The 130,226-nt window shown below is 45.3% G+C and overlaps 3 protein-coding genes and 1 long non-coding RNA gene across 6 annotated transcripts; all 4 read right to left on the bottom strand.

Moving 5' to 3' along the window:
* Positions 1–64,032: 64,032 nt before the first annotated feature.
* LOC118721131 lies at positions 64,033–81,597 on the bottom strand. The gene is made up of 3 exons (XR_004988625.1): positions 81,587–81,597; positions 65,536–65,543; positions 64,033–64,193 (listed from the first exon to the last, which is right to left on the bottom strand). It is a non-coding gene; the product is annotated as an uncharacterized LOC118721131 (long non-coding RNA).
* Positions 66,824–68,153, bottom strand: LOC118721126 (mitochondrial nicotinamide adenine dinucleotide transporter SLC25A51-like). The gene has a single exon (XM_036441766.2). The coding sequence runs from the start codon at positions 67,890–67,892 to the stop codon at positions 66,999–67,001; it is 894 nt and encodes a 297-aa protein (XP_036297659.1). The 5' UTR covers positions 67,893–68,153; the 3' UTR covers positions 66,824–66,998.
* A 1,526-nt stretch (positions 81,598–83,123) lies between the features above and the next one.
* BCL2L10 (BCL2 like 10) lies at positions 83,124–84,179 on the bottom strand. Its single transcript, XM_036430767.1, has 2 exons — positions 83,721–84,179; positions 83,124–83,132 (listed from the first exon to the last, which is right to left on the bottom strand). Exons 1-2 carry the CDS (start codon positions 84,177–84,179, stop codon positions 83,124–83,126), a joined length of 468 nt encoding a protein of 155 aa, XP_036286660.1.
* Positions 84,180–89,409: 5,230 nt separating this feature from the next.
* On the bottom strand, positions 89,410–129,624 carry GNB5 (G protein subunit beta 5). Of its 3 annotated transcripts, XM_036441732.2 has the most exons (13): positions 129,494–129,624; positions 125,126–125,269; positions 121,068–121,179; positions 108,385–108,521; positions 105,518–105,559; positions 103,007–103,083; positions 101,844–101,976; positions 97,349–97,492; positions 96,838–96,929; positions 94,744–94,792; positions 92,395–92,491; positions 91,304–91,470; positions 89,410–89,703 (listed from the first exon to the last, which is right to left on the bottom strand). In XM_036441732.2, the coding sequence occupies exons 2-13, from the start codon at positions 125,249–125,251 to the stop codon at positions 89,692–89,694; spliced, it is 1,188 nt and encodes a 395-aa protein (XP_036297625.1). In that variant the 5' UTR covers positions 125,252–125,269; positions 129,494–129,624; the 3' UTR covers positions 89,410–89,691. The 3 variants fall into 3 exon arrangements, with proteins under 3 accessions (XP_036297625.1, XP_036297644.1, XP_036297633.1); XM_036441751.2 differs by lacking the exons at positions 121,068–121,179; positions 129,494–129,624 and having other exon boundaries at positions 89,413–89,703; positions 125,126–125,201; XM_036441740.2 differs by lacking the exons at positions 125,126–125,269; positions 129,494–129,624 and having other exon boundaries at positions 89,413–89,703; positions 121,068–121,306.
* Between the last annotated feature and the right edge of the window lie 602 nt (positions 129,625–130,226).

Genomic DNA, 130,226 nt, shown 5'->3' with positions numbered 1-130,226 from the left:
ACCACCCATAGTGCTTCACAATATGCACTTCTATTTAGCCAGCGTTTATTGTAGTAAACTATTCTTAATAAGATTCACTCACCATTTATAAATGTTCTGGTATGCATTCTTTATAGTGAAGTGTTACTACATCACATCTTATTTATTTTAGCAAAGCAGTATATTTTCTGTATTTAATTATAAAAAGTTAACTTAGTTTTTGAAATTTATTTACAAATACACTTTTTCCATTTGGCACTATGGTTTGTTGCCTACTTAGCTGAATATATAATGTCAGCTTATCCTAAAGGCTGTCCCTGTACTTAATTTACTTAAGTATTCATTTTAAGTAAAGTGCTCACTGTGTATAGGAATTTGTATTTTGGAGGTGCTTGATCTTACAAAGAAAAATTAGGAATTACTTTATTATAAAATGCTCCTAGAAGTCTTAATTGTGTTTATTTTTAAAAAACAACAACTGTAATGTTAGACTTGTGTGCATGGAAATAATTAAGGTACATCATAATTGTAGTTTAAAAGTTGTACATGATAAGACATATTTTGTTTTTACTGTATGTTTTTACTGAATGATCTATTCCCCATCCCAAGGCAAGCATGAATAAAATTAGGTTAAATGTAGCATGTGGCATTGCAGTCTCTTAGAATTTGTTTCATCCATTTTATTTTATTGAATTGAATACTGTCTGTATCTTTTTTTGGTTATCCTGTTTGAAGAAAAATGACAAATAAAACATGGCCAACAAATGTGGCTCCTGTATAACTTTAGATAATTGAAATTACCTGCTAGAATAAAAATTACTAGCAGAATCTGTATCTAGTTCCACTTATGAGCATTTTTTAATTATGGCTATAGTTTAAGCTGTATTAGACTATTAGCTTCTGCTCCCTCTTTCAGCTCCATGTTGAGACTATTGTTCTTTATCTCCACGCAAAATCTCTTATCTGCACATAATTAAATGGAACTAAAGCTTTCTGTAGTCATGTACTGCTTAGCGATAGGAATATTTTCTGAGAAATGCATCCTTAGATGATTTTGTTGTGCAAACATCATAGAGTTCCATTACACAAACCTAGAAGACACAGCCTACTACACATCTAGGTTGTATAGTATACCACTGTCTTATATGTGTCGTTATTGAAATGTTATGTGGCACATGACTGTATTTTAAAACTCAAAATGTGTATAGAAGCTTTGATCTGCATAGTCAGGAACCTCTTTTATATATTTTTTTCCTCCAATCTTTCCTTTGCTCAAGAACTTACCCTTTTTTTAGAATATTCGCTTATTTCAATTAGCCTATTTAAATTACCCTGAAAACTTGTCTACTATTTTACTGTCAAGCTTATTACTCTAAAACAATCTTATTTTACCATGTAAAGAGTGGAAAGGACTATTTGCCTTCTTGGGTAGGCCCTGGGCATTCCTGGTGGTAGGCTGGATTTAGATAACTTCCCCACACCACAGGTACAAGACTACTCAAACAAGTCTTGTTGCAGTGAGAGGCAGCTGCTATCAGCCAAGTCTCTGTCTTTTACCTGGGTCCCTGGGGATGGGAAGTTAAGCAACCATGGGGGCAGGAGACTCCCTCAGCAGGGGTGAGGGTTCAGGCCCCTGTGAAATTGGGTGTGTGTGTGTGAGGGTCTGTGCCCCATCTCAGTTGACCCCCAAGTTCTCTCCTGATGGCCCCTCTTCGACTGTGCCTGTCTTAGGTTGTTCCTTCCTTGAGGAATCTTACCCATCTCTGGCTAACCAGCCATCCTCTGGGGCCAAGCAGGGTAATGTGAGGTTCAGTTCTGTCTCCTTTGTATCCTATGCCCCCGTGGCCTCCACATCTAGCTCCTGCCTTAGGATCCCCTCACCTGCTAGCGTTGATCACATATCTTGGGGAACCCGGGTTTCTTCCCTAGGGAGTGCCCAGGTGTGAAGCCTTTAGACTGGCTTATTTCACTGAGTAATATAGATTAGTCTGCTTGATTGTGTCTCCTTATGGCCCTTAGGTTTTGTACACTTTTTTCATTTTGTTCCTCTTACTCCAACTTGACAGTTCAAATAAACTTATCTTAGAGTTCACTAATTTTTCTGCTTGATCAAGTCTGATGTTGATGCTCTCTAGTGGATTTTTCAATTCAGTTCTTTTGTTCTTCAGCTGCAGAATTCCCATTTGATTCTTTTAAAAATATATTTTCCATATTCTTATTTTGTTCATGCATTGTTTTTCTGATTTTGTGTAGTTCATCTGTATTCTCTTATAGCACATTCGCTGTCTTTTGTTTGTTTTGTTAATCCTCACTCAAGGATATTTTTTCATTGATTTTTTTTTTTTGGGGGGGGACATCAATATGAGAGAGGCAAATCGATTGGTTGCCTCCTGCGTGCTCCCCAGTTGGGGCCAGGGATGAATCTGCAACTCAGCTATATGCCCTTGGGAATCAAACCCAAGACCCTTTAGTGTGTGTGCCAACACTTTAACCACTGAACCACACCAGCCAGGGCACATTGAGTTTCTTCAAGATGGTTATTTTATTCTTTGTCAGATAACTAATAGATCTCCAGTTATTTTTGGCAGCGTATAGAGATTTATTTTTTCTTTGATTGAGCCATGCTTCCCTGTTTCTTCATGTGTCTTATTTTTTGTTGTGATTTTTGCATTGGAAAAAAAACAGCTGCCTTTGCCTATCTTTACAGACTGGTTTTGTACTGGGAAAGATCTTCAATCATCCCAGCTAGAGATTTTTGAGGCATCTCAAGCCTTGTATGGGGATGGATCATCTCTATTTGTGTGTATAACTCCTCCCTTGCCCCCAATAGATTCTTTTTTCTGGAGGTTATAGTTTCTTGCTCCTTCTGGTGTCTGACTGAATTACATCTGGTTCTCTGGCACTACAACTCCCTGAGCTCACTTTCTCAGTGGCTCCCAGGCATCAAATTAGTGCTTTAAGTCGGGTCATGCTGGAATCAGTCTCTTAGGCAGCCCTCCCACCGCCTGGCACATTGACGATTATTCTCTTTCCCTCCTGAGGAAGAAGCTGGGATGCAAGCTTTTCCTTCTAAGCATGAGCTATGCTGGCTCCGGGGAGGGGCTGAAATGGTAGAAATGAAACAGCTTTTCTTTTTACTCTTTTTAATGTACTTGGCTTTGAGGTTGTCTGGGATACTGTGACTTTCTAACTGGTTTCTGGAGTTCTTCTAAAGGCTTTATGGATTATATATTGTTAAGTTCTTATTTCTGTGGGGTAGTGATGTCTTGGGCTTCCCGTTCTGCCATCTTGCTTATGTCCAAAAATAATTTACTTTTTATTTATTATTTTTATTTTATTTTTTATTTTTTTAAATAAGTTTTTATTGTTCATATTATTACAAATGTTCCTTTTTTCCCCCCCACCATTGCTCTCCTCCACCAGGTTCCCAACCCACCCTCTGCCCTTTCCCCATTCCCCATTGTCCTCATCCATAGGTGCACAGTTTATGTTCAGTCTCTTCCCACGCCCCCCTCGCCCCTTTTCCCCAAGAATCGTCAGTTCACTCCCCTTCCATACCTCTGATTCTATTATATTCAACAGTTACTATTGTTCATCAGATTTTTTTTTTTAATTTCCTTGGTTTTTAGACTCACTTGTTGATAGTTATGTATTTGTTGTTCATAATTTTTATCTTTGTTTACTTTCTCTTCTGAAAGAACCCCCTTCAGCAGTTCATATAATTCTGGTTTGGTGTTGATGAACTCCTTTAGCTTTTTTTTTATTAGTGAAGCTCTTTATCTGACCTTCGATTCTGAGTGATAGCTTTGCTGGATAGATTATCTTTGGCTGTAGGTTCTTACTATTCATCACCTTGAATATTTCTTGCCATTCCCTTCTGGCCTGCATGGTTTCTGTTGAGAAGTCAGCTGACAATCGTATAGGTGCTCCTTTATAGGTAATTACCTTCTTTGCTCTTGCTTCTTTTAATATTCTCTCTTTGTCTTTTGCTCTTGGAATTTTAAGTATGATGTGTCTTGGTGTGGTCTTTTTTGGATTCCTTTTGTTTGGAGTTCTGTGCGCTTCCTGGACTTGTAAGTCTAATTCTTTCACCAGGTGGGGGAAGTTTTCTGTCACTATTTCTTTCAGTATGTTTTCGATATCTTGCTCTCTCTCATCTTCTGGGACCCCCATAATTCTGATGTTGGTTCGCTTGAAGTTGTCCCAGAGGTTTCTTACATTATCTTCAATTTTCTGGATTCTCTTGCCTTCTAGCTTCTGTGGAGGAGTGTCTTCTGGCTCTTTATGTTCCAAATCTTTGACTTGATTCTTGCGATCTTCCCTTCTGTTTTTAGGACTCTGTAAAATATTTTTTATTTCAGACAATGTATTCTTTATTTCTTGTTGATCCCTTATCATTTCTCGATGACTCCTTATTAATTCTAGTTGATCTCTTTTCATATCCTCATAGGCCTTATCCATCTTTTCTAGGAAATTCTTGAAAAACCTTATAAGCGTAGATTTGAACTCTATATCCAGGCGCTTTTTGTCCTCCATTTCTTTTGTTTGTGATCTATTTTGTTGTCGCATTTCACAGTTACAGATGGGACAGGGTTTCAGGGTGGAGCCTGCAGCTTTTTATTTATTATTTTAAAATATATATATTTTTAATGATTTTTCAGAGAGAACGGGAGAGGGAGAGACAGAAACATCAGTGATGAGAGAGAAACATTGATCGGCTGCCTCCTACTGGGGATCAAGCCCAAAACCCAGGCAAATGTCCTGATTGGAATCGAACTGTGACCTCCCTGGTTCATAGATTGATGCTCAAGCACTGAGCCACACCAGCCAAACAATAATTTACTTTTAAAATGACTAATTCTGACTTAGAGGAATGTCCACCTCTCCTGCAGCTTTCAGACTTTTTGGTATCGTCTTTGTCAATAGATCTGACCCATCTCTGAACTGATGTTTTGGCATCATAATTTTAAAAGCTATTTCTGAAGCTTGGACATTAGGCCTAATTTGGAGCCTGCATTGTTCCCTTCCACCTTTTGGGTGTTTTCTTTTTAAATGAGATTTCAAGCATATAGAAAAAGTGTATAAAATTTTTAAAAATGTATACACCACTTTCTTTGTTAGTTCATCTCATTTTGATTTGCATCTGATAAGCACAGTACAATGGAATCCCTCTTTAAACCTCCTACATCTCCTACCCCTGCCTCCTCAGAAGTGGATGCTTTTCCTAGCCTTGCTTATTCTCATGTACAGTTTTATACTTTACTACATGATTTTGTAAACGTAATATTTTCATGTTTTAAAATTTCATGACATTTTCGCATCTTTTTGCAGTTTGCATTTTTTGCTCAACATGTCTGTAATTTAATTATGTTGTTGCAGTTAGCTCCAATTCCGTTCATTGCTGTGTTGCAATGTATCTATTTTTCAAATAGCATTTGTTTTCAAAATTTCACTCCTAAAAGCAAACATGTTTGCAGTGAGCATACTTGTGAACAAGACAAGTGTCTAGGGTATGTATCTAGAATTAGAATTGTTGGGTCACAGAGAATGTGTATCTTCAAGGTTATGAGATGTCACTTTGCTGCCCAAATGTGATTGTACAGATTTACATTCCTGCCAGCAGTATGAAAGTTCCTATTCAGACACATCCTCCCAAATAAGAAACCAAGCCTTTTCCATTCAATTAATACTACCAAACTTGCTGTGTTTCGTTTACTTTAACTACAGTGGGAATTGGACTTCCTAATTCCAAACAACTGACAAAGTCATAATTACACCTCAGGGAGTCTTTGCAGCCGTATCGACGATGATGAGTCTTGTTTTTTATTTCCTGTTGCAGTCTAGCTTGGGAACAGGGGATTTAAATCTTAAAGCTGAGCCAGTTGCATAACTTACAATAAGGAGTAAAAGAGTGTCAGTAATCAAAATGTTTTCAAAATAATTTTGCTTCTATGTTAAATAATGTAGGTTCTGCATAGTATTGCTCCTTATTGTTTATTTAAAAGGACTGTTTCCTTTAAGCTGCTTTGGTGTGTGTTATAATGTGTGTTTAATTAGTGGGCTGGCTCTCTGAATGACTGAATTGCTCACCTATCTCAGCCTTTTCAGTTCCTATTTGTTGTTAAAAATAAATAGCTCAGCCAGTGCTGCTCTGTGGTTGAGTGTTAACCCATGAACCAGGAGGCCACTGGTTTGATTCCCAGTCAGGGCACATGCACAGGTTGCGTGTGTGATCCCCAGAGGGGCCACACAACAGGCAGCTGATCAATGTATCTCTCTCATCAAGGTTTCTATCTATCCCAGTGGTTCCCAACCTTTTCTTGGCCATGCTTCCCTAATCCTAATGCCCTCCCTCCCCTTTGACATATAATTCTTACTCAAAAAATGAACTCATTCACATGAGGGAAGCCTAAAAGGCCATTAACTTGGACTAAACAAGCTTCCAAAGAAGATAGCATCCATGAACGAGAAAAATAAAAGAACGAAAGGATAGTTTGAGTACTGAGGAGGAGATCGCTAACAAATTGTTAAAAATAATAATGTGAAGTGATATGAAAAAATAGCAAAGTTTTGAAACAATGGAGAACTGAAATGCATAAATGTCACAATATATATTTACACTAGAGGCCTGGTGCATGAAAATTCATGCATGAAAGGGGGTGTCCCTTAGCCCAGCCTGCACCCTCTCCAATTTGGGACCCCTCGAGGGATGTTGGACTGCCCATTTAGACCTGATCTCTCACAATCCAGGACTGCTGGCTCCCAACCACTTCCCTGCCTGTCTTCCTGATCACCCTTAACCACTTCTGCCTGCTTGCTTGCCGGCCTGAATGATCCTAACTGCCCTGCCCTGTTGGCCTGGTTACCCCTAACTGCCCTCCCCTGCTGGCTTGGTCGCCCACAACAGCCCTTTCCTGCAGGCCTGGTCATCCCCAACTGCCCTCTCCTGCAGGTCTGGTCCCCCCCAACTGCCCTCCTTTGCCGGTCATCTTGTGGTGGCCATCTTTGACCACATGGGGCAGCCATCTTGTGTGTTGGAATGGTGGACAATTTGCATATTACCTCTTTATTATATTGGACTAGAGGCTCAGGGCACAGTTTTGTGCACCAGTGGAGTCCTTTGGCTTGGCCTGCACCCTCTCACAATCTGGGACTCCACAGGGGAGGTCAGACTGCTGGTTTCAGCCCAATCCCCGCAGGCCAGGCCTAGGGATCCCACCAGTTCATCTATTCATGCACCGGGCCTCTATGCATATAAGATCTTTAGCTAATCTCTTTTTGCCCTCTCCCCTCTTCTCTTCCCTTTGAGATTCATTAGTCTGTTCCATGTTTCCATGCCTGTACATTGAGCATCTGCTCCCTGGTGGTCATTGCATGTCATAGCTACCGGTCAAACGGTCGCTTAGGCTTTTATATATATAGATACTGTATAGGAGGCCCCTAGAACCATAAGAAATGCAAAAATTTCACTGATAATAACACTTTATCTAATTGCCCCTCTTAGAAATCAAAATTGCCGCCCCCACCCCCCCTGTGGGTCATGTGCCTCATATTGGGCACCACTGCTCTATCCCTCTCCCTCACTAAAATCAATAAAAACACATTTTAAAAAATTTTAAATCAAGAGGGGCTCTCTCTTAACAGGGTTTATCATGTGCTAATATTAGTCTATTGTACTTTTATCCTATACTTGTTCACACTAGGATTGCTTATCATTTTATTTATTTATTTATTTATTTATTGGATTGCTTATTTTAGATGTACTACCATCAAAATCTGGATAGAGAAGGATAGGGCAGATTGGGAATTGGGAGATCTGAGTTCTGGATTCAGTGTCACTGACATACACCCTCACTGGGTGTCACATCTCTGTGGGTGTAACTTCCTTATTAACTATTAGAATAATGTTGAATTCTAACCCACTATGCTAGTCACCATGATTAGCCTTAACCAGTATATTAGCTACATTGGACTGGCTGCTTAATGTGCTATTAAATATTGAGAATGAAATTATGTGTTTGGTGCACCCTTCCCACTTGACTGGTAGAAACAGAAGTACTGGAACCCCAGGATTGTTTACCTTTGAAAGAGCAGTGTTGAGCTCACCGCGGCTCTTTCCTCATATTGCCTGGGGCAGTCTCCTTAAACAAGCGAGGTGAAGAGCAGAATCTTTGTGACTTCTTCCAAAGGTTGGTATGCAACAAGTATCTTGCAGAGGAGGGTTTTTGGATCACCGGTGCAGGGGCTCTGGCTCCATCCCAGGACAGAGGCCTAGCAATCAGATTCCGAAGGTTTCGTGTGTATCTTCCATGCCTTGTGGTAGTGGTAGTGTTACAGACGTAGCTTCCCTTTCATGACCACTACCCCCTCTTCAGTGCCTTGCCTAGCTCTGCGGCAGATCCTGGCTCCGGGTTCACACTCCAGTCCAAGCCTGTTTCTTCCTGCCCAGCTGAAACCGCAGGCTTGGATGCGTATTGTCTGTACGCTTGGACCTTGCTTCCAACTGTGCTCACCACTCCCACACTTGAACCTTAGAGATGACTTCAGCCTCCAATTGAGACGGTGAACTTTGCAGTATTGCATAGTCTTTAGCACACATGCTTCAGAGTCAGATCCAAACCACACTGAAAACTGCACTCTACTGCTTCCCAGCCGTGGCTAGGTTATTCAGGCTCTTGATTTTTCTCTTTTGTAAAATAGCACTAATGACACAATTTCTGAACTTGTAAGGATTTTAAAAGGCAGTCTACAAAGCCTTTAAGCATAATGCCTAGTATCTCATAAATTATTGCCCTTGTCCTGTTTGAATTATTGTCCTTGCTCCTCAAATTGGACCAAAACTCTGACCTTGATTTTGCTTTCTGTATTGCAAATTCTCTGAGTATCCTAACTTCAGTCCTAGCCATTGTGCTCATCGACCTTACCCAACTCCTGGCTCCAGTTTTTGTCTTCCTCTCAGACCTGTAGCTGAGCAAGCACTTGCATTTGGAAGCCAAAGCCTGGGATCATCTTATAATTCTGAAAACCCACACCCAATCCCCCAGGGAATCCTGCTGCAATGTCCGAGCCGGGCCATTTCTCACCATCTCTGCCACTGCTGTGTGATCTAATCCACCATCATGTGTCTGTTGGGACTTGCTCAATAGTCTTCTCACTGGTTTTCCTGGCCCTATCTACAGTTTATTTTCAATACAGCAGCCAGAGGGGTCTTTTTTTAAAATTTTTTAAAAATAATTTAACATTTTAGCCGAAATCGGTTTGGCTCAGTGGATAGAGCGTCGGCCTGTGGACTGAAAGGTCCCGGGTTCGATTCCGGTCAGGGGCACGTGCCTCGGTTGCGGGCATGTCCCTAGTGGGGGGTGTGCGAGAGGCAGCCGGTCAATGTTTCTCTCTCATTGACGTTTCTAACTCTCTATTCCTCTCAATTCCTCTCTGTGTAAAATCAATAAAATATATTTTAAAAAAATAAAATAAAATAATTTAACATTTTAATATTAAAACAAGTGGATGCATTACAGACTTGATTCTTGTGATCTTCTAGTCTGCTGTTGGATCTCTGTATATTATTTTTTTATTTCAGTCAGTGTATGCTTAATTTCTAGTTGGTTCTTTTTCATAACCTCAAGGGTCTTGCTAAATTTATTAGCCTTTTCTAGAAAATTCTTGAAAAACCTTATAACCGTGGTTTTAAACTCTATATCCAGACATTTGCTTTCCTCCATTTCTTTCACTTGTGATCTGTTTCTTTGTCTCCTCATTTTGGCTGCTTCCCTGAGTTGATAGAGTGGCTTTGTGTACTAGGTGCCGTATAGGGCCCAGTGGTTCAGCCTCACTGTTATCTGAGGTAGACATTCTTGGTATACCCCTTTGTGGGCTATGTGCATAGTCTTATAGTTACACCTTGGTTTTTGTTGGTATCCCTGGGAGGAATTGACCTCCAGGCCAATTGGCTATGTCTATACTGGGAGAACTTCTGTGCTGGAGACACCCTATGGGAAAAGACTTGCAAAATCCTCTGTGCTCAGCTTGAATGGGGCAGAGTCTCAGGGGGGAGCAGACAGCAATAGCTTCCTATCATCCCTGCCCTAAGAAGTCCTTGGGTCTCAGTGTCCCATGGTAATCGCTGCAAGCACCTCTGAGAGAAAGCTGCCCTCAAGTTTCACCCACTGCCAGAGAGTCCAGTTTCTCCCTGAATGAGTCTGGGTTCCCAGAGTCTCGCTTGGAACTGGAGTTCAGAGCAGTCAGGAGTTTTTATCTACCTCCAGATGGAGAAAGCCAGCACATACTCAGTTGCCTGTCCTCTTTGCGCACGCACCTAGGTACCTCTGCCTTCTGCAGCTCCTGTGAGTCTCACTGTGCTTTTCTCTTTCCTTCTACCCGGTTTCCCCAAAAATAAGACAGTGTCTTATATTAATTTTTTCTCCCAAAGTTGCACTAGGTCTTATTTTCAGGGGATGTCTTATTTTCGGGGAAACACGATAGTTGTAGAATTTCCCCTCAGCCAGCCTTCCTGTGGTTCTGGATGATGTTCGTTTTGTCTTTCAGTTGTAGTTTGAAATTGTTGTGTGAGACAGCAGTTTAGGTGTTTACTTATGCTGCCATCTTGGTTTCTCCGGTTCCGCAACTTTCTGTCATTTGCAGGGGAGACTCTAAACTTTGTGGTTTTTAGGTGTGACTCTCCAGAACCAGAAAACACTTAAGCTGCAGTCCCCAAGAGCAGTTAGAAATTCTCGGAAAATGTGGTCTGGTCCGGCTAGGTTTATTATCCTGAATTTCATTTTCAAATGTGGGCGCAGTCAAGGTTAACAACTGTATTGCTCCTGATTCAGTTGTTTTTCTGTCTTTGTTGGAATGACTGTACCTGTCAGGGTTGCACAATATGTTCATGACCCAGTTAAGACGGTGCCAGGCGGTTTGTGTGTTAACTACCTCTTTACTATTCCTGTTAATCATAATGCTGCCAAATGAGCCAGGCCTAGATTATATGTTTAGATAAGGATTGTTGGCAATGGACACCATCTCCCTAGCCTTTGAAAAAAGGGGAAATTTATCAGGATTCAAGGGTGACTCATGGAGCTCAAGAACTGGACCTTGGGAAGAATCAAAACCAGGCCAGAAGGCACCAGCAGCCCAAGGAGGGCTAGCCTGCTCATCTCTGTCTCATTCTTCCTCCACCAAAAACTTAAGCTTCTAATCATGCCCAGAATCCTCTTCCTTCCCACGAATCCCCCACTCCCCACCCCAGGAACCCCCCAAGAGTCACTTCTTTAGAACAAAAGACACTGTTGTCACCCAGAAATTCTAAGGGATTTAGGGACTTGTGTCACAAATTGGAGTCCCCTGATCCAAAGATGGCTGCTCATTGCTCTAACCTCAGTGTAACTTCCAGCTACACAGAATTTTTGCGTCTGGCTGTCCATCCCTGTCTACTTCTCTCCCAACTCAAAGTTTCTCTGGAAAGAAATCATATTGGTCCATCCCTGGTCCAGTTAACTACGGCCTGGCTTCAGGGTTATGTTGAGGAAATTGCTGCTGGGAGTCAACCCTTATTGAAGGAGAGGGGAAGGTGGGTAGTGGAGTTGTTTCTAGTTGACTGTCCCCAGATGTATCCGCAACACATGGTAATAGGCTGTCTCTTTCCTCTTAATTGCCGGTCACCTGTGAACCATTCTGAGGGCATTGCTTCTCCAACTGGCCCTAGTGAGGTCCTCCAGGCACTGAGTCCACTGACTTATGTCTTGGGTTCATCAGGTCAATCTATAGCTTTATTGATCACAGAGTTTTGACCTTTTCATAGCGTGTGATGATTTTAAAGCATGCATGCTTTCATACTTAATGCGAGTTTTACAATAACCCTAGAGGTCAAGTAGGCCAGATATTCTTATCTGCACTTGCATGTTAAGGATACATAGAGAAGCTAAGCAACGTGCCCAAGTTTGGGCAGTGATGGAACCAGGAGTAGAATTCAGGCCACCTAACTCTTAGGTGCTTTTTCTGTTTTTTTTTTTTTTTTTTTTAAGTATAATAAAAATTTACCTATAGGTCTACTAAGTGTCACCATTCAATATATTTCTTTTTTTGTTGGCAGTGTTGAATTCTAAGTCATGATTTAGCAGTTTTTAATTTTCAAATGCGTGCATGTTGTTTTAATTTTTTATACACCTATCACTTTATAATTAAGTCTAAAAATTATATTTATTCATTGTGAAATAATAGAAAAATATTCCTAAAACCCTAGTAATTTCCTAGGTGAAAAGAGCACTAGAAGCATCTTTTTTCTAATGTTTGGTTTTTGACTTCACTTTGTGACTCAAGATCCTAAGTCCCTTGGTCTTTTGTTTTAAGAAAGTGACTCTTGGTGGGCTCCTGGGGCAGGGAGAAGGGTGTTGGTGGGAGGGAAGAGGGCCTGGCCATGAGTAGAAGCTTATGTTTTCAGCCACATCCTCATTTACTAGAGAGGGGAGAAGGGAGTTAATGATGGATCATACCTATGTGATGAAACCTCCAGAAACCCCAGAGAGCTTCCAGGGTGGTGAGCACATCCACATATCAGGAGGGTGGAGCACCCCAAGTGCACGGGGCCAGAAACTCCTGTGCTTGGGACCCTCCCAGACCTCGTTTTCTGTACCTCTTCATCAGCTGTTTTTCGGCCTCCATCACATCCTTTATGATATAACTGGTAAATGTAAATAAGTGTTTTGCTGAGTTCTGTGAGCTGTTCTAGCAAATGATTGAATCCAAGGGGTAGGAGGTCATGAGAACCTTTGATTTATTTACTTAAGTTCCGGTTTATAGCTAAGTGGGACAGACGTTGTGGATCATATGGGACCTGTGACTTGCAATGGCATCTGAAGGGGGGACAGTCTTGTGGGACTGAGCCCTCAGCCTGTAGCACCTGCCGTTGTCTCAGGGTAGAGAGTGTCAGAATGAGTTAAACTGTGGCCCATCCAGCTGCTGTGGCAGAACTGCTTGGTGTGAGGAAATCCCACATACCTGGTGTCAGTGTTTTGCATGTGGTGATGGTGTGAGAGTAAGGCTAATCTAATTTCCTTACACATCACCACAGTTGTGTAATTTATGAATTATCAACATGCTATGTCTGTGGTTGATTATCTTCCGCCGTGTTAGCTCCATGAGGGCAGGGGTCTCTGTCCAGCTTGTTCCCTGATGCACCTCGACACCCAGAACCTTCAGGTGGTGAACCCTCAAATATTTGTAGAATCCCAGTTCGATTTAACACAAATGTATACATGTATTCCACATATTTTTAGTGCATTTTCTTTTCTTTGCTTGGTTCTTCTCAAGGCTCTACATCCTCACCCTCTTAGAAAGCCCCACCATACCCAACAGGTAATCATGTGTCTTCTGACATAGTGGTCTGCGTTATCTATACCTGTATATACACAATCTACCTGCACACACATGCACTGTTCTCTTTAGAGTGTAAGTAGATGATTGTTTATCAAAACTGCCTATTTGTTGGGATGTACTTTCTTGTGCATATCGCTTTATAAAATTCATTGATTTTAGCTACCTTCGTGCATAGCAGGAGAAAAGACAAAGGAGTTCTAAGACTTCTAACATTAGGGTGTTAATTTATATGCCATCTGGACTCACAGATGTCAAGTGAGTTCTTTTGTCCTTAAGGATCAGTTAGTATTATATAATAGAACTTTAGAGGTTCAAATCCATGTTTCACAAAACATACATTAAAAATTTGAAGTCCTCAAGTCTCATGATTACTACATAGGGGGTTTAGGATTCCATCCTTATCACTGACTCCCGCTTAGCATTATCCTCTCAATGGCCTCATCGTTTAGAATCTGTCCCTCTTTTTGCACCGATATCCCCAGGCCTTATCTGTCCACTTGGTGAGCAGAAAGGCATGAGGATGTTATTTCTTACCACATTTTTTTTAAGCAAGTAATAAAAACTCATTGTTGAAAAATTAGAAAATGCAGGTAAGCAAAAAATTCTCTGTAACCCCACCTCATAGTTATAATTCCTGTTACCACTGTTTGTATATTATAACTTCCCTCTCTCTTTCTTATTTTCTCCTAAGCTAATTGCCCATTTTTCACATTTAAAAAATTATAAAAATAATTTAAAGGTGTATAAGATAATACCCTCTTTCCCCCCTCTCTCTACTCTCTTTCCTCTAAATATACCAATCCTTATCGGTTTGTTGTGCATACAGTTACTTTTCATAATTAAGAACATATTATACATACTCTTCTGCAACTTACTTTCCTAGCAATACGTCTTAGGCATCTTCCCATGTCAGGTTATCTGAGCTATGTTTGTCTTCTTAATGGCTGTGAGGCATCCAATGGAGAGGACCCGTCATTTATAACCACTTTCCTGTGAATGGACATTCATTGTTTACCATTACAAACACCGCTGTAGCAAACATTCTCTGTGCGCCTTTGAAGCATTCCTGAGGATACGATTCTAGATGTAGAAATTCTGGGAACAAATCTGCCTATGACCCTCCAGGGCTGACTTCCAGCCCATCTGCCTGAGTGGCAGCCCCGGTTGTCTCAGCTGGTGCCTCTGACTGGAGTGTGCCATGCCCATGGAAACATCAGCAGGTCACTCCTGGTACCAAGCTACCTTCCCAATGGCTGCCCCTATTTACTGTTTCTCCACATCAGTGCCCCCCCACCCCACCCCCCCACTCTGGCCAGCACTACAAACTATTGGGGGCTTCATCTCATAATGATTTTAAAGACCATTCTCTATATTTGTGGCACACGTTGTTAAAGTCCTTCATAATTATATAACACATATTTACATATATTCAAATTTTGTAGTGTCTTTTCACTGAAGATTATTTCAATGCACTCAATCTGTCTATATTGTCCTTCCTACACTGCAAGTTTTGTATCATATTTAAAATGATCTGCCCCACACCAAAATTATTACACCAGATTTCTATATTTTCCTTTATTTTTAAGATTTATTTTACATTTATAAGGTTTACTTTACATTTGTATCCACCTCACATTTATATGTTTAGCAGCTTAACTTTAATATAATTTACATACTGTACAATTTGCCCTTTTAAAGTGCATTTTACTATATTCACAAGGTTGTGCAACTGTCACCAACAATCTAATTTCAGAACATTTTTATCTCCCACAGAAACCCTGTCCTCATTAGCAGACACTCTCTGATCCTCAGCCCCTCTCCATTCCCCTGCAACTACTAATCGACTTCCTGACTTCCCGTCTCTCTAGCTTTGCCTAACTGGACATCCCATATAATGGATTCATGCCATATGTGATCTTTTGTGAATGACTTTTTTCACTTAGCATAATGTTTTCAAGGTTCATTCACGTTGTAGCCTCTGTTAGTACTTCACTTCTTTTTTGCTGAATAACTAATATTCCATTAGATATACCACAATTTGGTTACCCATTCATCACGTGGTAGACACTTGGTTTGTCTCACATTTGGCTGTTCTCAATGATGCTGCCGTATACATTAACATACAGTTTTTGTATGGAAGCCTGATTTTAATTCTTTCAGGTGTATACCTAGGAGGGTGGTATGGTAATCCTATGTTTCACTTTTTGAGGAACTGCCAATTTCTTTTCCACCGTAGCTACCCCATTGTACATTACTGCCAGCAAAACGTGAGGCTTCCAATTTATCTGCATTGTTCTGATACTTTTTAGTGCCTGTTTTAGTTTCATTTTAGCCATCCTAGTAACTGTGATGTCTTGTTGTGGTAATGATTTCCATTTCCTTAAGGACTAATGATGTTGAGATATTTTCAGGTGTGTATTGGTTTTTTGTATGTCTTCACCGGAGACATGTCCATCCAGATCCTTTGCCCATTTTTAAATTGTTTTTTTTTTTTTTAATTATTGAGTTGTACGTGTTCTTTACATATTCTAGATACAAATCTCTTATGTGATTTGCAACTATTTTCTCCCATTCTGTGCGCTTTATTATCATAGAACAAGTGGAGAAGTATTCCTTCCTCTTCTATTTTTTAGAAGAGTTTGTGAAGGACTAGTATTAGTTCTTTTTTGAACGTTTGGTAGCATTCAGCAGTCAATCAAGTCCTTTGAGCCTGGGCTTTTCTTTGTAAGAAGTTTCTAATTAATTACTAATTATCAGATTTATTTTTTGAGTGTGATATTAAGGTAGGGCTCTATAACTTAGAACTTTCTAACACCATTTGCTGAATAATCTACTTGTTTCTACTAATTGTAAATGCCACCTTTCCCCCCTCACCTCCCCCAATATATTTTTATTGATTTCAGAGAGGAAGGAAGAGGGAGAGAGAAATAGAAATGTCAATGATGAGAAAGAATCATTGATTGGCTGCCTCCTCTGCAAAGCTTCCTACTGGGGATTGAGCTCACAACCCAGGCATGTGCCCTTGACTGGAATCGATCCTGGCACCCTTCAGACTACAGACTGACGCTCAGTGCACTGAGTCAAACCAGCTAGAGTGTAAATGCCACTTCTTAAGACCATTTTGAATCTTGATTGAAACCTTACTCCTGATGAGACACAAACAGAATTTGCTTGATCAGTGACTATAATGTTGATACCTTGAGAAATTATTTGTCCTGTTGGCATGTGAGGTTGGAAAACAGAAGGGACCAGGAATGGCTCATGACTTCCCTACCTCACCACGGATGTGTCAGTGTGGTCTGGACAGCACACTCAACCCACCAACACGCCTACACCATTGGCCCCCAGGCTGGGAACATGTCCTCATATGTCTGCTGCCTAAACTTAGCAGAGATCCAGACCAGCCCACAGGCCGCCCCAGGCCGTGGCTTGGATCCTGCCTTGAGTGACTTCCTGGACTTTGGAATCAGCTTGCTCAGTTGGACTTACCCATCTTCCCTGCACCTCCCTGCCTTCTCATTCTTCTCAGACCTAGGACTTGGTCTTTTAACACAAATCAGAGTGTCTACCACTCTCTCTGCACTTGGGAACAGTGAGCCCTGGACTCAGCTGTTTTTCAGATCCAGGACACTGACTGTGGTAATTAGCACCTCTCTTACTGTGCCAGTACATGCCTCTGCTCATCCCCAAACCACTCATCCTGACCTCCCTGTCCTGACTCATCCCACGATTGCTCATGATTCAGCATGAACATGCTCACTCAGTATTGACACCCAGGACATGGGACCCCATACTTGATTCTGGACCCTGTTCTCTCCTGAGACTGTTATATGTAATAGACATGCAAAGCCGTGGGAATAAATGAGGAGGTTGAGAGCACGTGTGGAGATTGAGGAGAGACCACCGCAGGGCCCTATGGAACACCAACACTCCAAGGCCAGAGCAGCCAGTGTGGAAGCTGAGGAGCAGTGACCAGAGGCAGGCAGGAGGAGCGCATGGTGACTGAGAAGGCTCTGGGATGGAGGGAGCAGCGGTACCATGTCCCGCTGAGAGAATTCACGTAAGATGCGGATTGAAAAGTACCCATGGATTTGTCAACACACAGGCCATTGTGACGTCAGCAAACGTCCATGTCAATGATCTGGTAACTCGGCTTCCCAGTGCCCTCCAGAGAAGTGGCCTCCACTCCAGCCTCGCCTCTTACCACTCCCACACGCGGACCCCAGGCTCCAGCCATGCTGAGCTGCCTGCATGGACAGATGCCACAGCCTCTCGCTCTTGTGCTGTCCCTCGGCCTGGAGCCCTTTCCGACTCTCAAACTCCTGTGCGGCCTTCCTGACGGGCTCAAGCACCATCTCCTCCAGGAAGCAGTCCCTGACCCCCAGGTTGGGTGAGGTCAGTGGTCAGCAAACTCATTAGTCTACAGAGCCAAATATCAACAGTACAACGATTGAAATTTCTTTTGAGAGCCACATTTTTTAAACTTAAACTTCTTCTAACACCACTTCTTCAAAATAGACCCGCCCAGGCCGTGGTATTTGTGGAACAGCCAAAGATAAGGTGACCAGACATCCCGCTTTTGGCGGGACAGTCCCGATTTTTAACAATTTGTCCCGTGTCCCATGTCCCGTGGCGTTTTAAAAAAGTTCTTTCCAAAAATCGGGACTTTTTTTTTAAAATCTCTGCAGGATGCAGGACAAATTGTTAAAAATCGAGACTGCCAAAACCGGTTTGGCTCAATGGATAGAGTGTTGTCTTGGGGACTGAAAGGTCCCGGGTTCGATTCCGGTCAAGGGCATGTACCTTGGTTGCGGGCATATCCCCAGTGAGGGGTGTGCAAGAGGCAGCTGATCGATGACTCTCTCTCATCGATGTTTCTGACTCCCTATCTTTCTCCCTTCCTCTTTGTACAAAATCAATAAAATATATTAAAAAATAAAAAATAAAAAAATAAAAATAAAAATCGGGACTGTCCTGTCAAAAGCGGGACGTCTGGTCACCTTAGCCAAAGAGCTGCATGTGGCTCGCGAGCCGCAGTTTGCTGACCACCAGGTTAGGCGATCCTCTTCTCTCCCCCGATTACACTGTGTGTTGGAACAGGCAAGGTCTCCCCCTGCGTGACCCTCCCAAGCCTGTCTTGTTCACCTTCGTTCCCCAGCCCTCTGGCCACCAAGTGCCCACGTATGCGGGGAAGCCAGTCTTGGTGCTGGAAGTTGGGGTGCGTCCAGCTTCCCTCTGACCAGATAAGTAAATACTTGCAATCCAAATTGGCTGGCGGTGACAGACTGGCTGCGTCAGCACCGGGAGCCACAGACGTCTCTGTGCTGTTTGGTTTCAGATAAGTCAGGTTTGCTGAGACCAGAGCCAGGAGCGTAATTCCTGGCAAACCAGTCCTTTCAGGCCACTAGGTTGCAAAACGTCCACCGCCCAGTCTGTGTCTCTTACCCTGGCCTCTGCCTCTCTCCCTGCTCTCCCCTCTCCCGCGGCCTTTCCCCCATTTATGCACCTATCTTTCAAGGCTCTGATAACGTCCAGCTGACTCATATTTGCTTCTGCATTGATTATTCTCCGCTGGATCTCTTCCTCCACCCCAGCTCCCCTACATACCCAGGTCTTTTTCTCCTCCTCTCCTAACGCTTACCCTGTGAAAAGTAACCATTAGCTTGGCCTTTCTGGTTGGGTTAACTCCCCAAGGGTTAACTCCCAACCAGAAAGGCCAAGCTAATGGTTACTCTTCCTATTTTCTTTTCCTATTTTTTTTTTCTTTCTTTTCCTGAGCTAATGCCTTGCTACACCACTTGCTAATTGACTTCAGGGAAAATGGATTATATTATTACTGACCAAGCATGAGAGTGCCAGAACCTTTTTTTGAGCCACTCTGAGTGTTGGTCTTAGGCGTGGGAGGGGAATGATGCAAGATTTAGCCTTAAGCCCATTTCGAACACAGGGCTCAGGCAGCTCCTTACGTACTTGAAGACAAGGCGCCCCCTTGTGGAAGGATGCCGTCTCCTCAGAAAGGTTGGACGCCACCACTTTTAAACATCTTGTCCCTTTTGGAAAGCCCTTCCCGAGGTTAAAGGGTAGATTAACTGTTTTGTTTTTTTTTGTTTTTTTTTTTTAAATATGTAATAACATACATTGTTTTATTCCTGATATAAAACTGGGCCCACTCATGTTATAAAATTTAACCAATATAGCAAACTATAAAAAAAAAGATAAAAAGTCACCATAATCCCACCTCCTACAGGTAGCCATCCATTGTTGTTATTTTGGTGTAGTTTTGGTCTCCTATGGAAATAAGTGAGATATGTAAAGAATCTACATAAGGCTACCTATGTAATATAGAAGTTAAAATATAAATGTAACAGGTGAGGTCATAGATACACTTGTGCAGTAGATGTCTCCCCCTCTTCACGGCAGCGTGGCTAAGCCCCAGGCCTTCAAGTCTTGGAGCCCCTGTTCAGCCCTGCAACCCACCCTCACCCCACTTTTCAGCATTTCCCACTCCCCTATCCTGCCGTCATGTTGTCTGCTTCAACACATCACCTTTAATCTATTGTACAGCTTTCTTATTTCTTATGTTTGTTGTGTGTCTCTCACACCCTCAATGTGAGCTCCAAGAAGATAGGATCTTGTTAGTTTTGTTCCACGATGTTTGTGTCCCAAATGCCCAGAGCAGTACCAAGCACACAGTAGGTGCTACATACATCTTTGTGGAAGGGTGACTTAAGGTTATATGTCTTCCATTTTTCATTACTAAAAATAATTTGTAAACATATATAGTAAACAAAAGTATATCACACTAGAGGCCTGGTGCATGCAATTCGTGGACAGGTTGGGTCCCTAGGCCTGGCTGGTAATCAGGGCCGATCGGGGCCTTCCTTTCCCTGGCTGCCGGCTGCTGCCCAGGGCCTCCCTTTGTTCCACACCGCCCCCTGGTGGTCAGCGCATGTCATAGTGAGCAGTCAAACTCCTGAGGGGACAATTTGCATATTAGTCTTTTAGTATAGGATTCCATTTTATATCATGATTTATTGAACCATTCTGTTGTATGTAATTTAGGCTGATTATAATTTTCCATCATGATAATACTTTGATAGACCTCTTTGTACTTTAATCTCTGTTCATATTTTTTCATTATTTTCTTAGAGCAAATTCAGATTAACCTTAGAAGGTTAATTTCGGAATTGTAGGATAGCAATATTTAAAGTTTTCCTGATGGCCAATACCAAGATGATTTCCACAATGCTTGAACTATATAGCAGACAGTTTCATCCGAGTTTTGCTGGCATTGAATAGATTCTTTTTTTAATCTTGGTTAATTTCCAGACCCAAAAGTTATATTTTATTTTAATTTTTATGTCTCTGATATTTTTTTTAGAGAGAGGAAGGGGGAGAGAGACGGAGACAGAGAGGAAGGGCGAGAGAAACATCAATAGGCTGCCTCCTGCATGGGCCCTGACTGGGAATCGAATCCACAATCTGGGTATGTGCGCTGGGCAGCAATTGAACCTGCCATCCCATCTATGGGATGATGCCCCAACCAACCGAGCCAGGGCTCTCTGATTTTTAAAGAAGTTATAAAAATTATCGCAGGTATTGGCCATTTGTTCTCCCCTCTCCCCTATGATATGTCAGTTTATATATTTGCCCAATTTTCTTTTTAAAAAATTTTTTTTAAATTTTTATTTAAAAAAAAAATTTTTAATTAAATTATTATCTGTGTACATATTTTAACATTGCCCCCCCACTCCCATGCGTACCCCCCCCTCCGCAGAGTTTTGTGTCCATTGGTTGTACTTATATGTATTTGCCCAATTTTCATGGATTTTTTTTTCTTATTGAACCATATGAGCTCTTGGTATTTAATATGTATACCTGTAGGCATTACCCTTTGCTGCTTTGTCAATCATATTTTGCCTGATGTTGAACTTTTAACTGAATTATGGCTTTAAAAAATCTAGTAGTTAAAAAGTTCCTTTGTACCTAGATTTATTGGCTTTGCCTTTTTTTTTTTTTTTTTGCTATCTGTTTCACTACTTTTATACTTAGAACATTGTTCTAAACACAGTGGAAGTTTTTTTTTTTTTTGTGTGTGTGTGTGTGTGGTCCTAATCTTTATACTTAGTTCTTAAATTAATCTTGGTATATAATGTAAGGCAGATATCTCAGTTGATTTTCTTCCCAAATGATCATTTCTAATTATACTTATTAATAATTAATGCCTTCATGATTTATTTCTGATTACTTTATTATCATTTATAAAGTGTGTAAATATATTTAGAAATCTAAATATAGCAACTGAGTTACCAGTTTGTGGTAGCATTAGTGCTACACTGTTTAGGTTAATGTGGCATTATAATACTTTTAATATTTGTATTTTCAACTTTCTCCTTATCTTTTAAAAAAATGTCTTAGCTACCTTCCATTTCCCAAAATTTTAGTGAGATTCCAAGAAGGTGAATTAATTCAATGAGTTTAACACATACTTTTGTACGCGTTCAGGCTTAATGCCTCTTCCCACCAGCATTGTACTTTGCAGATTACAGCTCGCGGCCCTGGTCACGAACTGACCTCCGTTTGAAGAGGAGGAAGCGAAGTGAAATAATGTCAGGCCCCATTCTGCCTCTCGGAGTCCTGTCAGCTGTGGGAGACTGGTGCTGGGGATCTGGCCTCTGAAGCCACCGTGGGGCTCTGATGGCAGGAGGGGCCCTGAGCCAGGACACAGCTTCCTGGACTTCTCCAGTCAAATCCTCAACTGGCTCAGTTCCCCGGATCTTCTCTGTGTGTGCAGAGATATTGGAATACAACTCCCAGCATGCTTGCCAAACTTGGCAGAAAATCAGAAAAATTTACATAGAAATCCAGATTTCCAACTTCCCTTGAAAATGTAGGCATTCTCACCTGGCAGAAACAGTGAGAACGGCCACTTAGAGACGAGCCATGTGTCCCCTGGCCCGTGCCACTCGCTTATTTCTTCCCTGACACTGCAGGCAGCGCAGGGGACGGCCCCAGGGCCTGGGCAGCAGGGGCAGAGCTATGGTTCGGTCCCCACTTCGTCGACTCCATCAGTTGGAAGGGGGGGCGGGGAGGGGGCGTGCATCAGGTTGAGAAGGGCCTTGTGAGGTTGTCCCCGCTCCGCCTCTCCTTCCTTGGGAGTGCTCCTCGTGGCCTCCAGTGTCCCACCCCAGCCTGGGTTTTGCTCTGTGCTAGACAGCAGTGAGCCTGCCTTTTCTGGGCTCAGTGGCTGAGGTGCCAGGAGACACCCCTACTTGAAATCAGGGCTTTTGCTAAAGGGAAGCAACAAGGATTGCCGTCTCACAGGACTTGGAATATTTCCGTTAAAGCAAGTGTCTGCTTGTGAGGTGAAGGGGTGTGGTGTGCCCTTCAACTCATGCTCCTGTTGATTTGTGGAAATAAACTGATATGTATGAGAACCAGCAAAGGCTAACTATTCAGGGTTGGCTGTGTGTGCGGGTGAGCAGGGAAGTGAGGGGGTGCGGAGGAGTCAGCCACCATCATGACTACCAGGAACCAGAGAAGGCTGATGCCACTTTCTTTAGAGCTGAGATCTTTGAAGCTAAAAGACATCTTAGCAGTTACTGAGGCCAACCCACTGGGGCAAAGCATGAGTCAGCTCCTAACTGCCCCCAAAAGACTCCAGCAGAAGGCTTTTTCTGGCACTTCTCACTCTGAAATAACCCACAGAGCCATCAATCAGGGACTGGTTGCATAAACTAAGGCAAATCTACACTAGAGTGTGCTCACATTGAATAACAGATGTAATACCAAAATAGCAAGGTAAAGTGGATAAATAAAATGTAGTCAATCCATATAATGAAATTTTATTTGGCAATAAAAAGGAATGAAGTACTGATACATCCTACTACATGGATAAACCTTGAAAACATTATGCTAAGTGAAAGAGGCCAGATATAGAAGGTTACATATTTATATGAATTACCCACAGCAGGCATTCCCTTAGAGAGAGACGGAAGATTAGCAGTTGCCTAGGGCTAGGGTTGAGGAGCTGAGAAAGTAGGGAGTTACTGCTAATGGGTACCCAGATTTTTTTGGAGAGCTGAAAATTTTCTCCAGTTGTGGTTGCACAACTCTGAGTACACTAAAAAATCACTGAGTTGCCACTTTAAATGGTTGAATTGTGAATGATATCTCATTAAAGCTTTTACATAAAAAATTGAATTTGAAAAATAAGTAAGGTAGAGAAGTATATAATATGCTACTGTTTTCCTAAGATGGGATCTAAAACTACATTAAAAAATCACAATGGAAAAGGAAACCATAAAATAAAAATAAATTATTATCTACGGATGGGGAAGAAGAGGGAATAGGTTCAAAGGGTCAGAGAGAGAACCTAAATTTTCTGGACAGACTATAGATTTGGCTTTGGAACCATAAAAATGTTTGTATAATTATAAACAAATCCTATCTAATAAAAGAGTAATATGCAAATTGACCATCACTCCAACACACAAGATGGCTGCCCCCATGTGGTCAAAGATGGCCGCCCCATGAGGACACAAGATGGCTGCCACAGAAGGCTAGTAGGGGAGGGCAGTTGTGGATGATTAAGCCAGCAGGGGTGGCACCAGGCTTACAGGGGAGGACAATTGGGGTAACCAGGCCAGTAGAGGAGGGCAGTTGGGTTGAGGGTGACCAGGCTAGCAGGGGAGGACAGCTGGGGGGAACCAGGCCTTCAGGGGAGGGCAGTTCGGGGCAGTTGGGCCAGCAGGGGAGCAGTTATCAGGCTGGCATTGATCAGGCTGGCAGGGGAGTGGTTATGCAGTGGTCAGGTTGGCAGGAAGTAGCAGTTAGGGACAATCAGGCAGGCAGGCAAGGCAGGCGAGTGGTTGGGAGCCAGAAGTTCTGGATTGTGAGAGGGATGTCAGAAGAGCCAACCATGTGGGTTGGAATTTTCAGTCCCACTCCCTGATCTTTGGAGAAGGCAGAGTGGCTGGTAATTGAATCAATTGCCAATGGCCAATGATCTAATCAACCATACCCATGTAATGAAGCTTCCATGAAACCCCAAAAGGATGGGATCCAGAGCTTCCAGGTTGGCGAACACGTGGAGACTGGGGAGAATGGTGCTGCTGGATCAGGCATGGAAGCTCTGCACCCCTTTCCATATACCGTGCCCTACGCGTCTCTTCCATCTGGATGTTCCTGAGTTATATCCTTTTGTGACAAACCAGTGACCTAGTAAGTAAAAGGTTCTGCATTCTATGAGTGGCTCTAGCAAATTAAACCCAAGGAGGGGTCATTGGAAGTTCCTATTATAGCTGGTTGGTCAGAAGCACAGGTGACACCTGGTCTTGCCACTAGCATAGCATCTGAAGTGTGTGTGTGTGTGTGAAGTGAAGTGTTTTGTGTGAGTAGTAAAAGGGGCACATAAGAAAGACACAGCAGGGAAGAGCTGGGTTTTCCCTCCATGAGTGGAAAACTGAGTTTTTCTTTTACACTATCATCTATCTATCATCTATCATCTATCTATCTATCTATCATCTATCTATCTATCTATCTATCTATCTATCATCTATCTATCTATCTATCTATCTATCTATCATCTATCTATCTATCTATCTATCTATCATCTATCATCTATCTATCTATCATCTATCTATCTATCTATCTATCTATCTATCTATCATCTATCTATCTAACTATCTATCATCTATCTATCATCTATCTATCTATCTATCTATCATCTATCATCTATCTATCTATCATCTATCTATCTATCTATCTATCTATCTATCATCTATCATCTATCATCTATCTATCTATCTATCATCTATCTATCTATCATCTATCTATCTATCTATCTATCATCTATCTATTATCTATCTATCTATCTATCTATCTATCTATCTATCTCAATCAATCACTGCACCTGGGCGGTGAGAACAGTGAATGAATTAGAAAGACCTGGTGGGAAGCTGTAGCTTTGGCATTCCCTGAGAATTCTGACTTGGAACCGGACATGACCTTTAAAGGGAGATGGAAGCAAGCTAGTCCAATAAACTGTTACTAGAGATACTGGTTCCTAATTGGAACATGAGGCTTTTATTCATTGTTTACCTGAAATTCAAGCTGAATGTGGTATGTTGTGTTTTATCTGGCGACCCAAGGGGGGGGGGGGGGGGCGTGCCTAGAGCGCTGGTGTTTCTGCCCTTGGACCAATCTGATTCTAATTCAAGTGTGGCCTTTTGTAGCTGTGAGTCCAAATGTTTATTAGAAATAGAAAGAATGCCGAGTGGGGATTGTAACCTAATAACAGTGACCAGCTCAGGAGCAAAAGGCCCCAAGAACCCAGACTGTGGTTCCTAAATACAACTTCTTCTCTTTTTTTAAATACAACTCCTTACTGAAGAGAGATGGCCAATTCCGCCGGGACGGCAAAGGTACAGGGTGAACTGGAACATCTTGTCACTCCAGTTAGCTGGACTTCAAGTTCATGCCAAAGACCTTGGGAGCTGTGGTGGAGAGAGCCTGCGGTTTGCTTATAAGAGGAGCTGGGATGTAGGGAGAGCACGTATGAAACAAGATTGCTGCGAGTTGACAATTGTTTAAGCTGGGTATTGAGTATGTGGGGATTCATTACATTGTTTCCTTTACATTTGAATTTTTGAAATTGTCTATAATAAAGATCTAAAAATAATAAAATAAAAAGTAGCTGTGCCGATTTCTACTCCTTCCAGTAGGAGTTGTAAAGTCATAATTATAAGTTAAAATGGCCCCATAGATTTGAAGCATTATAAACTATTTATACAGGCTTCTATTATTTAAAACACACCTTAAAAGACAAGTTGTTATTTAGCCTTGGAGTTTGAAAACTTTAAGTATAAAAAGGACCAAGTTGTAAAGAATTGCAGGGACCTAATTGTATGTAGTGTTAAAATAATAAGTAATTGAAAATCTAGCTTCAACGGGTAAAGAGCGAAGGGTAAGAGTAAAAACCAATTCTAAAAGAAGGTAAGACAGAGGAACTGCACTGGCAATCCCCGGGCACCTAGGCCTCTGTGCTCTCTTTTTTCCTCTTGGAACAGAGAGGAGGCAAACCAAGCACCCTGGGCAAAGAGGGTGTCATGGCTCCACCTCACCACAAGGGGGCACCCTGAAGCAAGAGCCTAGGCTGCATTTACTGACTCTTCATGTAGAGAGGAGCCAGGATTACTAAGAATTGTTTTTTTAAGAAACTTTTTTCTTCTTTTCAGTGCCCACAAGCAGGTCATGTTGGGACACTGGTGGCGAGCAGGGCTGTGTCTGAATCCCTTCCTCAGGGCCGCGTCGATGCCAGGCATGCCTCACCCTGTGGCTGAACTGCATCAGGTCAACAGCTGTTCTTAGCCCATCAGGTACCCTCTCCTTTCCTCACTGCTATGCCACTGGCTATCTTTCGCCCACCTCTTTAACCAGGTACCCCCACTCGCCACCTTCCATCTCCTTGGGGGGCAGACCTGGGTCTCAGACCTCTTAGGACAATTGCCAACCATCAAGGGCTGCTCACAGTTACTGGAAAACAGCTTTAAAGTTATAAATAGCGGCAGTAAAGACTGTGGTCAGAGCTGTCAAACCACAGTCAACCCAACTTCTCTCTCCTGAAAACTGACTTCTGAGAAATAGTCTTCGCCTATTGAATAGCTGGTCTGTCTCCAGTGGGGAAACTCCAGTTCCTTAAAGGGACAGGCCATCTGTGGGAGTGATGGCCTTCCTGAATCTGACCTTGTCTGACTTTCCAGCAGGAAACCAATTGCATAGCCCAACTGGGCCTTTTCTGGATGTGCAATTGATGCTTAGTATGTTTATTTTAAATCAAATGTACTCTTGCTTGATTTTTTTTGAATGATGGAAAAACATAATTACAATCATGCTGAAATCCTTGTGTTTCTACTAGTATAAAGCTTCAATGAAATGAGCTTTATTTTTTATGCTATTCTCTTGCTCCCTTTTAAAACACTGATTCCAGAATGATCTACTTTGGGAGCACAGATTACAGAGTAATTATTATTTTGGTTCCAAATATAAAATAGGCAAAAAAGCCGAGACCGGTTTGGCTCAATGGATAGAGCGTCGGCTTGGGGACTGAAGGGTCCCGGGTTCGATTTCGGTCAAGAGCATATACCTTGGTTGCGGGCATATCCCCAGTAGGGGGTGTGCAAGAGGCAGCTGATCGATGACTCTCTCTCATCAATGTTTCTAACTCTGTATCTCTCTCCCTTCCTCTCTGTATAAAATCAATAAAATATATTAAAAATAAAATAAAATAAAATAGGCAAAAAAAAAAAAAAAAAAAAAAAAAAACACCAAAAAACCCACAAGTGAATTTGCCTGTATTTTGGATAAATCCAGTGTTTCCCTACCAGACCTTTTAGGTCTTTTCCCTGTCTTGCTGCTTTAACAAGTGCCACCCCCTTAATGTCAAATGCTATAATTCTCCATGCTTGTGAAGAGAAAATAGTTGTGTGTGTGTGGTGGGGTTTTACATGCTCTTTCATTTCAGTAAAATGAGGAAGTAAACCAAGAAAGAAGAAGACAGGAATATAAGAACAGGAGACCCAACAGGGGAGAAGAGTGAGGGAATCCCACAAGGAAGACACCGCAGGGAGCTTGCAGGATGACCGTGCGAACCAGGTGTGAGGAGGTCAGAGACTTTGGGGGACAGTTCTTCAGGAAGAGGAAATGGATAAAAGACCAGATGTGGCCCTCACTCTTGGCTCATTGGCCTGCAGACTGAAGGGTCCCAGGTTCGACTCCAGGAAAGGGCATGTACTTTGATTGAGGGCACATCCCCAGTAGGGTGTGTGCAGGAGGCAGTTGATTGATGTTTCTCTCTCATCAATGTTTCTACCTCTCTATCCCTCTTCCTTCCTCTCTGTAAAAAATCAATAAAATCTAAAATAAATAAATAAATAAAAATAAAGTACCAGATGTGAATAAAGGTTTTGAGGAGATATTTAAACAACTGGTAGAGAATTTAAGGCTGGGTTACTGAAAACTAAATAGGAAACTAATAAAAACTAATCCAGGTGAAAAATTAAGACAATTATTTGTAGAGGGCCAACTGGGAAGACACCTGGACATTAGGTTGTTGTTGACTGGGCCCAGGATATTGGTGGAGTCACGTCAGTTGCACTCCCGCCCTGGGAGTGCGGAGATGTTCTTAGTTCCTGGCTTGTGTTTGTCCAGGAGGAAGGAGTGGGTGAGAGCTGGGCCCTTTAGGCTCCTTCTTTTCCTGTGAAACCCCTTGTTGGATCGGAGTATAAATAGATGTGCTGTGTGGCTCAGGAGGTTGTCGTCCACCTCTCCAGCAGAGGAATTCGGCGGCCCTCCCAGCTCCCAGTTTACAATCTATCCCTGTGTCTTCTCTCTTTATTTCTATTATTTCTCAATCCCTGGCCACCTCCACTTAGAACCGGTTTGTTCATCTCTCTTTCCATGCGGGACACGGAAAGGGGAGATCCCCGCTGCATCAGGTCCCCACAGTTATTAATTCAAGGAAATAAATGAGAAGTAATCATAGTTCAAGAAAGGAGGAGTAATCATAGTTTGTTACATGGCTAAGCTCTGGATGGTAACCAAAATCCTAGTAATGTAGACATTATTATTGATTTAAGCAAAATTATGATATAATTATATTGATTCGGGTAGAGGACAAATTTGACTGTGGCAGGTGTGTGTGTGTGTGTGTGTGTGTGTGAAAGAAATATTCACTTGTCTCATGTGAAGACAATAGATAATTTCCCAAACTGAAAATCAATAAATAGTAATCCAACCATTTTACTTACTGATTTTTTACAGAGAGGAAGGGAGAGGGATAGAGAGTTAGAAACATTGATGAGAGAGAAACATCGATCAGCTGCCAAGATACTGCTCTTGACCAGAATTGAACCTGGGACCCTTCAGTCCACAGGCGGATGCTCTATCCACTGAGCAAAACCAGACAGGGCTCCAAGCATTTTACTTAAATATATAGAGGCAAATAGCCAAAGAATCAGTGAAAAGAGCTAAAGGAAGTTGTCTCTAGAGTTGGGAAATGGAAGGAGGGGACTAGAAACTATTGTTTTCCCCACCAGATCTTATTAAACTATTGGGCTCTTTAAAATTTCAACTATGCAGAAGTTCAAAAAAAGAAAGTTAACATTTATCTAATTCAAGTGGATGTCTGATTTTAAGTATCTTAAGATTTAATTGAAATCTTGACCAGGTCAATTAACTTGATTGAGCTCAAATGGAACTGGGTTATCCTGAAAGGCTAACTATCAGGTACTCATTGAATGCAATGGTTCCCACCCTGGCTGCACAGCTCTGGTTGCACCTTAGAATCACCTGAGGAACTTCTAGAACCTGCTCAAGCCATGTCCCACTTGGGCCAATATGACTGACTCCCAGAGGCATCCTTCCTTCTAAAGGCACTTCAGGTGATTCTTACGTGTATCAAGATGGAGAATGACAGTCTCATGACAACCCGAGGAACATAATTTAAAATGTACTCTGTTTTCTTTAAATATGCTTAAAATTTATTTCAGAGAGAGGAAGGAGGAGAGAGGAAGAGAGAGAAACATCAATGATGAGAATCATTGATCTGCTGCCCCCTGCACACCCCTTACTGGGGATTGAGCCTAAAACCTGGACATGTGCCTTAACTGGGAAGTGAAACATAACCTCCTGTTTCATAGTTTGACATTCAACCACTAAGGCAGGCTCTCCTATTTTCTTTCTTTCTTTCTTTTTTTTAATACAGGATTTTATTGGGGTGACATTAGTCTACATGAACATATAGGTTACATGTGTGGATTACTAATTTACAAAATCTATATATAGGACCATGTGCCCGCTACTCAAAGTCAAATTACCCTATTTCTTTATTATTATTATTATTAAATATATTTTATTGATTTTTTACAGGAAGGGAGAGGGATAGAGAATTAGAAACATCGATGAGAGAGATACATTGATGAGCTGCCTCCTGCACACCCCCTACTGGGGATGTGCCTGCAACCAAGGTACATGCCCTTGGCCGGAATCGAACCAGGGATCCTTGAGCCCGCAGGCTGACACTCTATCCACTGAGCAAAACCGGCTAGGGCTACCCTGTTTTCTTTAAATGCAGCTTATAGGTTACTTTATCAGTGGCACAGAATTAATGAAGAGTTTGGCCCCACTTCCAGAAGGAGGAGGGGATGTGGAAGATGTGAGCAGAGGCTAATATGCAGACCCAGCATAGAAGTGGGACTGGACCAGGGCGTCCGCACTGTATGGAGACGTCAAGGTCAGGGTCACTGTGATCCTGTGGTCAGGAGAGCAGTGGCCTCCAGGGTCTCACACAGCAGAAGGGTAGCAGGGTGCAGATGACAGATTTATTTACTTTAGCCTTTTTTTCCCTTTTTTTCCCTTCTCATTTTTAACTCCTCCTGAAAGCCACGGGCTGGGAGATTTCCTCTTCAGCAGGTGGTCAGAGTACAGCTTTGCCAGTGACCCTTAAAAACAACAACACATACAATCAAGCCTTCAAAAACGATTGTTTCTGGCAGAGGCTGAGAGCGCTCTGATGACAGCTTTAAAAACCGGCGCCTCTCTTAGGACCGGCAGCCCCGCTCCTACTAGTCTCAGCGGGATGGCTTCCTGCTTCACCAGGTCTGCGTCCTGTCCTGTGTTTACAGACACTTCGTGGACAAGCATAAGGTCAGCAGAAACACCTCCCCACTTGACAGTCCTCATAAACCGAGTGCAGAAAACAGTTGGAGGCAAGACCCAGCCAGGACACCCAGGGCCACATCCGGAGATGGAAGTCACTGTGATTAAAGCCCACGTTGAGAACAACGGCCTCTCTGGGCCCCAACTCTTGGAGGAGGCGGTTAGGCAGTTACAGGGTGCCCCTCTCTGAAGTACAGGATGGGAACTGGCTTGTAAGCTAAAGAGAGCCCCCTCCCCACTCCCCTGCAGCATAAACTCGCCTGCTTCCCTTGGCTAGCCCTCCCTGCGTGGCCCTGCCTGCGCTGGCCCTGGCATGAGGGCAGAGAGCTAACAGCAGTGTTCCTGTGCTCTGTGCATGATCCTTGTTGAGGTGTTTGCAAGAAGGGCTTCGGGTGGTTACAAGAAGAATCAGAGTCCAAAGTAAAAGACCTGTGCCAGGATAGGACTGGGTTAAACACCTACAGGGGACAAGGGACTCTGGAAAAATGCCAGGAAGGCTCCTGGAGGCGGTAGAAGGTGGAGGTGATGGTGGTGCCAAGTGCCTTCCCCCCTTCTCCCCTTCTTTATCCTCCTTCATTCAACCCTCCCTTCCAGGCTCTGCTTCTTGGAAAGAACACGGAGGCCAGGTGAGGCCTGGCGTGCTCCGGAGTGACGCACAGCTCTGGCCTCGTGGGCATGGGTGTCTCAGCGTGCGGTGGGAGGCAACACTCCCCACGTGGCGGCGGGCGAGGTACGCCTCATGTTTGGAGTGCCCGGTGTGAGGGGAGAGCCACGTGCTCAGTGGTGAGCTGAGCTCAGAGAGGCTGTTTACAAAGCCTCGGGCCTCAGGGCGAACTCGGGAGGACGTTAAAATGCAGCAGTGAGGTCAGTGGTGCAGAGGAAGGCACGGTCCGGATCTGGGCGCTCAGACCGGGGATGCCTCCCTGAAGCGGCTTGGAGAGTTGCGCTGCAGCGGTAAGTCATAAGCATGCCCCACCAGCATGTCTAACCAAATCAGGATCGTCGCTTCCTGTGTCAGGGTTTTATATCAACTGCGGTCACCCACGTGGCCAATTCCTGTGAATTTCAAGTGACATTAGAAGAGGTAAGGCTGAGAAATGTGAACTGACACATCTGATTCGCTCCATGAGCAGCACCTGTAACAGCAGCCGGATGGCAGATGAGGGGAAATGAGACTTTGGGGAGAAGGGGGTTAACGGTTTGGTCTGTGCAGGCAGAGGGAGGACAACAGCAGCTGACCTCTGACCCCGTCTAGCAGAGGCACTCTGCCCTCTGGCTGTGGGATTGGCAGGTCAGGCTGGGTGGCTGTATGGCCCTGGGAAAGTCAAGGGGCAGGGTGCCGAGGGCCTCGGTGCTTTCTGTATTGTAAAGGCTCAAGGTGTACGGTCCTCAGATCATCTCGGGGTAGGTCTCTCCCTTTCCTCTTCAAAAGTTTAAAAGCAGAAGCTGGCACCCTCATAGATGACTGGTGGGAATGCTAAGTAGTACAATCTCTGTGGAAAACAGTTTGTGGTTCCTCAAGATGTTAAACATAGAACTGCCATATGACCCAGTAATTCCAGTCCTACCGTGTTTCCCCGAAAATCAGACATCCTCCGAAAATAAGGCCCCCCCTAGGCTAAACATGAGAGATTTGGTCCACTGATTCTGAAAGAAATGGAGTCACAAGAAATTCACCAGGAAATTCAGGAATTGGATTGTTATGATGATGTTCCAGAAGATGATGACATGATTGTAATGAGTAAATTCTTGATACTGTAGGACTCACAGTTTGTCTGGTTTGTGTTGACAACTACCGTACTACCGTACCGTATACAGGTAATAAATTTCCTTTATTTTCATTTAACAATAAATGTGTACCATATTTTTCTTCATGGAAAAATAAGACATCCCCTGAAAATAAGACCTAGTGCATCTTTGGGAGCAAAAATTAATATAAGACACTGTCTTATTTTCGGGGATACAGGGTACCTAAGAAAATTGAAAATGTACGTTCATACAAATGCCTTGTAAAAGAATGTGCATGGCAGCATTATTCATAATATTCAAAAATATGCAAAGAGCCCAAAGGTCCATCAACAGATGAATGGCCAAAGTGTGGTCTATCCATAGGGTGGAGTATGACTCAGTCATAAAAAAGCAATGAAGTACTGACACATGCTACAACATGGATAAACCTTGAAACATTATGCTGAGTGAAAGAAGGCAGACACAAAAAGCCACTTATTGTATGATTCCATTTGTATGAAATGTCCAGAAAAGGCAAATTCATAGAGACAGACAGCGGGTTAGTGGTTCCAGGGGCTGGGAGCAGGGGAATGGGAGGGACTGCCTCAGGGATATGGGGTTCTTTTTGAGGTGAAGGAAAGGTCTGGGATTAGAAAATGGTGATGGTGACACAATATGGTGATGGTGACGCAGTATTTTACATATACTAAAAATCACTGGCTTGTAACTTTAAAATGGTGAGTTTTATTCAAAAATTGCAAAAAAAAAAAACTGTGGAAGAAAAAACATTAAAAAGGTAAGTTGGTTTTTTATAAAGCTGCTATAAAATTTGCTTAATACTAAGCAAATTTATTTAAGTAATATTTTTAATTTCCAATTTTTTATTTATTTATTTATTTTTTTTTTACCACAGGAAGATTTTACAGCTGGAGACCTTTCCAAATCCGAGGTATTAATATTTACTTTAAAGTTTTATTCTGGTTTCTTCTTCCCCCCCATATCCTTGGGACTCTTCTTTCTGCTGAGATTGTTACCTCTCCCACGCAGTTACCGTTTTCTTTCAGTGTTTGGTGACCCTGGGAGGTTAGTCCAGAGTTACTGATGAGCGTCTCCATCAGTATTTCTTAATTCTGGCTGCTGATTAGAATCAGCAGGGAATGCTATAACCGGCATGTAGACCAACTTCATCAGAATGTCAGGGCAGGGAGAGAGGCCCTGGCATTGGGGCAGTGCTCCCCCAAATGGAGCTATGAGTGAATGGAGTTAACCACTAATCTCAATGAACCCATGTGCAGGCTCCAGCCAAGTCTGAGCCTGTTTCCTAGTAGCAACTCTTACCTTAGGGGAGTGTGGGGCCCTAAGAAACATTACTGACTGTGGTGGCCCAGGAAAGTCTACTTTGTGTGCTTGTGGAGAACCAGGACCCTCTACTTTAGGTAATTGTGGCCGCCCAGGATACTCAACTTTAGTTGATTGTAGTTGCCCAGCCAATTCTAAATTAGGTGAGTATAAGCCCAGGAAATGCTATTTTAGATCATTGTGGGTCCAGGAAACTACACTTTCTGTGACTGTTGGGGCCCAGGACACTCTACCTTAGGAGACTGTGAAGGCCATGAATCTCAACTAATCATCGATTATGGTTTCAGGAAACTACTTGATGTGAGTTTGGGGACCAGGAAACTCTAGCTTAGCTGATGATTGGAGGGACTCTAGCTTAGATGATTGTAAAATGTATGTGTTGGGAGGGGGAGCAGTAGAACACTCTATTTAAGGTTATTGTGACTCCAGAAACACAACCTTAGATGATTTGTGCTCAGGAAACTCCACTTTAGGTGATTGTGTACCTGGGAAAGTGTCCTTAAGTCATTGGGGTGGGGTGGGATGGGGTAGGGTGGGTGGGAGGGGTATGTAACTCTACCAAAGGTGATTGTGGGCACAGGAAGCTCTATCTTAGGTAACTGGGGTCTTATGAATCTTTTTAAAAAATATATATTTTATTGATTTTTTTACAGAGAGGAAGAGAGAGGGTTAAAAACATCGACGATAGAGAAACATAAATCAGCTGCCTCTTGTACACCCCCCACTGGGGATGTGACTGCAACCAAGGTACATGCCCTTGACCAGAATCAAACCTGGGACCTTTCAGTCCGCAGGCTGATGCTCTATCCACTGAGCCAAACTGGTTTTGGTGGGTCTTATGAATCTTGACCTTATGTGACTGTGGGAGTCCAGGAAACTATTACCGTATTTTCCGGCGTATAAGACAACCCCCTAATTTTATAGTTAAAACAGGTTTAGGCCTATATTCGCTGTATAAGACTACCCCCCACTTCAAAGAAAAGACTTACTTTGCCGTCAAGATCTGCAGGTAATTTTTGTGCAATTTTGGTCTTTTGCCCCCAATTTTCGGTTGGCTTTTTTTTTTGGTTCAAAAGTCGTCTTATGTTCTGGAAAATACAGGTAGGTGATTTGAGGTGTGAAGAAACTCTCTCTTACCTAATTGTTGGAAGCCAGGAAACTACCATGAAGTAATTTGGTTGTCCAGGAAACTTGACCTAGGTGACTGTGAGGTCTTACCATAGATGATTGTAGGGGATCTGAAAACTCTACCTTAGATGAATATGTGGGTCCTAATATAGATAATATTTTCCGGCGTATAAGATGACCTTCTAATTTTACAGTTAAAACATAGCTTTAGGCCTATATTCGCTGTATAAGATTACCCCCCACTTCAAAGAAAAGACTTACTTTGCCGTCAAGATCTGCAGGTAATTTTTGTGCAATTTTGGTCTTTTGCCCCTGATTTTCTGTTGACTTTTTTTTTCATTTCAAAAGTCGTCTTATACGCCGGAAAATACGGTAATTGAGGGGACCCAGGGAACTTGACTTTAGGTGCTTATGGGCCCAGGAATTCTACCCTAGGCTATTGTGAGGTTCAAAGATAGTCTAATTTGGTGATTTGGAGGTGCTTAGGGCTTTATTACTCATGTGCCTGCGGGGGCCCAGGAAATTCTAGCTCAGGGAACTGTGAATCCTGACAGTACATCATGCGGGTAGGTGGGAATCTAGACCTGAGGCAATATGGAATGCAGGATTGTTTTCCTTAATTATTATGTCCATCAGTGATCTCGAGCTCTGGTGATTGTGGAGACTCAGGAAACTGGGCTTTGAGTGATTATGAGGACTCTGGAAACTCCGAGCTTAACTGAATGTGGGGGGCTAGGTAAGTCTTCTGTGTGTGTGTAGGGGGAGGCAGGGACTTTAGCTTAGGTGACTGTGGGGGCCCAGGAAACAATACCCAAGGTGTTTGTGGGCTCAGAACACTTGACTTCAGGTGGTTTTGGGCCCAGAAGACTTGACCTTAGGTGTTAGTGGGCCCAGGAAACTTGACCATAGATGATTGTGGAGTCTCCAGAAATAATACCTTATGTCAGTGGTCTGCAAACTCATTAGTCAACAGAGCCAAATATCAACAGTACAATGATCGAAATTTCTTTTGAGAGCCAAATTTTTAAAACTTCTAATGCCACTTCTTCAAAATAGACTCGCCCAGGCGGTGGTATTTTGTGGAAGAGTCACATTCAAGGGGCCAAAGAGCCACATGTGACTCTCGAGCCGCAGTTTGCCGACCACTTAGGTAGAGCGCACCGAGGAAATTATCATAGCTGATTGTGGGGGCAGAAGGCACTACTCTAGATATTTTGGACCCAGAAAACTCTACGTTAGGTGATTGTGGGCCCAGGAAACTTAACTTAGGCAATTGTTGGGACACAGGAAACTTGACCCTAGGTGACTGTGTTTTTAGATGATTATGGGCCCAAGAAAGTCTACCTAAAATGATTGTGGGCCTGTGAAAATCTGTATTAAATGATTGACAGACAACTTTACATTAGCTGATTTGGGGGCCTGGGGATGATTGCCTTGAATGTGGTTCTTCCATAAAATACCATGTGCGGGTGTGCACATACAGTGCAATTGAAACTTCGTGGCCCATGTGCAGAAGTCGATTTTCGGCCTGGGCGAGTCTATTTTGAAGAAGTGGCATTAGAACATTCAAGGGGCCAAAGAGCCGCATGTGGCTCGCGAGCCGTGATTTGCCGACCACTGCCTTAGTTGATTGTGAAGGGCAAGAAACATCTACTTTATGTGATTGCTGAGGCCCAGAGTATTTGGCCTTAGGTGATGGTAGGGGCCAAGGAAAGTTAACTTTAGGTAATTGTGGGCTCAAAAAGCTCTGTGATTTAGGGAGGCCCAGCAAACTCTACCTCAGGTGATTGTGGGCCCAGAAAACTCAACCTTAGGTGATGATGGGAGCCCAGGAACATAAGTTCAGGTGATTGTGGGGTTCTGGAAACTAGAATTTAGACGATAATGGAGGAGGGGGGATGGTTCAAGGATTTCTAGCTTGGTGATTGTGGAGGGGCAGTAAACTCATAGTTTCTTTCGGTGGCCCAGGATCCTCAACCTCAGGTGATTGTGGGCCTGAGAAACACCTTAGGTGATTGTGTGCTGAGCTAACTTGATCTTAGGTGAATGTGGGGGCCAGGATAGTCTGTCTGGGTGTTATAGTGGGCCAGAAACTCTACCTTAGGTATATCCTAGGGCTCAGGGCCTTATGTGAATGTCAGGTCCCATGAACTTGACCTTGGGTGGATCATCCTTGCTCCTGAAACTCTGCCTTAGGAGATTGTGAGGGCCCAAGAAGTTCTTTCCAAATGATGGTGGGGTCTGAGAAATTCCACCTTAGATGATTATTTGGAGCCATGAATCTCAACCTTAGGAGACTGCAGGCCCCGGATTGGGGCGGGGGTGGGGTGGGGGGGGAGAGGGAGAATAATATCTACCTTAGGTGATAGTGGGGGTCAGGAGACTCGACCTTAGGTGATTTTGAGGATTTTCACTTTTACAAAAAAGGCAGAAAGCGGTAATAGCCGTCAGTGCCTGTTTTGCAGTCAGCGGTCCTAGAGGCGCTGCACAGCCTGAGCAGTGCGAGCGGGACCTCCAGTCTCCTCCGGGATCTGTGCTCGGCATCAGGCAGCCAGGGCTCTGAGCTGTGGTGGTGAGCGTCTGTGCTTTATCTTGATTTACTTTGTATTTGTTTGCAAGATGTGTCCTAAGGTAACTGCTTCTTCGTTTTATCCCATTTTAGCTTATGAAAGGTTTCATAGGAATGGTCTACTTTCAAACAGGGGGGAGGGGGGAGCCTGTGTTGCAAATAAACCTCATTCCCCCCCCCCCCCCCCCCCCCGTTCCTATGTACCGGAAAACCTAGTTCTCTCCCACTGTCTTTCTTCTGTGTGCCTCCTTTACTGCTCACACAGCACATGTCACTCTGACTCTGCTGGTCTCCACATGTGTGGAGGTTTCTTCCATACCAAGCAATTCTGTGCCACACCGACCAGGTGTTCTACAGTGAACTCTATTCTGACACTGTCTATCCAGAGGTGGTGTCAGATCCCATAGGCTGAGGGCTTAGTCCCACAGACCTTCACCCATGCCTCCACTTCAGATGCTAACGGCCAGCCTCGGCTATCACCATGCTCCTGACAACCGCTTGTACAGATCACAAGTTCTAGTGACCCCCCTCCCCGGGTTTGATGAGTTTGCTGGAATGGTTCACAGACTTAGGGAAACATTTACTTAGGTTTACCAGTTTATTAAAGGATATGCCAAAGAATGCAGATGAGCACCAGACGGGAAGGGTAGGGCAGCATATGTGGGAAGGGGAGCGGAGCTACCATGTCGTCTTCAGGCACCCCACCCTCCTAGCACCCCCATGTCCTCACTAACCCAGAAGCTCTCCAAGCCCTGTACTTTCAGAATTGTACAGAGGGTTCATCACAGAGGCATGGCGGAGCATCCATTTCTTTCCCAGCTGTTCTTAAGAGAATATGGGGTGGGAGTGGAGGGGTACCATGAAAATTCTAAGCTTCTAATCATGGGTTGGTCTTTCCTGTGTCCAGCCCTCATCCGGGAGCCCACCCAGAGTCACTTCATTAGAACGAAAGACACCCCTATGACCCAGGAGAGCACAAGGGTTTCAGGAGCCCTGAGCCAGAAACTGGTATTAAACACTGGAAAGGGGTTCCTGGACCTTGTTCCTGTGTGTGTGTGTGTGTGTGTGTGTGTGTGTGTGTCTGTGTGTGTGTGGTGGAGGGAGGGCTTCCCCATGCCAGAAAACAATTCTTGGACATTAGTAGGGTGTCTGATAATTCTGACATTATCTTACCTAAGGGACAGACTCAAATTCCACAGGCAAAGGGCTCAGTCTTGCAAGACAACAGGTCTCAATCTCAGACGCCAATTGCAGGCCCGCGTTGTTACCTCTGCTGCTGACCTACCAGCTGCAAAACACCTCCTTGTGATGCAGTGTTTCAGGGGTCCTCGGACTGTGCTGTGGGTCTGCAGCCCACTGTGGGGTTTTTGGCTTCGCTCAGAAAGAATTCAGATATGAGCCAGAAAAGAATTTAAAGTGAAAGTGAGTTTATTAGTGAAGCAGCGAGACAGAGAGTGGGCTCTTCCACAGACAGAGCAGCCCCTCCCTCCCCAGTGGGCTGAAAATTCTGAGCTTCTAATCATGGTTTGATCTTTATTTATTTCTTTTATTGAGGCTCATTTAAGGGGCAGGGCATTCAATAAGGGGCAGGGATATTCAGGATTTTTCTAGGAAGGAGCCCATTGGCCATTTTGTGTTCTTATATGGGCTTTCCATTTGGATCATGGTGGCTTAGGAGGTGCCTTTTAGTATGCTAATATATTACAACTAGAAGCCCTGATGCATGAAGATTGGTGCTAGAATGGGCTTTCCTTTATGATGGCACGGCCTTTCTACTCCAGTCCAGCCTCTTTCCGCTCAGGCCCCGAGCTGCCTCTTTCCCCTCTGGGAGCTGCCTCTTTCCCCTCCAGCCCCTCCTTCCCATGCTGCCCAGAGGCCCTGAGGGACCGGAGGTGGGTGGGGTGGGTGGGTGGGTGGGGCAGAACGCCTGCGTCATTGCCATGGAGATGACGAAAGCGTTCCACCCCCCATCACTCGGCGCTTGTGTGTGCACTATATTTAGGGTGGGGCAAAAGTAGGTTTACAATTGTGAGCACACAAAGCAGAGTTTATTCTTGTATTATTACTTATTATTGTATTATCTTCCACGTGAACAGCTATAAACCTGCTTTTGATCCACCCTGTATTTTCTATCATCTCACAGCCCATTCCCCTGTCTCTGACCATGGTCCCCCTTCCAGCAAAATGATACATAGGTCAAAAGATACTGGCACATTGCTAGAACCCCATGCAGTCACTAATAATCATTCCAGCCCATCATGTCATAGGAAACATGTTTCCCAGGGAGAGGCCGCTCAGATTTGTAGGCCTCTATTCAGTCTTATCAGATTCCAAACGCAGGAGCGGCCTCAGCGAACATAAGACTTCACCCTCTCAGGCGCCAGGTATGAATGTAATATTGGCTTTCCCTTATCACACAAGCCATTTTTCATTTCTTTACCCATAACTACATTTTTTCTTCTTCTCTGCATTTATATTCAAACATTTCCACCTTTCGAAGGTGGAGGAAGGTTTGGCTGCTCTGCTGGTCTAGATGGGACGCAGCAGTCCTAGCCTAGCCAGTACCTCTCCCTCCAGGCACTCCTTCCTGGCAGGTTGAGATTACATAGTTGCTGAACTAGGGGGCTATCCTTACCACCAAGCAATATAGTTGCATTCATTGTTGGCTCTGATTTTTCCAGATGGGTGTAGGCACATTCCCTCCACCAGGCCCTTAGGAATTCTGACATAATGTTTAAAACATAGTGCAATTTCTTGCTGAGGAGTCATCACTGTTTCCGGCCCTTGTAGTCATAGCCTTGGTCATGTGGCCCCTGCATCAGATAGGGAAAACAAAAGAAGTTGAGGGGATGTGGGGAAGAAAGAGGGGGGAAAAAAATGTAGTCATTATACCAACATCCCCCTCCCTTGGCAAAAAGAGAGTCATGTCAGATCCTTTCTTACCCCCCTCTTTCCCAGACTCACCCCCAAAATAGAGACATTATCCAGGGGAACCCTGCTTTAGTCCCACTCATGTTGAGTGTGAGCACACACGAAGGTGTGTAAGCCAGCCCTTTGTGCCTTTATTTGTGCCCATTTTATTTATTTTTTTGGTTTTACAATCTGAGTATTTTATTTTGCATGGTTATACAGTATGAATGATTAGCTCACACTTCAAGATAGTTTTATAAGTTTTGTTCTTCAAATTGGTGTTAGTGTTGTAGGGCAAAAACATTACATTTAATTTAACAAAATCAAGAATGATGTGCTGGGACCACGCAGATTACACAGTGGCTCCAAGCAGGCCATTCCCCACCTCTCACAGCAAAGGGGAATCAAAAGCTAAAAATACCCAGAATACTCAAATGGCACCTAACACACTTTTATGTAAAGGCCAAGCTTGTAAATTATTAATCCATGATGCTCAAGAGTGAGAGATCTGACTAGAAAACTAAAATCTGGAGAATCCTCATTTCCTCTTTATGGAATACAGTTTTTCTTCAAGTGGGCCCGGGACAATCCCTTCTCATTTCTTTACCTCCTGGGTCAGAGGGTGTTTTACAATATTAGGTCTGATTACATGCATGTCTCGAGACAAGTGCTCCATCATACTTTCAACAGTTGTTGGTGCGTAAAAATCCACCAAAACAATACCTGCTGCATGCATTTTAGGATCAAGGCCAGCTCGTAACGGGCATGTCCAATGCATGGCACACGGCTCCAGGCCCCTGGCTCCCTTTGCTGGAGAGGGCAGACTGTGGGCATGGTGAGCTGTGGGCCAGGAGGCAATGGCCATGAAGGCACCTATTTGTGCCCATTTTAGACAACCACAATGACCTAAAGCAGCAATGTATTATAATTGCATTCATTGTTGGCTCCGACTTTTCGAGACGGGTGAAGGCACATTCTGCCCCACCAGGTCCTTCTAATTTTCTATCAAACTAGTACTCTGAGCAGAATATCTTTCTGCTCTTTGTAGGGCATTTTGGGTTGTAAAGTGTGTTCCTTGGTCTAAAGAACTGATGGCTGGCTGGCCAAATTGGTGTAATATCTCTGTTCCAGTTCTTTGATAGTATTTTGAACATTTGCATCTATCACAGGTTAAGCAAAGCATGATTCAGAGTCAGTGGATATTTTAGTTAGGACCTATTTGTTGCCCCTCAGAGCCACCAGAATTAGCATTTCTTGCCAGCTCTGATCAGGGCCTCCCACCAGGGGATCTGCCATAAAGCCATCTGTAGTCTCTGTCTCTTTTGCTGGCAGACAAAATACTTCTTGTTGGCAGACAGATTAGTTCTTGTTGGCATCTTGTGCCAGAGGGTGCCGAGGACTAGTCTTGATTTAGCCCATCTTTGCACGACTATAGCACTCCCACATCCACTCATTTCATGGACCCAGCTGGACGCCTTCATCAAGCACATAGGCTATTACCTTCTGAACCTGGAAGGATATTCTTCTGATGGGCAGCTCCATGCCACACTCTAATGCACCCACTTCAGCTTTAAATAGTGATTTCCACAGGGCTGTGCCCCATATGGGCATCCCTGTAATAGGCCAGGTCTCCATTGTCCTTCTACCTCACCATATATATGGCCAAGCCATTAGCCATTGTGCAGGAGTCTGTGAGAACCCAAACACAATCGCTTTCCCACTGTTCAGTTCTGCCATCACTGCTAGGAAACAGCAACACAAATCAGCCTATCACGTGGATCTGCTTTTATCTTCTTCAATCAGTGTCTTTCCATTTGCTGGTCTTAAATGCGGCAGCTTTCCAAACAGGATGGCCTCCATTCACCATGGAACTGCCATCCACAAACCAAACGGCTCTCTGTTGCTCATTTGAGAGCTGTTTATAGGCCAAGTGATAATAGAATCCAGAAGCTCCTTGGAGAGTTCCAGAGTGCATCCTAGGAGAAAGGAGGCTCCCTGTGAGTGTCTCCTTCTTGCATTCCCAGGCAGCATGATTCTATACAAACTATTCATTGTATTAGTGGAACTCTTTTAGGGCCAACCATTCCGATTCAAGCATTTCTCTGACATAATCCCAGACAGTATGGATATTTCAAGTTTTAAGATCCTTTTATGTCCCCAGTTATCAGGGCAGCTTCAATTCATGTCTGATAGCAAGGTAGTAAATACCCCTCAAGTGGAAATTCTCAACCCGAAGTCCCAGTAGTCACCTCTGGGAGGTCACACAGGCTTTTGCCGTAAGCCCTGGTTAATGTCCCACAAAGGCCTATCACACATGGAATTTGTTCCCACCAACATTCCAGCTTCTATTTTATATGGTGTGGGCTTGGAAAGTCCTATTGTTTCCTGTTTAGCGTGTTAATGTTGCTTGAGGGGTGATTTACAAGTCTGTTTTACAAGGTTAGGTAGGGGAAACGTTCCCCAGTGAGACACCATGTCCATCACCGTAATATTAATACAATCAGGTAGAAGAGGTACAACTTCACATAAAGCCTGTGTAAATGTATGAAATCTCCTGCAAACTTTTACCATAAGTCCATTAACTCTTACGTTCCTAACCGTAGCCTCTATTAGGACTTCATCCACAGGTTTTGGTTTTACAATACTCAGTAGGGAAGGTGTTCCTCAGCCATTCAGATAAAGGTTTAGTCTTTCTGGTGGCCAGACCCCACCCAGGAGCCCAGCAAGAAAGACACTGCTGTCACTGCTGTCTGCCTTAGGTGATTGTGAATCCTAGATAATTTGCCCTCATGTGAATGTGGAAGATCAGGAACCTTGAACTTAGATGATCATGAGGGCCCAGAAAACTATGTTTGGTCATTTTGTGGGGCCAGGAAACTCTGCTTTAGGTTATTGTGGGAAACCAAGAAATATTTCCTAGGTGGTGGTTGGGCAAAGAAACTTGAACTCAGGTGATCGTGGGGGCTCAGGAAATTTGATTTTAGGTGAATGCCTGGAACATAAATCTCAACCTGTTGTGGGTGCTAGCAAACTAGACCTTAAGTGGTGGTGGGCCTGGGAAACTTGACTTCAGATGATTGTGGGGGACCAGGAACTTTTCCTTAGGAGACTGTGGGGCCCCTAGAGACCATACCTTAAATGATTATGGGGAGCAAGGAATCTACATGATTGTGGGGCCCCTCAAAACTTATCCTTAGGTGATTGTGTGGGGCCAGAATCTCTACATTAGGTGATTGTGGGGATCCAGGAAACTCACTTTTGGTAATAGTGGGGGTTCATGAACCTAGACCTTAGGTAAATGTGTGGCAGCAGGATAGTCTAACTTAGTTGATGGGGGGGGGGGGGGGCGCTCACAAGGATTGTCTCCCATAAGTGTGTGGTCCAGGAAATTCTAGCTTAGGTGACTGTGGTAAGGTAGGATGGCCTGCCTTAGTTGTTTGTGAGGAGCAGGAAATTCTACCTGAGTGGCTTGTGGGGATGTAGGAAATTCTATTTTAGGTGCTTATGGGCCGAAGAGACTTGACTTTAGACGATTGTGGGCCAAAAGTAATACCTGGATGATTGTGGAGGCCCAGGAAATTCTATCTTATATGATTTCAGGGGGCCTAAAGGAACTCTACCTTACAAGATTAGGGGCCCTGGAAACCCTCACTTAGATGACTATGGGTTCTTAAGAACACCAATATTAAGAGATTGAGGAAACCTAGGAAACCATATCGTAAGAGATAGTGGGCCTGGGAAACTCTACCTTGTGTGATTGTGGGGTTTGGGGGAGGACAGAAAAATTGACCTTAGGTTATTGTAGGGGCCCAAGAAACTAGAAGGAAAATGATTATGGAGGCCTAGAAATTTCACCCTAATTTGAATGTGGGCCCAGGAAACTCTACATTAGGTGACGTGGCCCAGAAATCTCTAACTTGTGTAATTGTGTGCCCATAAAATTCTACATTATTTGGGGGGGTCAGGATTGTACTTTAGATGATTGTGGAGGGGCCAGGAATCTTTACCTTAGGCATTTTTTTTTTTGGGGGGGGGGTCATGAAACTACATATAGGCTATTTTGTGGGGCTTAGAAAATCTGTATTAGGTGATTGTGGGGCCAGGAAACTAGGTGATTGGGTGGCCCAGTTCACTATTCCTGAGGTAATTGTTGTGCCTGCAAACCACCTTATATGATTGTTATGGTTAAGAAACTTGACCCCAGGTGACTGTCGGGTCCTGGGGAACTAGACCTTAGGTTATTGTCATGGCCGTAGAATCTCTACCATAGGTAATAGTCAGGGCTTGGAAAGTCTACCTTAGCTGATTGTGGGACCAAGAAAGCGGACTTTACAAGATTAGAGACCTGGGATACTAGACCTTAGGTAGTTATTTGGGACCATGAGTCTAGTCGGGGCCTAGGAAATTAAATCTATGGTATCTGTTGGGATCTAGGAGACTCTGCCTTAGGAAATTGTGAAGGCCACAGAAATTCTTCCTTAGGTGATGGTTGGAGGCCAGGAAACTTGACTTTATTGGATTGTGGGTCAAGAGAATCTCAACTTTAGGACTTTGAGGGGTCCTAGGTGACTTGACCTTAAGTGATTTGGGGACCCAAGAAACTCTACCTTAGCTGATTTTTGAGCCCTTGAATCTCAACCTTAGATTATTGCTAGGGACTATTAATCAACCTTTTGTTGATTAGGGAAGCAGGTACTCATCCTTGGGCCCCAGTATTTTTTACTTTAATTGATTGTGGGCAGCCAAGATGGTCTACTTTAGTTAATTTTTTTGGGGGGGAGGGCAGTATAGTCTACCTTTTGTAATTTGGGAGTACAAGAAGTTCTATCTTAGATGATTTTGGCCCTGAAAAACCCTACCTAATGTGATTGCATGCTCTGGAATCTCTACATTAGGTGATTTGAGGATCCAGGAAACTGAAATGTAGGTTATTTGGGGGGACCAGGGAATTTGAACTTAGGTGAATGTAGGGGCCAGGATAGTCCTCCTTAGGTGCCTGTGAGGCCCAGAAAGCTCTACCTTAGGTGATTGTTAGGGATTGGGAAACTACCTTCTGTGGTTGTATGGGGCCAGAAAATTCTATATTAGGTGATAATGGAGTCCAAGAAACTTGACCGTAGGTGATTGTGGAGGATCAGGAAATGACCATAGTTGATTTTGGGAGTCCAGAAAAGAACTTAGGTGATTCTTATACATGGACTCTCAAGCTTGGATGATTGTGGGGGCCCAAGAATAACTATGTTAGTTGATTTAGGATGCCCAGGAACTTCAATGTTAGGAGCTTGTGGGGGCTCAGGACATTTGACCTTAGGTAATTGAGGGGATCCCAGAAACTCAACCTAAGGTGATTTATTTTCTTGCAGGGAAACACCACCTTAGGTGATTGAGGGGGTTCTGGAGACTCCACATTAAGTGATTATGAAGGCCCAGGATTCAACACAGAAGGTGATTGTAGGAGCCTAGGAAACTCTACCTTAGGTATTTGCTTCAGATCTGGGATCTCTGCATTAGGTTACTGTGAAGGCTCAGGAACCTTGATCTAAGTGATTATAGGGGCCTAAAATAGTATAGTTGATTATGATAGCCCAGGAAATTCTTCCTTAGATGATATTGGGGGACCAGGAAATTTGACCGTAGTTAATTGTGGAGGGGTCATAATAATCTACCTGAGTTGGTTGAGGGGCCCAGCAAACTCTACCTTAGCTGATGTGGGGGCCCAGGAATCTCAAGATGTGATTATTGGGGCCCAGTAAACTCTACCTTAGGTAATTATGGGAGTCAAAGGAAACGACCTTAGATGATTGTGGCCAGGGAAAGTCTACCTTTGTTGATTGTGGGCCTTGGAAACTCTGCGTTAGGTGTATGGGCCCAAGAAACTGCCACAGCTACAAGGGGCCCATTAAGTGATTGTTGGATCAGGGAATCTTTACTGTAGATCACATGTGTCAAACACAAGGCCCGCGGGCCAAATCCGTCCCACCAGGCCTTGCAATGTGGCCCGCACCGCGCTGTCATCACTGCACTCCACTGCGTTTCCATCACAATGACAGTTTATGACTGTTCAGTAAACCATTTGGCCCGCGATTTAGGCTGGATTTTAGATTTTGGCCCCTTCTCTGATTGAGTTCGACACCCCTACTGTAGATGATTGTGAGGGCCCAGAAAAATCAACCCTAGATGATTATGTGAGGGGGCGGGGGGGCATGAATCTGAACTTAAGGTAATTGTGAAGACTCCAGAAACTCTCCTTAAGTGATTTGGGAGGGTTAGGATAGTCTACCTTAGGCAATGGAAGGCCCAGGAAACTTTATCTTCAGTGATTTGGGGCCCCAGGAAATGCAACCTTAGGTGACTATGGGGGCCTCAGGATACTAGAACTTAGTTATTATGGAGGTCCATGAAGCTTGACCTTAGGTGATTATAGTGGGGAACATGAAACTTGAGCATAAGGATTATGAGGCCCCAGAAAACTCAACCAAATTGATTGTGAGGGTCCAGGAAATCTACCTTAAATGATATTGAGGGCTCAGGACTCACCATAGATGACTGTGGGCCCAGGAAACTTCACCTTATATGATGGTGTGGGGCTAGGAAACTCAACATTAGCTGATTGTGGGGCCCAGGAAATTTTACTTTAGGGTATTGTAGGGACCAGAATACTCCTAAGGCAATTGTGGGGAGTGTCCAGCCCACGGGCTTTATAAGGCCCACAAGTAATTTGGTCTAGCTCTGCCAAGGCATTAGGAGTGAGTTAATTAAATATCTGACCAAATATAGCAGGTTAATTTTTAAGTTGACAATTTTGTATGACCTGAGAACAATGTTGTAAGTTTCCAAATGGCCCTTGGCAGAAAAAAGGTTCCCCACCCCTGTCCTAAGGTGATGTGGGTCAAGGGAACTCTCTACCTTAGGTAAATTTGGGGTCCAGGAACTCTCTGTTAGGTGATGTGGGCCCAGGAAGGACTACCCTATATAGTTGATGGCCAAGAGAACTATACTTTAGTTGACTGTTGGGGCTCAGAAAACTCGACCTAAGGTAATTTCAGGGGCATAAGAAAGAAACATAGGTAATTATAGGGATCCAGAAAACTATATCTTAGGAAATTGTGGGCCTGAGGAATTCTACCTTAGTTAATCATAGGGGTCTAAGAGATTCTACTTTAGGGATTGTGGGGGCAAAGAAACTATACCTTATGTGATTGTGAATGCCCAGGAAACTTTATCTTAGGTGATTCTGGGGCCAGAAAACTCTGCCTCGGTGCCAGGGCTAGGGCAGGAAACTCAACTATAGGTGATTAAGGGGCCGGAAAGCTCTCAGTTGATTGTTAGGGGATGAGGAGAATCTACCTTAATGATTCTGGTGGACCAGGAACTTGACCTTAAGTTGATTGTGAGGGGTCAGATAGTCTACCTTTTTGATTAATTGGGGATTGGGGGTGGTGGTGGCAGGAAACCACCTTAGGTGATTGTACAGGATTAGAAAACTATGTCTCTGGTGTTTGTGGGCATCTGCTACCTTTACCTTAGATGATTGTGGGGGCCCCGGAAACTCTATCTTAGGTGATTACAGGGAGCCAGAATTTCTACCTTAGGTGATTATCAGGGGCCAGAAAACTTGGCTATAGGTGATGGTGTGGGTCAAAATAGTCTATCTTAGTTGATTGTGGAGGCCGGAATAGTTTATTTTGTGGGACAGGATAATCTACTTTAGGCGATTGTTTAGGTCAGGAAACTTGATTTTAGGCAATTGTGGGGAGCTGGAAAGTTCTACCTTCAGTGATATTGTTGGCCCAGGAAACTCTATGTTAGATGATTCTGGGGGCCTGGGAAACTCTTAGATAATTGTGGTTTCAGGGAAAATCTACCTGAGGTAACTGTTGGGACCGAGGAAACACAACCTTATGTTTATGGGGGGCCCAGGAATCTCTATAGGGAGCAGGATGCAGAGAAGCACTGAGGTGAGGGGTTCAGCTGGCCTGTTTCTGCATGGGCATTTCTATGGTATTGTGATCTCCAGCCCTGATGCTTCTGAGGTTTCAGGTCCTGATGCTTCTAGGAGGCTCCCTTGCCAGACTCTCTCTTGAGGAAGCTGTCATTGTGCCTTACTACACTGGGAAACCAGTGAGAGTTAAGCATTTGGGGGTGGGAAACTGGCCCACGGCATCACTCTTTAATCCCCAGCCAGTTTCCAGGGACTGCTCCCTCCTTTGTGCCTTTACTGGTTCTGATCTTTGTATTATTCCATAGTTTTGTAAGATAAAAGCTTATTATTATTATTATTATTATTAATAATAATAATAATATATTTTATACAGAGAGGAAGGGAGAGAGAGAGATAGAAACATCAATGAGAGAGAGTCATCGATCAGCTGCCTCCTGCACACCCCCCACTGGGGACATGCCCGCAACCAAGGTACATGCCCTTGACCGGAATCGAACCCAGGACCCTTCAGTGCCCAAGCCGACGCTCTATCCATTGAGCCAAACCGGCCTCGGCTATTATTACTTTTTTTTGAAGAGTCTCTTTATTGCCTGAAGTGAGCTGACGTTCCCTCAGCTCTGCTGGGTCCTGCTTTCAACGTGTTCCCATTGACATTAAATCTGGAAATTCCACACTGACACCCAGTTTTCTAATGTTACTGTTGATTATTGAATTGTGATGTTTTCAATAAAGCGTGAGAAGGAAGAAAACACTATGCTTTAAACGAAAGCTTCAAAATACATATTAAATTATATGCTAATATATTTTGAGAACCTTGAACATAGTTGATTTCTTATTACCAACATTTCAAGTAATAAGAATGATAGGACACCAAAGGACAAAAAGCTGTTCCATTCATTCCATTACACCTAGTCTTGCTAACAAAATAAAGTTTAAAGCCTGTTGATTACAGATGTAAAAACTTAAAATGCAATTCAGCACCTTAGTACCATCTGCTTCTCAAAGGAACCAGGTCTCCTTGGAGAAATGGCTTTTTCTTCTTCACTTGGTTGTTTATATCAGCATGAACTCGTGCTTTTTTCCTTTTTTTAACTTTATTCAACAGTTTCTATCCGTTTAATATCATGTTTTATTTGATGCTCAAATCATCACAAATGTTGCCAGTGAGGTTCTCTTACAGAAAAGTGTGCAAATAAAGATGCAGATGACAGAACCAAGAAATTGAAATTTCAACTAAGTAGCTTTATAACTGTCCTGATTAGAACAATGCCTTTAAACATTTTGCCCTCAATATTAAAAATTCTAACCAAAATATCCAATAAATACATTAAAAAAGGACAACTGGTTTTTAAAAAAATATGTATTTTATTAATTTTTTACAGAGAGGAAGGGAGAGGGATAGAGAGCTAGAAACATCAATGAGAGAGAAACATCAACCAGCTGCCTCCTGCACATTGCCCACCAGGGATGTGCCTGCAACCAATGTACATGCCCTTGACCCGAATCGAATCTGGGACTTTTCAGTTCACAGACTGATGCTCTAACCACTGAGCCAAACTGGTTTCGGCAGACAACTGGGTATTTTATTTTTAAAATATATTTTATTGATTTTTTTTTTAACAGAGAGAAAGGGAGAGAGATAGAGAGATAGAAACGTCGATGAGAGAGAAACATCGACCAGCTGCCTCCTGCACACCCCCTACCGGGGATGTGCCCACAACCAATGTACATGCCCTTGACCAGAATTGAACCTGGGACCTTTTAGTCTGCAGACCGACGCTCTACCACTGAGCCAAACTGGCTTCGGCACAACTGGGTATTTTAAAAACTACTGGCCGTGTTGCCCAGTCCATTGCTGGCCACACTCAATGATGCCTGAGTGAATAAGAAGCTTTTTCTTAGGTGGTTTGGCTGTGTTTGTTGTAGCACAAATGTGGGAATGGTCAACAACTGCTTTCCCAAATGTCTTAAAGTAAATTTCAATTTCTTCCCATTTTGAAATTCTGAGAACAGCTGGTAACTTTCTTATGAGCTCATGTTAACATCACACTCTCCCATGAGGAAACTGAGGTATAGAGAACTTGGGTATTCAAGGTCAAAGACCTGGGGAAGTAGTCAGGGAATGGGCGAATGCCTTAGTTCTCTGTACATTTTCCTGAAAGGAAACATAATTTTATGCTTTTGACTTAAAGAACAATGTAACTTTCAGATATGTTGAAATGAAGTAGATTGCCTCTTAAAGTAGAAAACATTTGAGCGCTTTAGTAAAAAAAAAAAATGTGGGTGGCATACAATATTTCAGGTGTACAATATGGTAATTCAACATTTATATACTTTATGATGTGATCACATTAATCTAGTAACCATCTGTTACCATACAAAGTTATTAAATATCATTGACTGTATTTCCTGTGGTGTACACTACATCTCCATGGTGTATAATATTTATTTTATAACAAAGTTTGTACCTCTTATTCCTCTTCACCTTTTCTGCTTATCCTCCTTACCGCAATAATTACTTTGATCTTTGATTCTGAGTGTGTTTTTTTTAGATCCCACATGTAAGTGACATCTTAAGTTATTTGTCTTTCTCTGACTTATTCACTTAGCATAATACCCTGTAGGTCTATCCACGTTGTTGCAAATGGCAAGGTTTCATTCTTTTTTATTGCTGAGTAATATTCTATTGTATGTACGTATATAACCAACAGGTGTATAACAAGCATTTCAAACTCCTGGCCTGCGGGCCGCATGCCTCGTTTATTTGGCCCACGTTGGCCTTTGAGTTTGACATGCTTGGTGTACAAGATGATGGACACTTCAACCAACTGAGCCACATTGGCTAGGGCTAAAATTCTGAGTACTTCTAATGTCAAAGTAGCTTGTTGTCGAGGTGCATAAAGAATGATGCCACTTCCCTTCCAAAATAAGCTATCAAAGCTCTCAAGTCATTCTTTCACTGGGGTAACAGTTAATTTAATTCCAAAATAAATTTTGAAGATAAAAGCATAAGTGGTCTCGCCATCCTGCAAAGGCCATTTGTTGTTAGGCAGACATTTCAAAGACAAGTAACAATCTTCTCTGATGTCCCTGCCCAGGAAACCTCGTGGAATAAGAGCAGCTGACTTTAGACCAACCCTCTTACCTCAAAATCCAAAACTGTTCCCTTCTCTCAATTCCTTGACTGACTGCTGGATAAGTTGAACCCCAATGATTTTGTCTGTTTTTAATCTTTTAATCTCTGGTGAATTGATTATATACCTCATTCTAAAATTATTCTTATTTTTTTGTTTTTTATATGATTTGTATGATTTATTTTTATAAGTACTCTTTTTATTCTGGGGAGAATGAGCAGTTTAAAAAAAGGACTTTGAAATAAAGTCCCTGATAGAAAAGGAGAAAAAAGTGAGTTTTATAAGATGGTCATAGAAAGGAAATTTTGGGTTTTCTTATAATTTATTATTCTGACAGGGAAAAACTAGGATATGTGGTCACCTGAGGTATACCTTGCATTGTACAGTGATCCTCAAAGCTCTACAAAGCAATCAGGGAAATAGCTGGGGAACATGATATACAGAGATGTGAAGTCACGTGTCCAAAGCTGAGGAGGGGTAAGAACAATAATTTTAGGTAACATTTATTTAGCACTTGCTATGTGTCAGGCTCTGGACTGTGTACCTTATATGTATTATAGAATACTATCATTAATATGTTTCCCTCTGATGAGGTAAAATATTACAAGAAGTTAAATAATTTGTCCAAAGTTACTGAATTAAAAAGTGGTAGAGCTGAGGTTACAGCAGGTAGGGTCAAGAGTCCAATCTAAGTTTTTTAGTTTGCTTTTCAGCCTGTCATCTTGCTGCTGGATGTGGGGAAACTGCTAGGTGATAACCAGGTGGGAGCAGTATTGTGGCTGAGATAGAAGTCTCACAGGTCAGATGGCCTTGGTTTAAGAACTGTCACTTACTAACCATATGTCTTTGAGTAAGTCACTCAAAGTCTCAGTTGCCTCAAATGAGTACACCCCAGCATAGGGTAAATGCTGAATAAATAAAATGAACCTTGGTTAATTATTAATACTCATGAAAGCAGGCACAAGTGAATATACAGAAGACAGCTTAGATAAAAGAGGAAAAATCATGTATTGAACAAATTTTAAGTTAGCCATGAAACAATTGAAGAAAATTCAAACTGATATTGCAAACTTTCAAATCATAAAGCAGAAACTCAAGGATAAGATGGAATGTGGGGGCAGCAGCCGTTTTTCCCTTTTAGACCCAGGTGGAAGAATTCTGCAATGACCAGCTCACTGGGCCTTGAAATGGACCACTCATTAACACCGGTTCTTCAAAAATAGAATGTCCAGTGACTTGGCATTCAGATTGTGTCCAAAGCAAAGATAAATTTCTGAACCCAGGAGCTATGTTTGCTTCTGGACCACTCCCCTTGGATACTCTTTGTATTGTTTCTTAATGGCAGCCAAGTGGAGTAATTTGTCTTCTGTCTCTTCCTTGTCATCTAAGGATTGGGGTCTAGGCAACATGGGTGATCACCCTGACCCTACTTCTTCATATAGGTACCAAGACCCATTCCCTTTCCTGCATCATCTAGTGTTCCATCTCTTGGATCATTCTGAAGATGTTATTTTTCCCTTAAAAAGGACTCCTCGCCCTAGCTGGTTTGGCTCAGTGGATAGAGTGTTGGCCTGCGGACTGAAGGGTTTAAGGTTCAATTCTGGTCAAGGGCACATGCCTGGGTTGTGGGCTTGATCCCCAGTACGGGGTGTGCAGGAGGCAGCTGATCAATGATTTTCGCTCATCATTGATGTTTCTGACTCTTCTTCTCCTTTACTCTCTGAAATCAATAAAGATATATTTTTAAAAAGCCTCTCTCTATTGGCAAAAGCTAGACACAGATAACTTCTTAAATCATATTAAGGCACTATTGTTAATACTGCTCGAGTGATCATAATCTTTGTTCTCATCTATAAATAATACATATTAAAATTATCAGAGGTGAACTCATGATTTTTAAAAATTCAATCTTTTTAAAAATAATGTTTATTTAATTATTATTATTATTTATTTATTTAAAATACATTTTATTGATTTTTCACAGAGAGGAAGAGAAGGATAGAGAGTTAGAAACATTGATGAGAGAGAAACATAGATCAGCTGCCTCTTGCACGCCCCTATTGGGGACATGCCTGCAAACAAAGTACATGCCCTTGACCGGAATCGAACCAGGGACCTTTCAGTCCACAGGCTATCAACTGAGCCAAACTAGTTTCAGCATGATTTCTTTTTTTTTTTTTTTTTTTTTTTTTTTTTTTAATTGGCCAATTTCTTTAATCAAAGAGTTCTTACAAATGAATAATAATAAAAACAACAACACCCAAATGTATCTGTCAAGTTCCAGTCAGGAAACCTGGAACCATGCTGGGTGATTCAAACAGGGACAATTAATGCTTCTGGTTAGACAGATGTTAGAGAGGAGGGGTCAAAGGCAATTGGGTAACATATTTGGAATTCATATCATAAAGAACTAAGAATCTTAATTTATAAAGAGCACCTACAAACCAAAAATAAAACAAAACACACAAAAAAACCTCAAATAAAAATGGGCAAAGTATATGAAAAGAAAATTCACAGATAAGAAAACACAAGTTGATCTGAAATACGTAAAAAGATGCTCAATTTTCATTCATAAGAAAGTAAATAAAGACAGAAACTGTAATGAGATGATATTTTTCACATATCATTTTGGAAAGATCAAAATCCATTAAAAAGATGAACCCAGCCAAAACTGGTTTGGCTCAGTGGTAGAGCGTCAGTCTGAGTTTCAGCATGATTTCTTAACATATTCCCCTAAAAAAGAATGTGGTTATAGATGAAACAAGATTATCAAAGTACTGATAGTTGTTGGAACTAGCTAACAAGTACATGTGGGTCCACTTACTCTCAATTCCACGTCCTCTCCAGCTATTATGTTTTCCTTCTCTTTATGGCAATATTCCTTGAAATATATTCTAATATGCTGACTGACTTTCCCCCATTCTTTCGTGAACCCACTTCATTCAGGTTTTCCCTCTTATCATTCCAGCAAAACTGCTTTTCTTAAGATCAGCAACGACCTCCATATTGTTAAGTCCAATGATCATGCTCATCTTACCTGAACCATCAGCAAAATTCAACAGTTAATCACTCCCCTTCCTCCTTGAAACATTTTTTCCACCTGACTTCCAGAACTCAGCCATCAGTAGTATTGATATTCTTCTTACCTCACCAACTCCACTGAATTAGTATTATTTCTGAAACCCAGACCCCAGATTTGATTTTCTTCTGGCATTGGTTTTGTACAAAGAAAGGATGTATTCCAAGGAAGACTACAAATGTTGGCTTTTGGTTACATGGGTAAAGCTGGAAGTGATGTTAGTAACATGAGTTGTTTCTTCTTTCTCTCCCCTTCACTTACAACTAAAGGGACATCCATAACTCAACAAAGTGTGCCTGCACAGCACACCAAGACACCCAAGAGATTTATCCACTTGTGATCTGAAAGTGAGTGGATTGGACCTCAGAGGTGGTCATGGAACCAAAGGAGTTGTGGTGACAGCAGTGTCAGTGGCGTCCTTTGTAGCAGAGAAGGAGGAAGGTGACAGGGGTGAGAGAAAGTCTGCCCACCTCCATGGGGTACAACTGGAGGGTCCCACCACTCTTCAGTAGCATGCATGTTCCTTAGACTTCTATGAGTGGGGGAAAGGAAAAGAAAGGGAAGACAGGAATACAAAGACAACTAAAGGAACTATCTGCCCTAGGATTCCAGTAAGAGGTCTGCTCCATGGACTGCTGTGACTCCTCCACTTGAAGATCCCCCTGCCTACCAGGCCATGAGTACACCCAAAGTATACCCTCATTCTGCCAGCACCCTCCCTTTATTTTATTATTATTATTATTATTATTATTATTTTAAATATATTTTTATTGACTTTTTACAGAGAGGAAGAGAGAGGGATAGAGAGTTAGAAACATCGATGAGAGAGAATCATCGATCAGCTGCCTCCTGCACACCCCCTACTGGGGATGTGCCCGTAACCAAGGTACATGCCCTTGACCAGAATCCAACTTGGGACCCTTCAGTCCACAGGCTGACGCTCTATCCACTGAGCCAAACTGGTTTCGGTCCCTCCCTTTATTTTTTAAAAATACGTTTTTATTGATTTTAGAGAGAGGAAGGGAGAGAGATAGAAACATCAATAATGAGAAAGGATCATCAATCAACTGCCTCCTTAATGCCCCTTGACCAGGAACTGAACATGTCCTTCTGGTTCATAGGTTGACACTCAATCCCTGACACAAACCAGCAAGCCCTCACTACCCCCCTCCCCTTTATTTTTTTACACCAGCTTTTTTATGTGTGGTTCTAACTTTAGCAGCTGGTCAGCTTCAGTCAGTGAAACCAAAAAGTGGTGCTACAGCGCCACTTTCTGGGAAACAAAAGAAAGGCTTCTTATTGCCAATCAGTTGAATTGTTAGAATCAAAGTAAAGAAAGCCTTACTACCTAAATAGGAAAGTTGTTTACTGCTTCTAATGTGGCAGCAGAGGCACATTACATCAAATACTATGAAAAAAATCATAGTAACATGGTATCACACAAAGAAAGTGACAATTTTCTAGCAATTGAACAAAAAAAAACATGGAATACTGAAAACCAATAAAGAATTCAAAATAGCTGTCATGAAGAAATTCAATGAATTACAAGAAAACTGAAAAAGACACTTCAATAAATTCAAGAATAAAATTAATGAACAGAAGGGTACTTTAAAGGAATGCCCAGAAATAACTAAACAGAAATACTGGAGCCAAAGAACTCAATGAGTGAGAAACAATGCATTAGAGAGCACTGAAAATGCAGATCAGATGGAAGACAGAATTAGTAAGCTGGATGATCAGAATTTAGAAATGATTCGGGTAGAAGAGGAGAGAGAAACCTTATGGAATTATGAGACTCCATTAGAAAATCCAGCATAAGATTAATGGGTGTACAAAAAGAATCAGGGACAGAAGGTGGCAGAGGGTTTAAGAAATAATATCTGAGAACTTCCAAAACCTGGGGAAGGGACTGGATATGCAAATCCATAAAATTAATAGAACATATTATCCCAATACAAAAAACAAAAAACAAAATAACTTCACCCAGACACATTATAATGAAACTGTGAAATGTCAATGATTAAAACATGGTTATTACAGGGGTTGGGTGGTGGTGAAGATTTCCCATTAGACTATCAGTAGATTTCTCAGCAGAAACTCTACAGGCCAGAAAAAAAGCAGAATGACTTTTACCAAGAATACTTTACCTAGCAAAGTTTTCTTTCAGATATAAAAGAAAAATAAAGGCTTTCTCAGACAAGCAAGAAGTAGGGAGTTTACCACCACTAGGTCTGCCTTTCAAAAAATATTGAAAGAAACTCTTCAAGTTGAATGAAAAGATGAAATTCCATAAAACTCTAAGGTGACAGAATTAACAAATTCAATTTTGGAATAATACATAATAAAAGGGGATGGAACCTTTATAGGCAAATGAAGATAAACTGGTATAAGAAAAAAAACTGACGTATTTTAAAAATATATATATATTTTATTGATTTTGTACAGAGAGGAAGGGAGAGAGAGAGAGAGAGTTAGAAACATTGATGAGAGAGTCATCGATCAGCTGCCTCTTGCACACCCCTCACTGGGGACATGCCCGCAACCAACATACATGCCCTTGACCAGAATCGAACCCGGGACCCCTCAGTCCCCAAGCCGACGCTCTATCCATTGAGCCAAACCGGTCTCAGCAGAACTGAAGTATTTTTATCTATGAGATGTTCTATGTCAACTTCATGGTGACCACAAAGCAAAAATCTAGAGCAGAAACATGAAACATAAAAAAAAAGGAGACTAAGAAAATCACCTTGGATTTTCCAAATTACAAAGGTAGACACAAAAAGAAGGAAAATGAAACAATGGAGAAACAACCAGAAGGCAAAAGAAAATGCCAGTAGTGAGTCCTTACATATCAGTTATCAGCATCAGTGTAAATGGATTAAACTCACTAATCAAAAGTTATAAAGTGGATGCATAGATTAAAAAACAAAACTTTTTGCTGTGTATAGCAGATTCATTTCAGCTCTAAAGACATACCCAGGCTCAAAGTGAAGGGATAGAAGATGATATTCCAAACAACTGGAAACCAAAATAAGTGGGCGTAGCCATACTTATCAGACAAAATAGAGTTTAAGCCAAAAATGGTACCAAGAGACTAAGAAAGTCATTATATAATGATAAAGGGGTCAATATATCAAGAAGATACAACAATCATAAATATATAAAACTAGAATTTTCCTGCAATAGGGCTTCTTGCTGTGGTCGCTGCCCTGCCTGCTTCCCTCCCTTCTCCCCCGCCCCTCTTGCTTGTTTCCACAGCTTCGCTCCCTTCTGCAGCTCTTGGCTTCTTTTTACACTGTCTTCAGTCTTCACTCTGGCTTGAATATGCAAATTAGCCACAATCTTGGTTGGGTTAATTTGCATATTCACCCTGATTGGCTGGTAGGTGTGGCTTGTGGGTATAGCAAAGGTGCGGTCAATTTACATGTTTCTCTTTTATTAGGTAGGATCCCAACAGATGACCACTGAAATATAGTTGGCAAATACTAACTGATAAATAGTTATTATACTGTTTATTTCTACTTGGATAATATTGAAATAGACTTCAAGACCCCACTATCAGCAATGGATAGATCATCCAAACAGGAAATCAACAAAAATCCCACTGGAGTGGAACCATAATTTAGAACAAATGAACTTAGGCATATATAGGACATTCTCCAGGATAGATAATATGATAAAAAATTTATTAAATTTAGGAAGATTGAAATCATATCAGCTATCATTTATGACCACAATGGTATGAAACCAGACAATAAGATAAAAACAAGATCTACAAATATGTGGAACTAGACAACACACTTCTAAATAATCACTCTGTGCCGGCACCGGTTTGGCTCAGTGGTAGAGCATCAGTCTGCGGACTGAAAAGTCCCAGGTTCGATTCTGGTCAAGGGCATGTACCTTGGTTGCGGGCACATCCCCAGTAGGGGGTGTGCAAGAGGCAGCTGGTCAATGATTCTTTCTCATTGATGTTTCTAACTCTCTATCCCTCTCTCTTCCTCTCTGTGAAAAATCAATAAAATAATATTTAAAAAATAAATAAATAAATAAATAATCACTCTGTTAAGGAAGAAATAAAAAGGCAAATAAAAATTATCTTGAAAATGAAAATACAATCTTGTAGAATGCAGCAAAGCAGTTCTGAGAGGAAAATTTACAGCAATAAATATATTTTAAGAAATTAGAAAGTTTTCAAATGACCTAACTTTATACCTCAAGGAACTAGGAAAAGAATGAATAAAACTCAGCTTCCAGTCAAGATGGTGGCAGAGGTAAACGTGATACTCGAAACCTCTCAACTAGATCAAAATTACAGCTAAGCTACAGGACAATCATCATTGAAAAATCACCTGAAATCTAGCCAAACAGAAGTCCTATAAGGAAAATATAAAGAAGAAACCACATCAGATTGATAGGAGGGTCAGAGATGTGGAAGGGGCTAGTCCCACAGCCACATGTGGTAGATAAAAATTGGGAGGGATATCTTGGTTGAAGTGTTCCCTGAGGAGTGAGGGGTCCCAGCCAGAAGGGATTCACACTAAGTATGCAAAGTGATGAAAAGGAAGGACCTACAACCAAATTACCCAGCAAAGCTCTAATTTAGATTTGAAGGACAGATAGCTTCCCAGACAAGGAAAAGCTAAAGGGAGTTCATCACCATCAAACCAGTATTACAGAACGTTATAAAACTGAAATTCAGACACAGACTACTGTATGGTGGTTACCAGAGGGAAGAGCGGTGGGGAAGTAGTAAAGGGGACCAACTATATGGTCCTGAAGATGACTTTGGGTGGTGGGCACACAATACAATATACAGATCATGTGTCATAGAAACGTACATTTGAAACCTATAACATTTATTAACCAATGTCACCCCAATAAATATAATAAAAATACTTTAAAGAAGTGTTAAAAAGTCCTATTGAAGATGAAGCAAAAAGATTAAAATATGAATAATAAAATGGCAATAAATACATATCTGTCATCCATAGGTTTATTGCAGCATTATTTACAATAGCCAAGATATAGAAGCAATCTAAATGTCCATCAATAGGTGAATGGAGCTCAGTGGTAGAGTGTCGGTCTGCGGACTGAAAAGTCCCAGGTTCGATTCCGGTCAAGGGCATGTACATTGGTTGCGGGCACATCCCCGATAGGGGGTGTGCAGGAGGCAGCTGGTTGATGTTTCTCTCTCATCGACGTTTCTGGCTCTCTATCTCTCTCCCTTCCTCTCTGTAAAAAATCAATAAAATATATATATTTTTTAAATAGGTGAATGGATAAAGAAGTGGTACATAGCCCAGCTGGCATGGCTCAGTGGTTGAGTGTCGATCTATGAACCTGGAGGTCATGGTTCAATTCTCCGTCAGAACACATGGCTAGGTTGCGGACTCAATCCCCAGTGTAGGGCATGCAGGAGGCAGCCGATCAATGATTCTCTCTCATCATTGATGTTTCTGTCTCTCTCCTTCCTTCCTCTCTGAAATCAATAAAAATATATTTAAAAAAAGAAATAGTGCATATATGCAATGGACTATTATTCAGTCATAAAAAAGGAATGAAATCTTGCCATCTGCAACAACATGGACTAACTTAGAAGGCATTGTGCTAAGTGAAATAAGTCAGAAGGACAAATGCCATACGATTTCACTTAAATGAGGAATCTAAACAAGAACAATCCCTGGCTGCTATGGCTTAGTTGATTGAGCATGGATGGAGAGATGCATGGAGAGATGGTGGGTTCAATTCCTAGTCAGGGCACATGCCTAGGTTGCAAGCTCAATCTCCGGTAGGGAGCATGCAGGAGGTAGCCCATCAGTGTTTTTTTTGTTTTGTTTTGTTTTGTATTTCTTCTTCTTTTTTTCTCTAAAATAATTAAAAACATTTTTAAAAATTAAAAAACAAAAACAAAAAAACCAATTCATAGATAGAGACTATTCTGATGGTTGTCAGATGGGAGAAGGGTTGGGAGGTTGTGTGGAAAAGTGAAGAGATTAAGAAGTACAAATTGTTAGTTATAGAATAGTAAGGGGGATGTAAAGTACATCATAGGGAGCATAGTCAATCTATACTAATAAAAGGGAAATATGCTAATTAGGCTGGGAGACCTTCCAGACGACCTTACAGACTTTCTTCTGGACAAAGCCATGGTGGGTGGGGCCAAGGTAGAGGCAGTTAGGGGCCAAGAGAGGAGGGCAGTTGTGGGTGATCAGGCCAGGATGGGATGGCAGTTGTGGGTGATCAGACCGGTGGAAGTGGGGGGCCAGCTGGGGGCGAGCAGGCCAGCAGTGGGGGCAGTTTGGGGCAATCAGGTCAGCAGGGAGGGTAGGTGGGGGTGAGCCGGCCAGCAAAGGGGCAGTTGGGGTGAGTCGGCAGGCAGAGTGGTTAGGGGCAATCAGGCAGGCAGGCAGATGAGCATTTAGGAGCCAGATGTTCTAGATTGCGAGAGGGATGTCCAATCCCTGTGGGATCAGGCCTAAACTGGCAGTTGGACATCCCCCGAGGGGTCCAAGATTGGAGAGGGTGCAGGCCAGGCTAAGGGACCCCCATGCATGAATTTAGTGCACCGGGCCACTGGTAATATTATAACTATATATGGTATCAGATGTGTACTAGATTTATTGGGGTGATCACTTCATAAGTTATATAAATGTATAATCACTGAGTTATACATCTGAAACTAATAATTGTACATAAACTATAATTGAAAAATAAAAAAAGAACAAAGTTAGCAGAAAGGAAATAAAGATCAGAACAGAAATAAATGAAAGATATAGAAAAACAATGGACAGTATCAACAAAAGAGCTGCTTCTTTCAAAGATAAAATGGACAAACCTTTAGCTAAGCTATGAAAAAAGACTGAAATAAAATTAAGAGAGACATTACAACTGAAACTACAGAAAGTCATAGGCTCATAAGAGACTATTATGAACTCCTTGAGGCCCAATGCATGAAAATTCATGTAAGAGTAGGCCTTCCTTCCCCTGGCTGCCAGCACTGGCTTCCCTCTGGCACCCAAGACCTGTGCTGCTTCCCTCCTCTGGCCACCCGCAGGCACCCAGGACAACAGCTTGCTTCCCTCCTCCAGCCACCTGCATGCACCCGGGACCCAAGCTGGCTTCCCTCGGGCCACCCACAGGCACCCAGGACCCGGGCTGACTTCCCTCCAGCCCTGGCTTCATTAGGAAGGGTGTCTGGTCCAATTAGCCTATTACCCTTTTAGTATTACAGATTATATTCCAACAAATTACGTAACCAAGAATAGATACATTTCTAGAAACACACAACCTACCAAGATTGAATCAAGAAGAAATAGAAAATATGAGCATAATAACTAGTAATGAGACTGAATTAGTAATTAACCCCAGGACTAGAAGGCTTTTACTAGTGAATTCTTCCAAACATTTAAAGAAGAATTAATCTTCTTCAAACTCTTCCAAAATATCAAGGAGGAGGAACACTTTCAAACTCATTCTGCAAACTCAATATTACCTTAATACCAAACGAGATAAGGATACCACACAAAAAAAGAAAACTACAGACAAATTACCCCGATGAATATAGATATAAAAATTCTCAACAAAATATTAGCAAATCAAATTTAAGAACACATAGAAAGGATTATACAAAATGCCAAAGTGGGATTTATCCCTGGAATGCAAGGATGGTTCAACATATGCAACTCAATGTAGAATTTCAGATCAATAAAATGAAAGATAAAAATCACATGATTATCTCAATAGATGTAGAGAAAGCATTTGACAAATACAACATCCTTTCATGATTAAATAAAACAACCTTTAACATATTGGATATAGCCAAAAATGGTTTGGTTCAGTGGATAGAGCATCGGCTTGCAGACTGAAGGGTCCCAGGTTCAATTCCGGTCAAGGGCTCGTACCTTGGTTGCAGGCACATCCCCAGTGGGGTGTGTGCAAGAGGCAGCTGGTCGATGTTTCTCTCTCATTGACGTTTCTAACTCTCTATCCCTCTCAATTCCTCTGTGTAAAATCAATAAAATATATTTAAAAAATACATATTGGGTATAGAAGGAACATATCTCAACATAATAAAGGCCATATACAACAAACCCACAGCTAACATTTTACCCAATGGAGAAAAATTGAAGGCTTTTACCTTTAGATCAGAAACAAGGATGCCTTCTCTCACCTCCCCTATTCAATATAGTACTGGAAGTCCTAGCTAAAACATTTAGGTAAGAAAAAGAGAAATAAAAGCCATCTAAATTGGAAAAAAAGTAAAAAAAATTTTTTTAATGTTTTATAATTTTTTAATATATATTTTATTGATTTTTTACAGAGAGGAAGGGAGAGGGATAGAAAGCTGGAAACATCGATGAGAGAGAAACATCGATCAGCTGCCTCCTGCACACCCCCCACCAGAGATGTGCCCACAACCAATGTACATGCCCTTGACCGGAATCGAACCTGGGACCCTTCAGTCTGCAGACCAACGCTCTATCCACTGAGCCAAACCGGTTTTGGCAGAAGTTAAATTTTTATTTGCTGAAGATTGAGACAGCAGAAACCAAACCATCCTCCTTCACATTCTCACTTCACTTGTATTTTACAAAGTGCTTTAGAAGTTAGGTTTCTACTACCTGCACGGAGTGTAAAGACAAAAGCAAGCCCTGCAGAACCGAAGGCGGGGGGAGTCCACTTCCTGGGCCAGAGCATGACCTCAGGCTAACACACCTGCCACATTCTTGGTGCACCTAGACAAGCAGCACTCAGGGGCACACACACACACACATGAGGGGTCAGGCACCAATGTCATTTATTTCTGAACCACTTCCAATCCTCACTCTTGACTCTATTTGATACGCCAAAGGATGTTATGTGTATTTGGTGACAGTTTTCTGAAATCTTTACCTCCGCACCTTGGTTGCTAAAGTCGACTGCCATTTTGAGCACAACATTGTCAGACAGAGCTGTTGTAAATCTCCGAGCTTGATTATTGCCTAACAAACACTTGACTATGCCTCCTAATCCTTTTGGTTGGAAGAAGGATGATCATTTTATTTGACCAGCCATACTGCAAGTAGAGGTAAACATCTGTTTTGCACTATCTGCCCAGAAACGGAATAATTGAGACCCTGATTTTATTTTAATCATTATGTGCACATTTTCATACGCAATTACCCAGACTGCTGAAAAACTGGTAATAAGAAACCTGACTACTCTGCTATGTCAGATGCTGGAAAGCAATTGTAACTACATATTTACAGATGTAGGTTTTTAAAAAATAAACCACTTTTCTAGGATGTTTCGTGTTTTATTAATCATTCAACTGTTGTATGAATCATTTTGCCTAATTGGGAAAATAAATTTTAAAATCTGATTCCTTTGAAAAATACATTTTTGTTAGGTAAGGGATGACTATCTAGCTATTTCCAACTTCTAGAAATTTAAAATTAACTCTTCAAATATCTTTATTTAGATCTTATCATCTCAAACTGTTTTAATGATAAAATGGTAAAATTGGGCTCCCAAAACGTAAAAATCCTAATAGAAGTCCCTATTTCCAAAGCTAAACCAAAAAAAAAAAAAACAACACACAAAAAAACAAAAACAAAAACAACAACACATAGCTAACATTGTGGGATGAAAGCTTTCCTGAGTTTCCCCTCTCCCCCAAAACATTGAGAAACCAGAAAGAAAGAAAAATCTGGGCTCCTATTAAGTAAACTTTTAAAATAAAATTGTATGGAAGAATTTTTTAAAAGGTGTTTCAAGAGAACAGAATACTTGGTAAGATGAACTAGTACCTAAAGGGCAAAAACCCCCAACTTTTTGCTAAGTTGGCAACAATAATTCAAAGAAATCCATCTAAAGAGAGTTTGATTTTTATATAATTAACTAGTGGACTGGTGCACAAAATTTGCACATGAGGAGGGTGTCCCTCAGCCTTGCCTGCATCTTCTCCAATCTGGGATTCCTCTTGCAATTCAGGACTGGCTCCTAACCGCTCACCTGCCTGCCTGATTACCCCTAACCACTCTGCCTGCTGACCTCTCTCCCAACTGCCCCTCCCCCCGCCCCGCTGGCCTGCCTGCCCCAAACTGCCCTCTCCAGCCTGATCACCCCCAACTGCCCTCCCCCATCTGATCACCCACAACTGCCTTCCCATCCTGGCCTGCTCACCCCCAACTGACCCCCCCTCTTAGCCCCTAATTGGCTCTACCTTGGCTTGCCACTATGGCTTTGTCCAGAAGAACATCTGGAAGGTCTCCTGGAAGGTCTCCCAGTCTAATTAGCATATTACCCTTTTATTAATATAGATAGAGGCCTGGTACATGGGTGGGGGCCGGCTGGCTTGCCCTGCAGGGTATCATAGATCAGAGTGGGGGTTCCCTTGAGGGATAGGGTGGCTTGGGCAAGGGGCCTGTGGTGGTTTGCAGTCCGGTCATGCCCCCATTGGGGTAGGGATACCCACTGGGGACAGTGCTGGCCTGGGCAAGGGTCTGGGGCAGTTTGCAGGCCAGCCACACCCCCATGGGGTGAGGGTTCCTGCTGAGAGGGCATGGCCAGATTGGGTGAGGGGCTGAGGGCAGTTTTCAGGATGGCCACACCTCCTTCAGGGAGGGGTCCCCACTGGGGTGCCTGGTCAGCCTGGGTGAGGAGCTGATGGCTATTTGCAGGCTGGCCATGGCCCCCAGTGGGGACTCCTTACCCCCTGAGAACATGGCCAGTTTGGGTAAGGGGCTGAGGACTGTTTGCAGGCCCTTCCCTTGGCTGCTGGTCTGGGCAATGGTGACCCAAGCCTCCTGTGCACCTGGGCTGGCTCTGTGTCCTCTGCTCACAGGCCCCTCCTTTGGTGGCCAGTCTGGGTGGGCGGGAAGCTTGGTTTTCTCCATTGCAAGGGGCGACCCAAGCTTCCTGTTTGCTCTGGCTGGCACTGTGGCCACTGCCATCTTTGTCTGCTAATTGGCTGGTGGGCATTTGCGAAGTGATGGTCAATTTACATATTTCTATTTTATTAGTGTAGATATGAAACTTAATAAGATGAAATGCCCATGACAAAATTTAAGTCTCCCCACCTTATGGCAATGGAATAAGTGAAATTAACACAAGGATATTTTGGACAAGTTGAAGGTCACATTCAGAACTAGACAGAAACTTTCAAATCTAGAAAGCAAATGGGAGCTTTCACTAGCTGCTTGAGTCTACCATGCCTAAATAGAAGCAGCATGGATAATAATTATCCCAAAAGGTGTTTCAAAACTAATGCAAGCAATTTATCATAAAAGCTTACGCCCATTAAGCTTTCTTATCTGTCGTGCTCCTTGTGTATATATGCTTCAGTTTAGCAAAGACTATACTTTGCAACTCCTCCTAAGAGGAGAGAAGCAAGAAATGGAGTAATAAGAGTAAGCCTGCCAAATTAAAGGGGCCCTAGGAGCATTTTCTCTGGCTGGTCATGGCCACTTACATTTTAATACAGAAGATTTAAAGACTTTTGGGGAAAAAGACCATATTGGCTATTAGTTTCCTCATCAAAAGCCGTCCATCAGATAGACAGCTATTAACCAAGCAATTAGCCCAAAGTTCTCAGGTAATAATGAAAACAAAACTAAACAAACAGCCTGGGCGATGTGGTTCAGTGATTGAGCATTGACCCAGGAACCAGAAGATTGCCATTCAATTCCTCGTCTCAGCACATGCTCGGGTACCAGGCCACAGGCCCAGGGCTTGATCCCTAGTAGTGGATTTGCAGGAGGTGACAATTGATGATTCTCACTCATTATTGATGTTTCTCTCTCTCTCTCTCTCTCTCTCTCTCTCTCTCTCTCTCTCTCTCTCTCTCCTGTCCTCTCTTTAAAATCAATAGAAACATATTTTAAACAAACAAACAAACAAAAACCCCAAATCCTTACATTTTCCTATTGAAACCTTTTATTCTGAATTTGTTGGTGCTTAAGGGAAACAGCTTTGCCATAATTCATTGTGCCCTGAATTTATACCAGCATTCATTTGGCCAATTAGAAATGAGGCCAAACCACATTCTTCGTTGAAGGTCTAGTCAATTGGTAAACGGCACTTAGTTGATTATTTCTTTCATATAACCTTTAACAGGAATTCATAAGATGCATTGATTATGCCCCAAGAGATGATGGTCCGGTGGTAATTTAGATGGGCACCTCTGAAAAGATTTGTCAATTTCCTGTCTCGTTCCAACCAGATTATTTTGAAAACCTTGGGAAAAGACTGAAATTCCCCACCAATTTGAGACTGCGTGCGAACTTTTACAACATTAATTGGAAAAGATAAGACTCCCAACATGGCACCCAACAGACCTCCACAGATAAAATCAGTGACCATGTGACCACTGCGGGTCGTTACGGTAGGAAGACGCTCCTTAATAGGACCTCGAAGGCCAAAAAAAAGGACATTGCAGAGCCCATTACGGAGAAGAATAGGTATCAAGCCTCGATAATACTCTCCAACTCCATAACATTTCAGTGCCTTGAAAACCTGGTAAGTGTTTGTAAATTTATCATGATATTTTTGGTCTTGAAGCAGTGTCTGAACTCTTTCCAATGGAGTGAAAATTGCTTCTGTTGTCCCTGCAAATAATGCTGCCATGCTATGGGCTGCAAATTGTGGGGTACGGATATGCTTACGGAGAAAGCAAGTTAAATCCTCATACACACCAAACATAAGTGCTAATGACGTTGTCTTCAGCATTAATGGGGGAAGACTTCCACGATACAAGTTTTGAAATCCATCCCTCCTCACCTGAAGCATTGCATCCCTGGTTTTGATTCCATACAGCTGTTGCCGAAAGAGCACCTTCTGAATGGGATATGTGAATGCTACATTGCTGACAGCTGCACCGCAGCCACACATATAAGGTTTAATTCCACCAACATCTGTATTATGAGTTGCTATCTCTTGTTTTGAAGATGCTATGATTGGTGACCTCTTTTTATGAGCTTCTGAATCCATCATGTGGCTTAAGATCTGTCTTCTTCATGAAGGATTTTTTAAAGTTGTAACGCCATCTGGTCCTGGTGTTTTGAGGAATGGTGGCTTTTTTTTGTAATGTTCTCAAATTTTTCCATTGTTAATAGATGTTAGGTTCTCTTTTCTGGAGCCAATTTTGATAACTGGATTTTCCATCTCCGTGCCTGCTCCACGCCTAGTAGTCACAGCCACCAGATCAGCGAGTGAGCCTGAAGGTATGATTTTATATAGAGAAAATCCAAAAGAGTTAGTGAAAAAAGCTGTTGGATCCAATCAACAATTTCAGTAAAGTAGCAGGATACAAAATCAACATACAGAAGTGAGCTGCATTACTTTATACTAATCTGAAAAAGAAATAAAGACTATCCCATTCACAATAAAACGAATTTTTTTCCTAATCAAGTAAGTGAAAAATCTATATAATGAAAACTACAAAACTTTGAAGAAAGAAATCAAAGAAGACACAAACGAATCTGGGGACATCATGTGTTCACGAATTGTTAGAATTAATATTGTTAAAATGTTCATATGAGCCAAAGCCATGCTTCAACACAATCTCCATCAAAATACTAAAGACATTCTTCACAGAAATAGAAACAATCTTAAAACTTGTGTGGAACCACATAATCAAAGCAATCCTGAAAAAAACCCCACGAAAACAAAAACAAAGCCAGAGGTGTCATACTTTCTGATTTCAAACTATAGTAGAAAACCATAGTAATAAAAACAGTATTATGTTCTCATAAGCTGAGAACACCCAATGAGTCTCTTCAACAAATAGTGCTTGAAGAAGGAAAGGCTTGGAAAAGACGCCAGAGCCATATATGTTTTGGTTAAAGTCTGGGCTTTTATACCGTGTGGTAGATTCACGATCCTTACTTGTCTTATTAAAAATAAACAAGAAATCCATGTAGGCACAGACCAATGATGAATATGTAGTGAACTAATGATTGATTAATTGTGATTATTATTATTATTTACAAATAATAATAAGCACAAAAATAGACCCTACAGACTGAAGAAACTGAATAGCCCAGAATTAAATCCTGGCATATTCAGTCAACGAATATTTGACAAAGAAGCTGAGAATACCCAATGAGTAAAGGATAGTCTCTTCAACAAATAGTGTTGAGAACACTAGAGAAACACATGCATAATAATAAAATTGGATCCCTATATCACACCACTCACAAACATTAACTTAAAATGGATAAAAGACTTAAATGTAAGACTTAATACCACAAACTCCTAGATTAAAATGTAGGGGAAATGGTCCTCAACATTAGTCTTGGCAATGATTTTTTTGGACATGGCACTAAAAGCACAAACAACAAAAACAAATGGGGCTATATACTCAAAAGTTTCTACACAGCAAAAGTAATAATTAAAATGAAAAGGCAACCTACAGGATAGGAGAAGATATTTGCAAACCATATGCCAGATAAGGGGTTAATATGCAAAATATATAAAGAGCTCATACAACTGAATAACAAAAACCAAACAAATCGAATTAAAAAATGTACATAAACTAAATAGATGTTTTTCCAAAGAGGACATCAAGACGGCAAAAGGGCACAAGAAAAGGTATCAGCATCACTAACCATCAGGGAAATGCGAAGCAAAACCACAATGAGGTATCTACCTCTTGCCTGTCAGAATGGCTTTCATCAAGAAGACAAGAAAACAAAGGTGCTGGTGAAGATGTGGTGAAAAGGGAACCCTTGTGTATTGTCGGTGGGAATGTAAATTGGTCTAGCCACTATGGAAAAAAATATGGAGGTTCCTAAAAAAAATTAAAAGTAGATCTGCCATTAGAAAAAAGGAAAAAAAAAAAAAAGTAGACCTATCGTTAACAATCCAGCAATTCTACTTCTAGGTATATACCGTATTTTTCGGACCATAAGACGCACTTTTTCCCCCCCAGAAGTGGGGGGGAAAAGTCCCTGCGTCTTATGGTCCAAATATAGCCTACACATATACTTTAAAAAAAAAGTTTTTTTACTTGCCCGGCTCTGTGTGGTCTCTGTGTGCTTGCCCAGCTCTAAAATGGTTCTAAATGCTGCTGTTTACTTTACAGGGTTGATTACATGTGTTTATGACTGTGATGTTGGGTTTTAATGCACATAAAATATTTTAGGACACTATTTGTTTCAGAATCTTTTTTCTTCATTTCCCTTCTCTAAAAACTGGTGCGTCTTATGGTCTGGAGCGTCTTATGGTCTGAAAAATACAGTACTTAGAAGAAATGAAAACAAGATTTTTAAGAGATATAGGCACTTCCAACTTTATTGCAGCATTATTCACAATAGCCAAGATATGGAAACAACCTAAATGCTCATCAACAGATGTATGGATTAAAAAGATCTGGCATATATATATATATGCCACACACACACACACACACTGGAATATTATTTAGTCATGTGAAAGGAAGATATCCTGCTATTTACAATATAGATGGACCTTGAGCACACTATTCTAAATGAGGTAAAACAGACAGGGAAAGACACAATGTACTGTATGATATCACTTATATGTGGAATCTAAAAAAGTCAAACTTATAAAAAACAGGGTATAATGGTTATCCAGGAATAGGTGTTGGGGGTAGGGAGGGGGATAAGATCAATGTTTAAGAGTAAAAAACTTACAATGAATGTAAATAAGCCATAGAGATCAGTATAGCACAGTATTGTAACACATTATAAATATAGATAATATAATACAATTACAGTATGTGATAAATAATGGTTCAGGGGCAAGCATATTACAATATATAAATGTACCAAAGCAAAAAAAAAAAAAAGGTTGGGTAATGATCATTAGCAAGACAGCTCAGCAGCCAGGACCAGCTAGTGACAGGTGAGCAAATCAATAAGAAAAATGCCCCATGATCATCCGCACAGGCAGGATCCAAAACAGCTCACACAGAGCTACTTGCTTAGGAGATGGAATTGAGAGTAGTCCTGGATGGGGAGCTCAGTTAGAATGTTGTCCTGAGATGCCAAGGTTGCAGGTTTGATCTCTCATCAGTCACATAAAGAATCAACCAATGAATGCATAAGTAAGTGGAACAATCAACTGATGTCTCTCTTTCTTCCTCTCCTTTTCTCTCTCTTTCTTAAATCAATTTTAAGAATGCAATAGATAGAAGAGCAGATGAAAACCCACAGAACAAAACCTGAAATTGGAAAGTTGTAATCACTTCCATAAAGCAGCAGCTCAGTGTGTGTGTGGGGGAGTGGGGTTGGGGAGTGAGGGGGTAGCGGGGGGAAGGGTTCGGGGCAGGGGAGGCAGGCAGAGGGGGAAAAGGCAGTGTGTGTGGTGGGTGGCTTGTACATAGTGGAATTTAAGACCAGAGAGTTGACAAAGATGTCAATGCCATAGATGCTTATGGGTTAATTTAAGCAATCTGAACTGTATTGAAAGCTGAGGGCACCATCATAGGACTTAATATTGGGAATTTGACACCAATAGGTTGGCTTTTAAGTAAGCTTTCTGGCTTCAACATGAAAGACTGCTAGGAGGAAAGAGTTGCTTGGGTCCCACTTCAAAGAGGATGAGGGATTGACAGTTGTTAAAGACAGAATTCATATGTTAAAGTCCTATCCCCCAATGGGACTACATTTGGAAACAGGGCCTTCAAAGAGGTATTTATAATTAAGGTTAGATGAGGTCATAAGGGCCGGGCTCTAATCCAATAGGACTGGTGTCCTCATAAGAAGAGATACAAGAGATGTGTGATATAAGGGATCGCCATCTGAGTGCAAACCAAGGAAAGAAGCTCAGGAGAAACCAATGCTGCTGACACCTTGATCTTAGAGAACTGTGAGAAATAAATATTTGTTTAAGCCACTCCATGTATGGTATTTTGTTATGGCAGCCCTAGCACAGTAACACAACAATGTTCAATATAAGTTTTATAGGTATAAACAGTGGTCATGGACATGAAGGCTGAGCATACTAATCAGGTGGGTGTTAGACAATTGACACGTAAAATATGCATGATCACTTGTGTACTGCATTAGGCATGGACTGTCAGAAGCCAACTTAGATTATACAGCTGACCCTTGAACAACATTGGTTTGCCCTATGTGCATCCACTTATATGTTCATGTGGCAACGAGATATAGAGTATTCACTTGACACCTCACTGGATCATTGCCCTGCAAAAGGGATAATGGAGTGGAGATGCCAGTCAAGATCCAGTGGAAGGAGAATGAGGATCTCCACTCCAGGTAAGAGCCCTGTGGATCAAATCAGAAATCAAATCAGCTCTAAATTACTCCTGCAGTCTTTGTCATGTGATGCTAAGGAGGCCTGACTTCTTAAAGCAGCAGTCGCCAACCGGTGGTCTGTGAGGTCCGAAAGGTTGGTGACTGTTCTCTTAAAGCATTGACTCCTTTTTAATTTTATCACATTTCTGGTTTCTTCCTCTCTATTCCTCAGGGCTCTTCATCTTCCCGGAACTCAGACATTACCTCCACATGGAGGCCATCCTTGAATTCTCAGTTTAGGTTAGCCCTGTCACATCATAGCAAGCACTTAATTTTGTAGTTTTAAGTGCTTGAAGAAGGAAAGGCTTGGAAAAGATCACAGAGCTATATACGTTTTGGTTAATGTCTGGGCTTTTATACTGTGTGGTAGGTTCACGATCCTTACTTGTCTTATTAAAAATAAATAAGAAATCCATGCAGGCACGGACCAATGATGATATGTAATGAACTAATGATTGATTAATGTGATTCCGGGTATGTGAAGGTCACTAAAAATCTAATGAAAAAAAGAGAGGGCTCAAAAATAAAAGCAATAAAAGACATGTTACAACTGATATCACAGAAGCATGAAAAATAAGAGAATTCTATGAAAAATTATATGCCAACAAATTGAACAATAAATTGATAAAGTCCTAATACAATCTCCCAAGACTGAATCATAAAGAAATAGAAATCTGAACAGACCAAATATTAGTAAGGAGACTGAATCAGTAATTTAAAACTCCCTACAAACCAAAGTCAAGGATCAGATGTCTTCACTGATGAAATCTATCAAACATTCAAGAATTAATGCCAATCCTTTCAAACTCTACCAAAAACTGAAGAGAATACTTCCAAATTCATTTTATGAGACCAGCATTACCCTTGTACCAAAATCAGACAAGATCACCATAAAAAAATTACAATATCAATGGTGAAAATAGATGCAAAAATCCTCAACAAAATATTTAGCAAACCTTAAAAAGATCTTACACCATTATCAATGGGTTAATTCCAGGGATGCAAGGACTATTAAACATCTACAAATTAGAAAATCAATGTGGACACCACATAAACAAAATGAAGGATAAAAATCACATGATCATCTCAATAGATGCAGAAAAGCATTTGCCAAAATTCAGCATTCATTTATGATAAAAATGCTCAAAGTAGGTATAGAGGGAAAGTAGCCTATCTAACAAAGAGGTAATAACAAAGAGGTAATATGACTGTCACTCCAACACACAAGATGGCCACCCCCATGTGGACACAAGATGGCCAACAGGGGAGGGCAGTTGTGGGTGATTAGGTCAGCAGGGGAGGGAAGTTGGAGGGACCAGGCCTGAAAGGGAGGGCAGTTGGGAATGACCAGGCCAACAGGGGAGGGCAGTTGGAAGGACCAGGCCTGAAGGGGAGAACAGATGGGGGTGACCAGGCCTGCAGGGAGAGTAGTTAGGGGTGACCAGGCCTACAGAGGACAGCAATTGGGGGTGACCAGGCTGGCAGGGGAGGACAGTTGGGGGAGACCAGGCCTGCAGGGAGAGTAGTTAGGGGTGACCAGGCCTGCAGGGGAGGGCAGTTGGGGCAACCAGGCCTGCAGGGAGGGGCAGTTGGGGGGGCATTGGGAGGGACCAGGCCTACAGGGGAGAACAGTAGGGGGGGAAGCAGGCCTGCAGGGGAGAGCAGGTAGGGGTGACCAGGCCTGCATGGCAGGACAATTAGGGGCAAGCAGGCCTGCAGGGGAGGGCAGTTGGGGGTGGCCAGGCTACTGGGGATGACAGTTGGAGTGGCCAGGCCAGCAGGGAAGGGCAGATAGGGGCAATCAGGCCAGCAGGGGAACAGTTAGGCATCAATCAGGCTAGCAGGGGAGTGGTTTCGGGGTGATCAGGCTTGCAGGCAGAAGCAGTCAGGGGCAGGGGCAGGCAGGCAGGCAAGCAGTTGGGAACCAGCAGTCTTGGATTGTGAGAGGGATCCCAGATTTAAGATGATCCAGGTTGGGCTGAGGGACACACATCCCCCATCCCCATGCATGAATTTTATGCACCAGGCCTCTAGTCTATAATAATAAAAATGTAATATGCCAATTAGACTGGACAGCTGAATGACCTTCTGGATGTCATTTTGGACATCCTTCCACATGAAGCCCCGGTGGCAGGGGCTGAGGCAGAGGCAGTTAGGGTGATCAGGTAGGAAGGCAAACAGTTAGGTGATTAGGCAGGCAGGCAAGTGGGTAGGGGTGATCAGGCAGGCAGGCAGGTGAGTGTTTAGCAGCTAGTGGTCCTGGATTGTGAGAGGGATGTTTGACTGCTAGTTTAGGCCTGATCCCACTGCAGGATCGGGCCTAAACTGGCAGTCAGACATCCTCATAGGGGTCCCAGATTGCAAGAGGGTGCAGGTTGAGCTGAGGGACACACACACACACACCCGCCGTGCACAAATTTTGTGCACTGGGCCTCTAGTAGGGTTATGTTTGTTGTAAGATATGTTTGTTAGCTTTGTGGTCTGAAGTGTTTATCTTTCAGCAGATTCCTAAGTAGACTGAATCTTTTGTTCCTAAAGTGTTCTGAGATGCGTGATTAAAACAACCATTATCCCCTAAGATCTACTTTTTAAGCCTAACATCCCCTGAAGATATCAACTGCATGTATGGCCTCTAGAAGTTAGTATGCTAAGCTGACCAACATGATGGTAGTAACTATCCATAGGGTTTGTCTCCAAAGAAAAAAATTGGTTAGCATAGCAGAAATACAAGCTACCTAGGCAAGTTGTAAAGCCGTCTGAAAGTAACTCAGAGCAAGTTTTGTGAACAGAAGTGTAGTGCTCTAGTCACATTCTGCTTTAAAAGGTTTTGGCAAATACAAATTAAAAAGAAAAAAATAAATTAAAAATTAAAAAATTAAAAAAAATCAGTTTATGAAGAAAAGGAAATTTGAGTCCCAAGTATCTTTAGGTACAGCCACATGGTGTGACTTCCGAAATGTCACACACCTGAACTGTTTCTCCATAGTCCATCCCACCCCAAATCTCTGACTTCTGTGCTTCAGGGAGGTCTTCTCTTCCAGGCAGGCTCTCTGTGCAGTGGAGATACCCAAGCAGGGCAAGGCGCTCACCTGAGAGTGTCTACGGCAATCCTGGAACTGGGTCCTGTTAACTTCACTTAGGGATGGGCCCTGTTAGGCCAGGTCTGGGTCATGTTCCTGATGTTGAGTGGGGCAAAGTGCGGAGAAGTCAACTCCACCAGAGCCAGATGTCTTAAGAACAGAGGAGGAGGAGTTTCCCATAAGAAAAGGGAGGTGTCATGGGAAAGGGCTTCTGGGAAGGCAAAACAGCCTCTCCAGATTCCATTCCCAATAGCAACGGAACTCAAAGAGTTGGAATACCCTCAACAAGAACATAGGACCTATATGATGAAAATGACGAGAACTAAGTAAATGGAACAGCAGTTTGTGTTCGTAGAAGACACAATATTGTAAAGATACTGCTTACTTCAAAATTGATGTGTAATCCAATACAATCCTAATAAAAATCCTAAAACAATGTTTATTTAATGGGTTCTTTATAAACTGGCTTTTAAAATTTACTTTAAACAATTCACAAAAATAGCCAAGAAATTTTTTAAAAAGAACAGTGGGAGAGGAGATAAGACTTATACCACCAGATAGTCAAACATATTATAAACATAGTAATTGAGACCAAGTGCTATTGGTAGAGGGAAAGGTAAGCCAATTAACTAGAGCTTACTAAGTCAGTAGGGGGAAAATAGGTATTCTATAAACAATGCTGAAATACATACCCTGATTCTTTTTTTTTTAGAAGAAATAAGTCCCACTCACACTAAAAGAATTCCAGAATGGATCAGTGACCAAGAACATAGAATATGTTATTCATGGTTTAGTGAAGCAGAGAGCTTATCCCTGCTTCACTAAACCACGAGTAAACATATAGAGCGCCAGCTTCTTCAATCACCAATTTATTAGAACCAAGAACAACTGTAACTCTTTCCAGGGCTTGCTCAGCCTGTCATCTTGAGCAGTTTGCCACCACCATTTACACTGACCTCCTCAGCTAAATCAGCCAAGCCCAGCATGTTAGCAGTGGTTTGGTCAATGTGAGCAACGGGCTTGGTTCTGCAGAACCAAACCAAAATGGAGAAACAATTTAGTTTGGTTCTATGTCAGGGATAACACAGAGAAGGTCAACACAGGCCCACAAAAGGAAGCTTAACCCAATCTTATATCAATAGGAATTTACAGCTCTTCCCAGAAATCAGCAGAGGATACTCTCCAACCTCAAGATACCAAGTTTGTTCATGCCATCTCATGAGTCTTGTGCCTGTGACTCAGCTGCCCTGATTCAAATAGGGAAGACCCCTAGGCAACCAATTAACTGACAAAGCCAAATGACTTCCACATGTACCTCATAAAACCCCCTTGGTCTGTGAGCAATTCGCAACTCATTGTTTCTGTTGCCTTGAGTTTCCCAGCTGGCACAGTGAAGGCCTGGCAGTAGATTCATCTTTCTGCTTTGTTTTATTCATACACACAGTTTGTTTTTTTTACAGTTGCAACTGTCTTACAAATAGCTGAACAAAAGTCTTATAATCAAGCATTTATAGAAGGAACCACATAAACAGGTAGAAAGGGCACCGAGGAGCTGGGGTATTGCAACCCCATGCTGGACTCACTAGTCCAGAGCACCAGTGCCAGGAAGAGGAGGCCATATAACATCTGGCTGTGAAAATCAGCATGGATTCTGTCCACCAGGGAGAGATAGGAGGATGCTAAAAACCCAGGTGCCCTCTTAAAGGGCTAGCACACAAATTATCTTGCACAGGCACTCAACCTGGGCTCCAGTAAAGAGACAGTGGCTCAGCAGACTGGAGTTATACACAGAGAGAGAGGGGGTTGTGTGGCTTCAAGGAGAGGGATAGAAGGATAGTGGCCATTGTCCTTGTACTGAGTCCATCTTCTATACTGCCCATAAATTCCATCTTTCCCTGGTCGGGCACTCCTCTCGATGCCTCATCAGCCTGAAGAGATGCACTGGCCTCACAACTCCCTGTGGCCTTACCCAGCAAGCTTGCACCTTGTGGAGGAGGCTGCTGGCTGTGGTCAACCTGCACTCAGGGTGCAGACTTTCCTGGATGGCTCTCAAGGAGGTCCATCTCCCCCTTTCTCCCATTCCTTGCACAACTCAACTGGTGCCATCATTCCTGTACAGAGCCCTCCCTCCACATGGCCGAATACTAATTGGCCTTACCCTGATGACTCCTTGAGACCCTGCTCCACACCAAAGACCCACAGGCCCCAGGCGGGTGGCAGCTGTCCTTGGTGCACATTGAGACTTCTGTTGAGTGGCCTCAGACCCATTACTTGTGCTGAGGTTGAATCTCTATCAACCTGGTGAACGCCATTCACCCCTACCTGATGACTCACTGAGAACCTTCCAGATGCAACTGCTATATACTCTTTCAGAGAGAATTTAACAGCCAGCTAGTGGAGGCAGATTTCAGGGTGCTTTGGGTCTTTTGCTGACCTTACCCAAGGCTTGGTGCTAATAAAAGCCAGGGTTGGTGTGCAGCTTGGCCCCTCCCGTGCACACCCAGGACCAGCAGAGGCAGCTACAAACTGTGGATTGCTTTGGCAGCATCTGACAATGACTTATTATCACTGGGGTCCCTTCCAGGAGGCAGGGTATGACCACATCAGAGTATGACTCAATTAGCTTCCCAGTGGCACATCCCAGGGGAGATCTCAGCAAGCACAGGACCTTCTGGGTGAATTCTGTTTTATGTGATCAGCATCCACGCAGCAGTCATACACTTTTTATTTTTTTATTTTTTTAGAAAGAGTAAGAGGAGAAAAGACAGAGAGAGAGACATTTATGTAAGAGAGACATTAATTGGTTGCTTCCTGCACATGCCCCAATCTGGGCCCTGAGCCTGGGCGGAGCCAGCAACTGAGGTGCATGCCTTTGACTGGAATCAAACCTGGAACCCTTCAGTCTGCAAGCCAATGCTCTATCCACTGAGCCAAACCCATTTATGATAAAATAAAGGCCTTTTATGGCAAATCCACAACTAATATAATATTAATGGCTTTTTTTTCACAAAACTAGAACAAATAATCCAAAACTTTATATACAACCACAGAAGACCCCAAATAGTCAAACCAGACCATCTTCTTTTAAAAAATATTAAAAAAAATTTTTTTTTAATTGATTTCAGAGAGGAAGAAGAGAGAGAGAGACAGAAACATCAATGATAAGAGAGAATCATTGACCAGCTGCCTCCATCCCATCCCCTACAGGGGATCGAGCCTGCAACCCAAGCATGTGCCCTGACTGGGAATCGAACCATGATCTCCTGGTTCATAGGTTGATGCTCAACTACTGAGCCACACTGGATGGGCCCAGACCACCTTCTTATACCATACATTAGAATAAACTCATGGATTTGAGCAAGACTTAAAACTATATAACTTCTAGAAAAAAACCCAAAGACAGTACATTGTCATACATTTCTCTTAGCAATTCCCCCCCCCCCCCCCCCCATACATCTCTTTGGGCAGGAGAAATAAAAGAAAAAACCAAATGGGACCACATCAAAGTTTTATGCATAGCAAAGGAAACCATTAACAAATGTAAAGACAACTTACTGAATGGGAGAAGCTATTTGACAATGATACATCTTATAATGGGTTAGTGTCCAAAACTTATAAAGAACTTACTAGTATACAACACCACCAAAAACAAACACACCCCCAAAACAAAAAAACAAAACAAAAAAAATCCAATCAAAAAATGGGCAAAGGACCTGAATAGACACTTCTTCAGAGACATACAGATGGTCAATAGACATGAAAAGATGCTCAACTTCACTAACCAGAAAAATGCAAATTACAACCACAATGAGGTATCACCATACACTGTGGGGATGGCTATCGGCAATAAATTTACAAACAAGTGTTGGCAAGGACGGGTGGAGAAAAGGGAACCCTTGTGCGCTGTTGGTGGGAATGTACACTGGTTCAGCCACTGTAGAAACCAGTATTGAGTCTCCTTAAAAAAATTTAAAAATGGAACGGCCTTATGACCCAGCTATTCCACTTCTGGGTATACATCTGAAGAAACCCAAAAATCTAGTTAGAAGGATTATATACACTCCTATGTTCACTGCGGCATTATTTACAACTAGAGGCACAGTGCATCATGCACTGGAGGGGCTGTCCCTTAGCCCGGCCTGCCCCCTCCCACAGTCCAGGAGCCCTCAGGGGCAGGAGGTGATCAGAGGAAGGCAACACCCCCATCACACTTCTGCTGCTGCCAATGCTGGAAGCTCAAGCCTTGGACGGCCCTGGTTACCTGAGCCTTGGGTGGCCCTGGGCAGCTGGGCAGCTGCCATCCAAGGCTTGCCTGGGCCTTGGGCTGGCCCTAGATAACTGGGCAGCCAACATCTGAGGCTTGCTTGCACCTTGGGCTGGCCCTGGACAGCTGGGGGCTGAGGGTGGGTCTGGCCGCACCACGCACCTGGCACCCCCCCAGTGGCGCTGAAAGGACTGGGGGACTCTGGCGGGGCTGAGGGGACTGGGCGCCACCATCTTGTGGCTATGGGTGCTGCCATTTTTGTGATGGCATGATGGTCAATATGCATATTCCCTCCTTATTAGATAGGGTAGCCAGGATATAGAAGCAATCCAAGTACCCATCAACAGACAATTGGATAAAGAATATGTGAATATATATATATAAAATGGAATATATATATATATAAAATGGAATATATATATATATATATATATATATATATATATATAATGGAATATATATATATAATGGATTACTACTCCACCATAAAAAGAATGAAATATTACCATTTGTGATGCTAAGTGAAATAAAGTCAGAGAAAGACGAATACCATATGATTTCACTTATATGTAAAATCTAAAGAAAATAAGAAAATCGAACAGACTCATACAGAGAATATGCTGGTGATTGTCAGAGATGAGGGAGGTTGAAAAAGGTATAGGAATTAAAAAGGACAAATTTGTAGTCACAAAATAGTCATGGGGATGTCAAGTACAGCATAGGAAATAGTCAATAAGATAGTGATAACCATGTATGGTGCCAGGTGGGTACTGGAAATATCTGGAGGAGTCCTTTTTAAAGATTATGATTGTCTAACCCTATGCTGTGCACCTGAAACTAATACAAAGTATTTAATGTGAGCTGTAATTGAATTTAAAAAAAATAAATGAACAAACGAGAAAAACTTATAGATACAGGGAACAAACTGATGGTTGCCAAGTGAGAGGAGTTTTGGGAGGATGGATGAAAAAAAGGGGAGGGATTAATATAAACTGCCACTTATAAAAATAGTCATGGGAATGTAAAGCACAGCATAAGTAATATATACTAATATATATATATATATATACACATATACATATATGTGTATGTGTGTAGAATCAATAATATTTTAATAACTGTATGGTGTCTGATGGGTAGTAAACTTAGGGTGAACAGCTAAGATATATAAATGTCTAATCATTATCTTGTACATACATCAACTGTAAAAAGAATTGTACATGTTGTATTTAAAGAGATAATAAAAAGGAAATTGCCATCAATTCAAGTTATTTTAAGACTAAAATAAAGGCTTATTGTATCCTAAAGGAAAACCAACTAAGGTTGTTGTTGTTTTTTAAAGATTCATACATTTATTAAAACTTTGACGACATTTAACAATTTATTAAAGTCAGAAAATATAAATTCTTAGTATTAATTCTAGAAATGAGAATTCCATTTCAAAGGCTTTAGAAAGAATTCCTTATGAAGATGTTACTATTACATTCTTTGTTAGCCTGGTACTTGGAGACTTTGATATCATTTCACCATTTCACTCCCGACCCAGCAGTAGCAATGAAATTGTGGATAAATGAGGGTCTCATATTTATCTAAATGCAGTACATTAGCACCAGGTTTCCCATTTACAATTTTTTGGAGCAATAAGCCTTTAGATTCCCATTTTCCTCAGACAGGGAAGAGCCACGCAAGTGCCTCTAACACTCCTTTGAGTACTTGTCAGGTATTAAAGCACCGGCTGAATTGTCACCACAGGACTCCGAATAGGGATGCAGGTAAAAATGTCTCAGGAGGTGCCTTACTCTGTTCTTCCACATCTCACATTCGCTTGGCTGGTCACAGGTAGGCAGGTAGAAATAGGATAAAATTTTTGCATCTCAGTTTTTAAACCAATAGATTACTATTATGAGTGCAAGGCATGACAGAAGAAATGGAGCCATCACTTCCCTTCCACATGACCGTGTAACTCTGAAGAAGCGGCAAAAGCCATCCTATGAGGGGGAGGGAGAAAAGGGAAATTAGATTGTTCCATAATGCTCCAAACCTGAACTCAATAAAAGACACAGGAGGTTCAAGATGAAACAGTAAGATAACTCCTAGATTTTAAAAGTTTAAAAAAAGGAAATACCAAATAGGCAACCTGCAATTAGGAACTTTTGATGAGTTCTGAATTGTAAGTAATTCACTCTGGGAGAGAGAAAAAGACATACGGGACACTTCAGGTTGTCACTTAGAACAGGAATACTCTTTCTTTTGATTCACTTCTCTCAAAACCTAACAGCGAGGGAGACTCATAGGGGGCATACCTTAGTCTTACTGCACTTCGCTCTATTGGACTTCACAGAGTTGCATGATTTTTGTTTTGTTTTTAAACACAAATTGAAGGCAAGACCTTCTACCACAGAGAGATTACACTCACTTTATTGCAGTGTTCTGCAACTGACACACAAAATCCCTGCCTTAGGCCTATACGTTATGTTCTTTCCTGAGCCAAGGACAGACGCCACGTGGGAAACTGCCAGATCACCAGGTTGAAAGCTATCACTTGAAACGCAGCAAGCAACTCCATTCAGAAAAGTGGGGAGAAAGCGAATTAGAGTCCAGACTCCAGATTTTAAGGGCATCTGGGAGAGTGGTGGGCATGCCCCGTTTATGCAATTGGGAAAAATGTGTCTTCATGTTAAAAGGATAGTCCTTTGCTAATGTTGATTAACTAAAGAGCAAAAACAATGTCCTCCTCTCCCCCTTCCCCCCCCCCCCACGCCCCAATTTAATCAATTCCCTCTAAGCAGAGGGCTTTTAGGGGCCAAATGCCTTAAGACAAACAGCTCAGGTGGGGTTCTTAGAGTTCATAGGTAGCCATGATTGAAGATGAAGACAGACAGACAGACACACACACACACACACACACACACACACACACACACTGCAAAGTATGCAGGAATTGAAGCTAAACACCCAAAACTGTTTATACAAAGTCAAGGTTCTGGATACTGCCTGTTCTTCACAAATGGAGCCCAATTCATCACTACAAAACTGCCAACATGGGGCTAAATTTCCTACAATGTCTTGCCTAGCACCCTGGATTGTTTTAATGGCTGTTTTTAAATAGTTTGGGCTCTATTTATTCTATAATCTGGGTTACTTCAGTCGTTGACTCAACTCCAATAAAGGTGAGAGGAAAGAAACAGGGATCTCACTCAGAATCCAAGAAACATGCTACCCTCTTACTGAAGGATGGGGGCTTGATTTGCCCTTCAGCATGATTTGGGAGCTGGAGGCCAAGGGCCTGGCCCTCCCGCCCAGCGATTTTCAACTGGTGTGCCGCAAGATTTTTTAAAACATGCAATACCCAACTATTTAGTCAGCGGCACCTGCCTCTTTTCCCTTACATTATAAAAAAAAAATTTTTTTTTAAATGACAACATAAGAATAGCTATCCAGTGTGAGTGAATCAAAATTATACCTTCTTGTTTTGGTCAGATTGGCAAAAACAAAACAAAAAGGTAATGTAGCTTTTGGGACGGAATTGTAGGTGTGGGACAGAACTGTAGTAGTTTATGTGTGCGATGAGATAAAGGTTGGAAATCGCTGCTCTAGCCTACACCGCCTACAGAGACCAATGAGATACAGCCAGATACAGCCGAGAGCCAGGACGCCTCCTCGGTGCGCTCATAGGGCTGAGGGCGGTGCGTTTGAAGTTAAAGAACCTTGAGTCAGCCCTGCCCCTGGTGACCCCGCACACTCACCAGAGGTGTGAAGGCGAAGGGCATGGCTTTTCATTCTAACGTTTTTGGCCGGTGCTCTCTAGCCCGCACGCAGAGCTGCGAGTGCATGAGGGTGCTTCTCTCCCAGGAGGGGCTCAGAGGCGGCTCAGGGGGAAGCACTCACCTGGCCCGGGGACCTACTGCTGGCTTCACCAGCTTGCGGATCTCCCAGGACCAAAAGCACCGAGGCCTAACGCGGGCGCACCCCCAAACCCGGAGGGGCTGCAAACTTAAGTCCCGCGCGGCTGCTCCGGAGCGGGCGAGCCAGAGAGCGGCCCAGAGAGAAGAAACCCGGGATTCACACCGAACGAACGTGCCGCTGAAAGGAGCGCCCCAAGGCCCGACCGCCCCTAGGTCCCTGTGGGGGCCAGCTGCGTGGGCTGGCCTTGGGATGCCGCCCCGCACCCCGCACAGGGCCCCGCGCCGCTCACCCAGCCGCCGTGCGCCTCCAGCCAGGCGCGGTGCTGCCCGGTGAGACAGGCGCACAGCAGGGCCACCAGGTTCTGGCAGTCCTGGTCCACCGTGGCTTCCCAATTTTTCAGCGCCCACGGGTGGCTCGTCGGCGGCCTCTCCAGCAGGAACCCCGCGAAGGCCAGGAGCGCCACCACGCGGCCCCAGTCGGGGCCCGGGGGGTGCAGAAATACTTTCTCGATCGCGCTCGCCACCAGCTCCACGCGGTCCCCCGACCCCAGGCGGTGGTAGCGGGTCCAGGAGAGCTGGTACTGCTCCTGTATCTGGGGGGCCAGGGAGCGCACCACCGCGGCCTCCAGCGAGGTGGGCGGGCGCGGGGCGCGGCCGGGCCTCCGGGCGCAGTGCTCCAGGTAGTCGGTGAGCAGCCGGAGGGTGCGCAGCTCCAGCGGGTCCTCCTTGGCCGGCGGTGGCCCCGGCATGACCCCGCCGGCTTTCTGGGCCTGGCGGCGCTTCCCTTCGTCGGGATGGGCAGTCCGGCCCGCCCCGCCCGGGGGCGGCTTTTCTAGGCCCCAGAGGAGCCTGTGATGCGCATCCCACCCGCACCTGTGGGGCCCGAAACGAGGCGCAGCAGCGCGCGTGCATGCACGTGTGCACGCGGTCATCGGGCAGAGGGGGCGTCTTTGGGGTTGTTCCCTAGCTCTTGACTTGGGGCCCAAGAACCCGGAGGGCACAGTCTGGGAAGTTGGGTACGGTAGACGCTTGCCTTCTCTTAAGGAGAGGCTGACGAAGGCTACACACAGCCGCCACTGGCGAGGATGGATGACCAGCATCTCCCAATTGGACCGGAGCAGCCAGGTGTCTGTGGGAGATACTCTTTTCTTTAAAGAATATTTATTAATTAAATTGATTGGGGTGTGTGTGTGGGGGGACCGGGGCATTGGTTGACGAACATAGAGGTTTCAGGTGGGCTTCTATGTTACAAGATCTGTATATTGCCTGCCATCCAAAGTCAGATCTCCTGTCACCTTAACTGGGACCCCCTTCACCCCGAACCCCCTTCCCTCTGGCAGCCACCACACTGCTGCTGTTTGTGTTCACGAGTTTCAGGTTTATATCCCACCTATGAGGGGAATAACATGGTTCTTAGCTTTTTCCTGACTTATTTCACTTCACATAATGTTCTCTAGGTCTATCCATGTTGTTGCAAATGGCGCTATTTCACCCTTTCTTATGGCTGGGTAGCGTTTCATTGTGCATATGTATCACCTCTTTATCCAGCCCTCACCGCAGGCTGTTTCCATGCCGTGGCCTTTGTGAATAACGCTGCGATGAAAATAGGGATGCATATATCTTTGTGAATACATGATTTTGAGGATTTTTTTGGGGGGTGGGGTGGGGATGTATACTCAGGAGAGGGATTGCTGGGCCATATGATAGCTCTATTCTTAATTTTTTGAGGAATCACTAGACTGCTTTCCATAGTGGTTCTACCAGTCTACACTCCCCCCAGCTTTGGATGAGGGTTCCCTTTTCCCCACAACCTCTTCAGCACCTGTTAGTGCTTGTCTTGTTGATAATGGCCACTCTAACAGGTGTCAGGTGGTATCTCAGGGTAGTTTTGATTTGTATTTCCCTAATTGCCTGTGAGGTTGAGCCTCTTTTCATGTATCTATTGACTGTATGTCTTCTTGGGAGAGGTATATTTTCAGGTTCTCTGCCTGCTTTTTGGTTGGGTAGTTTGAGTTTAATGAATTCTTTATATATTTTGGAAATTAAACCTTTGTTGGAGCTACTGTTTGCAAATATCATTTCCCATCTAGTTGGCTGCCTCTTGTTGTTAGTTTCTTTGGCTGTGCAGAAGCTTCTTAGTTTGACAGAGTCCCATTCATTTATTTTGGCCTTTACTTACCTTGCCTTTGGGGTCAAGTTCATAAAACGTTCAAGTTCGTAGTATATTCACAGGGTTTTTTGACCATTCCCACTATCTGCTAGCATCCCATTTCCTCAAAGGAAATATCATATCCATTAGCAGTCATTCCCCATTCGTCCCACTCTTGGCCCTAAGTAACTACTAATCTGCTTTCTGACTTTATGGATTTGCCCATTCTGGACATTTCATGCAGTAGGCCCCAAGGATCTGTATTTTTAATTTGTTGTTGAACCAGCAGCCACCTTTGGGCAATGCAGATCTGCAACTCCCTGCTCAGTCAGCTCTCGTGGACTTGGGGGAAGCCAGGTGAAGTGATATGGTCCCCACCCCAACCACAGTAAATCTTCTAACGGATCAGCTGGGCTTACTCAGGATTTCAAGTGTCCTCCTGTGAAAAGATATTCACAGGCCTCAGTTGGTCTCTAGCCTTTCTCATTGCCTCTCCAGGCCTCTTACAGGGCCTGTGGTCACCCCAAAGCCTCCTCAGAGACCTTCTTGTTAAGTCCTCTTTCCCCTAATCACTCTCCTTTCTCCCCCCACTCCCCCACCCTTTTCTAAGCTCCTTACCAGGGCCTTCCTGGCCTCAGGGAGGCCTCCCAGAGGAGCTCAAAAAGAGCTCCTTAGCCCAGATCAGCTGTTTTCAAAGTGTGGTTCCACCTGAGGATCCCCAAGGTCAACACTTTTTTCATGATAATAACACCTTTTCTTTTTGTATGTGTGGCTTTCTAAATGCTCGTTCTCTCAGGAGTTTTCTAGTGGAATGGGTTAGTGAGTCTCTATTCTTGTTTTACAATTTTTCTCAGTTTTAATTACGAATGATAAATATTGACAGATATAATCCACTCAAAGCTCTTTGGGGTCTTCAATTTTTAAGAGTATGAAGGGATTGTAAGACCAAAAACCAAGAACCCTGGCCCAGATGGTTTTCTAATTGATAATTACTAATTTGATAGTTGAAGGAGGCTGCTTATGGAGGGGAGGAAGTGGAGGGGGGGGGAGACAGAGAAGAAAAAGGAAAGGAATTGGGGGAAAGGGAGGGATGGGGTAGAAAGGGAAGAGAGAGGAAGAAAAGGAGGAACAAGAAAGGAGACAAGGGGAGAGGTGGGATAGGAAGAGAGGAGGGAGGAGATGGGAGAAGAGAGAGAGATAAGGGAGAGGAAGTAATAGGAAAGGGAGAAGGAAAAGGGAGGAGGGGTGGACAGACAGAACTCGGAAGCAGGGAATGGACCCTAGTGGAGATGTGCCGGGCTGAGCTAGGTACATACTGTAATGCTGTCCCATTTCCTAGATGAGGACCCTGAGCCGGGGGAAATCTGGATGATACCCTGTATCCTGTACCAGGGGCAGAGCTGGGTCTGAACCTAAGGTCACATCCGTTGTCACCGTGCTGCCCCCCTCTAGCTTACAGATGAGTCCTAATTGTCAGTGTGCCACCTCCCAGCCAGCTGGCCAAACAACTATGGAAGCCCAGAACACAAAGGCCTTTACCACCTTTGCTGCCATTAAGCTGCATATAATCCGGGGGAGGGAGTGGAGGCGGCTGAGGGGCGGGAGAGGAAAGGGGTGTGGAGCGCCTGCTGCTGGGTCTTTCCCTAGCAGCTGCCCGGTTTCAGGTCACAGGCCTTTCCCATCAACCCCCACGGCTGCCCACCTCCTCAGGGGCTGCCTTCCTGCCTCCGCTCCTTCCCTCTGGCTGGGAAGGGCTACGCACACAGGGGCACATTCCCTACGCTCCTTCCCCACAGCCAGTTTGGTGGGTTTGCCCCCCAGTCCTCTGAAAAATGTCAAACTGGTTGAAAAACTCCACTCGGCATTATTTTCAGTATGCAAAATACAGTTTATTACTTAGAGCTTGCCCTCAGGTGTCCACATAGTGTAGTATATTCCCAACCAAGGATTTCATCCATAAATACTACATAGCGCACACTGTGAGATGAAATACTAACAGGGGAAGTGGCTTACTGCCTGGGGTGAGTAATCTACAAAATACTCCAACAGAGTCCTTCCAGTTTTTAACTGGGAAGTTATGGACTGTTTTGCACTGAATACATGCTCTGCCTCTCCAAACATAAAGCCTGAATTAGCTGTGCAGAGGCAGGCAAGGTCTGTGGGAGAGAGGCAGGGTGTGTAGATAGGAGTAGTTTGGAATGTCCTAGGAGTGCGGCTTGGGGGTTCCGTGGACACACTGGGACCTGCCCCCTCAGCAGCTGGGTGGACCTTGTGCCCATCTCCCAGAGGCCCTGTCCAGGCGGTCCTCTGCTGGGAGAGGAGGTGGCTGAAATGGCCCCTGGGGACCACGTCCCCTTCTTCCCGCTGGGCGCTTCAGAAGCAAGCGGGAGCCTTTCTATTGCTCTTTCACCGGGGCTGTTGCACAGCAAAACCCTCACAAATGACTGAATATAACCATTCTGTTTATTTTTAAAAAACAGGTGGAAAAGATGGCCTGACTGGTCCATGATGATACCTGACCAAGTAGATCTGAGGGTGGCCCTGCACCCCCGAGGTTACGGGCGCCAGGCCCAGGCCCATCCGATGGCTGTGCCCACTCTGGAAGGGCCTCTCTGAGCAGCAGGGCCTGGGGCTGGGCCTGCGGAGCCAGAACTGGCCCTGGGAGAAGGGCCGGGGCCGGGGCCGGGGCGGGGGCGGGAGGAAGGGGGTGGGGAGCGCGGGCCAGGGCTGAGAGGAGACGGGAGATCCAGGGGATGCAGCAGACAGCCCTTGGACACCACGGGCAAGCCTCACCCAGGAGTGATTTTTGGAATTTGAGGTGACTTTTTACTCCCCTGATGCATGCCATCTTGATGAATAAGAAGTTTTCTAAAACAAAGAATAAGCCTCTCTATACCTTTAGAAACATTTAAAACAAGGGTCTTGTAACAGAGTACTTGGTATCTTCCAGGAGGAATCGCTGAATTTCAAATAAAGACAAGATATCTTTTTTATTTTTCTCAATATAAAACATTATTTTTCGAAACCTAGCAATTAATTTGCATATGCAATTACATCCATAATGCAATAAATATGAGTAGAATGGATATGGACAAGACCCACCGTAGCCCGCTGAACCTCACGTCTATACTAGTGATAGGTCTTTCACCGAGTGTGCTGTCCTGTGTCCCATGCACAAAGGTTTTGGTTGCTCTGAGAAGCGTGTGTCACAAACCCCATTCAGCTTTGTCCTTGAAAGAAAATGTTCTGTCCACGTGATCACACTCCTATCCCATCATCATCCGATTCATAAAGTAAACCTCCTGTCCACCTTCCTCACACCTGCTTCATTTATAACAGTTCACATAGATTAAAATGTTTTATGTGAAACAAGACAATATGATGCACAACCGGGAAAGATAGTTTTACAATAAAAACATGTTTTTAAAAAAGCGAATCTGTCTAATTACACTTGGAATTGGAACGTCCTCCCATCACAGACCAGTCACCACGGCCCTCCTCCTCCAGCCACTGAAACCAGCACTTCCGGAGGGAGGCCCAGGCCCAGCACAGCGGACAGAGACCAGGCTCTGAGGTGCTCCGAAACAAATCCGATGCAAAGAAGCCATAGGAAACACGTTAGACGCTGGATTCTGTTGGTAACTGAATGAGTTGAGCCGAGTATAATTAAGAATAACCTTAAAAATGAATACATTTTAGCCTGGCTGGTGTGGCTCAGTGGTTGAGCATCGACCGGGGTTGTGGGCTCAATCCCCAGTGTGGGGCGTGCAGGAGGCAGCTGGTCAATGATATTTCTATCTGTCTCTCCCTCTCCCTCCCTTTCTGAAATCAATATATATATATATATATATATATATATATATATATATATTAACGAATAAATTTAAAAAGTGCTCAAAATGAAAAGAACAAAAACCCCCCAACACTGTCCTTGAAGGTGTCCTCCTAGTGCTGAAGGCTGACAGTGGTTTTCATAGGAATATTGGAGATGTTTGGTGGCCTTTCAGCCACGTTGTGATAAACTCTCAAGTCCTCTAGAAGTAAGATCTATTGACATGTGGCGATTTCAGATTCTAACCTCAGGTTCCTAAAAGTGTGCTGTGAGGGAATGATTAAGCCCAGACCTGCAAAGACACAAACAGATAACTATTAGTTTCTTTAGTACTTAACATACAAAACCTGAGTTTAAAGGGACAAGTCAAAGTCTCTTTACACACACACACACACACACACACACACACACACACACAGTCCATCCAAAATAGAGCACTTGCACATCTTAGAAAACAAAACTCTTTCCTCTTAGCAACTCATTTGTTCATTTGATCATTCATTGAATAAACAGTGACTCAGTGCCCAGGTGTGTCAGGCACCGTGCTTTGCCCTGAGGGTTGAGAGGAGAAAGGTGAGTGTTGGACCTGATGCCCCTCCCCCTTAGTTAACTGTCTACGGTAGGGGTGTCGAACTCAATCAGAGATGGGGCCAAAATCTAAAATCCAGCCTAAATCGCGGGCTGAATGGTTTACTGAACAGTCATAAACTGTCATTGTGATGGAAACGCAGCGGAGTGCAGTGATGACAGCGCGGTGCGGGCCACATTGCAAGGCCTGGCAGGACGGATTTGGCCCGCGGGCCTTGTGTTTGACACATGTGGTCTACGGGCTTCGGTGGCCTCCTACGTGGGGCTGGTGACTCTTAGATTGGCAGCAGAAGCCATTTGTTCCCAGACAGCCCTCTGAGTACATGAACACAACTTGACTAATTTAGGTAACTCCTGACCAGGAAGATGAATGAAGTCACAAATAACTTTACTGTGTCTTTCAGTAAAACTTTGCAAAAGTCCATTCACCCTTTTTATCCTACGAATACACGCGTCAAGCATCCTCTTCCGAAGAGACGCACTTCTCAGAACAACACAGAGCATCAGTGACTGGTCCCTGTTAAAGCCCATCTTGGAAACCCTGGGTCCAGCAATCCTAAACCCTATGCCACCAGAGTCCCTCCATCAAAAGGTCCGCCTCAGCTCCCTAACACCTCAAGGACCTGCCTTTGCTCTCCCTCCTGACACCACTGAAACTGCCAAGGTGGTGTGTTCAACACTGCGGTGAGCTTTGCTTTGCAATCAGTATTTCTGGGGAGCCAACACCCGACAAAGTCTTGGAGCTTTTTGAGAATATACATTTTAAAAAGCCATGAGGAGGACGCACACAAAATCTGGCATATGATTGCAGGGGCTTCATGCCCCCCTTAAGCCCCTCTGTTGGTTTCACAGGGGTCTGTGACCGCAAGTACCCTCCATTTCTAGGAGGCGAGACTGGCAGTCTGGTTTGCCAAAGGCTAGTCTCAGAAGAATCATACTAAAAGGAACCTTTTGAATCACCTAATCCAGCTATTCCCTCTACCGCATGCTGATACAGAGCTGTGTAATCTATGCATGAACACCTGTGTTGATGGGCACTCACTGCCTCCGGGGCCACTCATTCCTTCCGTGGCTCTGAGTAACCTGAGCTCCATGTACCCTGTTTCCCCGAAAATAAGACAGTGTCTTATATTAATTTTTTCTTTCAAAGTTGCGCTAGGTCTTATTTTCGGAGGATGTCTTATTTTCGGGGAAACATGGGTAGCTGTCCAGGCCTCTCCCAGCTCACTCGGACTTCTGCTCTCAGGAAGGCCAATCACTCCTCTTCTCACACACGGAGTAAAACAGAAAGTCTCCCCGCTTACTCGTAGGGTGTGATCCCAGGATCCTGAGCAAAAAGCAGTTCCGTCAGGGGAAACCCGCAGAGTACTAACACGGTTTTCATGTCCAAACAGGATGGAGACTCGGGCCCCCTTGAGCACATCCCAGACGTTGATGGTGTAATCGTTGTATCCAGCGAAGAGCAGGCGACCTGCAAGCGGGAGGAGGTGACAGTTATTAAACCAGTTCCTTCCTTCCTGTTTTTCTTTGCATGACGCTTGCTTGCTTGTTCGTTCATTCACTCATTCATTCATTTGTTCATTCCTTCAGTAAACAGTGATTTAGTGCCCCCGTGTGTCAGATACTGTGATTTGCCCTGAGAATTCGGAGGAGAAAGCACAGTAGCTGCCCCTGTGGAAGGTGGTCTGGGTAGGAAGACACATAAATCACAGCACCATGTGCTAAGGGCTGTATTGGAAGTGCTCAGTTGTGTGTAAGGTCTATGCATCACAGAGGAAGGACCAAGGAAGACAATGCAGAGGAAATGACATTTGATGGGCTCTTGAGGGTTGAACAGGAGTTTGCCAGCAGAGGAAAGAGGGAAAGGATGTTTCAGGCAGGGGTAGCAGCATGCATGCACAGAGGCTCAGATGCAGAATCGGGGAGTGTCTGGGGAAATGGAAAGGTCCAGTGACCCAGAGGATCAGTGCTGCCTTAATGTTCACCAGCAGCCTCCCCACCTGTGAGGGCAGAGGTGCCACGAGTCAGGGCATTGAGAAAGGGTCACCCACCCTCCACCTCTGAAAAAAAGTCCTTTTTCAGGTGTGAAGGGAGAATGAAGGCTGGGGAAGAAACGCCTCAAGGCCCTGTGCATGTGACTGTCTGTCCATCTCTGCCTTGAAGAACAGTTAGATGGGCACAGCCTTCATTTCCCCTGAAGGGTCTGGGGCTGGGCAGCCGCTGAGGGCAGGAAAAAGTAGGACTCACTGGGTGGGGGTGGGGGGACACTGGCACAAAAGGAGACTATTGGCAGATGGGCCCACAGGAAGTTGAGCTGAGGGGCCTCTTGGCAGAGCTGGGTGTCACTTAGGCCCTGTTTTACAGTCCCAGGGGAGTTTCTGACAGAAAATCTTACCACTGAGGGAGAAGTCCACGCTGGATGCTCCAAATATGATACTCTCCTTGGAATAGATGGCCACCTCTCTGTCTGCCCGGAGGTCGTAGAGGCGACACTGAGGTGCAAACAAAGAAGCTCTGACTTCTGGCTCCAGTTTGGAGAGGTGACACCACAGAGCCACCAGCAGGTACCAGTGGCTTGGGTAGTGAGAGAGGTGAGGGAAACACCTCTCACGTTTTCTCTCCTAGTGTTTTCTCCCTCAGTCCCAATTCCTATTCATCTCCAATGGAGACTTAAAGACACAGCACATATAGAAGGCTTCCTCAGGTACAAAACCTAAAATGAAACCCGGCCTTTTTTCTGATGAAGGATACATGTTCATTGTGGAAAATTCAGAAAAACTCAAAATGCATAGACAATAAAATAAAAGTCACCCCAAATCCTAGAGGTATTGACTAATACCTATTTCCTTCAGACTTACTTCTGTTTTATGTGTGTATTAAAAAAATAAATAATGAAATAAAAAATAACATAGAGTGGATGTTTATTACTTTTCTTATTATGTTATGAGCATTATCTCATATAAGTAAATAATCTTCAAAAAAACAACAACAACACCCATAATTAATGCTGTTGTTAGTCTTCATGTAGATATATCAGAATTTAGCCATACCCTGTTAAAAAGATGTTTGTGTCTAATTTTTCTCTTTTATAATAAAACTAGAGGCCTGGTGCATGGATTCATGCATAAGTGGGGTCTGTAGGCCTGGCCAGTGATCAGGGGTGTTCAGGGCCGGCCAATCAGGGGAGGGACAGGGCATGGGAGATTGGCCACTGGCCCCCGGGGAAGGGAGCCAGCCTTCAGTCCCTTTGGGAAAGGGGCCGTGTCCACTGCCACCCAGGCTCGGTTCCCTGTCCAGCCAGGCACCAAAGGCCCTGGGCAGGCGGGGTCAGGGGAGGAGGCAATGGTCACGGGGCTAGGCGTGGAAGGAACGGACACCAGGCGCTAACGCAGTTGGCCGGCCATGGGAGGTGGGCTGTGGGAATGCACTGACCACTGGGGGGCAGCCCCTGCATTAAGCATCTGCCCCCGGTGGTCAGTGCGCATCATAGTGACTAGTTGACCGGTTGTTCTGTTGTAATGGTCGCTTAGGCTTTTATATATATAGATTCTCTCCCGTGGTGACCATTCTTATGTAAAAATCCCTGACATTTCCCTTATAATAGCTATGGAATAGATTCTTTAGGATAGAATTATTTCCAAGAAATAGCATGCCCAGATCAAAGGATAGAGATATTTTGAAAGTTCTTCTGTCACAGTACTGCTTTCTAGAAGGCTGGTACCCAGGGTCCTGATCAGGCTAGCCCAGGCTCCCCCGGCACCACCTCCACACTGAGCATTCTCCTGCAGCTGAGCACTGATCACTGAAACGTGCATTTCTTGGATTAGAGGTGATTTTGAAAAATTTTTCAGTTTATTTGCCATTTTTGATGTATTGCTTTATAAATGGTCTGCATTCTACTTTCTTTAAAATTGGGGTATATATCTTATTGATTATGCCTCCTCATTCATATCTAGAGGATTTCAACTTGGCCTGGCATACCTGTAGCAAAGGATTTTTCCAAAATATATACACTTACATTTGGTTATATATATTTTTGACATCTATAAGTTTTAAATTTGTATTTTTATCAAAACTCTCAATCTGATCCTTTGTAATTTCTTCCATAGTACTGAATCAGAATCAAAACTATTATTACTATTATTTAATAATTTATTTGGTATTTCCAGGGCACAAGAAGGTATTTCTTTTCTCTTTAAAAAAATCAGTGAACATAATTTTTCAATCAGTATTAAAAGCTTTAAAACTAGGCCTATTTTTAACTCATTAAGTTCATGTCTGAGAATTCATTCTATGGAAATAACGAGAGGCTCCAAAAATACTTACTTACAGCAGTGCTTTTTAACAGGAAAAAAACACATACCACGAAAACCTAAATGTCCCAAAATTGAAGACTGGCTACGTAAATGATGGTTTTGTCTATAACATGGGAAACTATTCAATCACTAAGAAAAAATAATATAGGACAATGTTTATTGGCACAGGAAAATGTTCACAATCTATTAGTAAGTGAAAAAAAAAAAAAAAAAAAGCAAATTTTGTTTAACAAGGAAAGAGCCAGAAAGGAATTCATCTCATTGTGATTTTTCCCGAGTAGGGAGATTAAGGTAATTTAATTTCTCCCCAATGTTTCTTCAACAAATAGACATTAATTTTGTAATCAGAAAAAAAGTTATTTAAAATAAAATGAAGGCAGCACATCTCTCTCTCAAATAACAAAGCTCTCGATGACTCAGAAACATACCGTAGCGTCATCTGACCCTGAGGCGAAGGCGTCTCCGCTCGGGTAGTACCTGCAGGGGGAGGTGGGGAGAACGCACTGTAGAGCGGAGACTCCCAACCCCGGATGCCCGTCATCACCGTCGGGGAAGGCTGTTCCATGCCAGGCCCTCGGAACCAGAATCTCCACTTCTAGGGACACGAGGGCCATTTGTTACGGAGGCCAGAAAGGGAAGCTCGTCCGGCAGACCCGCTGGCCTCTAGTTTTCTTCCCTGTCAGTGGGAGACAGCGGCATCGGCCTTGCAGAGTGTTGGTGAGGAGTAGATGTGATAATACAGGTATCTGTACAGGCATGGAACACAGGCATGGAACACAGAGCAGGTCCCCGGACCCTTGACCACATACCTCATTCCTAAGACATGGCCCAGAGCTCAGGGATAAGAAAGCGGTTACAAACACAGACACTGGAATCAGACACACAGAGCCCCATGCAGATCTCTGCACTGACTGCTTACTACATGGAATACTTGTGCAAAGGGACTTCACCTCGCACAGCCTCAGTTTCCTCGTCAAGAGGGAATAAGACAGCAACGAATGTGGCATGGTGCCGAATAAAGAGCTTCCAGTAAATAACGATGCTTTCTGTCACCGTCACTCTCTTTTCTATAACCGCTCCCCAGAGAGGCAGACCTCAGGGGAGACCTGGTGGAATAGCGGCCTTCAGAAGGAGAGGGTCAGGGTAAAGGCAAAAGCCTGGGTAAGAGACTGTGTCTTCTTAAGCTGAATTTCATCATAAGGGTTTCCTTGACTTTTGTGGAGATTCTGTCTGTCACCTTAGCAACTTCATTTCTATCTGCGGTAACTTCTGGATCAATTTTCTGGGTAATTGCTACATATTTGCAAAAAGCGACAGCCTTTTTCCTTTTATCTTATCCCATATTTGAGGGCAGGGAGCTAGACAGTTCTTACTAACATTTCTAGTACTCCTAATGTAATTAAGTCAACTCATTTTGTTTTTGCTTTTAAGGGGAACAAGCCTAGTATTGCCCACTAAGCACACTGAAGATGCCTGGGTGATTATATTATATATACTGTCTGGACAGTGTCATCTTCCAAATTTAAAGTCAACATTGACCTCTTTCTTAGGATCCAGTTCATAGATCCTGCATGTCATTTGGCCCTTTCCATGTCATCCTGTGGAATTTGGGCTCCAGGAACCGGCACGGAAATGCTGACACTCTGGCTATTGCCGCTGCTCTGAGCAATAAACTGTCCTTCACCCTGTATCTTCTGTCTACCAGCAGCTATGAACTTGTGACAGCCTAACTTGATAGCCTGCAGGTCAGGTAAGACCTCAGAACATTCCCAGTTCTAGACAGTTCTGTCTCTACTATGCTTTCTTAGTTCCAGCCGCCATCCTTTCTCTCTTGATCTCACGCAACTTCCCTCTAGCCGGCTATCACACATCCTTCCATTCTTGCTCCCCTATAACCTGTTCTCCACTCAGCAGCCAGAATGATCCTTTAAAGGCAAACATAGATCATGTTAGCCACCCTCTCCCCCAACTCAGCAATCTGGCCTCTTGTTAGGTCCCTGAACCTCGCATCTCCCCCGGTTCTTTATAATCCGGCCTCAACTTAAATATCACCTCCTCAGAGAGGCCTTCCCTGTCCATTCTAAGAAACAGCCCATCCCTCTGCTTCTCCTTGTATTACTTTCATTCATAGCACTTATCAGCATCTCAAATTAAATCATACATTTGTTTATTTGTGCGTTTTCTTGTCCCCTGCAGGAAAGAAGAGACTTTGTCTGTCTTATTCACAACTGTATTCTCAGTTCCTGGGACAATGTCTAGCCTAGAAGTACTCAACAAGTATTTGTTGAATGAACGAGAAATATTGACTCAATAGGGAGGATGCCACCAGTGCCCCTGGTACAGTTATATTAAAGTCTCTGAGAGCTTTGGAGCGCTATTCAGTCCCACCACAGAGCAGCCATTCTTGCTGGGAGGCCTCTCGGCCCAGTACGTGAAGCCTGGAGGCGGTGGTGGGCTCAGGATGACCCCAGGCCAGGGAGCCCAGGAGAACAGAGGAGCAGCTGAACACCCTACTCACTGACCGGACACTGTTGACGTCTGATTCATGGGTTTCAAAGGCTTGCACGCACTGGCCGGAACGCATGTCCCACACCATGGACTTCTTGTCACAGCCCTACAAATGCAAAGTTACCCGGAGTTAAGGCCGTTGCAAGGACTGTGCACAGACACCGTGAGTTCCAGTTATGTAACACAGACCATGTCTGTCGGAGATCATCTTTGCTTCAGGCCCTCAGAAGGCCAGAAGCAGATCTCGGATTGGGCGGGGGACAAGGGAAGGACCCAGCTTCCCCCTGGAGCGTGCTTTCTTCTTTGGCAGCTTCCTGATTGGGCACAAACTGTCCAGAGCCTACATCTCACCTTCCCCATGGCATGTCCCAGGCCTTCATTTCCCCTTCCTTCCTCCTCCCTCTGTCGCTGCCTCTCTGAGCCCAGAGGGGAGAACAGACACACAGTGGCTGCCAGGTGGCCATGGACTGCACCACCACCCTCCCTGGTAGACAAAGCACTCTAGACGTTTCCCTTGGTCTTTACCCCAGACACGAAGGTGTTTCCGGTTTCTGAGGGCGCCAGGTCCAAGCAGAGCACGTCGGCCCCGTGCCCGTGGAAGCTCTGCAGCAGCTGCCCGCTCTCCACGTCCCACAGGGCGCACGTCCCGTCCCCGCTCGCCGTCAGGATCTGACGTGGGAAGGACAGGAAGAGTGTGTTTCCACTATCAGCTCTGTGAGGAGCAAGGCCACAGGGAAAAAAGGCCCCTCACACACACACACACACACACACACACACACACATAGAGGCCCCTTACACACACACACACAAACACACACAGAGGCCCCTCACACACACACACACACACACACACACACACACACACAGAGGCCCCTTAAACACACACACACACACACACACACAGGCCCCTTACATACACATACACACACACACAGGCCCCTTACACACACACACACAGGCCTCTTACACACACACACACACACACACACACACACACAGAGGCCCCTTACACACACACACACACACACACACGCCCCTTACACACACACACACACACACACACAGAGGCCCCTTACACACACACACACACACACACACACACGCCCCTTACACACACACACACACACACACACACACAGGCCTTTTACACACATACATATACACACACACACACACACACACCCCCAACACCCTGTCACTGCTGCATTCCTGCTCCTGCAAAATAAGACTGTGAACCAAGTAAACAACTTACCAAAACTTAACTGCTTGCTCCTCAAGTTGGGCTTTGAGACCCTAATCTCACTGGATTCACCAATCCAAAGCTACAATATTATATCGTCAACCAGCTTCTCATTGTGAGAGGTCCACCTTAAAACCACGCAGGGCAGTATCTGAAACCCTCCAAGCAGCCCTCCCTGATTCCTCCACCTTAAGGCCTAGAGATTCTCAGGCTGGGGTTCTCTCCCTCACTGCAGAAGGTCTAAGGAACTTAGCATGGCCGAATGGCATGTTTTTCTGACCGTCTTGTAGACAAGACACTGATCACCATGACAGAGTGTGAAAAGTGCCGAGATACAGCTGGGCCCACGGGAGGGGCACCAAACGCACTCTGGGGCATCTGAGCTGGTCTTAGAGGATTGAGTGACCGCTGGCCAGGTGAAGGAGGGCAGGCACTACCGTGACTGCCTACCTCTGCTCTGGATGAAAGGTGTGTCTGTGTAGAGAGTGAAGACTTCAGTCTGCAGACAGAAAGAAGCTATGGAAAGCTTCCAATCGGAGTGATAAGATCAGGGTATGTTTTCGGAGACTCTGTCAGCTCAGTGGAGCGATCACAGCAGCCTCTGCACAGCCGTCAGTGAGTGAGGCTGGCCCACCCAGGGAGAGGAACGCTGGGCTGCCTGGGGAAAGGCATGGGGCTTGGGCTCCGGCTGAGCATACCTGCGTGGGGTTGGGAGAAAGGCAGTGGGATCCAGGATTTATGGGCTCCCAGACCCAGTTGACAGCACTGCAGCACCCTGGAGCCAGGAGCAGCCCTGGGGATCACAAGCCATAGGGAACCTCCCTGTGCCCCACCCTCTGGCTGCTCCTGGAGGAGGTGATAAGCCAGTGCAGGAAGTGGCTGGGCAATGTCAAGTGCCCACAGCAGAGAGCCCTCTGTGGGTGATAGTGACTGATGCTGAGGAAAGAAGACAGAAATCAGGCCTTAAGAATAGCTGGCATGCAAAGGCCCGCTGACCTGCTGCACCTCTAATTGCCATTTGCTGGAGTCTTCTCTCCCCTCCCCTCCCGCCTTCCCATTCCCCTCTCTCTTGCTCGCTAGGCCTAGCACTGAGGAGGAATCTCTGCCTTCTGCAGGGAGGGAACACAGCACGGGAGGGGAACTGCTCCCACCCGGCCTTGTGCCTGAGGCGGCCTGTCTGGGCGGGTCGTCCTGTGGGAAGTCGGGGAGGCCTAGGATCTCCTCCCCGGGGAGGCCCCTCGGAGCACCTCCCGGAACTGGAGCTGGGTGAGTTCCGGAGCACTCGGGCTTCTTGGGTCTAGGCCCCAAAGTCCTCCTCAAGGTCCCCATGGGAGGCAGCTCTCAAATTTGGGGAATTTCCAAGGCTGCAACTCCATGGGACTCCTTACAGCCTCAGCTTCTGTCAAATGGACATCCGACAAGATGAGCCAGGCTGGTGAGAGCAGCTTAGGAACACACAGGACTGACCGCATCTTAACCTGGGCACTTGTACCTACGCTACCATTCCGTCCCATCTCTCCAGGCCCACCCCCCATTGCCTGCCCTGCACCGCTCCTGTCCCAGCACTTGCAAGGGTGAATCCAATCTTTTTTGGGATGCCAGGTCCAAATACTCTGCTTTAAATGATTGCCACAGATTAGCTCTTTAATTTGGTCATTTTTCATACCATACGCTTCAATCAAACAAATGGACTGCTTTTAGAAGTAAAAAGTAAATCCTTAATATTTTAAAAATACCTTTGGAATCTTCATTACAATGTAAGTACAAATAAATTTTAAAAACCAAACACTTATTATCATCAATGCACTAAACATAACCTCTAACTGTGTCACTCATTTATTCTAGAATGTAAAGAATTTATAGCTTTAATGCCATAATCTTATATCAGACCCTTGAGGTTTTCTTCTTCTTTTTTAAAGTATATTTTTATTGGCTTTAGAGAGGAAGGGAGTGGGAGAGAGAAAGAAACATCAATGATGAGAATCATTGAACAGCTGCCTCCTGCAGGCCCCACACTGGGGATCAAGCCCGCAACCCGGGCATGCGCCCTGACTGGGAATCAAATTATGACCTCCTGGTTCATAGGTTGATGCTCAAACACCGAGCCACAGCAGCAGAGTGAGTTTTTATTTTATTTTATTTTGATCCCAGAAACGGCAAGAAACTTCAGGTTCATTAATTTATTAATACCCACACCAGACCATGCACCTGAACTGTTGTGCAATGAAGCTTTGTGTTAATATCAGTAATATAACAGTAAGAGCTAATATTTACCGGGGACTGTATGTATTATTTTCTACCAGTCATCTAATTTAACCCTCAGAAAACCTTGCCAGGGAAGAATTTATTGCCATCCTCACTCACAGGTGAGAAAACTAAAAAAGGAACACACCTTGCTTAGGATTGACCAGCCTGAATGCAGTGGAGCCGGGATTCGATCCCCCTGTCTGACTCTAAGCCAAGCCCTGTGCCCGGTGCCCTGGCAAGGTGGCTGGCGTGGCCAGCGGACTTCCTTCTATTCCATCTCCCTCTGGCTGCCTGCTAGGAAACAGCACTTTCTGCCTAACCGGTGCCCCTTCCATCCCCAACTCACAGTGAGGGTGATCCGTCTCCACCGGAGACACCTGAGATGCCTGGCGACCCCTGTGCCTACGTCCCTCTGTGGCTTCCTCCTTCCTCACTAAGACCTCTGCTGCTTTGCTCCTCCTCAGGCTCAAAGGCACCTGCCAGGTTGTGGCTGCTGCAGCCAGCTGGGCCCACAGCAGCCCCTGCTGTTCAGGTCTGCAAGGCTCCTGGTCCCAGACACCAGGTGTAAATACTACAGGTCAACCTGACACCCCTCTTGTCGGCAATTAAACAATGACCCAGTTATCCGGTCTCCTGATGGAGTCAGCTGAAGCCAGAGTGGGCCAGGGAAGACTTTATCTGACACACACTCTCCTGCTTAAAACAAGCCATGTATGACCCTGCCCTCGCAGGCTGCCCACCACCCACAAGGCATTCGGGGAGCCCTGGGCTGTGTCCCTGCCCACTTCTGGGGCTGCCTGCCTCCCACTGGGCTCCCCTCACACCTCACTGGCAATGCCCTCACCCTCCAGGCTGGTCCAGGCAACTCCATGCAGCTGGTCTGTGACCACTCCTCCCGCCCTGAGCTCCCAGCCTGCTCCGCTGTTCAGTTCCGACTGGTTTCCATGAAGGTCCCTGAGGGCAGAGACTGAGTGTCCCCAGTGCCTGGCAGCGTGGGTGGTGGACACGGGGAAAGGTTTGCTGAACAGATGTGAGAAATGAACCACAGTGCACTTTCACAGCTCACTAAGAAAATGTGGCCGGCGTGCTGAGTAGTGTTTTTACTTTGGGTTTTCTCAGAGGAGGGCGCAGATTTACTACCTACAGCTGCTTCTTTTGCATCTGTCCAAACTGGAGCGTGAAGCCGTCAGCGAGGCGTGTAACGCGCACACCCTGAAGCTCGGCCGCTCCGTGAAGGTGCACTCACCTCCCGGCCTTGGACCCACCGCTCAGACTGGGAGACGGAATTCCCACCCCCGGCTCCCTGGTCCACCCCCGACAAGGCAATGAGAGAAGGATGTTCAATATGGCAGGTATTTTATCTCCTCTATCAACAGCCAATAGCCCTGGCTGTCCTCATTTCTGCTTTTATTTAAAATAATAATCACCAACGAGGAACAGGAGCTTCCTCTGGAGCACCCCTTTTGCTAAGAGGAACCCTGGGGCTCCTCCTCTGCCCTCCCGCAGGCCGCCCTCCCACGGGCTCTCACTCACCTGCATGTCCGAGTTGGTGAAGCTGCAGGCTGACAGGTAGTTGGTGTGCATAGCCACAGACTTCTTTTTGGCGGCCATGCTTTCGTTTTTGTCAAAGGTCAGTGGGTACACAGAACACTTGTTATCCAAGCCCCTGGCATGGGAAGAAAGAAGTGTCCAAGGTTAATGGAGGGTAACACAGTGTACCCTCAGGAGAACAGAGATTAAGGTACAATCTTCCGAATAACCTAGATGCTCTTTTCATTTACTGTGGTCACGCATTTTCCTTTTAATGGCTGTTAATATTCCATTCAATTCAGGTACCACTATTATTCAACAACTAGAGGCCCAGTGTATGAAATTTGTGCACAGGGGTCAGGGTTAGAGAGGGCGGTGTCTGTCCCTCAGCCCAGACTGCACCCTCTTCAATCTGGGACATCCTTCTCACAATCTAGGACTGCTGGCTCCCAACCACTCTCCTGCCTGCCTGCCTGCCTGATTGCCCCTAACTGCTTCTGCCTACCAGCCTGAACACCCCCTAACCACTCCCCAGCAAGCCTGATTGATGCCTAACTGCTTCCCTGATGGCCCAATTGTCCCTAACTGCCCTCCCCTGGAGGCCTGGTCACCCCCAACTGCCCTCCCCTGCCAGCTATCATGTGTCCACATGGGGGCGGCCATCTTGTGTGTTGGAGGGATGGTCAATTTGCATATTATGTCTTTATTATATAGGATTTCCTTTGGTGAACATATTGTTTCCCTTTTTAGTCTTTGGCTTTATTTTACATAATTCTACAATAATTATTATTCATATATTTTTTTCTATATTCTGAGTCTTTGCCTTCATGTTCTGATGTGTAAAATCACTAGATCGAAGGTTCTACATTTTTCCAGGTTTCTGGTACATGTAACCAACATGCATTCCAAGATGTTTGCATCTGAGTCAGGGGCATAGTTTTAAAGCTTATACCACTGTCACTCTGTAATGAAAATAATAATGAAAGAGATTTCTGTGTGGTTTTTTTTTTTTTGTTTGTTTTTTAATAACGTTCAGGGAGCAATTTAACACATTGTTTAACAAGCAAACAATAAAAAGTACAAGTTCTTGTCTGTGTATTTCTGCCCATACCACAGTGTTCTATGGGTCACAGGACATCTGAAAAGCTGCTGTGGGGCCTACTTACCCACACGCAATGGCACAGCCTGACGGGGCGTACGCACACGCCATCACCCACGTGCAGGGCATGGTGACCGCATGCTCCTGAAACACAGTGTGAACCGTTCACAGAATAAACAAGGGAAGCTTCACACACACACACATCTCAACATTTACCTTTTAAAAAGTCACTGGCCATCTTACTGAATTATGTTATAGTTTCAAAGGGCAGTGGAGTGGGGTAACGATTAGCTTGTGACAGACAAGGAGTCTCACTCAGCCCCAAATAATCAACCAAACATTACGTCATATATTCTATATTTTTAATATATATTTTTATTGATTTCAGAGAGGAAGGGAGAGGGAGAGAAGGATAGAAACATCAATGATGAGAGAGAATCACTGTTCAGTTGCCTCCTGAATGCCCCACATTGGGGATCAAGCACGCAATCCAGGCATGTGCCCTGCCCTGACCAGGAATTGAACTGTGACCTCCTGGTTCATAGGTTGATGTTCAACCACTGAGCCATACTGACCAGGCTATTAAGTCATATATTCTAAAAGTTAAAATCCCAACTAGCAAAAAAAAAAAAAAAAAAAAAAAAAAAATCCTTAAGGCTTTACTTTTTTCTTAATGTTATACCCCACTTGTTCTTCTGAATGAATGAATAGGGGGCTCCTTTCCTTTTACAGGTCCATCCAAATTTCATTTCCAACATATACTCTGATTTCCATTTTCAAAATATAACCTTGAATAACTGTTTACGTGTATAAGTTTGTTTACAAGAGCCTCGGTCCCCTCTGAGTCCTAAACCACTCCTGGTTTAGGAGGGCTGAGTGGGGGTGGGAGGCTGATCCTGGGTTGTGCTCAGGGGTGAGAGAGCCTGTGAAGTGGAAGGATGAAGTGCGAGGCCTAACAGTCCCCGGCTTGGATGGTGGTCGAGTCACCCACATCCTCCTGCGCGCAGATGAGCAAACAACAAAGCCACGATTCAACAGCGTGGCTCCCACAGCAACAAGATGTGCAATAGGCAAACCAGCCGCTGGCACTAACACAGCCTCATCCTCGTCTGTGAGGGGAGGGGGGGGGGACTAAGTTTGTGCAGGACAGGCCAGGCTGGCCTTTCCTCTAGGTTCCCTGTGTTCTTATGGGGAAGCACAGGCCCGGAGCTGCCTGTCAGCATCCTGGTGTCACTCACAGCCCTGCCGCCTCTCAGGCTGGGAATCACCTACTGCTCTCCAGCGAGTGAGGCGAGGAGGCCGCTCTCTCAGCTCAGGGCCCTTTCCCTACAAGTGATGGCTCGGTTCCCGGCCAGAGGCCACCAGTGGTGGCCCTACAGCTCCCAGAAACCGGGCAGGGTGTGCTCTGTGCCATGCTAAGGTATAAACAGAAGCAACACAACCCCAAGCACGCACTGCTTAGGCGTGCTGGGAGCGGCGGAGTCCTCCATGGAGGGAGGGATGTACACTGACCTTTCCAAACTGTTCTTTTTCCCCCAGGGGCCTAAACTCTAGGGACTTGCTCTACAGATGGCTCTGGGGCCTCACCTGATCTGGTCAGGTAACAGCTGCTTACATGGCACTTACTAAAACACATTCAATAATGCAGAATATGGGTATCGCTCAAATCTGTCATAATACATCCCCTTTAAAAAAATATATATATTATTGATTTTTTACAGAGAGAGGAAGGGAGAGGGATAGAGAGCTGGAAACATCAATGAGAAAGAAACATCGACCAGCTGCCTCCTGCACACCCCCCAACGGGGATGTGCCCGCAACCAAGGTACATGCCCTTGACCGGAATCGAACCCGGGACCTCTCAGTCCGAAGGCCGATGCTCTATCCACTGAGCAAAACCGGTTTTGGCTATGTCTCCTTTTTAATATCGTGAAAAGGAAGGTTTTCTTCTAAGTAAACGTTGGAATCCATACTCAACACACAATACTCATTACTATAAATGCCAACGCGATGCAGGCATGCAAGCACACCTAGAGATTTCCGCCTTTCCCTTTAGGGGAGAGTCTGAATTTAGGTCTATGCTGCAGCCGTGCACGCTCAGGCCAGAGCTGCGAGGGGCTCAGACCCCCCTGCGCCCCGGACAGAGTGTGAATCCCCGCAGCCAGGGCTTCGCCCGCCGTGTGCTCATGTCCCCGGCGCCACGGAGCCTGGCCAAAGACGGAGGGGAGAGGAAGCGGGGAGCTGGGAGCCTCTTATTGTCACCCAGAGGAGGGATAAACGCAGCCGCCTGTGTGCAGGGGCCCCGGGTGCCAGGCCCTGCCCTTCCTGTCACACCGGGAGCTCATTCCGTGGGCTCCGCAGGCTCCTCTGAGGGCAAAGGGTGTCGGCTCGAGGGAGGGATGAGCGCTACAGTGGGCTGCTGCGCTGTCTTAACACCGATGGGCTGTGTGGGGTTTCCACCCTAGACAGGCTCCCCGCGAGGCAGGAAACGGGCACAGGGCTGGGGAGCCGGACCAGAGCGCCTTTTAATGAGGCTCGGGTTCGAGGTGCCCCCCGGAGTGCGCCGGGGACACCTTACCTTGTTAGTCGTGAAGGAATCCCACACGATCACCTTCCCGTCCTGGAGGGAGAAGAGAAGACCAGACCGATGAGGGGTTGTCAGCAAGTCCACCTCCTCTGTAACCACACTGCAGCCCACAGGGGGGTGTGGGGAGACCAGCCTGTCATGTGTGTGTCACACAAACCGCCCAGAGACAAACCCAGGGCTCTGGTCCCTATAGCACAGCCGCCTGAGCACACGGGTGTGGTGGCTCTGGGCCACAGCGGCGGAGGGCGGCTGAGCTGACTTCCTTCAGGGCATGGGGCACCCTCGGAGATGGTGACTCTGCAGTCTCCACAGCAGGCTTGATATTTGTAATCACTCAAGCCATCTTGAGCCAAATCTGGCGAATGAGGTGCCGGGAGGGGGCGGTAATGCCGCTTAGGGGCACAAACAGGGTCTGATCACCGCTGCTCGCCTTGCACGACTTCCATGCTCATGCCGAGTGTGGCTGAGGGCCCCAAACAAGGTCAAAGTTGACAGTGTTGGGCCTTTCGAGATCCCTAAGGACCCCGGTCTCCTGGTCTGACTTCTCTGGCTGCACCCCCAGCACGACGTGTGGGGAGGGTTAGGTAACAGCACAGAGCAGGTAACAGCTGCCTACATGGCACTTAGTAAACACATTGCCCACCCCCCGCCCACAGGCAGCTTTCACTCGGTGACTTCCTCCACGGCACTGCCGGCCTGCCTGTCCTCGCTGCCCACCTGCTGGGCGCTTTGGAGAGAAAAGGGCACCCAAGAGGCTAAAATCAGGCTGATAAAAGGAAATGTGGCCCCTCCGTGAGCACAGCTTATACAACAGGGCCTGCGGGCCTGGCGAGAGGATGCCTCCTCCCCAACCCTGACCCACATGGTCAGGCTGACTCATTGCCTGCCTTTGCAGGGAGAAGGGCGGCTCTGAGTCACACATGTCTGTTCCAGAGCCTTCCTGCTGTCCCCGCTCCCTCCCACCCCCCAGCCACTCTCTCTGCGGCAGACACGGTGGATGGAGCCTGTCAGCCCTCCGCCCCGCCTCTCTCTCTAATCAGAGTGACCAAAAAATCCACATACTCTATTCTTTCAAGGATAAAACAGCCTGAGGTGGGAACACGCACATCTCAATAACCACGTTGTCAAAGTGGGCATTTGAGAAAACAAGGTCTGGAAAGAAGCGCCCTAAAATAAAAAGAAGGGTTTTGGCAGGGTGGTGGCAGAAAACCCTTTCTGTGCTCTCTTTTCCAGTGTTTCTTGGATGTGGTGAAGGGCGAGCACTAAACTTTTTATGGACTTAGAAAAAGCAAGCGCTATGTGACACACTAGACTGGCAGCTAATACAGCATTGTAATGACCCGGGTCCTGTCAAAACAGCCCTGACGTGAATGTTGGAGCTGTGGCTCACGTAGGACACATACAGTGTTTATAGTTAAAAGGGCTATAAAAAAACAACAACGAACTGCCCTTTGAAAAAGCTGGGGTGAAGGCAAGGGTGAAAGGAAGCCCAACTTGGCTATGAAAATACATGACTTCAGTTTACAGTTGTATGTTCAATGCATGTGGCATCCCAATAACCCTAAAAAGTGCTACACAGTGGCTGCCCGGCTCCAGGAATCCCTGGCGACCCAAGTCTCACACGGCCGGATGGGCCTCTCCCTCGTTACATCGGGCTGGGCTGGGTGACCAAGGGATACAGCCGAGTGAGGCCAGGTCAGGGCGCCCTGCATGGAGGCTGGCTTCTGCCTCCTCTCCCTCTCCTGGATCACGTGCTCTGGCGAGCCCAGCCCATGTCCTGAGCAGCCCTGTGGCAAGTCCCCAGGAGCGGAACTAAGACCTGCGGCCACAGCCGGAGAGGGAGCCACCTCAGAGCGAGCCTCGGCCTCATTGCTGCCTGCAGCCCGCTCGCGTCCAGCCTGCAGGCCCCGAGAGACTGGAGCCAGCCACCCAGCCACCCAGGCACCCGGCCACCCAGCCACCCAGCCACCCGGCCACCCAGCCACCTGGCCAAGCTGCCCTGGTCCCTGGCTCTCAGGAGCCCCGAGAGAGAATGAACTTTTGCTGCTTGCAGTTGCTAACTTTTGGGGTGATCTGTCATGCAGCAATAGATAAAACTAATGTAAGATGGAAAATAAACTATGTCAACTATACGAAATGAATGGAAAATTAGGTTTCACAAAATATGTATTTTTTTTTTCATCCTCATCACCAGACAGGGGTGGTTTCTCAGCCCTTACCCTGGAGAACTGTTTTTATTTTTATTGTTTAAAGTATTACATATATCTCCCTTTTCCCCAATTGACAGCTCCCCCAGCCACTCCCACCCCCCACCCCCGGACAAGCCCCCACCACCGCAGTGTCTGGGGCCACTGGCTATGTTCACATGCATGCATACAGCCCTTTGGTTGATCTCTTACCCCTCCCCCTCCCCTGCCCTCTGGAGAACTGTTCTTAAATAGTCTTTACAAAACATCTATCTTAAATTTGTCCTTTAAGACCTAAAATTGCTCAACAAGCCATGGTGGCCTCTCAGCCACGCGGCCCTCCATCTGGGAAAACCCACTGTTTCACCGTTGGCTTCCTCACACCTAAGACCGTGAGGCGTGCTCAGGAAGGAACGGTTTTAAATGGCCAGTCAAATCGAGGTTACGGCGTTTCAGCAGGACCGATCCCCAGTCCCCCTAAATGAGCGCGGCCCCGCGGAGAACAGAACTGCCATGCCCGCCGCACTCGTGTCCTCTGGGGAAGAAGCAGAGGCGCAGAGGCCGAGAGGCCGGAGAGGGTTTCTGAGGAGGCCCGCTCCCGTGTCCCCCCCCCCCCCCCACACACACACACCAGAGAGCCGCTCCCCATCACACCACAGGCGGGCGACGTACCTGCGAGGAGCTCACGATCCTCCGCTTGTCTTTGCACCAGTCCATGCACAGCACTTTGTTCCCGTGGCCTTTGAGGGTCCGCCTGGTCTTCATGACGAACTGGCCCAGCGCCTCCACCCGCTCCGCCACCTGGTGCACTGAGGGGACAGGGCCACAGTCAGCCTGCTGCCCCGCCAGGCTCTGGCCGCACGCCGGCCCGGGGACACAGGGCTCCCTCTGCAGCCCGGCTGGGTCCCCCTGACTCTGCCATGCCCCCCCCCCCCCCAGGCGCTCTCTTAGGCTTAGAAGAGGGAGAGACAGCGGTGTCAGTCTGTTTTTGAAGCCACGGCCATACGTGCACGCTGAGGGACTAAGAACAGGACCACCTCGTGTCTGCAGAGCCCGAGTGGAATCCTGCCGCTGACGGGCTGCAGCTCTGCGAGCGGGCAGGTGGCAGCAGAGTGCAACCGCTCTCCCCACGTCTCAGGGGAGGAGACGAGGCAGACGGGGGTCACCAGGCTGGTACGAGTCCACACCACTCCCTGCGAGGGGAGCTGTGGCTCCTGGTTCTTTTATCGGCCACTTTCCCGCCACAAGGAAAAGTGATTGACAAAAACCACCCCAGCAGGTGCATAGTGTGTGCCCACGCTGCTCTGTGGCAGGCCCGTGACTCCTAACTGACCCCCTGGGCCTGGTGCGGGCCTGGGACATAGTAGGTTACCCCTTCGCGTGCTGCGGGAAAGAACAGATGAGCAAACCGCTTTGGATGAGGAACGGATGAGGAAACTCCCCAGTATGCGCAGAGATCAGTGCCATGTGCTACACGGCTGAGCACAGGATCTAGGGAAGGTGCCTACACCGGGAAGGAGCTCCAAACAGCAGTCTTTCAGGGGCCGGGGCCCAGGGAAAGCTCTGGGGGCTTGTCCAGATGCTGTCACTGCCGAATCTCAGAGGGAGACCCGTTTCCTCTGAGCAGGAAGGTCGCAGAGGCTGTCCCGTCCAGCCCACGTCGTGCAGATGAGAAAGCCGGGGCGAGGATCCCGTGGCCCCTCCTGCTCCCGGAGCCCCATTCTCTTTCTGGCGGAGGCTGAGCCCAGGTCTCCTTCCTTTAACCCTCTGGCCGGGGCTCCTTCAGCCGCCTCAGCCAGGCGCTCCCGCAGGTGCGTCCTGGCGGGCCCCACGGGCAGGAGCTGCGCTCGGCTGGCGTGTTCCTGCCGGACGTGCGTCCCTGGACCTGGTCCCGGGGAGCAGCAGACAAGCCCCGACGGGAACAGAAGGACTGGACCGGAGAGGAATGTGAACACTGAATGCAACCTCCAGGGTCTTGGGGTCTCCATTGCCCTAAAGCAAGCCTGTCAACCTCAAAGGCTGACACGGGCCAAATAAACCCTTCTCAGGAGTCTGGGCTGAGAGGGCTAACACACCTTCTAGGAAAACCCTTCCTTCCTGCTTCTCTCCCTCCCTTTTCTCAAACACGTCAGTGTGTTTTCCTAAAAAGAAGGAACTCTTACATAACCATGGTGTAATCACCAAAGTTAGAAAATGAACACTGAAACAATCCCACGCCTCACCCACAGGCCTTCCTGACATGCCCTCTACCGTCCCACACAGCTTTAGAGAAAGCGTGTCAAACTGCGGCCCGCAACAAATATTTTTGTGGCCTAGCCAATATAACGGCATGTACAAAAATACTGATTTTATCGTTGCTCTTATCCTATTTTATATTATACTTTTTGAAATAAACCTACGTTTCTATGAAAATTGAAGCTTGTGGGGTTTTTTTGTTTTTGTTTTTGTTTTTGCAGCCCACATAAACCTAAACCTTGTTTATTTGGCCCGTGTCAGCCTTTGAGGTTGACAGGCTTGCTTTAGAGCAATGGAGACCCCAAGATGCTGGAGGTTGCATTCAGTGTTCACATTCCTCTCTGGTCCACTCCTTCTGTTCCCGTCTGGGCGTGTCTGCTGCTCCCCGGGACCAGGTTGTGGGGGACGCACGTCCGGCAGGAACACGCCAGCCGAGCGCAGCTCCTGCCCATGGGGCCCGCCAGGACGCACCTGCGGGAGCACCTGGCTGAGGCGGCATCTTGCAGTTTCTCCGAGGCAGTGACCATGCTGCCTCTTGTAATGAAAAGCACCTTGTGGGGATGGACGTTGAGACTACATAAATATCTTCCTAATCCTCAAACTCAAATCCCTTGCTGTAGCATCCACCAGTTAATGATTCTTGCCTGAGCCAGTGACTGGGAGGGCTGGCCAGGGGTGATTTTTCTAATTCCATCATCCCTCCTGCAATTTTCAAGCTGGCTTTCTAATACAGGGAGAGCTTTCCCTCCACCCCATCTTATGTATTCGTTCGTTTATACTAGTGGGGGCTCATGAATTCTCGCCACACTCAGAAGGTTGTAAGTCCTTTACTATTACTACTTACTAAATAAATAAACACAACTGGAAGTGGTTGAACAGAGTCCCTGATTTGCTCAGATGGAGCCGCATCAGGCGTGCTCTCGTGACCTTGTGGTGCGTACCAGCATCCTCTGAGCCGCTCTCCCGGCAGGCTCATGTTCTCTCCCTAACCTAGCCCTGGGATCAGCCACGTCTCCAAAGTTGGTTTTGCTTAGCTGCCCCATTTCTTGGTGATGAAAAAGCACATGCGAACAGATTAGAAAGTCTTTGTGAAATCCCAAGTGGTCAAACATACTTGCTGAACGATAAAGTGCCACATGGTGCACGATGATGATGCCATCACGTCCGCTAAAACACCGCCTTCTTTCCTGCCCCAAACAGCACGTGGGCCTCTTACTGACACAGTCTTCACAAAAACATGCTGAACGGACGTTTGATGAATTTTCTAAATTTTTATAGGCTGTACACAGGCCTAACACAGCTCAGAGTTGCGATTGTATCCTACTTATTATCTTACTTTGGAGGGTCACATTGATATTATTACTGCTTCCCCCAATTCAGCATTAGGACAACCACAGCTATTTAATCTCCTTCCAAAAAAAAACACGATGATTCACCAACCAAAATAGGGCTCTTCTTACATAATGAGAATTTGAACACATCTCAACTGCTAATTATTTTTACCCACTGCCATTTCCCTTCCCACATACAATTCCCTCCTACCGCTCTATCCTGTTTCTGTCAAATCTCACACCTGTTGAATTAGTTAAAACAAATATAACAGTGAAACATTTTAAGAACAACTGGGCCCTCATGGTTTGGCTCAATGGACAGAGAGTCGGCCTGTGGACTGAAAGGTTCCAGGTTCGATTCCAGACCAAGGGCACATGCCGGAGTTGTGTGCTTGATCCCCAGTAGGGGGCGTGCAGGCGGCAGCTGATCAATGATTCCTCTCATCATTGATGTTTCTGTCTCTCCCTCTCCCTTCCTCTCTGAAACCAATAAAAAATATATTAAATAAGTAAATAAATAAAAACAACTGGAAGTGAGCTGAATATGCTCTGTACATAATTTGTGGAGCTTGTTCAGAGCAGCTGTGCTTTCTCCTTTGCCCTTTCCCGCCTGTACCCATACCCCGCCCCAGACCTTCACCACACTATTGTCTGTGACCACGAGTGATGCATATGTGCATACAAGTTCTTTGGTTAATCTCTTCCCACCCACCCACCCCACCTTCCCTCTGAGATTCAACAGTTTGTATCATGCCTCTATGTCTCTGGATCTGTTTCATTCATCAGTTTATTTTGTTCATTAGATGCCACATAAATCATGTGATACTTATCTTTCTCTGACTGGTTTATTTCACTTAGCATGATACTGTCCAGGTCCTCCATGCTGTCTCAAAGGGTAAGAGATTTTTTTTTTTTTTTTTTTTTTTTTTTTTTTACTGCTGTGTAGTATTCCATGGTATAAATGTACCACAGCTTTTTTATCCACTCATCTACTGATGGCCACTTGGGCTGTTTCCAGATCTTAGCTAATGTAAGTTGCGCTGCTATGAAATAGGCGTGCACATATTCTTTCTGATTGGTGCTTTGCATTTCTTGGGATCTACGGGGTCAAATGGCAGTTCCATAGTTAATTTTCTGAGGAAACTCCATACTGTTTCCCACCATGCATTGCATGTCTCCTGGGTGCAGGTGCTGGCTGGGCTGTGAGATTTACACACAGCCCAAGGACACAGGCTGTGCCCCCATTTCCACAGAAAAGGGCACAGGCTGGGAGGCGAAGGACCTGACATATGCACACACTCTCGAACCCTAAGAGCAGATAAACCCCTCCCCCAGAAGGGTAAACTCTGGGCCGGCAGACAATTAAAGATTAGGTAAGGCAGTGACAACGACTTCTTAGTCCGGGAGACACCCCAGCCTTAGGTCCCCCACACTTCCTGATGGGTCAGTTCGGGATTCTAGACCAGGAACCAAGAAACCCACACTGCTCCCGGCTCGGCCACCACCTGACTGGGAGAGGGAGGCAAAATTCCAGCCCGGAGAGACCTGAGCGACTCACCCAGTCGTGCCCAGCACCGGCCCTGGACGGGGTACCCGGAGGGCAGGGCTGAGCCCGTCCTGCCCGGGGCCCGGCAGGAGGAGCAGAGCAGTGGTTTTCAGGTGTGAGTTGTACAAGTCCCCTCCCCCTGCCCTCTTCTACTCTTTCACACACAGAGTCTTACTAGAAGCCATTACAGAAAACAGAGCAGAGCGAGCTGGTGGATGGTGGGTCGGGAAAGGGCGCTGGGCTCAGAATCACATCTGCCTGCTCGGCATGCCTGCTGCCCACTGGCCCCACGGCCCAAACAGCCAGGGTGGGGCCGGGAGCTGCACCAGCCCTGTCGCTTCTCAGGGGAGGAAAATGAGGCCTGAGGGGAGGGCACGTTGTATGTTAGTGAGCCATGCCCAGCTCTGTAAAACAGGGTGCTAAGAGTTCATCTAGATGGGGCCTTAGAAAACATCTAGAATTCTGGTTTCAGGCAGAGATTAATTTTTTCATCAAGATGTGGCTTCCTTTCGGGGAATAGTGTTGCTATTTACTTTATAATCTGTGCACACACGAGTTTAAAGTCAAATGTATAGTACGCAGGTCAGGACACAGACTTCAAGCCATGTAACTAACTTCCTGAAGTGAAAATACACAGCAGGGTCCCTCTGCTCACTCCACAAGGCCACGAGAAAAGTGGCTGAGCACGGACAGCTCTGAAGTCCCCCTGAAAATCAGCACTGTGAGATTTATTATAAACATGGGAGAGAAAGCCAAAGACAAGTGAGCTGTCTTAAACAGGAAAACAGAACGATCTGAAAATTAATCTTGCCCTTGTCAGGTGGCTCCGTGGGTTGGAGCATCGGCCCATACAGCAAAAGGTTTCGAGTTTGATTCCTGGCCAGAGCACACAGCCAGGGTGCGGGTTTCATCCCTGGTCAGGGCCTATATAGAAGGCAATCAATCGATGTTTCTCTCTTGCTCTCTAAAATAAATCAATCTAAAATAATAAAAGGGTAATATGCTAATTAGAGCGGACGTCTTCTGGACATCCTTCCAGCCGTCCTTCCTGATGAAGCTGGAGCCGGTAGGAAGCCGGCCTGGATCCTGGGTGCCGGCAGCCGGGGGAAGGAAGGCCTACTCTCGCAAGAATTTTCATGCATCAGGCCTCTATTAAATAAATACAAATTTAAAAATCAATAGACATATGCTCAGGTGAGGATAAAAAAAGATCTTGAATCACTCTGTAAATTTTCTACCAATACAGTCTTTTGATGGCCACTATTTTGGTAAATCAAGACTCAAGGAGGGAAAATTTCCCAAAGCTAATTTTCAGAAACAGTCTGATTCTACCCCAAGGTTCAAAGGGGTAGGAGGTATGCAAACCCTCCCACACCTGATGGAAGGAACACACCTACAATCACATTACCTCAGGACACCTGTCACAGGTTTTTGAGTTTCTTTAAAACCATGCATTAGCCACAGTATAAACAATTCCCTAATGAAAAGTTGGAAGGGTGACACCAGGGTACACAGCATTTAAGATGGAATACCATGTAGAATACCACCTAATAATTTTTAAATGCTGACACTGAAAGGAACTGCACAATCCACTGTGATAAATTAAAACTAGGCTCCAACTCAATACCGAGGACAGGCCCAAGTATGTGTATAGATACACACAGAAATATGAACACATAAGCTACAAAATACATCAAAATACTCAAAGTGGCTCCCTCTGGGTTGGCGTGGTTATGCATGGCCTGTGTCCTTCTACTAGTATATCCCTAAGTTTGCTACAGAGGGCATGAGTTTCTGACGGGCTCCGAGGACATTTGCATTCACTAGCTCGTGTGTACTGGGATGCAGAGCAGGAGAAAAGGGAGAGGGAACCAAAGGCAGTGTGCCTCCTGCTCCTCGGAGGGACGCTGCAGGCTGCCCGGGGACGAACAGCTGGGGAGAGGATTGCTCTGCGGGGAAACCCGTTCTGCGAGCCTCAGAGCATGCAGCCGCCTCCCCAGAACGAGGGAAGGGGGATCCACACATTTGTTCCAGGCTAACCCAGAAATTTGGTTTTCCTAGACTTCTTCTTGCACCCTATAATCAGAATCATCCAAGACTCCCATCGTCAAGTCTGTCCAAAACAAAACAAAGGAAGCCACTTTAAAGTGGAGCTGGAGCCAAAACCGGTTTGGCTCAGTGGATAGAGCGTCAGCCTGTGGACTGAAAGGTCCCGGGTTTGATTCCAGTCAGGGGCATGTACCTTGGTTGCGGGCACATCCCCAGTAGGGGGTGTGCAAGAGGCAGCTGATCGATGTCTCTCTCTGATGTCTCTCTCTCAACGATGTTTCTGTCTATCTCTCTTCCTCTCTGTAAAAAATCAATAAAAATGAATTTAAAAATAATAATAAAAAATAAAGTAGAGCTGGAGCTGCCATACTAGAGGAACTGCCTTGTACATCTTATGCCTCCAACTTCTGGATCAGCTGGTGTGGCTCCATGGTGGATCGTCACCCCATATCCCAAGGAGTCACCGGTTCAATTCCTGGTCAGGGCAGTTGCCGGTTCAATCCCATTGATCCTACAGGAGACAGCTGATTGCTGTTTCTATTTCTCTCTCTTTCTAAAATCAATAAAAATGTATTTAAAAATGATACAAAAAAACCCCTCTGGAATATTAAAATAGGGCAACATAACCTGTGGGCTGGGCCTAATGCAACATTATAACTCAAAGAACTGTTTGCACAGGTAATAAAAATGCAGCTATGGCCAAAACTGGTTTGGCTCAGTGGATAGAGCATTGGTCTACGCGGACTGAAAGGTCCCAGGTTCGATTCCGGTCAAGGGCATGTACACTGGTTGCGGGCACATCCCCAATGGGGGGGTGTGCAGGAGGCAGCTGGTTGATGTTTCTAGCTCTCTATCCCTCTCCCTTCCTCTCTGTGGAAAATCAATAAAATATACTTAAAAAAAAATAAGAACACAGTTATGACTACTGGATTGATGACTACCAGATTGAAAATTAAAAACACTGTCTAGAATTAACATCACTGTTATCTGCACCAACAGAAATGCCTTCCTCCTTCTGATGGATGAAGTGCCCCTTCCCATTTTCATAAATACCCTTTGCCTTTGTCTCCTAATTGGGACATTATTGGGCTCTGCCTGAATCAACGCTCCCTGAATAGCTGTTCTTATTGATCTCAAATAAATGCTTCTTGCCTCCACTTTGAAAGGCCTTTTTATTTTTAGGTTAACAAGCCTTTGAGAATAGAACTTTTCTACATTTAGAACAGGCAGAAAAGCAAATAGCATTGGGTGAGAAATTCTGTGATTTGCCCAAATTTCCCCTGGATCTGTACTTACAGAAACTACAGACATCATCTTTGAGCTGCTTCCTAGACAACATCAGAACCTTCCCCCGAGGAACGGGGAGTCTGCATGGTGTGTCTCCTCCACCCCCAGCCTACCAGCAGCTGTCCATGCTGACTGCAAGGAGCCCAGCGCCCGCCCTGCTCTGGCGGCTTCTACCCTGTCTCCGACCCAGATCACTCGCCAGCTCACTTTCAAGGTAAGAACTCTTTGTAAGATGAACACTCTCCTTTTGTTCTTGATCATGACTCCCATCCTAGAACTCATTTTTTTTAAATTATAAAAGCAGTAAATTCACAGATGGGTGTAAAGTGAAAAGTATCTCTGCTTCCCCACTCCCTGGGGCATCTCTTGAGTAAGCTAAAGAGCTCATGTGATATGCACTGCTCTGCAACTTGCTCCCCTCCCCCAACACACAATACTGACAACTTTTCTTACACACACACACACACACACACACACACAAATTCACTCCTCCCCCCCCCCTTTTTTTTAGGGTTTAGGCATAAGTGGTTTTTATTATTTGTTTTTAACTTTTTTTTTTTAAATAAATCTTTATTGTTCATATTCATCTTCCCCCTTTTTAATGTAAATCACAACTTTCTGAGAGATGGCCTGGCATGGTGAGGAGAGCTGATCTAGGAGGCTAAACCTTGGTGCCTACTCCCCATCCTTCCTTAAAGTAGCTGCATAACCTTAGGACAGTGGTTGGCAAACTCATTAGTCAACAGAGCCAAATATCAACAGTACAACGACTGAAATTTCTTTTGAGAGCCAAATGTTTTAAACTTAAACTTCTTCTAATGCCATTTCTTCAAAATAGACTCGCCCAGGCTGTGGTATTTTGTGGAAGAGCCACACCAAGGGGCCAAAGAGCCGCATGTGGCTTGAGAGCCACAGTTTGCCGACAACGGCCTTAGGGAAATCCCCTGACCCTTCCCTGATTCCAGCCTCATAAAGAAAGGGATGGGGCTGGCCCTGGCTGGGTGGCTCATTGTCCTGTACACCAAAAGGCTTTGGGTTCGATTCCTGGTCAGGGCACATACCCAGGTTGCAGGTTTAGTCCTTGGTGGGGGCATGTATACGAGGCAGTGGATGTTTCTCTCTCTGTCAAATCAATAAACATATCCCTGGATGAGAACAGGAAGGAAGGGAAGGAGGGAGGAAGGGTAGAGATGGTTGGGAGAAGAAAACTTTTAGTGCGTGCAGACAAGAAGGTTTAGGCAGATGGTCTTTCTAATGAAGAGCTGTGTGATAGCCCCTCCAAAGACATCTGCATCCCAATCCTGGGACCCTGTGAATATGGGGCCTTCCATGGCAAAAGGACTTGGCAGACATGAGTAAGTTAAGGAACTTGAGATGAGGAGATTATTTTAGATTATACAGGTAGGCCCACTGTAACCACAAGGGTCCTTAGAAGAGGGGGGATCAGAGCCAAAGGAGCTGATGACAGAAACAAGGTTGGAGTGATGCAGGCCACAAGCCAGCGAATGCAGACGGCCTCTAAGGCTGGGAAAGGCAAGGGGTGGAGTCTCCTTACAGCCTCAGGAGGAGTGCAGCCCTGTTGGCCCATTTTAGACTTCTGACCTCCAGAAATGTAGCAGAATAAACTTATGTAGCTTTAAGCCACTACATAGAAATGCGTGCAACAGCCATGAGAAACTATTACAAGCTGTAACCTCATGATTCTAAAATGCCTTAGACTCAGGCAAGGAAGCACTTATCAATGGCAGAAGGCAATCAGAAGGGATACGGAGATACATCCAGGCAGGAAGCTCTGGAGGGATATGGGCCCTCCCGCTATCGAGCTTGATACAGGCTGGCTTCCCTTTAGACCCGGGGCCGGCAAACAGCGGCTTTCAAGCCACATGCGACCCTTTGGCCCCTTGGGTGTGGCTCTTCCACAAAATATCTCGGCCTGGGCAAGTCTATTTTGAAGAAGTGGCATTAGAAGTTTAAGTTTAAAACATCTGGCTCAAAAGAAATTTCAATCGTTGTACTGTTGATATTTGGCTCTGTTGACTAATGCGTTTGCCGACCACTGGCCTAGACCACCGGCATGAGCCACTTCCTGTATGTAATGTTGTTCCCAGGAGGATGGTGTCTGAAGGTCAAAGGGATGAGAGGTGAAGGAGATTTGAGAGTCTGGAATAGGGAAAAGTTCACTTTTCCTCCCCGTTTATGTTCTACAATTTTGTTGTGACTTTTGTTGTAGTTGTTGTGACTTTTTTAAGCCAAGGATTTGGGCAGGTCAGAGCGAACAGAAGGCTGACCAACTGTCCTGGTTTGCCCGGAACTGAGGGTTTCCAGGGACACAGGACTTTCCATCTTACAACCCAGTGTCCCAGGCAAACCCAGATGACTCGGTCACTTTAAGGTTATGGTTTAAAGGTTTCCCCAACTAGGGTAAGAGTCTCAGGGCCATCTATATAAAAACGTACAGGAAAGGGCCTGGGGACTGGAGGAGAGAAGGGCACAGTGATCCCGGATCACGGAGATCTCCATGGGGGGGTCTGATGGAGAAAGAGCTCTGATTGCTAACAAGACCCCAGGGGACTGTTTTAGAGACTAAGACGGGCAGGCCTTAGGGTCCAAAGGAAGGCTCAAACCACGTGCCAAAGTCCTTAAGAAATGAGGGAGCCTGGCTGGGAGGTCAGGAGACAGCGGGGAGAAGAGGGAGGCGAGGGTCACACCGGGCAGGGCCGGGGTTCTGTGAGGGGGCGCAGACGTGGTCTGGAAGCTGCAGGGGGCATCCAGGGAAACAGGACCACATGACTTCTTTTCAACTCAAAAATCCTGACTTCTGGACAGGGGAGGATAGCTCCTTCCACCTGCCACATTTGGTCCAGATCCCTGAGGGCATTGCAACCTCGATAGGACAGGTTCCCGTGGAAAAGCTGCAGGAAATTTACAAAGTCACAGGAAAGGCTGAAAAATATCCCAGTGGGCAGCCTGTACCCCTGAGGAAGAGAGTTTCTGGAGAACCCTCTGCACCGAGCACAAAGGCTGGAGCGCTGGCTGTCTCACGCTGGAATCCTGATCCCACCACTTGTTAGTTGGGGTCTTTCTTTGCAAGTCCTGTCATCTCTGTGTGACTCAGTTTCCTCATCTGAAAAAATGGAGACATCAGACCTGCCTCAGAGACCACCACACTTACAGCATCTTTGCTATCATCTGCAAAGGGTACAAAATTGTAAAAAGAAAGAGGAAGACTCTGCCCCATGCCTCCCAATGCCCATGCCTTGATTTCCCCCCGATAACAGAAACCCAGCTGTGTGTGAGGATGGCAGCATGCCCAGTTCAGTGCACCCTTTCCCAGCCTCCCTTGCAGGAGCCATGTGACCTAGTTCTGGCCAGTGATGCACAAGCAAAAATCTGAGGGGAAGAAAGAAAATTTGGGGGGAAACGTTTGCTTTCCCGGAAAAGGAGAAACAGGGGCTGGTAACCAGATTCCCGCTCCTTCCTGTCCTGGATACAGGGGTGATGTTTGGAGCTGTGGCAGCGATAGTATAGTCATGGGGCAAATGCCCGTGCTCTCAGGGTGGGGAAGAGAGCCAGGAGCGTGGATGGCACTTTGGGCAGCTGAACCAAAGCTGGTGACTGCCTTCCCTTGTTCTTGTCATGTAAGAAAAACAACTACCAATTTACTTAACTACTTTATTAGGGGTTTACAGTTCACTGTAGCTGCATATAAATGATGTAGGGGCTTAGTGTGACTCCTATTTAAAGAAGGCCTCTAACCAAAACTGGTTTGGCTCAGTGGGTAGAGCATTGGCTGCGGGCACATCCCCAGTAGGGGGTGTTCAGGAAGCAGCTGGTCAATGTTTCTCTCTCATGGATGTTTCTAGTCTCTATCCCTCTCCCTTCCTCTCTGTAAAAAAAATCAATAGAATATATTTTTAAAAATTAAAATAAAATAAAGGAGGCCCCTACCAAAGCATAGCACACTCTAGATTCAAGTCACCTTCTACCAAGTAACTTTCAAAGAAAGGAATCGGGTGCTACAGGGCCTAGCATGAACCCCATCGTCCTTCCCCACGGAATGTGAAGGGGATGGTACCAAATGCAGATGGCGGGAGCAGAGTATAGGTGTGCCTGAGGGCACCAGGCGGAGTTCGTGCTCAGCAGAGGGGAGCTGCCCGCCTCAGAGCTGAAAAGTCAGCAGATAGACGCTGTCCCAAGCTGGGCCCTGAGCCCAAGCTCTGCTGAGGGCGAGCCAAGAGAAGCTGACCCAGCCCACCTGCTACCTAACTGCTCCCTCAAACAAAACCACAGAGCCGGGTCTAAGTGACGGCAGTGGTCCATAATGTAAGCTTAAGACTGCTATGGTCTTGTATGCCAATCTAACCTCATCCATCCAAAGCTTTTAAAACAGCCACAAATGAACTCCGTGGTAAGCTCCTCTCCTTCCCTTCCCCCATCCGGCTCTCCACCCCCCGAGGACACGGGGCAGATGGGGGGAAATGAGCTTTTAAATCAGAGTCTTGCTCCGATTAAAGCAAAACCGAGAAAAGACACAACAGAGATGGAGGAGGTCAAATAATGAGAAACCAAAACAGTTCACCCTAGGCCGCGCCCCCGCGGCTGATGCGCTGGCACAGCTGACAGCACCCCACCCTCCGCCCGGGGAGGGCTCCGGGCGATCAGCGGGCACCTTCCCGGCAGGTGACGGTGACCGAGGTGACGGGTCCCAGGTCCATCATGGGCGGCCAGGGCCGGGGGCTGCGGCTCCAGGCGCGGTGCCCGGAGCCTCCGGGGCCGCCTGCTCCGCCCGCCCGCACACGCGCGCCCCGGGCTCAGGGCCGCTCCCCGCCTCCCCCCGGCTCCCCCCATCCTCCCGGCGCGGGGACCCCCGGGGCCGGCCCCCGCCCGCGCCCCCGGCCCGCACTCACGCTCCACGTCGTGCAGCTTGGCCCGCTCCTCCTCCAGCTTGCCCTTGAGGCTCTCGGCCTCGCTCTTCAGCGTCGCCAGCGTCTCGTTCTCGTGCAGCCCGTCCGTGGCCATCTTCGCGGGGACGCGGCGGAGGGAGGGAGAGGAGGGCCGGGATGCGGGGAGCCGCCGGGAGGCCCGACCGCCCGCGCCGCTCCGCCGCGTCTCCCGCGGCCCCGCCCTCCGCTGACGCCGGCGGCTGCGAGCGGGGCCGCGGGGCCGCCCTTCCCCTCCGCCCGCGGGGGCACAGCCGCTCCGGCCCCGCGGCCCCCGGCGCCCCCGCCCGCGCCCGGGCGCAGAGCCCCGGCCAGGCCCGGTCAGCGAGGCCGCGCGCCCCGCCCGGACCCGGGGGCGGCAGGGGGCGCGGTGCCCATTTCCCGGCGGGAAGACCGAGGCCGGGGAGACGCGACTGGGCGGAGGGCGCTCAGGGAGCGGGGGCCGCGCTGGGATGGCAAGACCCAGCGCCCGGCTCCTGGGAGGCGGCGAGCTCCCTGCGACACTGGCCTTCCTCCCCTCCCCTCCGCCTCCCTCCCTTCCCGGCACGGACCTCCCCGCACGGACCTCCCCGCACCGGGGAGGGCTCTTCCTGCAGAAACCGGAGGGGAGCGGGAGGCGAGGTTCGGCTCCCCCCACTGCGAACCGGAAACTTTCCTCGTTTGTTGACTTCATATAAGCAAATAGTGAGCTTCCGAGGAGCGCCGGGGTCTTTGCAGGCCCGCAGCCGGTTTGCTGTTCCCTTCTTCGCTGGGGGTTTAGCCCCGGGGAAGGGAAGGAGGGGCCATGGCACCGGGGGGGGGGGGGGGGGGGGGGACCCAGACCCCGGCCTCTGAGCCCCGGCCCAGGTCACCGAGGCAGCTACCTCCGCTGTGCGAGGCAGGTCGCCGCTACAACTCGCTCAAGGAGGCAAATTGTGTCACTCAAACATCCCCTTTCCAGTCCCCTACAGTGCCCGGCCCTGTCCCAAGTGCTTTATGTTAATAACTCACCGCAGTCACCCTGAATGGGTACCATCATCGCCCCATTTCACAAATGAGGAAACTGAGGCACAGGAAGGTTCAATGCTTTGCTGGGTGCACACTCCCAGAAAAGCAAAGGCTAGACTTGGGCCCAGGCAGCCTGGCCCGTTCAGTTACAGGCTTCAGAGGACCCCTCCCACGGATGCTTCCTCTCCCCGCTGCAGGGCCCTGCCTGTGTGCACGCACAGCCTGGGAAGGCAGTCCCAGCACACATTCTAAAGGGAAACATCGCCTCTTCATAGCCCCTTCCTTCTGGAGGAATCCAGCTGGGACTTGCTATCCTGAGCCCTCTCGAAGTAAAGCTGGAAGTCATCTATACTAATATTAATCTCTATAATAAATACATTAGGTGCTCAGTTAGTGTTAGCTTGTTAAATGGATCTGTGGCAGAATGCATAGATATATAAAATGTAATTAAGTAAAATATCAAGTGTGTGAAGTGTAGACATGTTTTAGATACATACATTCACCTCTTCATAGATCTGTTTTAAGAGTTTGAAGAGCAAAGGTTAAGAGCATAGGTTCCGGCTAGATCAGACAGCCCAGAGGGGGTGCTCTTTAGGAATGGCTGCAGGCCTGTCAAACTCAGGGCTGGCGGGCCACAGGCCTTGGGGCTTGCCGCCTGCTGGCCGAGAGTTTGATATGCTTAAGCAGAGCATCCTGAGCAGTGTGTGGCACACAGTAGTTGCTTGTTATTATTATTTTGAAAATATATTTTATTGATTTTTTTCACAGAGAGGAAGGGAGAGGGATAGAGAGCTAGAAACGTGGATGAGAGAGAAACATCGACCAGCCGCCTCCTGCACAGCCCCTACTGGGGATGTGCCTGCAACCAATGTACATGCCCTTGACCGGAATCGAACCTGGGGCCTTTCAGTCTGCAGACCGACGCTCTATTCACTGAGCCAAACCGGTTTCGGCGCTTGCTATTATTTTTAAGGCTGCCTGTGAAGTAATTTAAATGAGGAGACACTAGGTCATGGGACACTTCTCACAGGGCCATCAAAGCAGCACCCTCTCCTCGCCCTCTCAGGCCGGCACCTCCTGGGCCCTGGTGGGTTGTGAGCATTTGCCTGTCTGTGTAGACCTGGGAGGAACGGTGCTTCACGCTGTGCGATCTCCTCTGGAGGCTCTCTGTGTGAGGGAAATCCCAAACCTCTTCCAGCTGGAAAGCCTTCTACTCGCAATAGCTGGAAAAGTGCTTCCCTGTACTTTGGTTTTAGCATCTTTTTTAAAGTGGAGCAGCCGGAGATCTGCTACATTTCAACCTGGTGGAGGTACAGGGGCGCCCCTATTCATGAAAAGGGCTCACGGGGGGGCTGTCTTCACACTCCCAAACACTGAGACAAAAGGTAGCTGTCAGTCATCTGGGTGTCTCTCAGCCACAGGAGGCTGCCTGACTGTGTGGGAACCCCAAGTGCTTGTGATGGTGAGAGCTGGTACGGCCCTTGCAGACCATCTCCAGGCAGGGCCTCTGAGCTGGGAAGAACCTATGAGGTCACAGATTACTCACCTCTGGGATTTTGAGTCCCTTCTGTCCACAGAGAAAGTTGTTTAAAAGACAGAAGAGCTGGCCCTAGCTGGTTTGGCTCAGTGGGGAGAGTGCCAGTCTGTGGACTGGAGGGTCCCAGGTTCGATTCCAGTCCAGGGGACATTCCTGGGTTGTGGACTGATCCCCAGTAGGGGGGATGCAGGAGGCAGCCTGTCAATTCTCTCTCATCATTGAAATCAATTAAAAAATATTTTTAAAAAATCAAAAATAAGTAAATAACAGAAGAGCTAAATGAATAAAGAGCACTGTTCCAGGGTGGGAGGGTGGCCACCAGAAAGCAGGCTTATTTTCAGAATTGAACGTCCTCAGTTTGACAATTTGCAGAGCCAAGTTTAGAACATAACATGGCAGAACCCCATTGCCCTGGGCCTGAACCTTGTGACATCAAGATCATTAAACCAAGCCTGTGTGCCATTTACTTTATGGGAATAAATTTTAAAGCACTGTCAGGGGTTACAACAAGCAGGAGGACTAATGCTAACTTTCCCTCTTTGGTTAGATAAAATGTAAGTCGTCACCCTTCTTCTCTTTGATGAAAGGTTTTTAAAAATGTGATAATAATTGGGGGCTTCCTGTTAGCGCTTTACCATTTTAACCAGGAGGCGGCTCAGCTGGGTTCAGCCCCGCTTTTGAGCAGAACTTTGCAAATTCTCTGAGATAGGTCTAATTCCTAGGGCACCAGTCATGCTCTGGCCTTTTTTTCTTTCTTTTTTCTGCAATATCTGAATACAGATCTTCCATAATTAAAGACCCGAATATAAGACCTGTGCATAGCCACCGCTGGTGAGGATGGATTTTGTGTACTTTGGGGAAAATGTCAGGATTTATGTTTAGTCTCTAGCCCTTGTTGAAGGCTTGGGTTCTAGGTCCAAGGAGCCCTTTTCCTTCAGCTTGATGATGCTCATCACTGCGGCCCTGTGTGGTTCAGTCCCAACAGAGCTGTTCCCGGGGGCAGTGGGCACGGGGCCTTGGGAAAGATGCTCCCAAGCTGTTGATTTGCCAGTGTCCCTTTCAGCTTGGTTGCTTGCCAAGAAGACTGATAGTGGACAAGAGAGAAAAGCCTCAGCGCTAAAAAAGCGTACCAGCTGAAACACTGAAACATTCATTGGCCACTTCCTGTGCTGGGTACTGTTTAAAACCCGTTATCAAACGAACTCATTTATTACTCACAAAGCTTTTATTCCTGTTTTGTCGGTACAGGTGGGAAAACAGACCTCCTTGGGGAGGTGAGTTTGTTGATGCACAACCACGAAGGCACAGAACTGGGATTGAACCAGGGAGGCAGGGACCAGTCCGCACCTTCCCCCGTGCCTTCTGCCTTACCCAGCCCGGCCACGCTGAAAATGTGTGTGTGTACACTGATTCTGTGGCAACTTACCTGTCACAGGACCCGCACATTAGACATTGTTTTAAGATAGGTAACTATTTAAAATTTTTTTAAAGTTACACTTACAATTTCTGCACATACTGAGCAGTAGCTGAGCTGTTGAGATTTCTTGAAAACTGGTCTCAGAGCCCTTTGTTTGAAACATTTGTCACAGGAGCCAAATACATTAACCAGAAAGGTCTGATCACACATCTTTAACGCAAGATGAAGCTGAAAGAGAGAGAGAAGGGGCGTGTGTGAGAAAAGCCAACAGAAAACGCTGTTTTAAAGCTCATCATGGTAGTTGCTCAGACCTCCACACTGGGATAAAGTATCTGCAGTTAATCTGTAACCTCTGATTTATTACAACGTGCTGGGTCAACACCAACTCGCTTATCTGTCAGGAAACATCAGACAATAGGTCTCCTGAACTTAGGTGTAACTGGTTGTTTTGGCGGCTTGCAGACATGGACACAAGTAATCTTTGCAGCACAACATTAGTTCTGCGGGGCTCACCATGGAGAGCGTTGTTGTAATGAAGAGGATAATTTGAAATTTAAAAAACAGACAACGCCCCTCTTCAGGGTGAACTTTTAGAGTCAAGAGCCAGAAAAGGGCAGAGCCTAGCCAAAACCAGTTTGGCTCAGTGGATAGTGCGTCGGTCTGCGGACTGAAAGGTCCCGGGTTCGATTCCAGTCAAGGGCATGTATTGTGGTTGTGGGCACATCCCCGGTAGGGGTTGTGCAGGAGGCAGCTGATCGATGATTCTCTCTCATTGATGTTTCTAACTCTCTATCCCTCTCTCTTCCTCTCTGTAGAAAATCAATAAGAAAGGAAGGAAGGAAGGAAGGAAGGAAGGAAGGAAGGAAGGAAGGAAAGAGGCAGAGCCTAACTCCAACCAGGGATGAGTCTGTGTAAATGTGTGCCGGTTCTCTGCCAGGAACGCAGCATCCCACTTCCTTACTAAACACGTGACAGCGCAGATCCAGGGTCCCTGCCTCCCCATCCAGAAGCCCACTGGGCCAGCCACTGAAGGGAGGGCCACGTTGAGCCAAAACGTGCCGGCTTTGGCTGCGTGGACCCTGGCCCTGCTGCTTGGGCAGGTTGCTTCATCTCCCTGAATCTTCGCTTGCTAATCTATAAAACGAGGATCTTAAATCCACCTCCTAGGGTTGTCGGGGGATTCTAAGCAGGAAGCACTTAGCTCAGGGCTGCGATATGGTGAGTTGTTATGCTGTGCGGGGAGTTGCTGTAACAGCAGCAGCAGCAGCAGCAGGAAGGAGGGACAGAAGCTGTAGACGTGGACAGATCAGAGAGGAACCTATTGCCAAGTTCAGGCAAGACACACGAAGGCCTGAGCTAAACCAATGCTGTGGGATGGATGTGGACCACAGTCGGGAAGGAGAAGGAGCTGGACCTGGCAACGTGTGGAGACGGGGAGAGGGAGATGTCTACGATGACTCCTGGTTTCTGTTCGGGAGGCCAAGGGTTTGTGGTGCCGTTGTTAGAGATGGGAGACGGGAGGGTAAGGTGGGCGGGGGCAGCCATGTGGCCCTGCCGACTGAAGGGTGTTCCTAAGACTGGGCCACGTCAAGCTTCAAAGGAATGTCCCGCTGACTATACAGATATTTTGAGGCACTTGTCTGACCATTGCCACAGAGCCAAATTTGCGAAGGATGTATTTGGGGGCAGGTGACAGTGGGGATACCTCGGAGAGGAATGTCTACAATGCAGAGGTCACCGCAGGGCTGCAGAGAGTACGGGGGTTCATGAGGTGGGGTGAACTCCTACCGCCAATGGGCAGCTGGGACAGTTCTTGGGATCTCTAAGTGCCCGGGGAGTGGAGGAAGCCCTAAAGGATGAGAGGACAGAAGGAACCAGCTCCTGCCAGCCACAGTGTGCTCAGCCCTGGCCCCTCACAGCCACCCTAGGAGGGCGGCAGGACATCTGTACGACAGCTGAGGAAATGCCCAAGGTTAAACGAGTTCAAGGTCAGCGGTGCAGCCTGAATCTGTATGCAATGGGACTCCACCACCCTTACCATCAAGCTGGCACCACGAAGCTGCTCTGCTTTGCCACAACGAGTGAGTGAGAGAATGTGAAAGGTTCTGCCCACGAGAGCCTGACTTGTGGTGGGGCCCTGGTGATGCTGCCCTCTACTGTCCGAGCTGCCCAGGGGGCAGTCACAAGGTCGTGCTGAGGACTCCAGGTAATAGCATTAGGAAGGTGAGCCTTGGATTTTCAGCAAGGGAGCAATATCCAGTGGATTATTCCAGCATCAGTGCTTCCAGAAGTAGGTCAGAGACAGAATGTACAGCAGGAAAACCAACTAAGTTAAGAGACTGTTATCAATTCTGGGGAAGAGGAAATGAGCTCTGGCCAGAAGCAACTGCAGGAATGAAAGGCGGGAGGAACCAGAACCAAGAGGAGAAGGAATAGAAGGAGGCTAGGGGTTATGGAAGATCAAGAAAAACAGAAGTAGAAAAGAATGTCAATATTCCAAATCTGGACAATGTTTTCCTTCCCAATTTTTGTTATAAGAGCTGCCTATGTTCATTATAAATAACTAGAGGCCCAGTGCATGAAATTCATGCACAGGTAGGGCCCCTAGGCCTGGCCGGCAATCAGGGCCTGTCTGTGGGGTGACTGGTGGGGTGATCGGGAGGCCTTCGCTGGCACCAGCCTTGGCTGGCCTGGCACCACCTGCTTGCCAACCCCACCCCTGCCGCCACCACCCGTTGCCTCCCTCTGCGGAAGGCGACTGGTGGGGCTATTGGGGTGTGGCGCCGCCTGCTTGCCAGCCAGGCCAGCCCCCCAATCGCCCTGCCACCGCCGCTGGTCACCTCTCTTGGCGAAGCAACTGTTGGGGCAATTAGAGGGCCCCTCCTCTGTCACCTGCCTTGGCTAGCCTGGGGGCAGCACCTGCATTGAGCGTCTACCCCCTGGTGGTCAGTGTGTGTCATAGCGACTGGTTGTTCCACCAGTCTTTCTGCTGTTTGGCCCATTTGGATATTAGGCTTTTATTATATAGGATTGGAAACAAAAGAACATGAAGAAGGAAAGTTATCCACTTACATGCTCTAATATTAACAAATAATTTACCTCTGCTAGCATTTTATGTTTATCTTTTATGTAGTATCTTCTATGTTTTTCTAGTATCTTCATAAACATAGAAGATACTAGAAAAACATAAACATATATGTGTATACTTTTAAAAAAATTAGAATTATATACCATATACAATTTTCAACTTTTTGTTTAATAGAGTTTTTGTCTTCACGTGTCAATGTATATTCTTGGAAAACACCTTATTTTAATGGAGACCACAAGTTTTGGTCATATCAACCTTAAATCACATAACTAGCATTTTAGATCTGGTTAAACATGGGCAAACTACAAACCAAATTTGAAAGATTATAGTATTTTAAAACCATAAATGTTATACATGGTTATTGTAGATTTGGAAAAAAATTTAAAAAGGTGTAAGAAAGTAAAGAACCACCCATAGTCCCATTGTCCAGAGAGATTCCTTTTTACATTAAGAACAGATTTTTGGACAATTTGTTCATGTATACTGTTTATAGTTTTATATCCTGATAGGCTTTTCATTTAGTATTTATATCATGTCATAATCATTTTTACAACAAGGTAACTTTTCACAGCCAGATTAAATGCTTCAATGAGCATTTTAACAAGAAAATGATAAAAATGCCCCATTTTAACAAGTTTTGATGGGGAACTGCTCTGCAGAAAAAGCTAATAGACCTTCTCAAACCTTCCCCCAACCCTACACCAACCACAAAATTTCTTTGAAATGTTTCACCTAAACATATGGTTTAAAAATTGCCCCTTCCCACAGTGTAAAAAAGAGTTAATGCGAAAGTTAGAAAGTCAAAAGTGAAGGTGCCCATTGCCTGCCCCGCACTCACTCCCCTTGTCTGGATGGATGCACTTTCCTCCAGACTTTGCTGATGTCTTGGATAGAGCCTTGTGAGCCATGCAGAGGGGCTGTTCGATACTTGTTTTCTTCACCTAACTCCATGGTCGGCAAACTGTGGCTCACGAGCAGCTCTTTGGCCCCTTGAGTGTGGCTCCACAAAATACCACGGCCTGGGCGAGTCTATTTTGAAGAAGTGGCATTAGAAGAAGTTTAAGTTTAAAAAAACTTGGCTCTGGAAAGAAATTTCAATCGTTGTACTGTTGATAAGTTGCACTCTTGAGGCTTATATTGACAGGTAGAGTATTAAACTGGATCCATTTTTAAAACTGATTAAATGATTTTAAAGATGATTAACTTCCCCCCTGATCCCAATACTAAATATATTTTAAAAACAAAACATTGTTTCAAAAGAAATGCACATGAGTTGTAGAAAAATTAGAACATGCAGATTAGCAAACACCGGCAGCCCTCGCCTGTGCTCCCGCCACACGGCTAGCCCCTTGCTGGGTACATACCTGAACACTCTTCTGAGCTCTTGCGGAAGTCCAAGTATTCTAATTTAATATCAATTCATATATACCTTCCACAGAGTTAGCACTGGGAATTGATCAGCAGAAAGGTGAGAAGTTAGAGCCGCCAGCTCCAAGGTGCAAAGAGGCTGTAACACCTCTAATCCCCTTATCTGGGCATTACACGCAGCTGCTCCACTGCCCACTGGCAGCCAGCGGGCACTGCGGGGCACTCGCTGTCATTTGCATCAGGCACTCCTCCTTGAACGTTTTGCCCACCCGCTGCCAAGTGCCCTGGGGACCCCCTGCTGACCAATTTCTTGAGCTTAGTTCTCTGTCTGCCCTCTGAGGAGGCAGAGGTCACAGATTGGATCCACCAGCTGCTCCCCTGGGCAACCTTGACATTCACCTGTGACTGGGTGTCATCAGCGCCTCCTGCCTCCTCAGTCCTCATCCCACCAGCACCTCATTAATTTTGGCCACCTCTCCCCACTTCAGCCTTGAAGAACTGATCAAGCTTATGGAATGAAAACTCCTGCCACCCCCACCCCCCACCCCCGCTTCCCATGCATGCACGCCTCAGCCTCTGCAGGTCCCCAAACAAGATCTACTCCTTCCCAAGGCTGACCACCACCACCCACCCCGATCCTGCCACCTCCAGCAGGACTTGGCTCCTGCAGTCCCCCCACCTCCCCAGCGTTCAGATCACACAGGGATGAGGGAGAGTGGACCTGCTCTC

This window comes from Pipistrellus kuhlii, unplaced genomic scaffold (genome assembly GCF_014108245.1).
Source record: "Pipistrellus kuhlii isolate mPipKuh1 unplaced genomic scaffold, mPipKuh1.p scaffold_m20_p_1, whole genome shotgun sequence".
In the NCBI taxonomy this organism is placed as follows: Eukaryota; Metazoa; Chordata; class Mammalia; order Chiroptera; family Vespertilionidae; genus Pipistrellus; species Pipistrellus kuhlii.
Note: the sequence above shows the minus strand (reverse complement) of the source record. Positions and strands in the feature narration are given on the sequence as shown.

Bases quoted from the DNA above. Each gene is read 5' to 3' on its own strand.
- BCL2L10 (XM_036430767.1), bottom strand. From the start codon at position 84,179: ATGCCGGGGCCACCGCCGGCCAAGGAGGACCCGCTGGAGCTGCGCACC.
- GNB5 (XM_036441732.2), bottom strand. From the start codon at position 125,251: ATGTGTGATCAGACCTTTCTGGTTAATGTATTTGGCTCCTGTGACAAA. The intron at 108,522-121,067 runs GTGAGTGCGGGC...CTGTCCCCTCAG, and splicing joins CAAGCTGCACGACGTGGAGC to TGCACCAGGTGGCGGAGCGG. The intron at 103,084-105,517 runs GTAAGGTGTCCC...ACTGTGTTTCAG, and splicing joins ATTCCTTCACGACTAACAAG to GAGCATGCGGTCACCATGCC.
- LOC118721126 (XM_036441766.2), bottom strand. From the start codon at position 67,892: ATGATGGATTCAGAAGCTCATAAAAAGAGGTCACCAATCATAGCATCT.